Here is a 144,179-nt window from a genome sequence, read left to right as displayed (position 1 = left end):
CCGGTGCAGCAAAACTCACATAAAAGACATATTGTAAACATTATAAGACTCTACACCGTCTTCCTTGTTGTTCAAACTCAATACTAGAAATTATCTAGACCTTAGAGAAACCAAATATGCAAACCAAATTATAGCATGCTCTATGTATTTCTTCATTAATGGGTGCAAAGTATATGATGCAAGAGCTTAAACATGAGCACAACAATTGCCAAGTATCACATTACCCAAGACATTTATAGCAAATTACTACATGTATCATTTTCCAATTCCAACCATATAACAATTTAACGAAGAAGAAACTTCGCCATGAATACTATGAGTAGAAGCTAAGGACATACTTGTCCATATGCTACAGCGGAGAGTGTCTCTCTCCCATAAAGTGAATGCTAGGATCCATTTTATTCAAACAAAACAAAAAACAAAAACAAACCGACGCTCCAAGCAAAGCACATAAGATGTGATGGAATAAAAATATAGTTTCAGGGGAGGAACCTGATAATGTTGTCGATGAAGAAGGGGATGCCTTGGGCATCCCCAAGCTTAGACGCTTGAGTCTTCTTAGAATATGCAGGGGTGAACCACCGGGGCATCCCCAAGCTTAGAGCTTTCACTCTCCTTGATCATGTTGCATCATACTCCTCTCTTGATCCTTGAAAACTTCCTCCACACCAAACTCGAAACAACTCATTAGAGGGTTAGTGCACAATAAAAATTAACATATTCAGAGGTGACACAATCATTCTTAACACTTCTGGACATTGCATAAAGCTACTGGACATTAGTGGATCAAAGAAATTCATCCAACATAGCAAAAGAGGCAATGCGAAATAAAAGGCAGAATCTGTCAAAACAGAACAGTTCGTATTGACGAATTTTAAAATGGCACCAGACTTGCTCAGATGAAAATTCCCAAATTGAATGAAAGTTGCGTACATATCTGAGGATCACTCACGTAAATTGGCATAATTTTCTGAGTTACCTACAGAGAATTGTTCCCAGATTCGTGACAGCAAAGAAATCTGTTTCTGCGCAGTAATCCAAATCTAGTATGAACTTTTCTATCAACGACTTTACTTGGCACAAAAAAACACAAAACTAAGATAAGGAGAGGTTGCTACAGTAGTAAACAACTTCCAAGACACAAAATAAAAACAAAGTACTGTAGGTAAAAACATGGGTTGTCTCCCATAAGCGCTTTTCTTTAACGACTTTCAGCTAGGCGCAGAAAGTGTGTATCAAGTATTATCAAGAGACAAAACATCAACATCATAATTTGTTCTCATAATGGAATCAAAAGGTAACTTCATTCTCTTTCTAGGGAAGTGTTCCATACCTTTCTTGAGAGGAAATTGATATTTAATATTACCTTCCTTCATATCAATGATAGCACCAACAGTTCGAAGAAAAGGTCTTCCCAATATAATGGGACAAGATGCATTGCATTCAATATCCAAGACAACAAAATCAACGGGGACAAGGTTATTGTTAACGGTAATGCGAACATTATCAACTTTCCCCAAAGGTTTCTTTGTAGAGTGATCAGCAAGATTAACATCCAAATAACAATTTTTCAGCGGTGGCAAGTCAAGCATATTATAAATTTTCTTAGGCATAACAGAAATACTTGCACCAAGATCACATAAAGCATTACAATCAAAATCTTTAACCTTCATCTTAATGATGGGCTCCCAACCATCCTCTAGCTTTCTAGGAATAGAAGCTTCGCGCTCTAGTTTCTCTTCTCTAGCTTTTATGAGAGCATTTGTAATGTGTTGTGTGAAAGCCAAATTTATAGCACTAGCATTAGGACTTTTAGCAAGTTTTTGCAAGAACTTTATAACTTCAGAGATGTGGCAATCATCAAAATTCAAACCATTATAATCTAAAGCAATGGGATCATCATCCCCAATGTTGGAAAAAATTTCAGCAGCTTTATCACAGGCAATTTCAGCAGTTTTAGCAATTTCAGGCAGTTTCTCGCGCTTTGCATTAGAAGTGGAAACATTGCTAACACCAATTCTTTTATTATTAATAGTAGGAGGTGCAGCAACATGTTTAGCATTAGCATTACTAGTGGTGGTAATAGTCCAAACTTTAGCTACATTCTTCTCTTTAGCTAGTTTTTTATTTTCTTCTCTATCCCACCTAGCACGCAGTTCAGCCATTAATCTTATATTCTCATTAATTCTAACTTGGATGGCATTTGCTGTAGTAGTAATTTTACTATGATGATTCTCATTAGTCATAACTTTCGATTTCAAAAGATCAACATCAGCAGCAAGACTATCGACTTTAGAAGCAAGTATATCAATTTTCCCAAGCTTTTCTTCAACAGATTTGTTAAAAGCAGTTTGTGTACTAATAAATTCTTTAAGCATGGCTTCAAGTCCAGGGGGTGTGTTCCTATTATTGTTGTAAGAATTCCCATAAGAATTACCATACCCGGGGCCATTATTATAAGGATATGGCCTATAGTTGTTACTAGAATTGTTCCGGTAAGCATTGTTGTTGAAATTATTATTTTTAATGAAGTTTACATCAACATGTTCTTCTTGTGCAACCAATGAAGCTAATGGAACATTATTAGGATCAATATTAGTCCTATCATTCACAAGCATAGACATAATAGCATCAATCTTATCACTCAAGGAAGAGGTTTCTTCGACAGAATTTACCTTCTTACCTTGTGGAGCTCTTTCCGTGTGCCATTCAGAGTAATTAATCATCATATTATCAAGAAGCTTTGTTGCTTCACCAAGAGTGATGGACATAAAGGTACCTCCAGCAGCTGAATCCAATAAATTCCGCGAAAGAAAAATTTAGTCCTGCATAGAAGGTTTGGATGATCATCCAAGTAGTCAGTCCATGGGTTGGGCAATTTTTAACCAAAGATTTCATTCTTTCCCAAGCTTGAGCAACATGTTCAGTATCTAATTGTTTAAAATTCATTATGCTACTCCTCAAAGATATAATTTTAGCAGGGGGATAATATCTACCAATAAAAGCATCCTTGCATTTAGTCCATGAATCAATACTATTCTTAGGCAGAGATAGCAACCAATCTTTAGCTCTTCCTCTTAATGAGAAAGGGAACAATTTTAATTTTATAATGTCACCATCTACATCCTTATACTTTTGCATTTCACATAATTCAACAAAATTATTAAGATGGGCAGCAGCATCATCAGAACTAACACCAGAAAATTGCTCTCGCATAACAAGATTCAGTAAAGCACGTTTAATTTCAAAGAATTCTGCTGTAGTAGCAGGTGGAGCAATAGGTGTGCATAAGAAATCATTATTATTTGTGGTTGTGAAGTCACACAACTTAGTATTTTCAGGGTTGGCCATTTTAGCAACAGTAAATAAAGCAAACTAGAGAAAGTAAATGCAAGTAAACTAAATTTTTTTGTGTTTTTGATATAGCAAACAAGATAGCAAATAAAGTAAAACTAGCAACTAATTTTTTTTGTATTTTGATTTAGTGCAGCAAACAAAGTAGTAAATAAAATTAAGCAAGACAAAAACAAAGTAAAGAGATTGAGAAGTGGAGACTCCCCTTGCAGCGTGTCATGATCTCCCCGGCAATGGCGCCAGAAATTTGCTTGATGCGTGTGGTTGGCACGTCCGTTGGGAACCCCAAGAGGAAGGTGTGATGGGCACAGCGGCAAGTTTCCCTCAGTAAGAATCCAAGGTTTAATCGAACCAGTAGGAGTCAAGAAGCACGTTGAAGGTTGATGGCGGCGGGATGTAGTGCGGCGCAACACCAGAGATTCCGGCACCAACGTGGAACCTGCACAACACAACCAAAGTACTTTGCCCCAACGAAACAGTGAGGTTGTCAATCTCACCGGCTTGCTGTAACAAAGGATTAACCGTATTGTGTGGAAGATGATTGTTTGCAGAAAACAGTAGAACAAGTATTGCAGTAGATTGTATTTCAGTAAAGAGAATTGGACCGGGGTCCACAGTTCACTAGAGGTGTCTCTCCCATAAGATAAACAGCATGTTGGGAGAACAAATTACAGTTGGGCAATTGACAAATAAAGAGAGCATGACCATGCACATACATATCATGATGAGTATAGTGAGATTTAATTGGGCATTACGACAAAGTACATAGACCGCCATCCAACTGCATCTATGCCTAAAAAGTCCACCTTCAGGTTATCATCCGAACCCCCTCCAGTATTAAGTTGCAAAGCAACAGACAATTGCATTAAATATGGTGCGTAATGTAATCAACAACTACATCCTTAGACATAGCATCAATGTTTTATCCCTAGTGGCAACAGCACAACACAATCTTAGAACTTTCTGTCACTGTCCCAGGTGTCAATGCAGGCATGAACCCACTATCGAGCATAAATACTCCCTCTTGGAGTTACAAGCATCTACTTGGCCAGAGCATCTACTAGTAACGGAGAGCATGCAAGATCATAAACAACACATAGATATAACTTTGATAATCAACATAACAAGTATTCTCTATTCATCGGATCCCAACAAACGCAACATATAGAATTACAGATAGATGATCTTGATCATGATAGGCAGCTCACAAGATCCGACAATGAAGCACAATGGGGAGAAGACAACCATCTAGCTACTGCTATGGACCCATAGTCCAGGGGTAGACTACTCACACATCACTCCGGAGGCGACCATGGTGGCGTAGAGTCCTCCGGGAGATGAATCCCCTCTCCGGTAGGGTGCCGGAAGCGATCTCCTGGATCCCCCGAGATGGGATCGGCGGCGGCGGCGTCTCTGTAAGGTTTTCCGTATCGTGGCTCTCGGTACTGGGGGTTTCGTCATGGAGGCTATTTGTAGGCGGAAGGGCAGGTCAAGAGGCGGCACGAGGGCCCCACACCACAGGGCCGCGCGGCCAAGGGGGGGCCGCGCCGCCCTAGGGTGTGGCCCCCTCGTGGCCCCTCTTCATCTCTCCTTCGGACTTCTGGAAGCTTCGTGGCAAAATAGGACCCTGGGCGTTGATTTCGTCCAATTCCGAGAATATTTCGTTACTAGGATTTCTGAAACCAAAAACAGCAGAAAACAACAACTGGCACTTCGGCATCTTGTTAATAGGTTAGTTCCAGAAAATGCACGAATATGACATAAAGTGTGCATAGAACATGTAGATAACATCAATAATGTGGCATGGAACATAAGAAATTATCGATACGTCGGAGACGTATCGGCGGGCACGATCCGCGTGACATGGGCTAGACCTATCAGGGCAATGTTGGGCGTCTGTGAGAGTTTGTGAAGGGAGAGGGCAAAACTGAGTAGTATCAAGAAACCAAGGGCAAGTGAGTAGTAAACAGACTAAGGGATTCAAATATGAGATTTAAAAAATGGAAAATGCGTGTTCTGTACAATGAAACCCATCTTGGCCTACCTCAAACTATTTGCAATACAAATCTACATGAGTGTGAAAATTATGGCCTCATTCAGACAAAGTATGTTTTGGGGAAAGCTGTTTTGGGTAGGGCTTATTATGGAAAACCATGCACCTTCATAGCTAATAGGTGATTTGAGAAGTGGCAATTTGTGGTGAAACTTGATTTATCTCGGATTTATCTACGATTTGAGAAGTGGCAATTTGTGGTAAAGACTCCATGAGTAAGTGCCACTCTTTTTCGGAATTTTTTGCACATTAAATAACTCATTTAACTAGTTAATCCCATTTGTTGACTCTCTGTTGACCAGCCACTTGATGGTAAAACTGAATATATTGCACTAGCCAGTATTAGCACTCAAGGCGAAAACTGAGCACACAAAAAATGCTAGTATATGACTCGAGGGTATACCTGAGTATATCTAAATTTCCAGGGTTAGACTCGAGGACGCGTGTTGCGGTGCAGAAGTGGAAGACGTGCCATTGTTGACGCGTGTCGCGGTGCAGACGTGGAAGACGTGCCATTGTTGACGCGGGTCGCATTTAGGACGCGTAAGCCCCTCTCTCCCTCCCTCTGCACACAGTATGTCTCATTCTCACTCACGCACGAAACCACCCCTCTCACGTCCCATCAACTTCTCCAAAAAACCCCAACCGCCGTACGAGCGCTCCCCTGCCGGCGATGGAGAAGAAGAATGCGCCGGCGGCCATCGCCCCCGAGCCCGTCGCCTCCGAGCCAGTCACCTCCCAGCCCGTCGCCTCCGAGCCCGTCGCCTCCGAGCCCGTCGCCTCCGAGCCCGTCGCCGCCGAGCCCGTCGCCGCCGAGCCCATCGCCTCCGAGGGCGGCGCATCCAAGCTCGGCGCCTCCGTGAACTGGGCCGGTCTCACGGCTGACGGACCACTTCACAAGATCGGCGAATGCTTATTGGCGAAAGAGGAGTACGTGGACACCTACTCTGCTATGAGGCAAGTCTGTAGAAATTGGCGCTCAGGTTTACCTGATCCCGACGTGCACCTGCACGAATGGATCATGCTACACCACGACCTTCCACGCGCCGCTGAGTTCACCTTCCTCCATCTCGGCACATCCCGCTACGTCACCATAGATCTATCTGCAGTTCGTGCAAGGTTCAAATTCCTCCATATCTATAGGCTTAATCTATTCTTATTTTCAATCTTAGTGTTGAATGTTATCTTCATCAATATATTTTAGATTCTACTTCGTCGGCTTTTCCCGTGGCGTCATCGTGCTTGCCCAGAAGAACCCGCCGCACAAGATACGGCTTCTGAACCCACTCACAAAGACATCAAACACTATGTTTGAGGCGCAGATGCCAACTGTTTTTCTGGATTCAGTCGCTGCAATCAACTCCCCGACTATGGTCTTCACTTGCGGACATTACCCGGAGGAACTTGGTTGGGTCGATGAGAGCACTCCAACTAAGGATATATATGAAGATTGGGGAGAAGGAAGATTTTCGATCAAGAACCATAGTATGCGTTGCATTACCCCGTTCAATGGTGAACTGTATGCAATAGCTGTGGACAATTTTGAGTCCGGAAGAATAGTGTGCACCAATGTACAGAAGCAGCAGCGCGCGAGCACTGTCAAGATGGAGACACTAATTTCGTTTCCAGAACTTGGACGTGACAAGTTCTACCTTGTGAAGTCGGATGGTGATCTGCTGCTTGTGTTGATGAAAAACACGCCTGTGGTGTACCGTGTGGACACTCAGAGCCGCTCTCTCCATCCGGTCAGTAACATTGGCATTCATGCCTTCTTTGTGCATTATATCCGGTGTATCTCTGTCGACACCAGAGTGTACCCGACTCTTCGACCTGGCTGCATATACTATGCGGATTTAGGTTATACCAGGGAGTACTTTCATGATACAAATTCCTGGGATGAGTCGCCACAATATGTGCATAGACTAGGAAGCTACGGTCTGAGAAATGAAGACAGGCCATACCGTTTGGAGGATGTATTGGCTGCACACTGCAGACGGTGGGAGTTCAATGAATATTTCCTTGGGATAATGCATGAATGGAGCGACGCAGAAATATATGAGGGATGAATAACAAATTCATTCATCCTGGGGTATCCTAATCTTCTTGTTGGCCATACATTGCGTGCGTCTTGTATTTTTTTCAGCTTAGTTTGTAGTGAACATTAACAATGTTATTGGCTGCTTTTGGCTGATGTATGCAGTTTACCTATGTATTATACTTAGTTTTCTGATTATGCTGCTGTGAATTTATCATATAATAGCTTCTAGATTTGCTACTAGATTTGCTGCCATATTGGGCAAAAAACGAAGGCCAAAAGGCATAAATAACCCCAGAGATTTGCTACTAGATTTGCTGCCATATTGAAGAAAGACAGAAATAGAAGCTTCTCTAGATTTGATACTAATTTGGTGAAAAAGACAGAGAGAGAAAGAGGGGAAAAAGTGCTCTTAAAAATGCCAATTTGGGCCGAGAGAGACAAAACCCAGCTCCTGCTCACGTGCAACCAAACGCTTCTCGTCCTGTCCCACGTGGTCCCTTTCTACCAGCCCCACGCGACGCGGCCCCACACGACGCGGCCCCACAGACGACGCGGTGCAACACGTCAGCACAGAACGTCCAAATAAACGGATTCCTTCCGTCTGAGCTCCTTCTGCGGGTCTTCAGACAAAGGCTAGGGTAAAACTGAGGAAAAACTAAGGGGCTGGGGAAAACTGAGTACAACTAACGACCCGAGGGCACGAAAATAGAAATCCCTATATTCAAAGCAGAGAAATCATGTATCTACCCCCTAACCCTAAACTCTGTCTCATGAAGTCAAGCATGAAGATATGTGGTTTTTGGTTTCAAACATGGAAATTTCAAAAACCCTCCCAAGAGCTTCATTTTGGAGTGACTACGAAGGATATATGCTTAAATTTTCATATTCATGTTTTCAACTTGTTTAAATCATGGTCAAACCTAGGATTTGACCAAGATTCAAATGGGCATAAAATTAAAAAAAAACAATAAAATGAAAAACCAATGCACATAGTCTTCGTATGTCATATATATAGTAAGCATTCAATTAAGTTGATAAACAAGGTCTAGACATATTCAAACGAGAAAAATCATGTATCAAGCTACCCATAACCCCAAACTCTGTCTTATGAAGTCAAGCATGAAGAGAAGTACGTGGTTTTTTGGTTTCAAACATGGAAATTTCAAAAACGCTCTCAAGAGCTTCATTTTGGAGTGACTACGAAGGATACATGCTTAATTTTCATATTCATGTTTTAAACTTGTTTAAATCATGGTCAAACCTAGGATTTGACCAAGATTCAAATGGGAAAAATTTAAAAAAATGAAAAATCAAGGCACATAGTCTTTTTTATGTCATATAGTAAGCATTCAATTAAGTTGATAAACAAGGTCTAGACATATTCAAACCAGAGAAATCATGTATCTACCCCCCAACCCTAAACTCAGTCTCATGAAGTCAAGCGCATGAAGATATGTGGTTTTTGGTTTCAAACATGGAAATTTCAAAAACCCTCCGAAGAGCTTCATTTCGAAGTGATTAATTAAGAAGCATACATGCATGCTTACTTTTTCATATTCATGTTTTAAACTTATTCAAATCTTGGTGAAACCTAGGATTTGACCAAGATTCAAATGGGTATAAAAATTCAAAAAAAACAAAAAAGGTCTTCTTATGTTATATAGTAGGCATTCAATTAAGTTGATAAATAAGGTCTAGACATATTCAAACCAGAAAAATCATGTATCTACCCCCTAACCCTAAACTTTGTCTTATGAAGTCAAGCATGAAGAGAAGTGGTTTTTGGTTTCAAGCATGGAAATTTCAAAAACCTCCCCAAACTTCATTTTAGAGTGACTAAGAAGGATACAAGCTTCCCTTTTCATTTTCATGTTTTAAACTTGTTTAAATTATCTTGGTCAAATCTAGGATTTGACAAGATTCAAATGGGCAAACATATGATAAGCGATGCAAATATCATTTCTAAGTGCGGGCAAACCAGCCTTTAGCTTAACATATTACAAGGTTTCAGAAAATTGAGTGGGGGCGGCTGCCCCTCTTGGCTATAGTCTGGATCCGCCCATGGTATAGTTTGAGGCCATTTGGATGACGTCGAAAAAATTCTTTGATTAGAAATGGGGTTGTTCGAACCCCGTAGTTGAATTTTTTTGAACCTTGATCTGTAGTACTAGGCAAAACCCTAGTTTAACCTATTTAATTATAGATTCGTAGGTCGATTTTTCTACGTAAGTACCTTTTTATTATTACTCTACTATGCATCACATATGTGTTTGCCCGTCGAGTGAAACTCGGAGGAAGAGGGATCACTCGGAAGGAGAGAAGGAGGAGGGAGAGCATTATGGTGTCTCCCCTTTTTCGGGTGATGATGTTGACTGTTGTGCAGGGTTTGTCAGTGAGTAGGAGGTGCGAGCGAGCGAGCGAGCGAGTCAAGCGAGGCCGAGAATGAGAGAGATTTGTTTTTTTTGTGAGAGGGACAACCGAAGGATCCTGAAGGACCCAGAGACTTCCAATACGCATCCTGGTGCGTCTTCTCTTGACAAAGAAAATGGCTGGGAGTTTGCGTACCTATTGCACGTGACTTGTGCTCACTGAAGTGTGGGACCTCACGCATGGGCACCACACGTAAGTGACAGACCTGTTGGTGTAAAAACTCGGTTGATTATTATAGTGCATTAGAACAAAGTTTCCTATGGATTCAAGGGTAGGAAATCCAAGTTAACTCATTAACATGACATTAATTTTTCCATGAAGCAAAGTTAACACATCTATCAATTGGTTAATTTTGGAGTGACTAAGAAGGATCCATGCTTACCTTTTCATTTTCACGTGTTAAACTTGTTTAAATCTTGGTCCAACCTAGGATTTGACAGAGATTCAAATGGGCGGAAAATAGAAAAAAAACAGAAAAATGAAAAACCAAAGCACATACGTAGTTTTCTTATGTCATATAGTAAGCATTCAAGTTGATAAACAAGGTCTATACATACTCAAACCATACAAATCATGTATCTACCCCTAACCCTAAACTATGTCTTATGAAGTCAAGCATGAAGAGAAGTGGTTTTCGGTTTCAAACATGGAAATTTCAAAAACCTAACAAAAACTTCATTTAGAGTGACTAAGAAGGATAAATGCTTCCCTTTTCATTTTCATGTTTTAAACTTGTTTAAATCTTGGTCAAACCTAGGATCTAGCCAAGATTCAAATGGGCATCAAAAATAAAAATAAAAATCAGAAAAATGAAAAACCAAAGCACATAGTCTTCTTATGTCATATAGTAAGCATTAAAGTTGATAAACAAGGTCTAGACGTATTCAAACCAGACAAATCATGGATCTACCCCTAACCCTAAACTCTGTCTTATGAAGTCAAGCATGAAGAGAAGTTGTTTTGGGTTTCAAACATGGAAATTTCAAAAACCCTCCCAAAGAGCTTCATTTTGGAGTGACTAAGAAGGATCCATAGGAAACTATGTACTAATACAGTATAATGATCACCCGAGTTATTAGAGCAACAAGTCTGTCACTTACGTGTGGTTCCCATGCGTGAGGTCCCACACTTCAGTGAGCACAAGTCACGTAGTCTTCTTATGTCATATAGTAAGCATTCAATTAAGTTGATAAACAAGGTCTAGACATATCAAACCGGAAAAATCATGTATCTACCCCCTATATATCCCTAAACCCTGACTTATGAAGTCAAGCATGAAGAGAAGAAGTGGTTTTTGGTTTCAAACATGGAAATTTAAAAAACCCTCCCAAGAGCTTCATTTTGGAGTGACTAATTAAGACGCATACATGCTTACTTTTTCATATTCAGGTTTTAAACTTGTTCAAATCTTGGTCAACAAACCTAGGATTTGACGAAGATTCAAATGGGTACAAAAAAAATTAAAACCAAGGTCTGCTCATGTCATATAGTAAGCATTCAATTAAATTGATAAACAAGGTCTAGACATATTCAAACTAGCAGGAAAATCATGTATCTACCCCTAACCCTAAACTATGTCTTATGAAGTCAAGCATGCATGAAGAGAAGTGGTTTTAGGTTTTCAAGCATGGAAATTTCAAAAACCCTCCCAAGAGCTACATATTGGAGTGAGTAAGAAGGATAGATGCTTAATTTTTCATATTCATGTTTTAAACTTGATTAAATCATGGTCAAACCTAGGATTTGACCAAGATTCAAATGGGCATAAAAATTCAAAAAAAGGAAAAAAAACCAATGCACATAGTCATCTTATGTCATCTAGTAAGCATTCAATTAAGTTGATAAACAATGTCTAGACATATTCAAACCAGAAAATTTATGTATCAAGCTACCCCTAACCCCAAACTCTGTCTTATTTAGTCTAGCATGAAGAGAAGTACGTGGTTTTTTGGTTTCAAACATGGAAATTTCAAAAACCCTCTCAAGATCGAGCTTCATTTTGGAGTGACTACGAAGGATACATGCTTAATTTTTCATATTCATGTTTTAAACTTGTTAAATCATGGTCAAACCTAGGGTTTGACCAAGATTCAAATGGGCAAAATTTAAAAAAATGAAAAATCAAGGCACATAGTCTTCTTATGTCATATAGTAAGCATTCAATTAAGTTGATAAACAAGGTCTAGACATATTCAAACCAGAGAAATCCTGTATCTACCCCCTAACCCTAAACTCTGTCTCATGAAGTCAAGCGCATGAAGATATGTGGTTTTTGGTTTCAAACATGGAAATTTCAAAAACCCTCCCAAGATCTACATTTTGGAGTGACTACGATTGATAGATGCTTAATTTTTCATATTCATGTTTTAAACTTGTTTAAATCATGGTCAAACCTAGGATTTGACCAAGATTCAAATGTGCATAAAAATTCAAAATAAATCAAAATACAGGAAAAAACCAAGGCACATAGTCTTCTTATGTCATATAGTAAGCATTCAATTAAGTTGATAAACAAGGTCTAGACATATTCAAACCAGAAAATCATGTATCTACCCCCTAACCCTAAACTCTGTCTTATGAAGTCAAGCATGAAGAGAAGTGGTTTTTGGTTTCAAACATGGAAATTTCAAAAACCCTCTCAAGAGCTACATTTTGCAGTGACTAAGAAGGATATATGCTTAATTTTTCATATTCATGTTTTAAACTTGTTTAAATCATGGTCAAACCTAGGATTTGACCAAGATTCAGATGGGCATAAAATACAAAAAAACAATAAAATGAAAAACCAATGCATATAGTCTCCTTATGTCATATATATAGTAAGCATTCAATTAAGTTGATAAACAAGGTACGGTCTAGACATATTCAAACGAGAAAAATCATGTATCAAGCTACCCCTAACCCCAAACTCTGTCTTATGAAGTTTAGCATGAAGAGAAGTACGCGGTTTTTTGGTTTCAAACATGGAAATTTCAAAACCCTCTCAAGAGCTTCATTTTGGAGTGACTACGAAGGATACATGCTTAATTTGTTTAAATCATGGTCAAACCTAGGATTTGACCAAGATTCAAATGGGCAAAATTTAAAAAAATGAAAAATCAAGGCACATAGTCTTTTTATGTCATATAGTAAGCATTCAATTAAGTTGATAAACAAGGTTTAGACACATTCAAACCAGAGAAATCATGTATCTACCCCCTAACCCTAAACCCAGTCTCATGAAGTCAAGTGCATGAAGATATGTGGATTTTGGTTTCAAACATGGAAATTTCAAAAACCCTCCCAAGAGCTACATTTTGGAGTGACTAAGAAGGATATATGCTTAATTTTTCATATTCATGTTTTAAACTTGTTTAAATCATGGTAAAACCTAGGATTTGACCAAGATTCAAATGGGCATAAAAATTCAGAAAAAACAATAAAATGAAAAACCAATGCACATAGTCATCTTATGTCATCTAGTAAGCATTCAATTAAGTTGATAAACAAGGTCTAGACATATTCAAACCAGAAAAATCATGTATCAACAAGCTACCCCTAACCCCAAACTCTGTCTTATGAAGACAAGCATGACCTTTGTTAGAATAACCTTTAACGTGTTCTCTCACCTTTAGATTCAAATGGGCATAAACATTCAGAAAAAATCAAAAAAATGAAAAACCAAAGCACATAGTCTTCTTATGTCATATATTAAGAATTGAAGTTGATAAACAAGGTCTAGACATATTCAAACCAGAAAAGCTCCCAAAAGCTTCAGTTTAGAGTGACCAAGAAGGATACAAGCTTGCCTTTTCATTTTCATGTTTTAAACTTGGTCAAAACCTAGGACTTGACCAAGATTCAAATGGGCATAAACAACATTCAGAAAAAAATAAAAAATAAAAAGCCAACGCACATATAGTCTTCTTATGTCATATAGTAAGTATTCAAGTTGATAAACAAGCATGTCTAGACATATTCAAACCCGACAAATCATGTATCTACCCCCTAAAACACCCTAAACTAGCTTTGTCTTATATATGAAGTCAAGCATGAAGAGAGAAATGGTTTTGGGTTTCAAACATGGAAATTTCAAGAACCCCCCAAAGCTTCATTTTAGAGTGACTAAGAAGGATCCAGGCTTACCTTTTCATTTTCATGTTTAAACTTGTTTAAATCTTGGTCAAACCTAGGATTTGACCAAGACTCAAATGGGCATAAAAATTCAAAAAATTCAAAAAAAAAAAAATCAAAAACCAAAGCACATAGCCTTCTTATGTCATACTAGTATATAGTAAGCAACATTCAACTTGATGAACATGGCCAGTCTAGACATATAGTAAGTAATATGTATCTAAAAATGATTTTTGGGGATTTATAGGATGAAGTTATAACACACCTACATTTCAAATTGGAATTACTTTCAATAAATCAGCATAAAGTCATTTAAATGTGGGAAACTAGCTAGAAAGAACTAAAAACGTAAAGAGTTGGGAATTTTCACTAATATGTGGCTAATTTATCTTAAAAATGTAGAGGCGCCATTTTGAGTCGTATCTTATGTACCCCATTCACAAAATAAACCTATTTTGTCATCTAGAAAATGAAAAAAGAGTTTTTATATACCGAAAAGTTGAAAAGTCTAGTCAGCTACATTGTTGGGAATGGCAAGTTGCACCACCATGCCCAATTTGGGCAAATTATAACAAACTATGCCATAACTATGCCATTTGTTGGCTTGAAACCCACGAATCTTCATACACGATAGTCCGTTTTGTGAAGACATTTTGTTTTTTACTACCTTATCACAGGTTTCTTATTTTCCCTGTCAACTAGTACACCTATAAGCACTCAATGCGGAAGGGTTTCATTTTTGAGGTTTTCTTCATTTTCATTTTATTTATTTCAAAACCAGGTAAAAATGGTCGACATGATTATCCATGAAAAGGGGTCGAATATTTGTAGGCAGCACATGTGTTTGCCCGTCCAGTGAAACTCGGAGGAAGAGGGATCACACGGAAGGAGACAAAGGGAGAGAAGTGAGTGAGGCCCTCTTATTTATGGTGTCTGACCTTTTTCAGGGTTTATCAGTGCGCAGGAGGTGCGAGCGAGCGAGCCCGATAATGAGAGAGATGTTTTTTTCCTTTTTTGAGAGAGAGAGGGACCAAGAGATTCAAATGGGCATAAAAATTAAAAAAATGAAAAACCAAAGCGCATGGTCTTCTTATGTCATATAGTAAGGCATTCAAGTTGATAAACAAGGTCTAGACATATTTAAACCAGACAAATCGTGTATCTACCCCCTAACCATAAACAAGCATGAGAGAAGTGGTTTTGGGTTTCAAACATTGAAATTTCAAAAACCTCCCAAAAGCTTCATTTTAGAGTGACTATGAAGGATCCAAGCTTACCCTTTTCATTTTCATGTTTTAAACTTGTTCAAACTTGGTCAAACTTAGGATTTGACCAAGATTCAAATGGGCGCAAAAATACTTAGAAAAATCATGTACGTATCTACCCCTAACCCTAAACTCTATCTTACGAAGCCAAGCATAAATATATTATTTTAATCCTTGTAGCCAGCTGACTAGGACTTATTGTACTTGCTCTTACACTCTCTCTCCTCTTCTCTCTCCTCCAACTAGACACCAATATATTATTTTAATCCTTGTAGCCAGCTTTTTTTTTGCGGGAAACCACTGATGATATTAAAGGACAAAAATTACAGAAAGGCACCCAAACAAGATTGAAATTATAGCGAAGACCCTCTGCAACTTGATGTCACCGGCGTTGTAGCCAGCTGACTAGGACTTATTGTACTTGCTCTTATACTTCTCCTTAGCATTCTCGTCGGCTGCAGCATGCACGGCAGCAACCACCTGCGCGCCCTCGCCATGGTCGAGCTCCGCCTGCTCTGCCTGGACGACGAGCACCGTCCCCTCGCCTTCACGCATGACACCCTGAGCCTCTTCTTTTTCTTCGCTGTTGACGGCAGGCACAACCTCGTCGACGACGGCCACGACCGTGTCCATCGCGGGCGGCGCCACCATCTCCATCGCAGGCGGCACAACCAACTGATCCACCATGACATGGCCGCCTTCGCCGAAGGATTGGATCCAGGTCTGCATGTCTGCGTCGAGAGCTTCCACCCATGCCCACGACGGAACTTTCTCATGGACATGGAACTCTAAATCGCCATCTCTCTCTCCCTCCATTGCTTGTGAGTGTTATTTCCGGTGATGGCCCGACGGAACTCCATGTGCTGCAACTTTTTATCTCCATTTTCCAACGGTCCTTGGGAAGAAGACGAGAAGAGAAATCAATCCGTGCAGTTAGCAACGAGGAGAGAAGACGATGGGATAGAGAGGAAAGAGGAGTTATAGCTGGGTACTCCCTCCGTCCCGGTTTACAAGGCCTACGCGTATCCCAATATCGTTAATTTAACTAATATAATACAATATTTATGCTATAAAAATTATACCATTAAATAGTATAACATCTGAGTTTTTCTAATGATATATATTTTGTTGTATATATTTTGTGTTACATTAGTTAAATTTGCGATCTAGAGATACACGTATGTCATATAGTAAGCATTAAAGTTGATAAACAATGTTTGGACATATTCAAACCAGACAAATCATTCATCTACCCCCTAACCCTAATCTCGGTCGATTTTATGAAAGTCAAGCATGAAGAGAAGTGGTTTTTGGTTTCAAACATGAAAATTTCAAAAACCCTCCCAAGAGTTATATTTTAAAGTGACTTAAGAAGGATAGATGCTTAATTTTTCATATTCGTGTTTTAAACTTGTTTAAATCATGGTCAAACAACCTAGGATTTGACCAAGATTCAAATGGGCAGATTTTTTTAAAAGAAGATCAGAAAAATGAAACCTAGGATTTATGCTTGTTTAAATCTTGGTCAAACCTAGGATTTGACCAAAAGATTCAAATGGGCATAGAAATTCAGAAAAAATCAAAAGAATGAAAAAACAAAGGACATAGCATTCTTATGTCATATATATAGTAAGCATTCAAGTTGATAAATAAGGTCTAAACATATTCAAACCATAAAATCATGTATATATCTACCCCTAACCCTAAACTCTGTCTTATGAAGGCAAGCATGCATGAATGAGAGAGAAGTGGTTTTTGGTTTCAAAAAGATCCATGCATGCTTGCCTTTTCATTTTCAGGATCCTTCGGTTGTCCCTCTCACAAAAAAAACAAAACTCTCTCATTCTCGGCCTCGCTCGACTCGCTCGCTCGCTCGCTCGCACCTCCTGCTCACTGACAAACCCTGCACAACAGTCAACATGATCACCCGAAAAAGGGGAGACACCATAATGCTCTCCCTTCTTCTCTCCTTCCGAGCGATCCCTCTTCCTCCGAGTTTCACTCGACGGGCAAACACACATGTGCTGCATAGTAATAATAAAAAATTATTGTACAAAAATCGATATACGAATCTATAATTAAATAGGTTAAACTAGGGTTTTGCCCAGTTCTACAGATCAAGGTTAAAAAAAATCCAACTACGGGGTTCGAACAACACGATTCTAATCCAAGAATTTTTTCGACCTCATCCAAATGGCCTCAAACTATAGGGTTAGCATCTAGTGCAGTATGTGTGAAAATGTATGCACTATGTGTGCTATAACTTGTATGTCTTTCAAATTTGAACCAAATTTGAATAAGTTTGAAATATTTGAAAAGAGGCTTTTGGCCTAAACGTTTGAAACCAAAAACCAATACTCTTCATGCATGCTTGACTTCATAAGACGAAGTTTAGCTAGGGTTAGGGGGTAGATACATGATTTTCCTAGTTTGGATATGTCTAGACCTTGTTTATCAACTTAATTGAATGCTTACTATATGACATAAGAAGACTACGTGCCTTGGTTTTTCATTTTTTGATTTTTTTAAAAATTATGCCCATTTGAATCTTGGTCAAATCCTAGGTTTGACCATGGTTTAAACAAGTTTAAATCATGAATATGAAAATTAAGAATCTATCCTTCTTAGTCACTCCAAAATGTACGTAGCTCTTGGGAGGGTTTTTGAAATTTCCATGTTTGAAACCAAAAACCACTTCTCTTCATGCATCCTGTGGTTTTGGGTTTCAAACATGGAAATTTCAAGAACCTCCCAATAACTTCATTTTAGAGTGACTAAGAAGGATTCAAGCTTCCCTTTTCATTTTCATGTTCTAAATTTGTTTAAATCCTGGTCAAACCTAGATAGGATTTCACAAAGATTCAAATATATGGGTATAAAATTCAAACAAAATAGAAAAATAAAAAAACAAAGCACATAGCGTTCTTATGTCATTTAGTAAGCATTAAAGTTGATAAACAAGGTCTAGACATATTCAAACCAGATAAAATCATGTATATATCTACCCCTAACCCTAAACTCTGTCTTATGAAGTCAAGCATGCATTAAGAGAATTGGTTTTTGGTTTCAAGCATGGATATTTAAAAAACCCTCCCAAGAGCTAAATTTTGGAGTGCCTAAGAAGGATAGATGCTTAATTTTTCATATTCATGATTTAAACTTGTTCAAATCTTGGTCAAACCTAGGATTTGACCAAGATTCAAATGGCCTAAAAATTCAAAAAAAAATCAAAAAAATGAAAAACCAAGGTTTTCTTATGTCATATAGTAAGCATTCAATTAAGATGATAAACAAGGTCTAGACATATTCAAACAAGAAAAATCATGTATCTACCACCTAACCCTAAACTTTGTTTCATGAAGTCAAGCATGAAGATATGTGGTTTTTCGTTTCGAACATGGAAATTTCAAAAACCATCCCAAGAGCTTCATTTTAAAGTGACTAAGAAGCATACATGCTTACTTTTTCATATTCATGTTTTAAACTTATTCAAATCTTGGTGAAACCAAGGATTTGACCAAGATTCAAATGGGTATAAAAATTCAAAAAAAACAAGGTCTTCTTATGTTATATAGTAAGCATTCAATTAAGTTGATAAAGAAGGTCTAGACATATTCAAACCAGGAAAATCATGTATCTACCCCTAACCCTAAACTCTGTCTTATGAAGTCAAGCATGCATGAAGACAAGTGGTTTTTGGTTTCAAACATGGAAAATTCAAAAACCCTCCCAAGAGCTACATTTTGGAGTGACTAAGAAGGATATATATATGCTTAATTTTTCATATAGTAAGCATTCAATTAAGTTGACAAAAAAGGTCTAGATATATTCAAACCAGAGAAATCATGTATCTACCCCCTAACCCTAAACTCTGTCTCATGAAGTCAAGCATGAAGATATGTGGTTTTTGGTTTCAAACATGGAAATTTCAAAAACCCTCCCAAGAGCTTCATTTTGAAGTGATTAATTAAGAAGCATACATGCATGCTTACTTTTTCATATTCATGTTTTAAACTTATTCAAATCTTGGTGAAACCTAAGATTCGACCAAGATTCAAATGGTATAAAAATTCAAAAAAAACAAAAAATATCTTCTTATGTTATATAGTAAGCATTCAATTAAGTTGATAAATAAGGTCTAGACATATTCAAACCAGAAAAATCATGTATCTACCCCCTAACCCTAAACTCTGTCTCATGAAGTCAAGCATATGAAGATATGTGGTTTTTGATTTCAAAGATGGAAATTTCAAAAACCCTCCCAAAAGCTTCATTTTGAAGGGACTAAGAAGGATAGATGCTTAATTTTTCATATTCATGTTTTAAACTTGTTTAAATCATGGTCAAACCTAGGATTTGACCAAGATTCAAATGGGCATAATTTTTAAAAAAATATGAAAAACAAAGGAACATAGTCTTCTTATGTCATATAGTAAGCATTCCATTAAGTTGATATACAACGTCTAGACATATTCAAACCGGAGAAATCTTGTATCTACCCCCTAACCCTAAACTCTGTCTCATGAAGTCAAGCATGATGATATGTGGTTTTTGGTTTCAAACATGGAAATTTCAAAAACCCTCCCAAGAGCTTCATTTTGAAATGATTAATTAAGAAGCATACATGCATGCTTACCTTTTCATATTCATGTTTTAAACTTATTCAAATCTTGGTGAAACCTAGGATTTGACCAAGATTCAAATCCGTATAAAAATTAAAAATTAAAATAAAAACAAGGTATTCTTATGTTATATAGTAAGCATTCAATTAAGTTGATAAATAAGGTCTAGACATATTCAAACCAGAAAAATCATGTATCTACCCCTAACCCTAAGCATGTATCTCGTTGTTTGCGCTATGATACAATATCTACCTATGTTACACTAATCTCCTCTCTCCTACTTAATTAGCTGCCACATCAGCAGTTTTGTGGGACCAATGTGTATGATACTAGCTATGATACTAGCACTATCATGTGGGTACCTAAATCTCGAGTCAAAGTTTGACACGAAACCGATGTGGACTTTATTAATGGTCGAAGGGAGTAACAATCAAAGGCACATTATTATTATTGATTGAACAACATTTTATTTGATGTGCCATAAGAAGTTTAGAAACTCCTAGCCCCTGGAGGTGGCGTTTTGGCTTACGCGTGCATATGCACCCATTATTGAAAATAATAAAAAAACAATTATATAAATGTTAAAAAAATATGACATAATTTTTTTGGTATACATTGTGACATCCTATGTTCGTTCATAAGTTTTCGTGGAAAAACAACATTTTGTGTGGTGTGTACAAAAAAGGCAAAAACTGTACTGTACGTAGTCGTGTTACAGCATCAAAATTTGTCTTTTTTACAGGAGCCACATTTTTTTTTAAAAAACTTATGTACCAACATAAAATGTCTAGATATACATGTAAAATTTTAGTTTAGAATTTTTGGACACTTTGAAATGTGGATTCACATAATGGATTCCTCTACCTCAACCCCCTTGGATTCCTGAACAGACTTACAGTACTACTAGTAGGGCCTACTATTTTTATTATTATTACCTACTGCAGGCAAAATTTAATCTCATCGAGCGGTAAAATTCCCCGCCAACGCCCAAATATCTCGCGCCGCAAAGTTTCAGATCTGCGAATAATTTTTTCCCTCAAAAGAAGGACTGCGAAATTCCCTTTTTCTCCTCTATCGCCCAGCTTCGCCCTAGTTTCGCCCGCAAGCCCTCAGAGAAACCGCTCCTCTTACCTACCTCCCACCTTCACGGCCGCCGCACCGGAAAATCACCGCCGCACTTCGCCGTTCAAGCTGCCACGGCTTCAAACCTCGAGGCTGCCCTATACGCTTCATCCGCACCTACTCTGGCGTCCACCGCACCGTATCTCGTTTGCCGACTCTATCGACCACCGCACCTGACCAGCTTCGCCGACACCGACGTCCCCGTGCACTGCACATCATCTGCTTCACCGACCTTCTACTTCGGCCGGCGCGCTGAACACTTCATCGACCGCCCAGCATGTCCTTCTCCGACCCCCCAAGATCTGCTTCCCCGGCACCCACCGCAACAGCAGTCCCCTCGCCGACCTCCACGTCACCCGTAAGAACGCGGAACACGTCTAAACGCCGCCCAGAAATAGGTAACCAGACATCCCTGCGCGTTTTGTTCTGTTAGGAGTATTGCAGCTGACTGTATTTCTGAATTCGTGCTAGTATATTTTTAACTTACAAGTGCTTTCGTTGGTAACCACCTCATCCTTTAGATTTAAACACGACGCATAAGTATTTTTTTCCGTGACCTAACCCACCCATTTGCTGAAACTCTACATGGTATCAGAGCCTAGGTTTCCTTCCTGCTAGTGCTAGCCGCCCCAAACAGTACCATACAAGTTCTTCCTTTGACCACAAAAACCACCGTTGAGATGTAGAAATCCAGGCGGCGGGAGGCCGCATCAGGTGCTCTGCGTGGGTTGCGGCTATCACACACAGCGATGTGAGTTGTGTGAGATCGGCGGCTGCTCGCGCGGGGACAAAGAAGAGGGTCAAGATCGTTTTGGTTTAGAAAGGAGAGAAGAGGAAGTGAATCCGTGGCAGAGAGATCTGGATCCGTGCGAGGGGGAGATGTTGGAGGCGTGCGGAGTGGGCCGAGCCTTTGAGCGCAGGGCGGAGCCGGAGGTTGGTGCTGGACGTTGACCAGCGCGAGCCGGTCGATGTGGCCAGGTGCGGTCTGCCAGGTTGGCCAGGGCGCGCAGACGAGGCGCCATCCGAGTGGAAGTGAGGAGAAAATGGAGATGTGAGGCTGTGAGGATATGTTGTGATGGAGTTGATGAGGCTGCGGTTGAGTCGTGATGGAGTTGATGAGGCTGCGGTTTAGTGGTGATGGTGATGGTTGTGGATATGTCCAGGGGAAAGGCATGCGTGCCTGAGGTGAGACTGGTTGAGGCCTGACCGGGGGATAGGCATGGGTGCTTGAGGAGTGGATGGTTGAGGCAGGAGTTGGCTGGGGGTTTGTGGGAGAGACGGAAGAGGTCAGTGGCCGGGCAGAGTGGAGAAGAGAGGCTGAGGACATTGAGGCGAGTGTGGATGGTTCTGCGGAACTTGTGTGGTGAGGCAGCCGGGGTTGTTGAGGACGTGTATGGTTAGGAGTTGTGCGTATCCCAGATGGTTGAAGCTGGATGTCTTCGCTGCTGATGAAGAGATGAATCGAGATGACAAGATGATGGAAAGTGCAATGCTGTCATGTATCCTAGGAGTTATGCTGAAAGTTCATTACTCGTAGTTGTCATATGTGTCATGTTGTTGCAAGATGGCCATGGTTGTTTACCCATGATCATCTTGAGGGGGTGTGTTGGACCATGAGTGAGTTTAGTAGTAGCGCTGTAGTAATATTGTATCCAGTGTGAGGCCCATAGAGGCCCATGTCCAGTGGTATTGTAACCCTAACTCAGATGATATAAATACAGAGTGTGGTGGTCTGAGTGACCTAACCCACCCATTCGCTGAAACTCTACAAAATATGAGCCACCAATCATGAGCCGTTGAATGCTCTACATGTCCACGATTGACAACAACAACAACAACAACTACAACAACAAAGCCTTTATTCCCAAACAAGTTGGGGTAGGCTATACAAGTCCACCATTGACACGATTACAATTTCTCACTATTTGGCCGTAGGCTACTGCTCTAGTTACATCATGTTTGATATCTTTCTGCGATCCTGTATTACATGTTTATGCACGTCATAATGCTTCTACTACTGTTTGGTGTCAATTTAATTATAGCAAATCCTTGAGTCGTAACTGTTTGTTGTTATTACACGTGCAGCAGGCACATCTTACACTCAGAAACGTAGAGTAAAGCTCGCCTATAATCATGTAAGTACCTGCTGTTTTTTGTATATTGCTTAATGCAAACTTCTATATCTTGGATCCTGTTTCTGTTTACAATTGGCCTCTCCTTCATGCAGAGGAGAAACAGTGTGGCACCAGGTTCTTCTGCCCAAGTACCTGATGAGGTCCGTGTGACTCAAAAAAAAGCTCACGTAAGTTCCCTGTTTTTTTTTGAATGTTAATTTACCTCCTGTGCGTAGTTCAATTGCATCATTTTCTGTATGTTGCACTACCTAAGTTGCCTAATGGAATCTAATAAAATATAAACAATGACCATATGGAACATTGCACACTGCCTTTGACCCATCTGGCATCCGGCATGCCTGGGTATAAGTTACATGATTTGGCTATGTTAAACAAGTCCTAAAATTCTATTATGTTAATTTTTTGCCTGTTGCTTCATTGAGTTTGCCTGTTGTTCCATGGCTAGTGCATGAAGTTTGATAGAAATGATCCTAGCTGAAATGATGCACTTCGTGTTTTTTTATTGCTTTACTCCTAACCTAGCTCCCTATTCTACTTGAAACATGATTGCTTTATTCCTAACCTAGCTTCCTATTCTACTTGAAACATGATTGCTTTATTCCTAACCTAGCTTCCTATTCTACTTGAAACATTGTGAAAAAAATAGTTATATTACTTGTTTAAATGCCTAGCTTTGTTTTTCTGAGTTCCATTGACATGATGTGGTATATCCATATTCAAATGATCTGGTTGTTTATATAATACGCTCCATGTTCAATTGCTTCATTCATTTTCTAGTAATCTACTAGTAAGTAGCACGTGCTTTGCACGTCACGACATATATAATTTTAAAATATATTTCCATATTTTATTTGATGTTGATAATTATTATTTTTTGCTAAAATTAGTCACAAAGCCTAAAGTTTGGCTTTTGAAAAACTAATACACCCTAAAAGAAGTAATGGAAGGAGTAATATGTGAGTTCATTACAATTAAGTTTTTTAGTCAGTATGAAATAGAAGTATACCCTAATACGAAAGTGACAAAACTTTTTCATGGACACCCCATTAGGATTATGTATATTTTTGTGATTAGAGTCGAGAATTTTTAAGGATCTATCTTACCTTTTGCGGCATGCATATTGCACGGCAAGACTATCTAATTTATATATTTCTACCATATTTTTTGAAATTTAAAATACATTATCCAATATCTATGTATAAATTTACTACCTCAATACTTTTTATGTGACCCACACATGGCCACCGTTAGATTTTATATCAAAACTGGTTTGTCATGGGGAAAAAAGTTAGACCTTAATATGAGTAAATACGAAATATTAGTACTAAATTAATATATAATATTTTATCAGCCTTGGTTGGTGGACCAATGAACTTCGTATCTTCGAGCTTGAAGATGGTTCTTGTAACATAGTAATTGCTATTTGTTTTCCTAGCACAGAATTATATATCAATATCTTCACATAACCATGTACGATGAAGATGATATTTTTCATAACACAGTGCCAATGTAGACGATGGCTTGTGCTTCTATAAACTCCCAAAACAAAAATGTTTTCTTGAGTAAAACAAAAGAACGGCTGAGATTAAATGATACATGTTTGGTATTAGGGGTGAGATGGCTGAGATTAAATGATACCATGATACCCTTTCGGGGGATTACACTATTTTAAATTTTGAGGGTATATGAAAGCTAAAGCCTTAGATTTTGTTGGCAAGTGAATGTTGTCATTGGCCCTGTTATGGATTTTGCATTTCTATTGCCACTACTTGTACTGACATCTCGCTTCATTCGTGTTTAATTCGGTCCCGTTGGTACTCGAACCCGGGTGGGCTGGCTGTGCACTCGCAAGCCTTGCCACTGAGCTAGCACTCAGTTCTCAGATTAAGCAATGCCTCGTTATGCTTAATTTAAATGTTATGGCACTTCATACAAGCCATACAATTAATTGTTGCATTGACCTTCTACGTTGTCGAAGGCACTATCTGAGTCATGCTTTAATCAATCATACATTATTTTTCTAATTGTATCCAATCCAACATGCACATATTTTGACTGTATTTGGCTATTTGCTAGATTTTTTCTGTGCAGTGACCTGCCTTCGTTATTGGGCACATGATGTCTAGTTGCTTGGTTCATTGTATACATCATCGCCATGATCTAGTTTGGTTTGTTCTAAGAGGCATGTGGCTTAACTGGTTTCTTTGTTATATCTGCCCATGGTTCTTTCAAAATTATGTCAACAGTGTTGTTTGTTTGCCGTGTATTGTATTGCATTTTAACTTGTTTTGTCTTAGTTTCAGCCTGCAAACAAAGCTGTAATGTCAGTAGGGACAACCCATTTATCAAGTGTTGCGGTCATTTCACAGAGCAACAGTGACAGTGGCACGTGCTCTCATTGGTCCACTGAGTCCAGTACACCAACCGTTCCAGAAGAAATAGATGTACGAGGCTCTATTTTGGATTGCTTGCTATGTTATATCAGCTCAATGATGCTCTTGAAATTGGAGGTCTTTTATTGCATCATATGATGTTGTAACTTGTTTTATCTAAATTTTAGGCTTCAAATAAAGCTACAAAGCCAGAAGCAAGGGCCAATGCCTCAAGTATTGATGTTTCACAAAGCAGCAGTGAGAGTGCATATTGCTCGCATAGGCCCATGGTATCTATTGCTCAACTTAATCCGGCACAAAGAGATTTGGGGGATGCACTCCAAGAGGCAGTTGATATATTTGGGCGGGAAAACAAAGATGCTGATGAAATAATTGCCAACACACGCCAAGAGATACATGAATTGAAAAATAGGCAAACTTTGACAGAAAATGTTCTAAAGAATCTCCTATGCACTTGTCATGGTAAGCCAGTTGTGATGTGTCTGGGAATTGAAGGTGTCTAAATAAACTTTGATTCTGTTGTTCAGTCAAGTGGACTGCTGATGCCAATGCTGTAATTAATTACTGCTCAAAATTTCGTTCAAAATTTCGTGGTCTGTAATAATTGCAAATTTTGTTGTTGTACTAAAATTAGATATGTTCCATGTGGCTGTTGTATTTTGTGTGAAATAATATCCTGATGTGTACTTCAATTAAACCATAAATCGGCTGCATGCTGAAAATTTGAATCTGAGCGCACGTGTGAACTGTTTTCTGCTCGTAATGCAATAAAGGCTGTTTCTTCGAAGACTACGAACATGGTAGCCCATTAATAATACCTTAATAATTATGCCTGCTAGCAAGATAGATGGTCCTTATTATAGTCAGGCATGCCAACTTGTATGATTAAAAGTAGTTCGTACACATTAAATCTACCATCTGCATTTTTCTCTGTAATAACTTTTCTTTTTACACAACTCAAAACTTGTCATGCTAATATGAAATTCGAGATGGCAAAACATGGGAAAGATAAAGATATCTCTTTCCTGCGAAATGCTGGGTTTTGAAGCCCAAGTCCAAGTCTTTCTCTGCTCAAGTTTTGGAGGAACAACTCCAAGTAGAACGAGTTGCAACAGCTATGCTAAGAACAAAAGTTGACATGTTGAGATCCAGATTAGAAGCATGTGATGCCCTACTGAACGAGGCCAATCAAGTTCGTTATAATCTCCCAAAGACTTAGAAAATGCCATAGATAATTGGAGATGAACACTACATAGTGAGTACATTGGTCTTGTGAAATGTTTCCTTAGAATAAGGCACTGTTCCTACTTTTGTTGGTGGATGCATTTATCTGCGGTTGGGATCAACTTGGTAGTTGTTCCTGTGGATGTTATATAAATTAATTGCATAGCCTTTTTCAATCAGTTCGAACTTAAATGGTATCATAGCCTTGGTCTCAAGTTTGAATTGTCGAACACGTGGTTTAATTTAATCTCAGTCGGGCGGCAAAATCTCCCACCAATCCTGAAATATTTCAAACGCATTTTTGAATGGGATTAAGAAGATAGGGACATAGATCCAGTGCCCCCACGTTCACAGGGCACAACAAACTTGAGATTAAATTATGCGTTCTAGTTCTATACAAAACCCAGTAGGAGGTTGAGCGACAGCGGCTAGGGTTTAGTGTGGGAGGAGATGATATGCGTACACTCCTGTTTATATAGGTCGGAGGCACGCGACGGCCGCTGCATGCGTGGCATCGCCATTCGCAGAGTTAGGTGACGACGCGTGCCACCCAGGCATCGCCATTTTAGGCGACCGCAAACTGCCGAAGCGGCGCCGCTGAGAAGATGCATCGACGCTGGGTCACTGCCAAGCGGGCCCGACGAAACGTTCGCCAGACGTGAGCGGACACTTTACGCGTCCACGCAGCGTCCGCGCGACGGATCCGAGACGCATATTTGGGCATGTTTGCGTCGCTGCGAACGGCCCAGTCACTATGCGTCGTCCCGCTGGAGTTTGTACCAGACACATTTTTGGCCCGGACAGATGCGCTCGGAACCGAAATCATCTTCTGTTCCCTTCTCTATTTCTTCAGGTTCGAGAGAACACAACAGCTCTTCAGCTCAGCAGAAATTAATCGGGTCACGCTGTTGCTTTCCTTGCCGTTGGAATGAAACGAATGGTGGATGGGAAGCCTCAGGTCACGTTGTGCCCTGTGAACGTGGGGGCACTGGATCTCTGTCCAGAAGATAGATCATGATCATGGTAGTGACCTATATTCAACGTGATGATGATTTGATTTTGCACTCGGCCTTGAACAGAGGTACTAGTACGGTGTCACAATTTTTTATCATTATACTTGGACGGTAGCCAAATTCAAAATCTCATAGCGGCAAAACTTCCCGCCCACAAAATACAAAAATTTCACACGCTTCCAAATTTCCATTCTACCCCTGTGGAGATGGCAGCAAAGTCGGTTGGTGGGGGGTATGCCCGTCATTTTTTGGATCACCACCTCCCTAGCCCGGAGACCCTCCCAAAAAAAATTCATTTCCCTCAGACCACCCACCGGAACTTCCCAAGTCCCTCTCTCCCACCTCCACGACCACCGCACCGGAACATCACCGCCGGACTTCCCTGGCCTACCCGAGGACTCGCGATCCTCGTCATCCGGCTTCCTGCCGGAGCCGCTTCATCGACGCCGTCATCAACCGGACCGGATCATCCCCGCCGAACCTCGAAACCATATGCTCATCCAGCAGTCTACCGCAGTCGCTTCAGCTGCGGTATCGTCCACCCCACCGGAGCCGCTTCGCCGGATCTGTCTTCCACCGCATCGGATCTTGCTCACCGACACCACTGTGCATGAACCGGATCTTCTTCACCGGCGCCGTGCATGATCTAAACTCTTCTACTGTCGCTTTTCTATTGCTTGCCTGCAAGTTCTTGTTTAATCTTGGGGGAACATGTTTGTGCTAACGACGCGCTGTTACGTTTTTGCAGATGAGATGAGTAACCATGAAGTGTAATGGCCGTCTCTCCAACCCCAAGTAGCACATGTAGCGTACTTCATCACCGGATCTTTCAACCCCAGGAAGATCTGCTGTGACTCCCACAGAGTGCTTCTCCTAATGTAAGTCCCTTGTTTTAGCGCCATGTTCTGGGTTCAGATGCTTGTTTGTCTGAAGCTCTTTTAGTTCATTCCTAGCTATGACCGTAACACCTTGCTATTTTCTAGTTCATTGCTAACTTTAAGCGATTGAACATTTTGGTTTGCATTCCCTGCTCTGTAGATGTAGCCATCATAACTTCTATCTTGCTCAGTCGTTGTTACAAAAATTATAGGTATTATAGTAACATCCTGCTATTATTTAGTTCATGGCCAATTTTAAGTAATTGCACATGTTGGTTCGCATTCCCTGCTCTATAGCTTTTGGCATCGTAACTTCTATATTTGGTTTACATTCCCTGCTCTGTAGATCTAGCCATCATAACTTTATCTTGCTCAGTCGTTGTTACAAAAATTATGGCCTGCTACTATGTTGTTTGTACCAATTTTTTACTCCATGAACATGTTGGCTTGCATTCCCTGTACTACAGGTGATGCCATTGTTTTGTATCTAGTTCATTGTAAGCTAACAAAGTAAGGACTTAGTTTGGCATGCTATCACTCTGCTATCTAGCCTGTAGTACAAATAAACTTGTCATACTACTAGATAATAATTTTGCGTGCCATCTTGTTCTTCAAAAGCTGCTTTATTGACTTGTTTCTCTGACTTGGCATGACACTCACATATGGAATGCTGAACATATTGGTTTGCATTCCCTCTTATACAAGTTCACAGGTGATCCCACTATATTCTGTATCTGGTCCATCCTAAGCTCCAGCATTAACTATCCTCTATGTGTTGCTCATTACAAGTTTATATCCCGAAACATCTTGATTTGCATCCCCTTCACTATAAGTTCAGGAGTATTATTTAGTTCACGGCCAAAATGAAGTAATTGCACTTGGCACATGTTGGTTCACATTCCCTCCTCTTTAGCTTTTGCCATCGTAACTTCTATTTTTGGTTTACATTCCCTGCTCTGTAGATGTAGCCATCATAACTTCATCTTGCTCAGTCGTTGTTACAAAATTTATAGCCTGCTACTATGTTGTTCATGCCAATTTTGTACTCCCTGAACATGTTGGTTTGCATGGGACTCGACAGTAGTAAGCCTGCTGTTTCATTCTAACATGCTCTGTTATATTGGCTGTTGGTATGCGGCATGCACTCTTTGTTTGCTTATTGTGCGCATTACAATGATCTTGTTATAACGACGAAATGATGAGTTCCAAATTCTTTGGCAAACAATATTGTAGTGTCTTTGCATTTCCATTGTTGCTGTCTTAACTTGTAATGTCTTTGTTTCAGATATAGGTGTTGCATGGACAACTTAAAAGATTGCTGGATCGCTTCATTGTATTGCTAGGTTTAATTACCATTCAATTTCTCTGGGTTCTGTAATATTTTTTCAAAGCCTTGCAGCTGATGTAATATTTAGTTAGTTTTTATAGTTCTTTCGCGCATTTTTTCTTTGGTGCTTGTGGTAAGTGAGGCTATCCGACAGAAATCAATGCTGCGTAAATATTCTCAGTATCTAAATCACGAATTCCCATCCCTTAAACGGCCCAATTAAGCGAAATCACATATGTGCCGGCCCGCAAAATCCTAAAGCGCCTATTATGCCGGCATATAAACAGCAACTAAACGGGCTAGCCCACTTACTTATTGGGCCAGCCCACTTGATTTACGGTGGACCCCACACTCTAATTGGGCTGGCCCACTTGCTTTAAGGTGGACCCCACCCACTACTGGGCCGGCCCACTAACTAGTTGGGCCAGCCCAATTGCTTTATGGTGGACCCCACATACTAAATGGGCCGGCCCTTTAACAGGAAAGTGGGATCCACCTGTGTTTTTGGCCCGGCCCACTATCTTGTTGGGCCGGCCCACTTGCTATATGGTGGACCCCACATACTAAATGGGCCGGCCCTTTAACAGGAAAGTGGGACCCACCTGTGTTTTTGGCCCGGCCCACTTGCTATATGGTGGACCCCACATACTAAATGGGCCGGCCCTTTAACAGGAAAGTGGGCCCCACCTGTGTTTTTGGCCCGGCCCACTATCTTGTTGGGCCGGCCCATTTGCTATATGGTGGACCCCACATACTAAATGGGCCGGCCCTTTAACAGGAAAGTGGGACCCACCTGTGGTTTTGGCCCGGCCCACTATCTTGTTGGGCCGACCCACTTGCTATATGGTGGACCCCACGTACTAAATGGGCCGGCCCTTTAACAGGAAAGTGGGACCCACCTGTGCTTTTGGCCCGGCCCACTTGCTTGTTGGGCCAGCCCATTTGATCTAATGTGGACCCCACGTACTAAATGGGCTGACCCGATAGCAGGAAAGTGGGACGCACATGCGAATTGGGCCGGCCCAATAACTTCTTGGGCCGGCCCACTTGCTTTAAGGTGGACCCCACTTGGTAAATTGGCCGGCCCGATAACAGGAAAGTGGGTACCGCATGTCTTGTGGGCCGGCCCTTTTGCATGTTGACCGGTCAAACGAGTGCATTCGGCCCAGCCCACATGCTTAGTGGGCCGGCCCATTAAAGTTTTGACCAGTCAACCTTAGAGGTTAGGCCCAGCCCACGTAACTAATGGACCAGCCCAGCTATATAGTTGATCGGTCAAACTAAGTCAGCTGGGCCGGCCCGCAAACTTAATGGGCCGGCCCGCTTAAGACGTGGCAGGCCTCGTGTGGGCCTACCATCTACCACGGGGTTTCAGCCGGTTAACGCCGTTAACTGCCAGTTAACGGCGTCTGCCACGTGTCAGTTTGCATGACGTCAGCAGTCAACGGGCTCCCGGAAACACTTGGGCAACAGTCCGATTTTCCGTGGCGGAAGGGCGCCCAAGCGCGACGGACCGAAAAAATCATCGTAGGACTTTCCGTGACGCAGTTTCCACAACAGAACCCATATCGTCGGGTTAGGCCCATAGGCGACGAAAAATACCCCTTAGCGGATGATTTTGAGACGTTGTCTATCAGAACATTTCTTGTAGTGTGCGCCTATCTTAATCTTCGTGTTTATCTAATTGAAATTGCAGACTATGCAGTACTGAATTAATTAATTTTTGTTGTCAAAAGGTTCTCGTCGGACGGAAGTTCCTATTCGGACTAGAGCGGCGGGTTTAGGTTGCCAACTATGGGCTTTTTTCATTCAGAGGATTCACCAGGGTGGCCCTAACGAGGATATATGATCTTATTTGGCGGAGAGGGACTTGCTTGCGTTTCCTATCTTCAGTTAGGGCCCTTTATGTAAACACTAAGAGCTTGATTGTATTATGTGTTTATGTTCACATACTCTATGGTGTAAAATATGGAACCCCATGTCCGATTAAATGCACCTCTGGACCCTGCCAGGCATTTCCCTTATTATCTTTTCTTTTTACACATACTGTAACCATTGGCGCAGTCCATCGGCTTTGGTGCTAGATGCTTCCTCGGGAAGGTACCCTATCTTGCCCATAATTGCTCAGAAGCCCCGCGAGGGCATGATGGTCTTTTCTGGGTGTATGTAAGATTTAGCCTTGACCATCCCTCCACCCTTCTGCTCTTTTTGTTCTCCTGGTAGCTAGTAACTAGCCTTCACCAGCCCTCCACCCTAACTACTAGTAAAGTACCTCGCAAGCCATGGCTCCATTGAGCCGGGCGGGCCGGCGGCAGGATATCCTAGGGAAGACGATGAGGACTAGGACCGCCGAGAAAAACTTGACATCTATCCAGCTAGCGCGTTGCTGTATGGCCACTTATGATCGCCTGAGCATTCTCGCAGAGCAGTCTATCCTCTATTCGATGGAGAGCGAGCCAGTGGGCGAGGGTTCATCCGGGTAGGTTTCTAGCGGCGTGTCCTCCAGTTCATTCTTATTTTCAAATGTTTTTTTTCCATTTATTTACATCTCACAGGGCCGGCGGTTCAAACGTCTCCCCGGTAACCACCACGACGGTGGCGCCCCAAGTCCGGTCATCGGAAGCTGAGTTCGGCCCCGTTTCACGGACAAGCCAGGTAGGCTGTATACTCCCAGCTTGTTTTTTTATACTCCCTCCAATCCATTTTAATAGACTCAGATTTAGTACTCCCTCCGATTCATTTTATTTGACTCAAATTTAGTACAACTTTGTACTAAATCTGAGTCAACTAAAAGGGATCAGAGGGAGAATACAACTTTACTAAATCCGTGTTAACTACTACTACTAAAAGGGATCGGATGGAGTAGTTTATGTAATCACGGCTTTCCTTTTAATTATGTGTTGATGAACACTGTGCTATTTGTGGAGCGTCCAAGTGATGTCCATTCCTGTATCAAGATCCGTGCTAGAAATTAGTAGTACTCCTATTTTTTTTGCGTGCAATTACTCATATATGAATTGGTTGGATTCTTTTTTTTCCATACAATGATCGTGCCAGCAAATGGAGGTGAACATGGCGCACATAGGCAGCCAACTGGGCAATGAACTCTCCCTCACCCCGGAGTTTGAGCCTGTTCACGTAGATTTGGCGTCGGAGAACAAGATCTGCCTTTATCTTCAGCAAGGCATCAATACCTTTACTGCCGAGCTTGACAGGCTTAATGAGCAGAACCGCGTTTGTGTGGAACTGCATAACCAGAGCGTCACATTGATGAATTATGATGATGCAAACACCACCATCAAGGGCGAGGGTTCGTCCGGGTAAGTTTCTAGCGGGGTGTCACTCAGTTGATTCTTATTTTCTAACCATTTTTACATTTATTTACATCTCACAGGACCGGCGGTTCAAATGTCTCCCCAGTAACCACAACGACGGTGGCGCCCCAAGTCCGGCCGTCCGAAGCTAAGTTCGGCCCCGTTTCCCGGCCAAGCTAGGTAGGCTGTATGCCTCTGTCCACTTGTTTTTTTATAGTTATGTAATCACTGCTTTCCGATTAATTATGTGTTGATGAACCCTGTGGTATTTGTGGAGCGTCCGAGTGTTGTCCATTCCTTTATCAATATCCATGCTAGAAATTAGTACTCCTATTGTTTGCGGGTAATTAATACTCATATATGAATGGGTTGATTTCTTTTTTTTCATACAATGATTGTTGTAGCAAAAGGAGGAGAACAAGGCCCACATAGGCAGCCAGCTGGAGAATGAACACTCCCTCACCCTAGAGTGTGATCGTCTTCACAGAGTTTTGGCGTTGGAGAAGGAGATCTCCTTTCATCTTGCGCGATACGTCGACATGCTTAAGCAGCAGAACGCCTACTGGGTGGAACTGAACAACAAGAGCGTCACATGGATGGATACTGGAAGCAACCTCATCAAGTATCTCATGAAACAGAGGTTGAAATTAAAGCTTAAGAGGCAGATCTCGAGGGTGCTAATGCGCGGACAAACCGCCGTCCTTAAGGCGATTATCAAGGAGAAGGAGGATCTCCGTGCACAGCTAGCGACCTATATCTCGGCGTCCAGCAAGAGTTTCCCTGAGTAGGAGATTTTGTTCTGCCTCTTCTTTTGATGTTTATATTGCTTCATCACCTTAATATCGCCATGTGCTCGTAAAATTGCGAGTTAACTTTCTGTTGGTATGTTGCACATTTGATCTGAACTTTGTGTTTTGCAATGCACAATTGATCAACTACTAATAAGTGTATATTAAAATGGCGGGATACTCTTTTTAGCGGCGAAATTTTTCCATTTATTGCTATTGTAGCGAAGCTAAGCCCTTCAGAATCTTCCCTAACGTCAAGAAAACTTTCCAAAAACATAAGCATTTTGGAGGGCAACCTTGATGATATAGGCTATGAGGATGATCTTGGGTTGTGGTTCTTAGCGTGATCTGTAAATGGCAATATGCTTCTTGTTCATACCTGAGGCTTTACTGAGGCTGCAAGATGTTCTCTAAGGACACTGTCAGTTATGTTCAGATAAGCTAGGGAAGAGATTACTGGTCTTGGAGCATATTGTCTTTTCGTGGGATTGAATTATCCGCTCAACATTGCAGTAAATCATGCATATTTCGATTTATATTTTGGTGGAGTTTCATTCGATTTGAATCATAGGTTTGTGAGCAAATATATATTTAGTTTAAACTAGTGCTCGAATATGTAAGAAGCTATTTAATCACAAGCTAGTCGTCCGAATGGGATGAAATATTCATAGATTTTAAAACAAGGCATCTACATATTACTGGATTTTTTTCAAAATTTTCTGAATAGTTTTTCTTTTTTAGCTTCGAAATAACAGATAGTTTGGAACGTTGGATCTCGAATGGATGGTAGATGGTGGCACCTAGTCACAATGAGACTTGGAAGCATCAAGTCACTGAAGCTCCATCCGGTTTCCAAACCAAGCTAGGAAAGGCAGTTCTGCTCTAAAACATCTCTCATTTCATTTTGGTGCTCGCGCGGCTGCATGCTGCCCACGTGTTAAGGTACGTGTCTCTGGCATAGAGTACTACGATTATCGGCGAAAAATATATCGTAATGGAAACTGTAAAAAAAAACCTCTCTGCTCAAGCTGATGTGACGAGACATCACTGCACCAAACGTCGTGGCAAATTTATAGATGGGTGGCGTGCTAGTCTACCATCTACCAATTGTCAAATCGGCACCCAGTCGCAGCAGCAACAGCCTAGAGTACTGCCTAGGTTTTGCCCCTTGCATGTCTATCATCTTTTTCTTCACCCTCCCAGAATCACGCGCATGCGCAGGATCTCGATCCCCACCACGCCGCATCACTAGTAAGTACCTTTCTCTCCTCACCCCAGCCGGCCGCGCGCCGCATCGTTCCTTCCATAGCGCTCGCCCTCTCCTCCGAAAACCCAAAGCGCAGTTGCATCCGCCATCCACCTAAATCCATCTTCACGTGATGGAATATTCTAGGCTTTGCCGGGGCGGCGGGGACGGCCACTTGGAGGCTCTCACCGGCGACAACATCGACCTCATCGCTACGCATCTGGACGTTACCTACACCGTCCGACTTGCCGCATGTTCCAGGGAGCTCTACGACCAGATCAGCAAGGATGAAGGTAAGATGCACCATTGGGATGAACCCTGCCTGTTGATGCCTCCGCCTGATTATTGGTTCGATGAACACTGGGACGTGGCGACAGCATCTTGTCTGCATGATACCGTGTACGACCTGGTGCCCCTCGACCATCCTCTCCGTTCTGTCACCCTGCCGTTCATGCACGACAGAAAATGGCTTGGCGCGAACGGCGACTGGATCGCCGCCGCCGATCATCGTGGGTGCCAGTGGTGCCTTGTGAACGTCTACACCGAGCGACATATCCCCCTTCCATCCCCACCTGATCCGAAGATTGGTCATGGTGTTACATATCAACCTGCTACTAAAGATTGGTTATACTATCTTTGCTGGAGTCGAGCAATTAATTTGTTGAAGATTGTAATCTGCCAAGTGCCCACAAAAGGTGGGAGGTACGCAGATTACAAGCTCATCGCCTTAGTCGACAAAAGGATTTTGTACCTTGAAGGGGGTGGCGACTGGCCGGAGTGCTGAAGAACCCTACACCTGAACAAATTTTGTCGGAGTTCTGTTATGCCATTGAACTCGGTGGCCAAATTTTTGCGGTGGACGAAATTAGGGGCTACACGTACTGTTGGGACACCGCAAATGGTATTTTTTCAGTCCTTATGTTGCATTGCATGATACACTGCCTTAATCAATGAAGTTATTCATGAACTACCTTGTTTATATTTTACCTTTCATAAATGACTTAATGATCACACCGCCTTTTGCTGAATATGAATGAACCGTTGCTTGCAATGAATTAGTACTAATCAGTCACCAACAAACATAGTATGCTCAGTATGTGATTGCATTCCTGAATTAGTAATTCTACGCCACTGCAGAATATGGATGTAATTAACCAGTATCTCAAAAGATATGGTAGCACTATGAAGGCACCTGATGGCGTGTATTTCACACGTTCGTTGGGCAACCCCAAGAGGAAGGTATGATGCGCACAGCAGCAAGTTTTCCCTCAGAAAGAAACCAAGGTTTATCGAACCAGGAGGAGCCAAGAAGCACGTTGAAGGTTGATGGCGGCGAGATGTAGTGCGGCGCAACACCAGGGATTCCGGCGCCAACGTGGAACCTGCACAATACAACCAAAGTACTTTGCCCCAACGAAACAGTGAGGTTGTCAATCTCACCGGCTTGCTGTAACAAAGAGTTAACCGTATTGTGTGGAAGATGATTGTTTGCAGAAAACAGTAGAACAGTATTGCAGTAGATTGTATTTCAGTAAAGAGAATTGGACCGGGGTCCACAGTTCACTAGAGGTGTCTCTCCCATAAGACGAACAGCATGTTGGGTGAACAAATTACAGTTGGGCAATTGACAAATAAAGAGAGCATGACAATGCACATACATATCATGATGAGTATAGTGAGATTTAATTGGGCATTACGACAAAGTACATAGACCGCCATCCAACTGCATCTATGCCTAAAAAGTCCACCTTCAGGTTATCATCCGAACCCCTTCCAGTATTAAGTTGCAAAGCAACAGACAATTGCATTAAGTATGGTGCGTAATGTAATCAACAACTACATCCTTAGACATAGCATCAATGTTTTATCCCTAGTGGCAACAGCACAACACAACCTTAGAACTTTCATCACATCGTCCAGGTGTCAATGCAGGCATGAACCCACTATCGAGCATAAGTACTCCCTCTTGGAGTTACAAGCATCTACTTGGCCAGAGCATCTACTAGTAACGGAGAGCATGCAAGATCATAAACAACACATAAGCATAACTTTGATAATCAACATAACAAGTATTCTCTATTCATCGGATCCCAACAAACGCAACATATAGAATTACAGATAGATGATCTTGATCATGTTAGGCAGCTCACAAGATCCGACAATGATAGCACAATGGGGAGAAGACAACCATCTAGCTACTGCTATGGACCCATAGTCCAGGGGTAGACTACTCACACATCACACCGGAGGCGACCATGGCGGCGTAGAGTCCTCCGGGAGATGATTCCCCTCTCCGGCAGGGTGCCGGAGGCGATCTCTGGATCCCCGAGATGGGATCGGCGGCGGCGGCGTCTCTGGAAGGTTTTCCGTATCGTGGTTCTCGGTAGTGGGGTTTTCGTCACGGAGGCTATTTGTCGGCGGAAGGGCAGAGTCGGGAGCCAGACGAGGGGGCCACACCATCGGGCGGCGCGGGCCCCCCCGGGGCCGCGCCGCCACGTGGTGTCGCCACCTCGTGGCCCCACTTCGTGTGTTCTTCGGTCTTCTGGAAGCTCCGTGGAAAAATAGGCCCCTGGGCTTTGATTTCGTCCAATTCCGAGAATATTTCCTTACTAGGATTTCTGAAACCAAAAACAGCAGAAAACAGCAACTGGCACTTCGGCATCTTGTTAATAGGTTAGTTCCGGAAAATGCACGAATATGACATAAAGTGTGCATAAAACATGTAGATAACATCAATAATGTGGCATGGAACATAAGAAATTATCGATACGTCGGAGACGTATCAGCATCCCCAAGCTTAGTTCTGCTCGTCCCGAGCAGGTAAAACGATAACACAGATAATTTCTGGAGTGACATGCCATCATAATCTTGATCATACTATTTGTAAAGCATATGTAGTGAATGCTGCGATCAAAACAATGTGTATGACATGAGTAAACAAGTGAATCATATAGCAAAGACTTTTCATGAATAGCACTTCAAGACAAGCATCAATAAGTCTTGCATAAGAGTTAACTCATAAAGCAATAATTCAAAGTAAAGGCATTGAAGCAACACAAAAGAAGATTAAGTTTCAGCGGTTGCTTTCAACTTGTAACATGTATATCTCATGGATATTGTCAACATAGAGTAATATAATAAGTGCAATAAGCAAGTATGTAGGAATCAATGCACAGTTCACACAAGTGTTTGCTTCTTGAGGTGGAGAGAAATAGGTGAACTGACTCAACATTGAAAGTAAAAGAATGGTCCTCATAGAGGAAAAGCATCGATTGCTATATTTGTGCTAGAGCTTTGATTTTGAAAACATGAAACAATTTTGTCAACGGTAGTAATAAAGCATATGCATCATGTAAATTATATCTTATAAGTTGCAAGCCTCATGCATAGTGTACTAATAGTGCCCGCACCTTGTCCTAATTAGCTTGGACTACCTGGATTATCACCGCAATACATATGCTTTAACCAAGTATCACAAAGGGGTACCTCTATGCCGCCTGTACAAAGGTCTAAGGAGAAAGCTCGCATCTGGATTTCTCGCTATTGATTATTCTCAACTTAGACATCCATACCGGGACAACATAGACAACAGATAATGGACTCCTCTTTTAATGCTTTAAACATTCAACAACAATTAATTCTTTTCTCATTAGAGATTTGAGGATGTTTGTCCAAAACTGAAACTTCCACCATGGAACATGGCTTCGGTTAGCGGCCCAATGTTCTTCTCTCACAATATGCATGCTCAAACCATTCAACTCAGAGTAGATCGCCCTTACTTCAGACAAGACGAACATGCATAGCAACTCACATGAAATTCAACAATGAGTTGATGGCGTTCCCCAGTAAACATGGTTATCGCACAACAAGCAACTTAATAAGAGATAAAGTGCATAATTACATATTCAATACCACAATAGTTTTTAAGCTATTTGTCCCATGAGCTATATATTGCAAAGGTGAATGATGGAATTTTAAAGGTAGCACTCAAGCAATTTACTTTGGAATGGCGGAAAATACCATGTAGCATAGGTAGGTATGGTGGACACAAATGGCATAGTGGTTGGCTCAAGTATTTTGGATGCATGAGAAGTATTCCCTCTCGATACAAGGTTTAGGCTAGCAAGGCTTATTTGAAACAAACACAAGGATGAACCGGTGCAGCAAAACTCACATAAAAGACATATTGAAAACATTATAAGACTCTACACCGTCTTCCTTGTTGTTCAAACTCAATACTAGAAATTATCTAGACCTTAGAGAAACCAAATATGCAAACCAAATTTTAGCATGCTCTATGTATTTCTTCATTAATGGGTGCAAAGCATATGATGCAAGAGCTTAAACATGAGCACAACAATTGCCAAGTATCACATTACCCAAAACATTTATAGCAATTACTACATGTATCATTTTCCAATTCCAACCATATAACAATTTAACGAAGGAGAAACTTCGCCATGAATACTATGAGTAGAAACCAAGGACATACTTGTCCATATGCTACAGCGGAGCGTGTATCTCTCCCATAAAGTGAATGCTAGGATCCATTTTATTCAAACAAAACAAAAACAAAAACAAACCGACGCTCCAAGAAAAAGCACATAAGATGTGATGGAATAAAAATATAGTTTCAGGGGAGGAACCTGATAATGTTGTCGATGAAGAAGGGGATGCCTTGGGCATCCCCAAGCTTAGACGCTTGAGTCTTCTTGATATATGCAGGGGTGAACCACCGGGTGCATCCCCAAGCTTAGAGCTTTCACTCTCCTTGATCATGTTGCATCATACTCCTCTCTTGATCCTTGAAAACTTCCTCCACACCAAACTCGAAACAACTCATTAGAGGGTTAGTGCACATTATAAATTGACATATTCAGAGGTGACACAATCATTCTTAACACTTCTGGACATTGCATAATGCTACTGGACATTAGTGGATCAAAGAAATTCATCCAACATAGCGAAAGAGGCAATGCGAAATAAAAGGCAGAATCTGTCAAAACAGAACAGTTCGTATTGACGAATTTTAAAATGGCACCAGACTTGCTCAAATGAAAATGCTCAAATTGAATGAAAGTTGCATACATATCTGAGGATCATGCACGTAAATTGGCTTAATTTTCTGAGCTACCTACAGGGAGGTGGACCCAGATTCGTGACAGCAAAGAAATCTGGAACTGTGCAGTAATCCAAATCTAGTACTTACTTTTCTATCAACGGCTTAACTTGGCACAACAAAACACAAAACTAAGATAAGGAGAGGTTGCTACAGTAGTAAACAACTTCCAAGACACAAAATAAAAACAAAGTACTGTAGGTAAAAACATGGGTTGTCTCCCATAAGCGCTTTTCTTTAACGCCTTTCAGCTAGGCGCGAAAGTGTGCATCAAGTATTATCAAGAGATGAAGTGTCAACATCATAATTTGTTCTCATAATAGAATCAAAAGGTACCTTCATTCTCTTTCTAGGGAAGTGTTCCATACCTTTCTTGAGAGGAAATTGATATTTTATATTACCTTCCTTCATATCAATGGTAGCACCAACAGTTCAAGAAAAGGTCTTCCCAATATAATGGGACAAGATGCATTGCATTCAATATCCAAGACAACAAAATCAACGGGAACCAGGTTATTGTTAATGGTAATGCGAACATTATCAACTTTACCCAAAGGTTTCTTTGTAGAATGATCAGCAAGATTAACATCCAAATAACAATTTTTCAGCGGTGGCAAGTCAAGCATATTATAAATTTTCTTAGGCATAACAGAAATACTTGCACCAAGATCACATAAAGCATTACAATCAAAATCTTTAACCTTCATCTTAATGATGGGCTCCCAACCATCCTCTAGCTTTTTAGGAATAGAGGCTTCACGCTCTAGTTTCTCTTCTCTAGCTTTTATGAGGGCATTTGTAATATGATGCGTGAAAGCCAAATTTATAGCACTAGCATTAGGACTTTTAGCAAGTTTTTGCAAGAACTTTATAACTTCAGAGATGTGGCAATCATCAAAATTCAAACCATTATAATCTAAAGCAATGGGATCATCATCCCCAATGTTGGAAAAAATTTCAGCAGCTTTATCACAGGCAGTTTCATAGCTTTTAGCAGTTTCAGCGCAGTTTTCGCGCTTTGCATTAGAAGTGGAAACATTGCTAACACCAATTCTTTTATTAGTATGAGTAGAAGGTGCAGCAACATGTGTAGCATTAGCATTACTAGTGGTGGTAATAGTCCAAACTTTAGCTATATTCTTCTCTTTAGCTAGTTTTTCATTTTCTTCTCTATCCCACCTAGCACGCAGTTCAGCCATTAATCTTATATTCTCATTAATTCTAACTTGAATGGCATTTGCTGTAGTAATAATTTTATTATGATGATTCTCATTAGGCAAAACTTTTGATTTCAAAAGATCAACATCAGCAACAAGACTATCGACTTTAGAAGCAAGTATATCAATTTTCCCAAGCTTTTCTTCAACAGATTTGTTAAAAGCAGTTTGTGTACTAATAAATTCTTTAAGCATGGCTTCAAGTCCAGGGGTGAACTCCTATTATTGTTGTAAGAATTCCCATAAGAATTACCATAGCCGTTGCCATTATTATAAGGATATGGCCTATAGTTGTTACTAGAATTGTTAGGTAAGCATTGTTGTTGAAATTATTATTTTTAATGAAGTTTACATCAACATGTTCTTCTTGTGCAACCAATGAAGCTAATGGAACATTATTAGGATCAATATTAGTCCTATCATTCACAAGCATAGACATAATAGCATCAATCTTATCACTCAAGGAAGAGGTTTCTTCGACAGAATTTACCTTCTTACCTTGTGGAGCTCTCTCCGTGTGCCATTCAGAGTAGTTGATCATCATATTATCAAGAAGCTTTGTTGCTTCACCAAGAGTGATGGACATAAAGGTACCTCCAGCAGCTGAATCCAATAAATTCCGTGAAGAAAAATTTAGTCCTGCATAGAAGGTTTGGATGATCATCCAAGTAGTCAGTCCATGGGTTGGGCAATTTTTAACCAGAGATTTCATTCTTTCCCAAGCTTGAGCAACATGTTCAGTATCTAATTGTTTAAAATTCATTATGCTACTCCTCAAAGATATAATTTTAGCAGGGGATAATATCTACCAATAAAAGCATCCTTGCATTTAGTCCATGAATCAATACTATTCTTAGGCAGAGATAGCAACCAATCTTTAGCTCTTCCTCTTAATGAGAAAGGGAACAATTTTAGTTTAATAATATCACCATCTACATCTTTATATTTTTGCATTTCACATAGTTCAACAAAATTATTAAGATGGGCAGCAGCATCATCAGAACTAACACCAGAAAATTGATTGTTCATAACAAGATTAAGTAAAGCAGGTTTAATTTCAAAGAATTCTGCTGTAGTAGCAGGTGGAGCAATAGGTGTGCATAAGAAATCATTATTATTTGTGGTTGTGAAGTCACACAACTTAGTATTTTCAGCGTTGGCCATTTTAGCAACAGTAAATAAAGCAAACTAGATAAAGTAAATGCAAGTAAACTAATTTTTTTGTGTTTTCGATATAGCAAACAAGATAGCAAATAAAGTAAAACTAGCAACTAATTTTTTTGTATTTTGATTTAGTGCAGCAAACAAAGTAGTAAATAAAACTAAGCAAGACAAAAACAAAGTAAAGAGATTGAGAAGTGGAGACTCCCCTTGCAGCGTGTCTTGATCTCCCGGCAACGGCGAGAGAAAAAGAGCTTGATGGCGTGTATTTCACACGTTCGTTGGGCAACCCCAAGAGGAAGGTATGATGCGCACAGCAGCAAGTTTTCCCTCAGAAAGAAACCAAGGTTTATCGAACCAGGAGGAGCCAAGAAGCACGTTGAAGGTTGATGGCGGCGAGATGTAGTGCGGCGCAACACCAGGGATTCGGCGCCAACGTGGAACCTGCACAACACAACCAAAGTACTTTGCCCCAACGAAACAGTGCGGTTGTCAATCTCACCGGCTTGCTGTAACAAAGAGTTCACCGTAGTGTGGGGAAGAGGAGTGTTTGCAGAAAACGAGTAGAACAGTATTGCAGAGATTGTATTTCAGGAAAGAGAATTGGACCGGGGTCCACAGTTCACTAGAGGTGTCTCTCCCATAAGACGAACAGCATGTTGGGTGAACAAATTACAGTTGGGCAATTGACAAATAAAGAGAGCATGACAATGCACATACATATCATGATGAGTATAGTGAGATTTAATTGGGCATTACGACAAAGTACATAGACCGCCATCCAACTGCATCTATGCCTAAAAAGTCCACCTTCAGGTTATCATCCGAACCCCTTCCAGTATTAAGTTGCAAAGCAATGACAATTGCATTAAGTATGGTGCGTAATGTAATCAACAACTACATCCTTAGACATAGCATCAATGTTTTATCCCTAGTGGCAACAGCACAACACAACCTTAGAACTTTCTCACACTTGTCCCGGTGTCAATGCGAGGCATGAACCCACTATCGAGCATAAGTACTCCCTCTTGGAGTTACAAGCATCTACTTGGCCAGAGCATCTACTAGTAACGGAGAGCATGCAGGATCATAAACAACACATAAGCATAACTTTGATAATCAACATAACAAGTATTCTCTATTCATCGGATCCCAACAAACGCAACATATAGAATTACAGATAGATGATCTTGATCATGTTAGGCAGCTCACAAGATCCGACAATGATAGCACAATGGGGAGAAGACAACCATCTAGCTACTGCTATGGACCCATAGTCCAGGGGTAGACTACTCACACATCACACCGGAGGCGACCATGGCGGCGTAGAGTCCTCCGGGAGATGATTCCCCTCTCCGGCAGGGTGCCAGAGGCGATCTCCTGGATCCCCCGAGATGGGATCGGCGGCGGCGGCGTCTCTGGAAGGTTTTCCGTATCGTGGTTCTCGGTACTGGGGTTTTCGTCACGGAGGCTATTTGTAGGCGGAAGGGCAGAGTCGGGAGCCAGACGAGGGGGCCACACCATAGGGCGGCGCGGGCCCCCCTGGGCCGCGCCGCCACGTGGTGTCGCCACCTCGTGGCCCCACTTCGTGTGTTCTTCGGTCTTCTGGAAGCTCCGTGGAAAAATAGGCCCCTGGGCTTTGATTTCGTCCAATTCTGAGAATATTTCCTTACTAGGATTTCTGAAACCAAAAACAGCAGAAAACAGCAACTGGCACTTCGGCATCTTGTTAATAGGTTAGTTCCAGAAAATGCACGAATATGACATAAAGTGTGCATAAAACATGTAGATAACATCAATAATGTGGCATGGAACATAAGAAATTATCGATACGTCCGAGACGTATCAGCACCCTTTTTGATAACCTTTTACACCCATTGTTTCATATATAAATAATTGATTTTTGCTCCAAAAGGAGGACGAGAGACCCCCGCCATCTGCATCAGAGAGATGCATAAGGACTTTCATAAGTATATGACTTAACGATCACATCCTTTATCTGAATATGAATGAACCGTTGCTTGCAACGAATTAGTACTAATCAGTCATCAGCTAACACAGTATACTCCGTATGTGAATGCATTCCTGAATTAGTAACTATATCCACTGCAAAATATGGATGTAATTAACAAGTATCTCAAATGTTAACGTAGCACAATGAAGGCACCCTTCTTGATTAACTTTTACACCCATTGTTTCATATAACTAGTTGATTTTTGCTCGAAATAGAGGGCGAGGTACCCCGGCCTCTGCATCGAAGAGATGCATATGGCCGTTATTTAGTACTCCATCTCATGAAACATGTTGGAACTTTTTCTTACTTTTGATTTACTCCCTCCGTCCCACCAAAAGTGTCTTGAATATCTGCCTTCTCCTTTTTCCCTTAGAAAAGTAACTCAATCAAAATCCAATTATTTACTAAACAAGAATGAAATACTTGTTATGCCTAATTTACTTAGTTTAACCTGTACCTTTTATAATTTTGTTCTTTATCCGGCTAGATTTTTCTTTGCCAATTGCCTGAAGCTTATGCATATTTCAACCCCATCGTGGATGTTATGCCTGTCATACCTCTATTCTTTTTTTTTCTATTAGCCTTTGTTTGGCAAGCTGTTTTAAGTTTCCCATGAAATGTTTAGTACTCTATCTACCAAATTGAATGTTGTATTCATTCCAAAAAAATCAACAAAATGTGTACAAGGCGAGAACTTTTATATTTTTATATTACTAGTATGTATGCACGTCAAACCATTAAAGATTCTGTTTGATAATCAAAAGAATATTTATAGCATGCCTTTCGCAAGTTTTGAAAGAATATAAAAAATCTAAAAAAAATAGATGTAGAGAATGTATTATTCTACCAGAGTGTAAAATCTGAAATTGAGATACCCTATATTCGGGCCGCACAAAAATGACAGAATCTGATAGATTTTGAAGTTACAAAATGTTGGAAAATATATGTCAGATTTTGTTGTTGTTGCAAAACCTTAAATATAAGATATTTTGATTTCGACATTTGAATGTTGGTAGAACACAACATTGTTGACACCCGTATTTAATCTCCGTTTTCTTTGGAACTTTAAAATGCAGCTCTCAAAATTTTCAAAAACCATGCTACATGTAGCTCGAGCTATATTCATGGTTTTCGAAAGAAAATATTGCCAACAATGCATATATAAAATACGAAAACAAGAGTGGTCCTACAAAAAATGATGTTTCTTCCCATCAGGCGGCAAACGAAGGGAACAAATAAAAAATAAAAAATATGTGTACATCTAACACTCACTCGTTTCTTATCTACCTTTTCCTTTGATGTTTCCTTGAGAGTTGAGACAGTAAGAACCTTCCATTGATCCATGTAGCAGTGCTGAATAGCGATTTCTTTGAACGGGGTTATTCCTATGCTTCAGGGGTTTCAGATATTTGGTCATTTTTTGGGGTAGACCCAAGGCTCACGTGATGGTTCTAAAATATTGTAGAGTTAGCTATGTGCACTCTTCACAGAGAATCCTGCTGTTGTGCACCGTTAGATTTAGCACTCCAAGGGTCATGATTGAAGCTCTATACTCAGTTTAAAACTGGACCAACTGGTAGATTGTTTGTACTCCTATATTGTATACAAATATCTAATCATATACACCGTTGGATCACTTAAGACAAAGGGAATTAACTACAACACAGGACTTAAACTTAAGATGATATATTTGTCAAAATTTGAATGTATCTATATGCTTTCACTGTCTAGATACATCTGAATTTGGACAAATCTCAGACACTTTCGGTGGGACAGAGGTAGTATATAACTGTGTATACACTAACTAGTGTCTAGTTTTGGTGAAGTTAAGACTAGTTTCGTGTGATGGATGCAGTATAACTGATATATTGGACACTCGATTTGAACACATGAATGACCAATGTCCTTAGCTTACATAGTCGTATTTATACTGTGAGCATGAATGATGAACAGTGTTGCTGTTTGAATATGGTTGCCAGTAACACCCTATTCGTCTCCATTTCTAATATTGCAGAAAACCCGATGTCCCCGTTCGTAATCCCGCCACCGGTGGTGGATGATCAGCAGTACGCGTGGTTCCTCGCTCCAACTGCTGATGGCAAGCGATTGATGATCATCCTTACAGTAAACAACATTGGGATTGCCAATGCTGAAGTATCTCCTGACATTCCCTATGCTGCTAATGGGCTTCAGCTATGGCAGTATCCTCCTGTTGCCACCTACGTCTTTAAGCAGGTTCCCATATCTCTATTCGTTGCAGCACGTGCAGGGGACTTTCATTGGAGGCAGGTTAACAGCCTCGGCGACCACTCTCTGTTCCTCAGACTCAATTACCCGATCATTGCCAACCTGAAGAAGTGTGAATCCAAAGCTCCTGATGGCACATTGGTTCCATTCATGAGAAAAAACTGCGTCTACACAGCATACCGGAAGTATCTTCATAATCAATACCCTAAAATTTTGCGCTACAACCTCCAGCCAGATGAAGGTGAGACTGTGGGAGTTATCAGCCTTCCCAGAGATAGTTGGGGTAGTGTCCGACAAGCGGCTATGTGGTTTAAGCCTGCTTTAAACATTGCCCGTTCGGTGTTACCTTTAAAAAAACACTGACACACTTTTTTATTATGCTTGAAGTGTTGAGAAGTAGTACACTGTTTTTAGTATGTACTAGTTTGAATCAGTTTATTTGAACACTGCCCTGCTTTTGTATTTCGTGTTGCCTTCATATTATAACCCATGCATGGCTGTTTTAGGATTGACTTTATTTCAACACTATAATTACAATGTGTGTACGTCCTTTATAATATAGCCACCTCTTGTTGATCATAGTCATGAGAGGACCATTCCTATTTTTTTCACCGCTAAAGGGTAAAGTACATCCCTGGGGGCAGCGATTCTTGCTGCAGGCCACTAAACATGCATCAACTATGTGCAAAGAAGTTGATGTGCGACCTAGGTGACTGTGCGGACCCCACATGTTAACCAAAGAAAAAAACATGTCAATACGGAACTAATGTACATACGACAACTCCTATATGATATGTGTACGATTGAGCATCTGGAGGTGTGCTGCCACCTGCTTCCTCACACGTTGGGTTTGATCTTGTGTTGCGTACACGGATCGGACTGAAATTGTCGTGTGCATAGCAAAGTTCATGTCAATAAGGCTGAGTGCCTGAGTTTGGCATCTAAGTCTAGGCAACAAATACTTTTTCTAAGTCTAGGCAACAAATACTTTTGGGTTCCAACGGCCATCTACATGGTATTTGCTATAGGCCTACTTGCTCAGGTTGTCGAAGCCCAATAACGAGAAATGGGCTTTTCTGCTCATGCAATTTCGGCCCTTTTCTAATGAACCATAGATCCTATGATGGCAAAAAACAAAAACACGGAGATTCTGCATAAAAGTTGTTTTTATTTATTTTGAATTATTCGGTTGCAATTTTTGAAACTGCTCATGGCCAATATGAAAATCTTTGATCGCTCCATACCCACACGGATCACGGTATTTTAAAATAATTCATAAAGTGGATTTGAAATTTAAAACATATCCTAATAATTCCATGATTTATTCTATTAACTTGCAAGATCTTGGAGCGAAAGAGCTTGTATTAGTCTGCAAAAATAATACAGATAAACCTATCATTAACAAGAAATGAAGGTTTATCGTCCAAAGAGGATGCCATGTGGGACCCATGAGCCAGCAGCGTCCTCAACATTTCAAAGGCGGTAGGAGATCCAAAAAAAGGCAAGTATCCCGAAAATAGGGGTCAAAAATAAATCATAGAAAGGAATCATTTATAGTTCAGAGTGGCTGACATGTGGGACAGATCTGCCAGCAGCATCCTCATAATTTCAAAGTCGGCAGAGGATCAAAAGAAAAAAGGCAAATAGCCAGAAATTAGGGGTCAAAAGTAAATCCAACAAAGGAAACTTTTATTATTCATAGAAGAAGACATGTGGGACCGACCTACCAGCATCGTCCTCATCGTTTTAAAGGCCGTAGGGGATCAAAAGAAAAAGGCAAATAGCCAGAAATTAAGGGTAAAAAATAAATCCAACAAAGGAAAGGTTTATTGTTCATAGAGGCTGACCTGTGGGACCCATGAGCCAGCAGCCTACTCAATTTCAAAGGCGGCATAGGATCGAAAGAAAAAGGCAAGTGACCAAAAATCAGGGGGTAAAAAAATCCAAGAAAAGAAACTTTATTGTACATAGAAGATGACATGCGGGTCCCATGAGCCAGCACCTTACTCCACGTTTCAGAGGCGGCATGAGATCGAAAGAAAAAGGAAAGTGACCAAATATCAGGAGCAAAAAATAATCGAAGAAAAGAAACTTTTAATGTACATAGAGGATGACATATGGGTCCCATGTTGTAGCAGCGGTCTGAACGTTTCAAAGACGGCATGAGATCGAAAGAAAAAGGCAAGTGACCAAATATCAGGAGCCAAAAATAATCCAAGAAAAGAAACTTTCATTGTACATAGAGGATGACATATGGGTCCCATGTTGTAGCAGCGGTCTGAACGTTTCAAAGAGGGCATGAGATGGAAAGAAAAATGCAAGTGACCAAATATCAGGAGCCAAAAATAATCCAAGAAAAGAAAATTTATTGTACATAGTTAATGACATGCGGGTCCCATGAGCCAGCAGCTTACTCAACGTTTGAGAGGCGGCATGAGATTGAAAGAAAAAGGCAAGTCACAAAATATCAGGAGCCAAAAATAATCCAAAAAAAGAAACTTTTATTGTACATAGAGTATGACATGCGGGTCCCATTAGGCAGCAGCATCCTCAACGTTTCCAAGGTGGCATGGGATCAAAAGAAAAAGGAAATATCCAAAAAGCAGAGGGTGAAAATAATCCAAGAAAAGAAACTTTTATTTTACATTGAGGATGACATGTGGGTCCTATTTTGCAGCAGCGGTCTGAACGTTTCAAAGACGGCATGAGATCAAAAGAAAAATGCAAGTGACCAAATATCAGGAGCCAAAAATAATCCAAGAATTTTTTTTATTGTACATAGAGGATGACATGCGGGTCCTACTTTGCAGCAGCGTTCTCAACGTTTCCAAAAAAAAAGGAAGTAGCCAGAAATCAGGGGTTCAAAAAAATCCAAGAAAAGAAAGATTTCAATTGGGCTGTATCTGGCCGTCTGGGCTTTCGAACTATCCTGCTGGACGCTTTTGGACTCGTACAATATGAGCCCACTCCAAAACAGGAAAGTCCTATGCTTCGCGAAAACAAAAAACAAGGAGATTCAACATATAAGTTTGTTTATTTAAAAGTAAAGATTTATTTTTTTCCGTTTGCAATAGCTCAGAGCGAAATACACTGTTTATTGTCTGCAAAATAATCAAGATATCACATGTTTCTTGTACGGGGAGGCTGACATCGGGTACCCATGAGCCAGCAGCGTCGTCAACGTTTTAAAGACGGCAGAGGATCGAAAAAAAACAAAAAATCAGTTGGTAAAAAAATCCAAAAAAAGAAACATTTATCGTTCTGAGAGGATGACATGCGGGACCCATGAGGCAGCAGCATCCTCAACGTTTCCAAGGCGACACAGGATTTTAAAAAAGGCAAAATAGCCAGAAATTAGAGGTCAAAATAACTCCAAGAAAGGAAAGGTTTATTGTTCATAGAGGCTGACATGTGGGACCCATGAGCCAGCAGAATCCTCAACGTTTCAAAGGCGGCAGGGGATCAAAAGAAAAAGGAAGTAGCCAAAAATTAGGGGTAAAATATAACTCCAAGAAAGGAAACTTTATTGTTCGTAGATGATGACATACGGGACCCATGAGCCAGCAGGTTACTCAACGTTTCAAAGGCGGCATGAGATCGAAAGAAAAAGGCAAGTGACAAAATATCAGGAGCCAAAGATAATCCAAGAAAAGAAACTTTATTGTGCATAGAGGATGACATGCGGGTCCCATTTTGCAGCAGCGGTCTCAACGTTTAAAATGCGGCTTGAGATCAAAAGAAAAAGAAAGTTGATTGTACATAGAGGATGACATGCGGGTCCCATGAGTCAGCAGCTTACTCAATGTTTCCAAGGCGGTAGGGGATCAAAAGAAAAAGGCAAGTGACCAAAAATGAGGGTGAAAAATAATCCAAGAAAAGAAACTTTTATTGTACATGGAGAATTACATGCGGGTGCCATTTTGCAGCAGCGGTCCCAACGTTTCAAATGCGGGAGATCAAAAGAAAAAGAAAGTAGCCAGAAATTAGGGGGTAAAGAAAACTCCATGAAAAGAAAGTTGATGGACATAGAGGATGACATGCGGGTCCCATGAGCCAGCAGATTAGTCAACGTTTCCAAGGCGGAAGGGGATCAAAAGAAAAAAAGAAAAAGCCAAAAATCAGAGGGTGAAAAAAATCAAAGAAAAGAAACTTTTATAGTACATAGAGGATGACATGCGGGTCCCATGAGCCAGCATGTTGCTCAACGTTTTCAAAGGCGGCATGAGATCGAAAGAAAAAGGCAAGTGACCAAAAATCAGAGGGTGAAACATAATCCAAGAAAAGAAACTTTTATTGTACATAGAGGATGACATGCGGGTCCCATTTTGCAGCAGCTGTCCCAAACGTTTCAAATGCGGCTTGAGATCAAAAGAAAAAGAAAGTAGCCAGAAATTAGGGGGTAAAAAAAACTCCAAGAAAGGAAAGCTTTATCGTTCATACAGGCTGACATGTGGGACCTATGAGGCAGCAGAGTCCTCAGCGTTTCAAAGGCGGCAGGGGATCAAAAGAAAAAGGAAATAGCCAAAAATCAGAGGATGAAAAAAAACCAAGAAAATGAACTTTTGTAGTACATAGAGGATGACATGCGGGTACCATGAGCCAGCAGGTTCCTCAACGTTTCAAACGTGGCATGAGATCGCAAGAAAAAGGCAAGTGACCAAATATCAGGAGCCAAAAATAATTCAAGAAAAGAAACTTGATTGTACATAGAGGATGACATGCGGGTCCCATTTTGCAGCAGCGGTATCACCGTTTGAGAGGCTGCACGGGATCGAAAGAAAAAGGCAAGTGACCAAATATCAGGAGCCAAAAATAATCCAAGAAAAGAAATTTTATTGTACATAGAGGATGACATGCGGGTCCCATTTTGCAGCTGCGGTCTCAACGTTTCCAATGCGGCACAGGACCAAAAGAAAAATGAAGTAGCCAGAAATCAGGGGTGAAAAAAACAAAGAAAAGAAAGATTTCAGTTGGGCTGCATCTGGACATCTGGGCCTTCGAACTATCCTGCTGGGCCTTTTGACTCGTACAATTTCAGCCCACTCCAAAGCAGGAAAGTTCGGATTTTTCTAAAAAAAAACAGGAAAGTCCTATGCTTCGCAAAAACAAAAAACAAGGAGATTCAACATATAAGTTTGTTTATGTAAAATAAAGATTTAATTTATCCGTTTGCAATAGCTCAGAGCGCAATACACTGTTTATTGTCTGCAAAATAATCAAGATATCACATGTTTCTTGTACGGGGAGGCTGACATCGTGGACCCATGAGCCAGCAGCGTCATCAACGTTTTAAAGGCGGCAGGGGATGGAAAGAAAAAATAAACAAAAATCAGTTGGTAAAAAATCCAAGAAAAGAAACATTTTCGTTCTGAGAGGATGACATGCGGGACCCATGAGGCAGCAGCATCCTCGGTGTTTATTGTTCGTAGAGGCTGACATGTGGGACCCGTGAGCCAGCAGCGTCCTCAACGTTTTAAAGGCGGCAGGAGATCGAAAGAAAAAATAAGTCAAAAATCGTTTGGTAAACAAAATCCAAGAAAAGAAACATTTACCGTTCTGAGAGGATGACATGCGGGACCCATGAGGCAGCAGCATCCTCAACGATTCCAAGGCGGCAGGGGATCAAAAGAAAAAAAAGAAATATCCAGAAATTAATTAGGGGTTCAAAATAAATCCATCAAAGGAAACTTTTAATGTTCATAGAGGATGACATGTGGGACCGACCTGCCAACAGCGTCCTCATCGTTTCAAAGGGGGCAGGAGATCAAAAAAAAGGCAAATAGCCAGAAATTAGGGGTCAAAAATAACTCCAAGAAAGGAAACTTTTATTGTTCGTAGAGGATGACATGCGGGACCCATGAGCCAGCAGCTTACTCAACGTTTCAAAGGCGGCATGAGATCGAAAGAAAAAGGCAAGTGACAAAATATCAGGAGCCAAAGATAATCCAAGAAAAGAAACTTTATTGTACATAGAGGATGCCATGCGGGTCCCATTTAGCAGCAGCGGTCTCAACGTTTCAAATGCGGCTTGAGATCAAAAAAAAAAGTTGATTGTACATAGAGGATGACATGCGGGTCCCATGAGTCAGCAGCTTACTCAACGTTTCCAAGGCGGCAGGGGATCAAAAGAAAAAAATCCAAGAAAAAAACTTTTATAGTACATACAGGATGACATGCGGGTCCCATGAGCCAGCAGGTTCCTCAATGTTTTCAAAGGCGGCATGAGATCGAAAGAAAAAGGCAAGTGACCAAAAATCAGAGGGTGGAAAATAATCCAAGAAAAGAAACTTTTATTGTACATACAGGATGACATGCGGGTCCCATTTTGCAGCAGCGGTCCCAACGTTTCAAATGCGACTTGAGATCAAAAGAAAAAGAAAGTAGCCAGAAATTAGGGGGTCAAAAAAAATCCAAGAAAAGAAAGTTGATGGACATAGAGGATGACATGCGGGTCCCATGAGCCAGCAGGTTCCTCAACGTTTCAAACGTGGCATGAGATCGAAAGAAAAAGGCAAGTGACCAAATATCAGGATAAAAAATAATTGAAGAAAAGAAACTTGATTGTACATAGAGGCTGACATGTGGGACCTATGAGCCAGCAGAGTCCTCAACGTTTCAAAGGCGGTAGGGGATCAAAAGAAAAAGGAAATAGCCAAAAATCAGAGGGTGAAAAAAAACCAAGAAAATGAACTTTTATAGTACATAGAGGATGACATGCGGGTCCCATGAGCCTGCAGGTTCCTCAATGTTTCAAACGTGGCATGAGATCGAAAGAAAAAGGCAAGTGACCAAATATCAGGAGCCAAAAATAATTCAAGAAAAGAAACTTGATTGTACATAGAGGATGACATGTGGGTCCCATTTAGCAGCAGCGGTCTCACCGTTTGAGAGGCTGCACGGGATCGAAAGAAAAAGGCAAGTGAACAAATATCAGGAGCCAAAAATAATTCAAGGAAGAAAGTTTTATAGTACATAGAGGATGACATGCGGGTCCCATTTAGCAGCAGCGGTCTCACCGTTTGAGAGGCGGCAGGGGATCGAAAGAAAAAGGTAAGTGACCAAATATGAGGTGCCAAAAAAATCCAAGAAAATAAAGTTTTATAGTACATAGAGGATGACATGCGGGTCCCATTTAGCAGCAGCGGTATCACCGTTTGAGAGGCGGCAGGGGATCGAAAGAAAAAGGCAAGTGGCCAAATTTGAGGTGCCAAAAAAAACTCCAAGAAAAGAAAGTTGATTGCTCATAGAGGATGACATGCGGGTCCCAATTAGCAGCAGCGGTCTCAATGTTTCCAAGGCGGCAAGGGATCAAAAGAAAAAGGAAGTAGCCAGAAATCAGGGGGTCAAAAAAAATCCAAGAATAGAAAGAATTTTGGTTCATAGAGGATGACATGCGGGACCCATGATCCTGCATCGTAAACGGCTCGATCGGAGAGCGTTGAACGAGATGGCGCGATCAAGAAAAAAAACAACGCCAGAGAGGCTGCCATCTGGGCCCTACATCCCTGGGCGGTGCGGATTTGCGTTGACTCGGCCGGCAAACCCAAGAATTCGAGATGCACCACGTCCCGGGCCACCATACGCGACGTTTTGGCCGTTTTCGTTGGGCTAGGTGGCCTCAAAAACGAGAAAAAAACGTTTTGACATGCACAACGGAGAGACCAAAAATCGTCGGCCATGGTACACCAGCAACCACGGCGCGACTTCAACTTCGTCGGCCATGGCAACTTTTCTTGTAGTGACCATTACATATTACATTATGTTTAATGATCCTATCCTATGTTTTTACCTTGCAATTATCTTTGCTTTATATTTCAAAGTTTACTTTTGATTCATGATTCACTTGATCTAGAATAGAACAAGAGCATCAAATTTAGCCTAAAGCAAACAAAGCTAGATAGCACCCCTCATGACTAGTTGCTATTGCTAAATAAATAAAATTGACTACTCTAGATGGGAACAATGTGAAATGAAATGACTTTGAAAGATTTTGAAGGTGAATATGACATGAATGACTTGGTGATTTTTGATGAAAACTGATGATTGAGTTCGGATGCGATACCATTCCAATTATACAAGTACCCCCACAATACCTGATTATGGGTAGGGCTTAACTAGAAACTTATGTAGTTTAGTATGGGTTCCCTCTAAACAAGCATCATATGGGTTATGCTGAGGCTGCCTCCGTTACAAGTGAAATAATGTGAATATGAGGTGAATGTACGACCCAAGCCCTGTGCAGTTCCTGGGTTGACAGTTGGTCTTCACCGGGAGGCCAAGCTCATGGGGAGAGGTGCCTATACTAGGTTATATAATTGAAAGGTTAAGGTTGATGATCCGCGTACTGAGTTACGATGATTCGGGGTTATCCTCGACGGATGTAATCAAAAGTTGTGGCACAAGAGTAAAACCTCTGCAGAGTGTTAAATCTATCCGAATAGCCGCGTCCACAGTTACGGACGATTGGAAAGGCCATACTGTTCCGTTGTCAGAACTTTATCTTGAAAATGAATGTTGGATTGAATGGTGGATCACAACGGAGTTGTGGGAATGACACTAATGTTCCCACTTGAGTTAGTCTAGCAAATGAAGCATCTTTACTAAATGTTTATGAACTAAAATTGGCTTTATGCAAATAAACTTAGAGCTTAGCACCCCCTTAATAAAGTTGATAAGTAAATACTTTAGTATTAGTTTGCGAGTACTTTAAAGTACTCATGGCTGTGTCCCTGGCTATTCAAATGCCAGACTATGAAGAGGAGCAGCAGTATCAGGATGACGGACAACAGGACGTCTACGATAACTAGGAGCATCTTCTAACGTCAAGCGTTGCCTGTGAAATATCCACTACTACTACGCTTCCGCTACTTGTTATGTTTGTTGATCATGTAGATCAACTATTTGTGTAATATTGGATCATGTGATCTATTGTTGTAAGATGATTATGTGTTGTAATAAATGATGACTCTATGCTATTTAACTATTATGTCTCGCAAAAACAATATTCCTGGGATTGCGATGAATGGCATAATAGGCATCTGGACTTAAAAATCCGGGTGTTGACACGCTATGACTGCGGGAGGGAAGAGAAGGAACCAGAAGGGGACGCCAATGATGACAAGGAGGAGAAGCGATGGGAGCGCGTGAGAAGGGGACGCCAATGATGACAAGGAGGAGAAGAGATGGGAGCACGTGACTTCTCCAGTCGCAAGCGTTCGCTTCACTCCCGCAGTCATTAGGATAGAGATAGACTAGGATTTGGTACCATCTTGTACTCCAAGTCTACCTCCCCTTTGTACCTCTATATATACCCTTAAAGGGTCATGGCAATACAACGCACAATTCTAGGGTTCAATATTTTCAATACGGTTAAGATCTATTGATATCTTTACATAGATAACTTAAAAAAAAAGTTCACATATCCCCGGATGTTTTTTTGTTTTGGACACAACATCCATTAAATTGAAACTGGCACACCTAACCCCTCAACTTTCAAAACCATATAGTTCACCCCAACCTCTGATAAGCCGCGTGCACCTTCGTTGGGATTTTCGGTGGAGTCGCGTGTACAATACAACTAGGCAAAACTCCCGTAATACGGCACGTACAAATCTACCAAGCTAGCAGCCAGCTTGATGATCATCAACCAGATCAGCTTATGTATCAGATGCTAGTTAGCAAGCCACGGATTAACTACTAGCAACAAAGCACGCACACATATATACGAAATGTTGGCCAGAGAGGCTCATATGGAGCCTTACAATCTTTTAGGACCTTTTTTTACTCAATTTCACAATCTATTATAAGCTTCGGTTCTCGATATATATGCAAAATTGATGAACCTAGTATCGGTGCTACTTGTACACGATACGGGCAACTAATCGTGTACAACTCGAAGACACACGTCGAGTGATTGATTCCAGCCACTACGGGAAAAATGCACGAGCAAAGATTTCTTTGCCATGCGAACAGATAAAAACGCACGGTAAAGATCTTGGCCACGGGAAAGATAGATACGAGCGCACGACAAAGATACGATTCACGGCAACGACGGAAGAGGCCACACGACAAAGAAAGGTGCACGGCAATGACCCAACACACCGCACGGCAAAGATTCAGTGCACGGCAAAGGCGTTAGGCATTGCCGTGCAACGTTGGCGCACGGCAAAGTAGTCTTTGCCTAGTGTTTTTAACAAACGCACGGCAAAGAAGGCTTTGCTTAGTGTAAGCGCACGACAAAGATGTAAAAACTGGATTTCTTGTCATCTCAAAAGATGTGGCGTGGTATAGTTATCAACAATCAAACACTTAGCCCAGTGTCAAGGTTGCATGCTTTTCCTACTCGGCGTCCTAGGTTTGATTCCTAGATCAGCCAATTTGGGTTTTTTATAGATAAAACATGTTTAGCACACGGCAAAGAAGCGACTTTTGCCGTGCGGGATCACACGGCAAAGCCTTTGCCGTGCAACGTTGGCGAGTCACACGGTAAAGAAGCCTTCGCCGTCAATGGCATTGCTGTGCGACCTTTGTCGTGCGGCGTCGCACGGCAAAGCCTTTGACGTGCATATAGGGCCTTTTGTCGTGCAAATAGTTGCACGACAAAGACATATTTTCCCGTAGTGAGCAGGACCATGTCGTCGGGTATCTATTCCATTGCCAAGTACAAGCCTGTCTCTGCCAGCCGGAAGGGGGGGGGCACCTGCGGCGGCAACCTTTGCAGCTGCAAAATACATCTTTCGGTCTTCATGGGAAGATAGTTACATGTTGTAAACGTTTTTTAATTGCATCCCGTGCTATAATAGCAAATGACAAAAACGTATTTATATACTTTGGATGGTATAAGTATTATCGTAAATCTTACTACGACTGTATGACATGAATTCTCTTGTTGTCAAGCAGCATGTTCTTTTCTCGTGTGTTATTTATCTGGAAAATTGCAGCATCTTCTTGTAGCAATGTTTAGTGTATATATGTGCTTGTCTTACAAACTACTTACTCTGACTTGCCACTCCAACGAAAATGGAAAACTTAGGGTGTGTTTGGTAGCCCGGGTCAACCGAGAATAACTATCTCTTCTCATACATGATGACCCTAGCTAAGTTCAAACGAGATAAGATGTTGTTTGGTAGCACATGTATGAGGTGAGCTAAGCTAAGATAAGATGTTGTTTGGTAGCACATGTATGAGATCAGATAGTGAGGATACCACCTAAATTTATTTTGCACAAATTCAATATTGGAACAAAGTTAGACTATATGTAAGTAAAATACACATTGACTCAATATTTTGTATTTGACTAGTAGTTATTTTTACAAAAAAGATGCAACTTTTTTTGCAAATAGGCCCTCAAACAGAGTAACTAAAAAACCATCGGGTCCTTCAGCTCCATCTGCACGGTTGAGCAGCACCGGCCGCAGGTCGTGGCTCGCTGGAGGTGGTGTGCGGTGGACGGGGGCGGCCAGGGGAGGGGCGGCGTCGGGCGGCCAGGGGAGGGGTGGCATCCAGGTGCAGCAGCATGCGACATCCAGGGGTGAGGCTGCTACGACCGACGACCAGGGGAGGGGCGGCGTCGGACGGCCAGAGGAGGGGCAGCGTCGGACGGCCAGAGGAGGGGCGGCGATAGACGGCCAGATGAGGAGCGGCATCCAGCAGCCAGGGGAGGGCCAACATCCAGCGGCGAGGGAAGGGACGGCCAGAGGAGGGGAGGGGAGGGTTGGCATCCAACGGCCAGGGGAGAGGCAGCTGCGGCCGGCGGCCAGGGAGGGGAGGGGCGGTGGCGGCCAGGGGAGGGGAGAGGGCAGTGGCGGCCGACGGGCACGGGAGCTGTCCATTGGAGGAGGAGCAGGTAGAAGCTGTGTGGGAGCATTTTCTGGGGGGAATGAGGAGGCGGGGTGGGGTTTGGGGGTGCCACGTGGGCCTCCCAGTAGAAGTTGCGGGATGGACTCAGCTAAGCTGGGGTTGTGAAGCTCGATTTGAGCTTCACAACCTGGCCAAGCTGAGAGCCCCTTTTGTGTATGAGGTGAGCTTAGCTCTCTCTGACCACCCGACCTAAGAAACACTATCTCAGATGCTACAAGTGGAATGAAGGTAGATTTTCTGGGTTGACTCAACCTACCAAACACACCCTTAATATTTCAAAGTAGATATATCACTGGAAATAGTAAACATGGTGAGTATTCAGATAGACAACACACATGCCTCAGATCTGCTAAGGGTTATACCTACACCTAGGAAAGTAGAAAATAACAAAAGTGAAAAAATATAGCTAAAATGTCGATGGACTCATGGATGTGTTAAACTGCCACATGGTTAGGTCATACCCTGCAGCATTCGCCTACGAATAGGAAAATTATAAAAAAAATATCAATCAGACTAATATAAAAAATCCATTGTTCTTGTTGGTTGTTTCCATTTCGATTTTTTTTTTTTTTTGTTTTCGTTGTAAATATGAGTGCATGATTCAGCCTAGCAAAGGCCTCTGTGAAGAACCAAGATAAGAAAGACCACAATGCAGGTCGTTTATTTTCAGCATGCCGCCCCATCTCTCGTACACGTGCAATTGTGCAAATAGGCTTTGTCCAGCTTGACGCGGCCCGGTTTTTCTTATTGAACGAACTGGGTCCAGCTAATCAAAAGGTAGTACAGAGTGGGATTTGAACCCACGCCCTTTCGGACCAGTACCTGAAACTGGCGCCTTAGACCAACTCGGCCATCTTGACATATGTTCATTTATTCATTTTTCAGGTATATGTAGCTGCAATCTGCAGCGAAATATCCCCCCCGAGATTACCAGTCACTAAATTTAACAAAGGAAATGAAACATGAGTTATGTATCAACTTATTTGATCAAATTAGTGGCCAAAGATAAATCACGTAAACGACGAATGTCGTGCAAGTAGGTACATCGGGAGTAGCTAGGCAAGATCAACCTTTTTGTTATGTGATGCAATACTCTCATTGTAATGTAATGGTTTTGACGTTATTTAGACATAATTAATTATATAATATCAAAATAGAAGCGTCTCATAGTTATGGGATTTATCTGGAAAGATGAACCTCTTCAACATATATTTAGTTTTTTCTAAAAGCAGATCTTGTGTTGTTCTTTCCTACATGAATATAACGTCACGGAGTTAACTTTGAGACTCTTGATGATAATGTGGTGAGATCCAATAACTTAACCCTTGCAACTAGTTGCGCAATTATAGAATCTAAATCTTTACCTACCATTCTAATTCTAATAAGATGAAAGAAAACATTGACATAATTGTCAGTTTTTTTCTTAGAACTTGCATGTCCTCTTGTTACGTAGTTGGCATTTAGTGATTTTTTTTGTTTATGTGTCGCTATAAGTGTGGCAAGTTCAAAAGTAAACTAGAAAACATGTAAATAAGAAATTTACCTTACTTTTCTTACCGAGAAGTATTTTGTTAGCTTAAAGAACTTAACCATCTTTTATTAATTTTTCTCTCCTCCAGCTCAGAAATCGTTTTATCGGCATTTCTATGATAGTGCGATTCTACATGTCCTAAGTTACTACATAGAGTTTACATCAATTGTTCAGAAGAAGCGGGATAAAAAAAGAGGAGTGAGGAACCTAGGCTTCTTCACCCACTCATCGTGCTCTATCAACCTACAGTCACTGGTGGAAAAAAGGGCTTTGGTCGCGGTTGGCAACTGCCATTAGTCGCGGTGGCGCAACCGCGACCAAAGCTGCGCGACTAAAGGCCCCCCCCTTTAGTCGCGGTTCCTTACGAACCGCGACTAAAGGCCCGTCCACGTGGGCCGCAGGCGAGCGCCAGGGCGGAGGACCTTTAGTCGCGGTTCTTCTGGCCAGCCGCGACTAAAGGCCTCCGCAGGGTTTAGGGTTTTAGCCCCCCTCCCCCTAAATCTGGTTTCTTTTTAATTTGTATTATTTTATTTCTTTTGGGTTTTAATTCTGAAGGAGTTTCACATATTTAGGCCAACCGCGACTAAAGGCCTCCGCAGGGTTTAGGGTTTTAGCCCCCCTCCCCCTAAATCTGGTTTCTTTTTAATTTGTATTATTTTATTTCTTTTGGGTTTTAATTTTGAAGGAGTTTCACATATTCTACGGTACTGTATACATACATGCATATGAATGTACAATTTCAAACAAATTTGAAATTAGAACCAAAAAGAATTCAAGAGGAATATACAATATATATTCAATATCGGATGACCATATACAATATATATTCAATATCGGATGACCATATACAATTTTGAACAAGTTAGTTACAAATTCTGGTGCATATAAAGTTCTACGTCATCGTAATAGTGTTCTCCTTTAGGATCGATGACTTCCCTCGCCAACCATCCAGCTAGTTCCTCTTGAAGTGGTCGGAAGCGAGCTTCTGGACTAAGCGTCTTCCGGAGGTTATTCCTCAGGATGTTGTTCTCACACGTCTGGTCCCGCTCATTGCAGTATCTCCGGATCCTCTCACAAACATAGTATCCACATAGGTTGGTCCCCGGTGGCTGAGTATCCCCAGTCGTCCGCACTGCCATTTTAAAATGTAGCTCTTTTTTGAATTCACCGACCTTGGTATCTACGAACCGTCTCCAAACCCTACGAGGCAAAGAAAATTAAATAAACAAGAGAGTTATTAATTAGTTACTTGATATTAGGAAATGATGAACGAAATAGGCCGATCGATATAGAGCGCAAATGAATGAAAATAATTACTTTTGCATCATTTTTCTCATGTCGCCCCAAAGCGCCGGATCCATATTCAGAGAGTCGTGGACGAGAACTGAGGAGGTCTGAACTTTAATTACCATAAGAATCCAGTGGAACCTGCGGACACGATACATGCACAGTCATGCATAACTCATCGATTAGCCACATACCATGCATGGAGTAAACAAAAGAGAATGTGCTCAAGACAAACACTCACCCAAAATGGTAAGGAAATAGAATATCACTTTTCTGTTGCTGTTTTCTAATAAACCGCCACAGGTCATCCTCCACGTCGGCGGGGTGGTGTTCTAACACATGTGAATTAACGATGTGTGGGTCAATGAACCCAACATCATGGATGTTCCTTATTCGCATTTCCCGCTTCTTCATTCTGCATAATAGCGTACACAACAAGATAGTTAGGACAGTGCAGGCAATGAACGAGATGGGGTAGAAATTAATAAATCACTTACGTAACGTAGCAGCGATGATAGATTTGTCGAGCACGCGCAGAGGGAACAGCTGGAACACGTCACTCAGAGGAATTTGTACCCAGTAATGTTTGAAGTGATGCTCATATCTAACTTCCGCATAGATATAGTCTTTGGCGTTTTTATGTTTTATGTAACCCTTGTACCAATTTAGCAGACCTAGCATTTGTCGAGGTAGATCCCCTTCCTGCGCAGGCTCGACGAGAGGGCCATTCTTCACATATGTAAATACTACGTCCTTCATTGGCGCCTCATCAAGGCCTAGCAGTGCACGAAGAGTGATACCTAACTCGGCCGCTTGTTCTCTGGCACTCGTTACAGTCAATCCATGTGCTGCCGCAGCTGCTATGATATCGGGGGCATCCGGATCGGCGGCTTGCACTATGAGCGGGGCGATCGATTGTTTACTTTGTTCCCGAGCTGGGCAACTTCTTTCCCCCTTTCTAATTTTGACTCGGCCTCGTCCTTCACGGCTTTCTTCTCCGCCAACTCTTTCCTGTTCTTGAACGCGAGTGCTTGCCTACGAAGTTCACGTAAATAGTCGTCAGGCAGATTCTTCGCGGCTTGGGACGGTGTGTTCAAAATGACTTAGCCCACTGCTTTTCCTTGTCAGAATATACTGGCTTGGGCTCGCCCTCTATTTTCCTCTTGACGCTCGCCTTCCATTTCTCTAAATCAGCAGCCGCGCCGCCTCGACTTCCTCGGCACTACTTTCCCAAGGCCTCGTGGGGAGAGGCTTCAGTGATACCTCCGGTACCTTTGTTTTCTTAGGTACGTAAGGGTCCGGGTTAATAACCCAGGACTGCTTCTGCTTCTTCGCCGGAGGTGGATTGGGGGGCGGTACCGGTGTCTGATCACCCGCCGGACGAGGACTGGGGGGCGGCGGCGTGGGCTGACGTGAATGAGGTGTATTAGGTGAAGCACCACCGCCACCGTCACCGCCACCGCCACCGTCACCGCCACCGCCACCGCCACCGTCACCGCCACCGCCACCACCACCACCGTACGGGGGTGGACTTGTTGGCGCCTCGCCTGGAAACTTGATAAATTTCTTCTGCCATAGAATGAACTGGCGCTTGACATCTCCAAGTCTTTTCACCCCTTCAGGTGTAGCAATGTCAATGTCCAGGTCCTCAAACCGTTGGACTATCTCCTCCACCGTCACACGAGCATAGCCATCTTGAATGGGGTTGTTGTGGTGGAGTGCTCCAGGTGGTAAAGCACTGCCGATGGCTACCTTCATGGACATGTTCCCGATAGGATAATACAGATGACATGCTTTCATCTCCTTTATATCGTCCACGGGGTAGCGAGGAGGCTCCGGTGCAGTAATTTCGACCACCGCAGGCTCCGGTGCAGTAATTTCTATCGTCGGTGCACCAGCCGGTGAGGCCTCCGTGGAAGCCACGCTGCTTCTTCTCTGCTGGCTTCCGAGATCCATTGGATGATCTTCAGCATGCTGCGCCCGAGCTGCATCTCTTTCGGCGACTAGTACACTCACGGTTTTCTTCATCACATCCATTTCAGTTACCAACTTCGCCACAACATCTGCATCCCGATCCATCTTTCTCTTACGGCACGTAACCGTACGGGTCATCGTTCCGGGGAACCCTATTTTCCACGGAATGGGCCCCATGCCTCGTATACGTCCTCCGTGTTCAGGATTCCCGAGGGCTTTTGTCGGGCGTCGTTCTCTCTGTTGAACCTGATCCTCCCTCTTGAGCCTCCCTCATTGCCTCAATAAGCTTTTGGGTGGGTGTAATTATTTTGCCCGATAAACACACTCCCCTGTCTCCGGGTTCAGCGATCCCCCATGCCCGTACCACCAGCTTTTGGCCCTTGGGTCCCATCCCTCCGTACTGGACGGATTCCTCGCGCCCTCAGCTCGTTCTCCATCTTCTCCCACTTAGGCTGCCAAAAGCGATACCCTCCTGGCCCCATTTTATGATTGTACTCCTTCTTGGCCGCATTTTCCTTATTTTTTCTCGATAGTTCAAGGAACTGCTCCGATTTCTTTTGCTTCACAAATTCTAGCCAATCATGTTGCGCTTTCTCATATTGTCCTATGAAATCCGGAGTCTTGCCCTGGTTGACAAAGTCATGGGCTAGATTTTGCTTGTATTTCCGGAATGCGTTGGCCATCCTAGAAAGAGCGAACTGTTTGACTAGCTTGCGCCTCTCCTTGTTTTCCGCAATCTTGTTACCCTCCTCATCGTATTTGCGGTATTCCGGAGGTAGAACGAAATGTTCCATAAGCTTGTTGAAGCAATCTTTTTTTTCTCTCTTATCGACAAAAGTGAAACCAACACGTGCCTTCTTTGGCTCATTCCACTCCTGGCGGGTGATCGAGACGTTGTCTCTAACAACGGCTCCGCATTGGCTGACAAACTTGGTGGCGTTCTTGCTGGGCTCCAGCGGCCTGCCGGTTGCTTCATCGACAACATCGATGGTGCATGTTTCTCCTGCTTTCATCGTCTTGGTTGCGCCACGCTTTGACGACGTACTCGATTTTTTCGACGATCCGGCCGAGGGCTAAAATAAGAAAGAGAGTCGCGCGCGTTAGTACACACACATTTATTCAAATCAGTTAGTTGTATCACCAGACGCTCAATATGTATATATATATATATACCTCGGCGCCGGAGGTGGTTGCTACTTCCAATTGAAGATCGTCGTTTATCGACGTTTCTTCGGCATCATCTGCTTGCTGACGGCGCCCTTCATCTTCACACTCAAGGTTCAGATAAGAAGAGATATCATCTTCTTCTTCTCCGGTCGGCACATATGGAATATCGCCTTTTATGATGCCGAACATATGGTCTTCAGCGTCCGGATCATAGTTGTCCAGAATCGGGTCAGCTCTATCGTCCGCCATATGTCGATCCTGAAAACATGTAGTCAAAACAAATTAATTAAGTGAAGAAGGGGGGGTGGCGGTGGCAAAAGGGCGGTGGCAAAAAGTAGGGGGCCGGCGAGCTGGAAGGGGTTGGGAGAGGGTGTCGCGGAAGAGCGCGAGACGGGCGGTAGACGACGGCGTCACGGAGAGGGAGGCGTATGCGGAGGGGGCGACGAGGGCTCGCTCCCCCCTCAGTATACGCGCGCGGTGGCGGTGGTGAAAGGGCGGTGGCGAAAGGGCGGTGGCGGTGCCGAGGACACATAACCCTCGCGCGGTGGTTAAGTTATGTGTCCTCGGCGCCCTAGTGCGTGTGTGTGGCACGCCGTCCTAATGCGTGTGTGTGGCGCGCGCCCCCGGCCGGCCTTCGGGCCTCCGTCTCCCCCCTAGATCTAGTACGTTTTATTAAGTCAAGATTTTAAGTCAAAATTATTAAGTCAAAAAAAGTCAAAATTTTAAGTCTCAAATTACAAGTCTTCTTTTAGTTTTTTAAGTCTCAAAATTTTAACTCTCAATTATTTAGTTAATTTTAAGTCTCAAATTTTAAGTCTAAAATTTTAAGTCTCAAATTTTTAAGTCTCAAATTTTATGTCTTCTTGTAGTTTTTTAAGTCTCAAATTATAAGTCTCAATTTTTAGTTAATTTTAATTTCGAAATTAACAAAAACTAAAACTAAAAAAAAAAAAAAGAAAAAATTGGCCGGGCGGCCGGTATGCCCCATTTGAAGTAACAAATTACTTAAAACTATTTTTCATTTAAGTTACAATTTGTAAGTTACAAATTTTGAAGTTTTAATTTTTAAGTACTATTTTTTGTTAAGTATTTTTTTGTTAAGTACTTAGTTATCGACCGGCTAACAAAATTTAAGTTAACAAAATTTTAGGTTAACAAATTGTGAGTTAAGTACTTAGTTATCGACCGGCTAACAAAATTTAAGTTAACAAAATTTAAGTTAACAAAATTTTAGGTTAACAAAATTTTAGGTTAACAAAATTTAGGTTAACAAAGTTTTATTTTGTGTCTAACCAACAAAACAAAACAATTCAGATATGATGATTCAATTTTAGTTTTTTTTAAGTCCAATTTTAGTTAATTTTAATTTCGAAATTAACAAGAACTAAAACTAAAAAAGAAAAAAAAATTTGGCGAAGTGCGCCCGGCAGCGCGCGCGGCGCCCCATGTCTTGGCCGGCGCGCGCCTCTCTCTCCCGGCGGCGCGCGCCCCCTTCCTCTCGTGCGGCGCCGCCTTCCTCTCGTGCGGCGCCGCCTTCCTCTCGATGGCGCGCGGCGGCTGCGGCGACACGGCGGCGCGGCGGCGGCGGCGCGCGCGCGTTTGTTTGGAGGGATCCTTACGGGCCGGGCGTGGCGAGAAGAGAAGATGGAGGGCGGCGATGGCGGCGACGGCGCGAGAGACGATGACGCCGGCGACGGCGTGGAGACGACGAGAGGACGGCGTGGAGACGACGAGGGCGGCGCGGCGTCTCGGATCGATGCGCGATTCGGGCGGAGGAAGAAGAATGGCGCGGCGGTTCGCCGTGCGCGAATATATAGGGACCCCCTTTAGTCGCGGTTGGGGTCGCCAACCGCGACTAAAGTACTTTTAGTCGCGGTGGGGACCCCAACCGCGACTAAAGGTATTTTCGCCCGGTTTTTATTTTCCCGCGCGCAAGGACCTTTAGTCGCGGTTGGCCAGGCCAACCGCGACTAAAGCTCTTTTTGAAATTTTTTTCTTTTTGAAAATCATATAATACATATAATATATCAAAAAAATCAGAAAAATAAAACTAATTCAATACAAAATTTTAAAAATACAAATAATATATCAAAAAAATCAGAAAAAAAAACTAATGCAATTCAAAATCTTAAAAATACAAATAATATATCAAAAAACTAAGAAAAATAAAACTAATTCAATTCAAAATGTTTAAAATACATATAATATATCAAAAAATTCATAAAAATAAAACTAATTCAATTCAAAATCTTAAAAATACAAATAATATATCAAAAAATTCATAAAAATAAAACTAATTCAATTCAAAATCTTAAAAATACAAATAATATATCATAAAATTCAGAAAAATAAAACTAATTCAATTCAAAAAATTTAAAAATACAAATTATCAAAAATTCATAAAAATAAAACTAATTCAATTCAAAAGTTCGTTGGCCCCCTCTTCCCGCCTCTTTCCGCCGACCCCTCTTCCCTCCTCGTCTTCCCGCCATTTCTTCCCTGTCTTCCCGCCTCTTTCTTCCCGCCAATTGTTTCCCGCCAATTTCTTCCGGCCTCTTTCTTCCCGCCAATTTTTTCCCGCCAATTTCTTCCCGCCAATTTTTTTCCCGCCTCTTTCTTCCCGCCTCTGTCTTCCCGCTCCCATTTTTCCCGCCATTTGTCACTACATATAGGTAGCCCGGCTTGGCCAGCATCACATCTCTACAATCTCTCATCACTCTCTCATGGCTTCCACCGCACCCACTCTAACCTACCAAACAGGTGGAGGAGCTTTGCGCCTCGAACTACCCTTGCCCTCCGGCTACCGCGTCCCTCGCCGGCCGGAGCCTAAGCGCCGGCGGCGTGCCGGTCCCTCCCGTCCCTCGTGGTACTGCGCCGGCGGCCATCACGAACCACTACTACCTCGACCTCACGCCGGAGCAGCGGATGAATCCCCGCCGGCATCCCGATAACCAGCATACTTGGGACGCCTTCTTCATCAATCGGCGTGAGAGGGCGCTCGCTGTATGAGGAGGACGGTCTGCCTCCCGGAAACTTCCACGAGGCCGGCCGTCGGCTATGGTGGTACGGCCGGACTCCGCAGAGCGTCATGGACTACATCACGGCCGGCGATATCCCCCGCCTGCGCTACCCTCAGTTCGAGCCACGAGCGCCGCCCGACGACAGCGACGACAGCAGCGACGACGACGCCGGCAACTTAGAAGGCGACGACTACCAGTACAATGGCGGCGGCTATGAAGACTACGAGTATGCATATTATACGCCTAGGCAGGAGTATGACTAAATCACTCCAAATTTCATGTATGTAGGAGTATGACTTAGTCACTCCAAATTTCCTATATGCAGGAGTATGACTTAGTCACTCCAAATTTCATGTATGCAGGAGTATGACTTAGTCACTCCAAATTTCATGTATCATCAGTGCTATCTCGAGTCAATTGAATCATTCGAAAATGGACACCAAACACATCACGGGTAATATAATTCACATGATTCATTCAACAAAGTTTGGTACAATAAATTATTACACATCATTTCTTCCCTTGTGTCCCTGCTTGCTTACGATTGTGCCGTATCCATGGAGCATCCTCATCATTTAACTTAATGCTTGGGTCGGTGTTCACTTTGAAGGGCGGAATTTCAGCAAACATATTATAATCTTCTGACATGTCTGTCTTGTCCTCCACTCCCACGATGTTTCTTTTCCCGAAAGAACAATGTGGCGCTTTGGATCATCGAACGATGTACTGATCGTTTTCTTATCTTTCCGTTTCCTCGGTTTGCTACTCATGTCCTTCACATAGAAAACCTGAGCGACATCTTTCGCTAGGACGAATGGTTCGTCAAGATAACCAAGATTGTTGAAATCCACCATTGTCATTCCGTATTGCTGGTCCACCTTTACCCCACCTCCAGTTAGCTTGAACCATGTGCACCGGAACAAAGGGACCCTAAAGGAGGGTCCATAGACAAGTTCCCATATCTCCTCTATGTAAGCATAATATGTGACCTATTGCCCATTCTCGGTTGTCGCATCAAAGCGGACACCACTGTTTTGGTTGGTGCTCTTTTTATCTTGGGCGATCGTGTAAAATGTATTCCCATTTATCTCGTACCCTTGGAAAGTCGTTATAGTCGAAGATGGTGTCTTGGCCAACATGTACAGCTGATCTACAACCTTATTGTCACTCATTAAATGTTTTCTCAACCAACTGCCGAAAGTCTCCATGTGGGCCTTCCTAATCCAGGATTCAGGCTTCCCAGGGTTGTCCGAGCGTAAAATATTCTTGTGTTTCTCAAAGTACGGAGCCACCAAGCTGGAATTGGTCAGAACTGTGTGGTGTGCTTCGATCGAGAGAATGGCCGTCCATACATATCATTGATTTCCTTCCGATCGTGCCTTTTCCACTTAGTCTCCCCTCGTGCCGCGATTGAGGAAGACCAATCGGCTTAAGGTCAGGAACAAAGTCAACACAAAACTCAATTACCTCCTCATTTCCATAGCCCTTGGCGATGCTTCCTTCTGGCCTAGCACGGTTACGAACATATTTCTTTAATACTCCCATGAACCTCTCGAAGGGGAACATATTGTGTAGAAATACAAGACCGAGAATGGAAATCTCATCGACTAGGTGAACCAGGAGGTGCGTCATAATATTGAAGAAGGATGGCGGGAACACCAACTCGAAACTGACAAGACATTGGATCACATCGTTCTGTAACCGTGGTAGAACTTCTGGATTGATTACCTTCTGAGAGATTGCATTGAGGAATGCACATAGCTTCACAATGGCTACTCGAACATTTTCCGGCAGGAGCCCCCTCAAAGCAATCGGAAGCAATTGCGTCATAATCACGTGGCAGTCGTGAGACTTCAGGTTTTGGAACTTTTTCTCCGCCATGTTTATTATTCCCTTTATATTGGACGAGAATCCTGACGGGACCTTCATACTGCTCAGGCATTCAAAAAAGATGACCTTCTCTTCTTTGGTCAGAGCGTAGTCGGCACGACCTTGAAACCGTTCCGGATGCTGGTGATCAGGGTCTTTCAAACTTTGCTGGTCCTGCCGTGCTTCCTTTGTATCATTTGACTTCCCATACACGCCCAAGAAGCTTAGGATGTTCACGCAAATATTCTTCGTAACGTGCATCACGTCGATTGCAGAGCGGACTTCTAGGACTTTCCAATATTCTAGCTCCCAATATAGATTTCTTCTTCCACATGGCTACGTGCCCGTCAGCTCCCTTCGAACTGATTGTCCGCCAGGACCCTTTCCAAAGATGACTTTCAAACCCTTGACCATATCAAATACCTCAGCACCAGTGTGTTCCGCAGGCTTCGGTCGGTGATCTGCCTTGCCGTTGTAATGCTTGCCTTTCTTACTGGATGACCTTTCGGAAGAAATCGACGATGCCCAAGGTACACGTTCTTCTTACAATTTGGCAAATGTACACTTTCAGTCTCATGTAAGCAGTGCGTGCATGCATTGTATCCCTTATTTGACAGTCCCGAAAGGTTACTAAGAGCAGGCCAATCGTTGATGGTTACGAAAAGCAACGCTCGTAGGTCAAATTCCTCTTCTTTGTGCTCATCCCACACACGGACACCAGGTCTGCCCCACAGCTGTAAAAGTTCATCAACTAATGGCCTTAGGTACACATCGATGTCGTTGCCGGGTTGCTTCGGACCTTGGATGAGCACCGGCATCATAATGAACTTCCGCTTCATGCACAACCAAGGAGGAAGGTTGTAGATGCAGAGAGTCACGGGCCAGGTACTAGGGCTGGAGCTCTGCTCGCCAACAGGATTCATGCCATCCGTACTTAGACCAAATCTTATGTTCCTTGCGTCGCCTGCAAAATCTTTGAACTCTCTGTCGATCTTTCTCCATTGCGTTCCATCTGCGGGGTGTCTCAACTCCCCGTCCGACTTACGGTCCTCTTTGTGCCATCGCAACAACTTGGCATGCTCTTTGTTCCTGAACAGACGTTTCAACCGTGGTATTATAGGAGCATACCACATCACCTTGGCGGGAACCCTCTTCCTGGGTTTCTGGCCCTCAACATCGTCACCAGGGTCATCGCCTCGATCTTATAACGCAATGCGGTGCATACCGGGCATTCATTCAAATTCTCGTATTCACCGGTAGAGGATGCAGTCGTTGATGCATGCATGTATCTTTAGAACCTCTAAACCTAGAGGGCAGACAACCTTCTTTGCTTCGTACGTAGTGGCGGGCAACTCGTTATTCTTTGGAAACATATTCTTCAACATTTTCAGCAAGTTTTCAAATGCCGAGTCAGCTACACCTGCCCGTGCCTTCCATCTCAGCAAATCCAGTGTGCAGCCCAGCTTTTTCAGACCATCATCGCATCCGGGGTACAGCGCCTTCCTGTGATCCTCTAACATGCGATCCAAATTCTCCCTCTCTTTTTCAGTTTCGCAGCGTCTCCGTGCATCAGCAATGGTCCGACCAAGATCATCAACGGGATCATCACGTGCCTCTTCTTCACCTTCCCCTTCACCTTCCCCTTCACCTTCAGCATCCTCCATGAAAGTATCACCGAAATGAGCAAGATAGCTTTCATCGATGAAATCATCCCCTTCTTCATCTTCTTCCATTATAACCCCTCTTTCTCCATGCTTGGTCCAACAATTATAGCTTGGCATGAAACCGTGCCGAAGCAGGTGCATGTGAACATCTCTTGAGGAAGAGTAACCCTTCTGATTCTTACATTTAACACATGGACAGATAACAAAACCCTCCTGCTTGTTCGCATTAGCCACTACGAGGAAATCTTTCAAACCCGCACTGAACTCGCCGGAGAGTCGGTTACCGTACATCCATTGTCGATTCATCTGCATTATTATAATATAAAATATATAATTAACCATCATGCATTTGTTAAACTAACTAGCTACAAACAATATAAATTAAACAATGAACTACACACACATGCACATTTTATCAACGACACATCAAAGGTTCAAGTTGCTAACCGCGATCGAGGAGGAAAAAATAAATGAGAAAGCTCAAGTGTGGCTCCAACACTTCATATCATGTTTGTTTCATGCTCTTGGGGCATTTCATCAAACACCTTATGTGCATAAGAGGAACCAAAAGCAAACCTAACACCCACTTGTGAGCTTGTGAAGAGAATGGCACCAAATGGCTAAGTGTTGGCTGCTGGATGGGTATATATAGGGGAGGGGCTTTAGTCCCGGTTGGCCTGGCCAACCGCGACTAAAGGCCTTCGGGCACCTTTAGTCGCGGTTGGCCTGGCCAACCGCGACTAAAGACCCCCCACGTGCACCGGCTGGCCACCGAGCGCCCTGGGCCCAGGCCTTTGGTCGCGGTTCTCCTCCCGAACCGCGACTAAAGGTACCATTTGTCGCGGATCCTGCAGCATCGCGACTTATGGGGCTCACCCGAAGCCTGTTTTTCCACCAGTGAGTTCTACACCTTCTCAACCCTCTCCTTAGCCCTATCGAGGTGATGATGTGGACAACGACCACATAATGGCATGTGATGAAGGTGGCTCTTGTTGATCTCCCTTCATGGTGATTCTCAAACAAGGATGATGACCACAACGTTCTTTCGCCCTCGATGGACGATGTTTGGTGGTTATAGGCCTTGAGGTGGGCGATGGCCTTGAGGTCTCTTGTGGTTCTCCCGCTCCGGTAGCTGACTAACAACGATGATAACATGAAAAGCAAGGCATCAACCATAGGTGGTGGTGTAGTGTCAGCTCCTGTACTTTGGCAAGGCAATGCTCGTGTATCTATTTTTCCGTCTAAGCCATGAGGATGAACGAGTGCAAGGCGAGAGCTGGAGGGTACAATAGGGTCTACGTGTTTCCAGATTTGACATATTGTAGCATCCAAGATTCTGCAACGAGTGAGGCTATGCGACTAGTTAGTGTGGGACAAAAGGTTAAACTTGTGAGCTTCGTGGTTCTCCATGGAGGCTTAGAGCATCTCCGGTCGCGTTCCTCAAAAAATGTTCGGCACGATGATTTGGGACGGATTTGGGTACAACGCCGAAAAAAAAAGAGATCAAAAATATGTTTAAAAAGAGGCCATTTCTAACCGTGTCCCTCAAACAGCGTCCGGATGCATGAATCCTTTTTTTTTTGCGAGAAATCCACCGATCTATTAATAATCATCAACAGTAGTACAAATAACCCAAAAGGTAAAGAAAATTACAAATTGGTACTCGGACCACGTAGCGACGACTACAAACACTAGCACGAGCCGAAGGCGCGCCGCTGTCCTCGCCCCTCCATCGCCGGAGTCAGGCAAAGCTTGTCGTAGTAGAGCTTGTTGTAGTAGACAGACGGGAAGTCGTCGTGCTAAGGTCCCAAAGAACCAACGCACCAGAGCAGCAACCATCGCCAATGATGACAACCGTAGATCGGAATAGACTATCATGAAACCACACCAATAAACACGAAAACCGACCGGATCCCAGGAGATCCGACGGGCATACAACTCCACCGGAGCGAGGATAGGGCGGGGATGACCTTATTCTGACTTCAGGATGTAGCCGCCGCCTCACCATCCCAAAAAAGAGACTGAAAAACAAACTAAATTAAGAACGGAAACTCCCCGCCGGCGAGGGACCGTGATCCGCCACACCTCCAAGGCCCCAAGGCCACCGGAGGTGGAGCGGACCGGCGATATCGCCGGCGAGGAGGACGGAAACCTAGATGGGTTTTGTGGCTTCTTTCCGCCGCCTCCTAGTTTCCTTCGCACGTACCGGTTGCATGAATCCTATATAACTAAGAAGTTCATCCCCACTAACATATTTCTCTCAACATGCAGCCTATCCACATCAGCAACATGCCACATCAGCCTATACCAAAATTATTTATCTATAATATCTATAAAGTTGATCCCCACGATATGCATTTAATGTTTGCAAGCTGCTTCCACAATGAGCCACGTCATCTGAATAATCATAGCCATTCGATTGAAATTTGACGCACTAGATTTTCTAAGTCCGGCCTAACTTTCATTAGCCTACCCTGTGCGCAGCTTATCCCTCCTAGAAACGAAACGAGAGGAACCCTTCCTCTCCCTTCCTCCGTCTCCTCACGACTCCACTACTACATAGAACTGCCGCCATCATATTTTGCTCTCCTCCATGATGTCTGCCAAAGAATTGATGGGGGCAACCATGCGCGCAGCTGACGGAAGGCAGCCAAAGGGACATTCATGTCCTTAAAAAGCTTCTCCCCAGCGAGAAGAATCATCTGCATCGTCCGACCTCCACGAGACCACGACTGGGCATCCACCTGACCTGTGTTCATCTGGTTGCGGACCCGTTGTTGTGACGCCCCTTGTGAGTCGCCTCCCTCTTCTCCACCTATTCTACTTCGGTTCTGAATTTCGTCAGGTGCTTCACTGTTTGGATCGATGCAGTAGATCGCATTTGGGCTTATACTTGGCAGCTTCTTCCTGTTCCAGCCGCAGACATCGATCAACGTCCCATCGCCATAGCTTAATGTTAAGTTGGTACAGAGGCATTGAATCCTTACTGCGAGCATACCAGATGCATTGCATAACTTTCTCAATCCAGAAGTCGATCTGTAGTGAAGATGGTTTTGCGGATTTTCTCCCATGTCCAAGCATTGTTGATCTGATCTAACTGATAGGAATAGACAACTTGTATTCCTCAGGGGCCAAAGGCCACAATATATAGTACATGTACATGTGAAAATATGCAGAAAAACCCCCTAACAAGTGGGGAAATACAATATACAAATATAGCTCTAACACACCCCCCCCCCCCCCTCAAACTCATCGTGGATCCACAACACTGAGTTTGGAGAGAAAGAAATCATGTTGTGCGCGAGTCTGTGCCTTTGTGAAGAAGTCTGCCACCTGCAAGTCTGAAGGCACATAATGAAGCGCAACAACCCGATCCTGTACCTGAGCACGTGTATAGAAAGCATCAACACCAATATGCTTGGTCAGCTCATGCTTGACCGGATCACGTGCAATACTGATAGCACCTGTACTGTCTGACAAAAGTGGAGTGGGTGTCGTAACAGAGACCCCAAAATCTGCAAGCAACCATCGTAACCAGGTCATCTCAGCAGTCACCGAAGCCATAGCCCGCAGCTCAGCCTCAACACTCGAACGAGAAACCGCTACCTGTTTCTTCGTCTTCCAAGCAACAAGCGAACCACCAAGAAATACACAGTAAGCAGAAAGGGAACAACGATCTGTAGGATCACTCACCCACGTAGCATCAGAGTAGCACTGGAGCTGGAGAGAACTGGAGCTGGGAAAGAATAGGCGACGAGTCATCGTGCCACGAAGATAACGAAGGACACGAAGAAGATGACTGTAATGAACAGAAGTAGGAGCTGAGACAAACTGACTCAGAATATGAACAGGATAAGAGATATCAGGTCGAGTGACAGCAAGATAAACAAGACTCCCAACAAGATGTCGATAACGAGTGGGATCAGAAAGAGGATCACCATCAGAAGAGCGAAGCTTAACATTAAGCTCCATAGGAGTCTCAACAGTGCGCTCATCCACAAGAGCAGCACGAGCAAGAAGATCCTGAATATACTTTTCCTGAGAAATGGAAAAGCCATCAGAAGTGGAGGAAATCTCAATCCCAAGAAAATAGCGAAGAGGACCGAGATCAGTCATAAGAAACTGATCACGGAGACGAGCCTTGACAAAGGTAATATACTCAAGATCATCACCAGTAATGACCATATCATCAACATATAGAAGGAGAAGAGTGCGGCCACGAGTAGAAGTGTGAACAAAAAGCGCTGGATCAAGAAGACTAGGAGAGAAACCAGCAGCAATCACAACAGAGGCAAAGCGCTCAAACCAGGCACGAGGGGCCTGTTTGAGGCCATAAAGGGAGCGTCGAAGACGACAAACCATCACATCGGGAACAGAATACCCAGAAGGAGGCTGCATATAAACCTCCTCACTCAACTCACCATTAAGAAAGGCATTCTGAACATCAAGCTGGGACACAGACCAGCGTCGAACAGAAGCAACAGCAAGAAGAGTACGCACAGTGGTCATATGAGCCACATGAGCAAAAGTCTCATCATAGTCACGGCCTTGCTCCTGCTGAAAACCACGAGCCACAAGACGCGCTTTATAGCGCTGAATAGATCCATCAGAGCGGGTCTTAATTTTATAGACCCACTTACACGTGATGGGACGAACACCGGAAGGAGGAGAAACAAGATCCCATGTGCAAGTGCGCTCAAGCGCAACGATCTCCTCAGCCATGGCAAGCTGCCATTCAGGATGGCACACGGCATCCCGATAAGAAGTCGGCTCAGAGAGAACAGAGAGACCATACTGACTAGGGGAGTAACGGTTGGGAGCACGACGCAGACGAACAAGCCGTGAAGAGCGGTGCTCATCACCAGAAGACAACTCATCAGAGGAGGAGGAAGAAGGATCAGCGGAAGAAATGTCCGAAGCAGGAGAACGAGGAGAACTAGGGGAACTAGACGGAGGAGAAAATGGTGCCGAAGGCACAGGAGGCGCATCAGGATGAGGAGTAGGATGAGAAGGAACAGCGAGAGGTGTGTCAGGAAAGAGAAGAAAAGAGAGATCATCCACCGGGTAAATACCGGAGGTGGGACGAGGATAGAAAGGACGCGTCTCATCAAACGTGACATCACGAGAGATGTGCATCCGACGAGCAACGGGATCCCAACAACGATAGCCCTTATGCTCATCACTATAGCCAAGAAAAACACACTCAAAAGACTGAGCGGTGAGTTTGGTGCGTTCGCGAGGAGGAAGAAGGACATAACAAACACAACCAAAGGAACGAAGAGGCGAGTAGTCTGGGCAAGTACTAGAGAGACGCTCAAGAGGAACACCACCCTTCAGAGCAGCAGAAGGCTGAATGTTAATGAGGTAAGTCGATGTAGCGACAGCCTCAGCCCAAAAATGTGGCGGAAGAGAGGAAGCAATCATCATAGCACGAGAAGACTCAAGAATATGACGATGCTTACGCTCGGCGACACCATTCTGAGCATGGGGGCCGGGACACGAGAACTGCGCAAGGGTACCCTGCTCAGCAAGAACACCACGGAGGTGCTGGGAGATATACTCCCCTGCAGAGTCAGCACGAAACACACGAATAGAAGTGGAATACTGAGTACGAACCATGGCCACAAAACGCTGATAAATAGGAAGCACCTCACTACGAGAGTGCATAAAGAACAACCAGGTGTATCGTGAAAAATCATCAGTGAATAGAATATAGTATCGATGACCCCCTTTAGAAACAAAGGGAGCCGGACCCCAGACATTAGAATGAACTAAATCAAAAGGTCGCTGAGATACAGACACACTAGTAGGATAGGGAAGCTGAATCTGTTTACCTAACCTACAACCCTGACACGAATGTAAAGACACATCTCCTGAGACAGACCCCAGAAGACCACGACGAACTAATGACGATAAACGAGAGCCACAAAGATGACCCAGCCGATGATGCCACTGCTGGAACGAGCCAGTGACAGAAGCAGCAACCGCAGGAGAGCTGGCAGAGGAAGTGGCAGTGGAGGGAACGCGAAGCCAGTCTAACTCCCATAGTCCCGGAGACTCAATGCTGCGAGGGCCAGCTCCAACCAGAGCCTGGGTACGACGGTCCTGAACAGCACAAGAATCAGCATCAAGGATGACACGACAACCAGAATCAGTAAGCTGACTAGCAGAGAAAAGATTCATCTTAAGACAGGGAACATGAGAAACATCAGCAACAGTAAAGGAGGAAGTAGAAAGAGTGCCTCGACTGGAAACAGGAAGAGAGGTACCATCAGCCGTGATAACACAGACAGGAGAAAAAAAAGAGCGGAGAGCAGAAAGGATTGAAGACTCAGAAGTCATATGAAAAGAAGCTCCAGAATCCAGATACCACGGGGATGACGTACCTGACTGTGTAGAAGGTGGTGGTCGCGCTGTGCCCGAAGAGCTAGACACAGAACCAGCAGTACCCGACGAGGAAGAGCCTGTAGCAGCAAGCAGACCACGAAGACCACGGATAATATGCTGATCAGACAGCGCAGCAGCAGAAGATCCTGAAGCAACAGCAGAAGAGCCAGATGAACCACCCTGTCGACGAGCAAGATACTGCTGACGGAGGTGAGGATGCCTCGTCCAGCAGCCAGAAACATCATGTCCAGTCTTGCCACAGTGGGCACAAGGAGTACGAGGACCACGAGGCTGCTGAGGCTGGCTCTGACCCTGGGTCGGTGGGGCAGAGAGCAGTGGCGGTGCTAGAGAGCGCGACCAAGCAGGAGGACCACGAGCAGCAAGAACAGAGGGAACCTCAAGCAGACCAGCACCACGAAGACGAGTCTCCTCAGCACGAAGCTCAGTCAGTACCTCAGAGAGAGGAACACGACCACGTTCCACCAACTGGGCACGACGCGGCTCAAACTCCGGGCGGAGCCGCGATAAAAACTCAAAGACGCGCTGAAACTCCAGATCAGCGCGCACAACCAGGCAGCAGGGACAGGTGGCACACACAGGTGTACGAAGAGAGTCAAGCTGACGCCAGATAGCAGCACTCTGAGTGTAGAAAACATCAATAGTGGAATCACCCTGCTGAAGAGCATGCTCCTGACGAACCACAGACAAATAAAGTGCATCTCCAGACGGCTGATAGCGCTGACGAAGATAAGCCCACTGAGCAGCAGCAGTGGGAAGAGCCATGAACTCAGCAGCATAATGGGGCAGAATACTGGAAGTGAGAACAACAGCAGCACGAGCATCCTCATCTATCCACTGAGTGTAGTCAGTCAGATCCAGTCGGTAGGTCGCAACAGCAGTAGAATGCTCCTGGACCTTCCGGACATACTCCTCCTGAGCAGTAGCATCAGCACTCTGAGCGGCATCCTTGACCGCCTGAGTGGCATCAGGAGCAAGGGCAACAGGCGTCGGAGCAGTAGGCGCCGTAGGCGCAACGGGGCGCGGTGGACAGGAGACCTCACCGGAAAGCGCACCCCAAAGGCGAAGACCGCGCATGTGGACGCGCATGAAGGCAGCGAAATCAGGATAATTCGCGCCATCAAAAATCACCGGGCAGCGGGGAATCGCGACGTAGCCCGATGCAGAAGACATCTCTTTCAATTTTTTTTTTCAATTTTTTCAATTTTTTTTTTACAGACGAACGGCAGAGCTAAGCCAGAACGGGCCGACCTGGGCCGAAAATAGAGCTGGGCCGAAAGTGAGCGGGCCGGAGGCAGCGTTGACTGAACCTCTGAGCAGAGATCGGAGATCGATCTCGATCTCGATCGGCACTACGGGGCCGACGGGGAGACGAGGCCGGCGGGGCGGCAAAGGTCGGCGGGGCGGCGAGAGCCGGCATGGCCGGCGGCGAGACCGGCGGAGCAGCAGGAGGCCGGCGTGATCGGCGGCGGGAATCGGTCCGGCGGCGGGCGGGGCGGAATCGGTCCGGCGGCGGCGGGGCAGGGCGGAATCGGTCCGGCGCGGCGGCGAGGCAGGTCCGGCGATGGCGCTCGGGGGCGGGCGGAGGAGCGGATCCGGTGGCGGCGGTTTTGGCGCTCGGGGGCTCAGGTGTGGGGATTTTCATGGGGATTCGGGGCTGGGTGGATCGGGGTGGCGATTTTGGTGGCAGGGATGGTATCGGGACAGAAAAGGAGATTGAGATTGAATCGATCGAGAAAAAGAAGAAGACGACTGCGGCCAGATCGGGAACCGGCGAAGAAGACCGGGGCGAGCTGACGGCGGTCACAGGAACCCTAACGTGGGCTCTGATACCATGATAGGAATAGACTGCTTGTATTCCTCAGGGATCAAAGGCCACAATATATAGTACATGTACAGGTGGAAATATGCAGGAAAACCCCCTAACAAGTGGGGAAATACAATATACAAATATAGCTCTAACACTAACTTTACCTGTTTACCCTCTTCAGAATTTTGTGTTAATTGTACCATAATTTTCACAATCCAAAGATGTTCTAGCTGAAGAGAAGATGGTTTGCGGCTTCGACCTAAATAGTATTACTGCACAGGGATTACGTATGGTTTGTAGGAGTCAATTAATTATGTGCAACAAAGTATTTTTCGATGGCATGTATAAGCCCAATGCCTCTCTCACTTACAGACCTGCAGCCATGTTGACTCGCTCAGTGCGACTCCCTCTCGACTTCTTCCATGAGGTAACTCTTCGGTGCAATTTGGGGATCAGTTATGCAGTTCTGCTCAAATAACCAAATTGATTCGTTACGATATTCCCATCCAGTTTGGCCCAACATAGTTGTCATGTACAAATATTCAGATATATGCTCTGTCATTCGAACATTCAATTTGCATAATATAAACATTCAGCGTTCATGTTGTACTGATGCTCCTTGCAGTTAATCTAACTTTAGTTCATATTATACATTGGCATCATGTAATTTTTCCGTTGGCAGATGATAGTTTGTTGATAATTAGTTGATGTCAACAAATAAATTTTGAATCTGCATCTACAAAAAGGGATACTCCCTCTCCCTTGCAGATTTGCTCACTTTCTGCATGCACGCTCTCTCCCTCCCCAAGAATGTCTTCTTATCCATATATCTTGCTATTGATTTTTAATGCTATATGCATCGATTGCTACTAGAAGATACCAACGTACGTGGATCATTTCTAACTCAAACACTAATTAGTAATTATATCTGTTATTCTAATGCATTCAGCTGTCTCTTTTTTTCTAATGTATGCAGTTGTCATCTGCGTTGGCTAACTCCTGCCCTTTCCTGCCTTTGGTCTGTATAAAAGATACTCATATATTGGTATGATATATCTTATTTATTTTCCTTGCTTGCTGTTGCATTTCTTTGTTGTAGAATGGATGGGTTGCGGTCAAAGTTTCTCTTTGCTGCTATGAATAACTACATCTGCTTCACTTTCAGATCAAATATGGATGCCTTTTCTTTTCCAACCTTCCCGTTTTATCTCAGTTATCATACACAATCATTGTATCGTTATTACGTGTACGAGTGCTCAGCAGAATCGTTCTATCTAGACTTCATCCTGGGTTATTGTGTGACACTCGAACCCACCTTTCGTCAACTGAGCACTGCTTCGTGCTCATTATGTTACAACACTTAGTTTTTTTTTAGGTCTTATACAGCAATCTAATTATGTATCTTCTATTCCGCCAATGGTGATGCTCAGTTCTCTAAATACATAACCATAGTATTTGTATTTCTCTGTAGTAAAACATTATATCCCTAATAAGAATATTTAAATTACAACACATGTCGTTTCTATTACTTTACTGGAACCGTTCAACCAAACACTAGGCATGAACACATAGCGAATTACATAAAAAAGTTGTTACTGCCAGTGCAACCATTTCTGTTGCTAAATATCTCTCTATGTATTTTCGCAGCAACGCGCGGAGAATCAACTAGTTATTTCTTATTAGTCATGATCACCAAATATTTTCATCATGTAACCCGGTCGACTGACTCTTGAACTATCTTTTTTTTTGTAGAGCGTCATCTTTGATAAACCATTCGTCTCCTCCCTCACCATTGGTTCACTCCGTCTCCTCCGAATTTCACTAGGCACTCAATCCGTCCACCTTGCCTGGATGTATCCTCATTTGTCCCTCCTGGCTCCTCTGTTAGTCTCCCCTTTGTGTATACCAACCAGCTCAGCGATGTCATCTGGGGCGATACACGTTCTCAGACCTCAGACCCAGGAACCCCATCTATTTAACCACGTCTCCTATATACATGTCAGATCGATCCATGTCTTTCTCTCTGAAGTTACATTTTATTTTGAAGATTGGGATTTGATCGAGGCATTCATTTGGAGAAGAAGATCAAAGAGGTATTTCGATCTGAGCTGTGATGTGTTGGGAATTTCTCATGGAAGCTTGCTCTCTGAAGTTACATTTTATTTTGAAGATTGGGATTTGAGGCATTCATTTTGTAGAATCCATTTCGAAAAAATTCATTTTGTAGAAGAAGATCAAAGATGTATTTCGATCTGAGCAGTGATGTGTTGGGAATTTCTCATGTAAGCTTGCTCTCTGAAGTAACATTTTATTTTGAAGATTGGGATTTGAGGCATTCATTTGTAGAAGAAGATCAAAGATGTATTTCGATCTGAGCCGTGTTGGGAATTTCTCATGGAAGCTTGTGGGAATGTGACTGGGCATTTTTGAACCAATTAGATCAGCATCTGAAACTATTTGGGAATTGGAACAGTCGACTGATGTCCATTCTACTCAGTGTTTGCTGCCGATGGACATCAGCCCCAAAAGCAGCGAATCGATGTGGGTGCTGACACTGTGACCACGGCGGCGGCGATAGATGGAAGACCAAATCGCTCACATGTGCGTAGAAACATCGTCTAGATCGTCATTAAGGCAAGCCGAACCCTGATCTTTGGTCTGTTGGAGAGCTTTGACCAGCTATGTGGTTACTTCTTTTTTGTATGCTGAATGATCCACGGGACAAAGTGCATACATGGTTTCTTCGAAAGGGGATTTTGATTCGGTTATACCCCTGTATGCCTAATTGTTGGGGCGTTGATCTTGAATGATCTGCCGGCAAGGTGCAGTAAGATTTTGTCTTCACTGGATCTACCAATGTAAAGGATTCTCCATCATTTAGTTAGCTTCTCTTTCTTCCCGCTTAACTGATATGAATGCTTGGAAGATTCATTCCATTTTTGTTTTTGATTCAAATTAACGTTAAACCAGTGTATTTTTATCGCTGGAACTGATACTTTCTTTGCACATATGGTTGTTATACAGTATTTTTTATCGCCGCCGCCATGGTAGGTACTGCGGTCATACTTTTTTGTTTGCCTCTACAATCAACCGAGAGTTTCATTCCTAATGCTGGTCTCGTGGAATTTTAGAGACCACTATATACGAGAGATCAGTTCTCTAAGCTTTATTAAAATAGGAAATTTATTAGAAAGTAACCAGAACTAGTTGAATGCCCGTGCTTCGCCACGGCTTAAAAATTTATTTAATTGGTAAAATTCATATCTATGGTACTAAAAGACATAATTCTAAAACACAATATTTATACTACGTTGAAAATCAATTATTATTGTGCTTAATGCATAGCTTTATGTGGCGGCTCATCGAAAATGAAAACGCAGGCATGTTATAGCCCGACGATGAAAATGAAGATGCCCAATAGTTTATATGACCTGCTGTAACACGACAGTTCATATAAAAGAGGAAAACGGCAGTTCATTTAACTACTAAAAATAGCCCAACAGTTTATATAAGATATGAAAACATAGGCTTCTTATAGCCCGACAAGAGCGTCAATATGGAGGAGGGATCCATGGAGCCTGTTTTTCAAAAAAAATATTGAAATCAATATTTTAAAGTTGTAAAAAATTCTGAAAATAAATCTTAGATATACATAATGATGATTTCTACATGTGTGCAAATACCAATGCGGATTATTAAGTATTCAGGGCGGCGTAAAAAATGATAAATTTCCTATGTAATGAACAGTGTAAAATTCAAAAACTCCTAGATCTGCAAGTATTTTGTCATTTTTGTGTAGAATGAAATACAAACTATTTCGCCTTACGATTTGGCAAAACCATAGAATACATCATTATAAACATCCAGAATTTCTCTTTGGATTTTTTTTGAAACTTAAAAAGTCAATTTCAATAAAAATAAAAAGGGTTCCATGGATCCCGTCCTCTCTATGCATTTTTCACATAGTTCGTATGTTGCTACGACAGAAATGAAATCGCGGGTCTAGTTAAATGCCCATGTCACTACGGTCCATCAAGTGACATTTTTTCCACACATCTAAATATTATATAAATGATTGATAGCCACATAGTATTGTAGAAACATTGAGATTCAACTGTCCAACAAGTGTACTTTGATAAAAGATATAAGTGGATGCCATAGGCAAAAGTATTGATCTCTTATTAACTAAGATCTACTCGCTGCATGCGCGCATTTGATATTTTAATAATATTAGTTGAATGCTCGCGCATTGCTATAAAGAAAATAGATCCCTTCATCCAGTCTCACGGCTGCATAAAAACCATCTAAACTTGAGTAGATAATATATATGTCAATTAATTGACACAAAGTACTACAGAAATTGGAATACTGCCAAAATATATTCAGGTACAGTGAACTTGACAATATCATTTAATGGACCCGATATATAGGTGGACTTGAACTGATCACATGATACCCAATTTACATCGCTTCAGTGTAGTTAAACTATGAAAACTCGGGTAGTGAGATTTAACACATTTAACTGATATACAATGAACTACAAATTCTAACAACCCATCTGGTTTGAGAATAGATTTAAACCTACGTGAAGGCCTGTACCATTCATTTAAAATCAACTTAAAACTGAAACACTGAGTAGTTGCTCGTACACTAAGATTTGATAAACTACAACATATGATGAAATAATACATCTTTGTGAACATGTCCAAGAATAGAAATTTTATGTCACTTCAGAGCCATCCCTTAATCAAAAAATCGAACAAAAAGGGTGCTCAATTCTGAAAGAGATTTACATCGCAGATTTTCCTTGGAACTTCCCAAGACGCTTTAGGAGCAACGCCTAGTACATCACCTTGCTCCACAATAGTCCAACGCTCACCCAACTTTCAAAAAGAATGAATCAATGGCCGGGTAATAGGTTTAACTATGAACATATCTTAATATACAGCTTGAAGCAGATTGCGCATAGTGATTCGGCGGCCAGCTTGTGGATGAATGCAGCAAACTTTTCGAGGTCCAAGATGTCGAACGCCTGCATGTTTTGAGAAATAAATCAAAGTTGTAAGTTTCTTCTACTGCCAACGATATGCAAAATAGTGCAAAATTCCTGAGACATAGGTGACGACTTCAAAGTTACAAACAATACTAACTACTAACGTAAATGACACAACATTGACAATATTACATAAGAAGGTGGAATTTCTTGGCATAAAAATAGTATTTAGAGGTATCTGTTTCTTTTAACAAGAGTACCTGGTTTGATGAGTTCAGAGTTGTTAACACTACTCCCGGTAACACATAGAACAACACACCAAAGAAACACAATGCACATGAACAGTTAATTCATCTGAATTACTTACTCAAACAAAACATATGTATGACAATACAATGAGCAAAAAACTGAAACCACCCCTTCATATTCCACTTACGGAAACAAAAGGGTGAGAGTGCGCCGAGCTACCGTTTCGCCTGCGGGAAACCCCTCGCGTGCAGGGGAACTTTCTCGCGCCCTCCCACTCGCTCGTAGAGTTTGCCATGGACGCGGCTCGTTGAGCCTGCTATGGGCAGAGCCAGCTAGGAAGACATCGAAGCACCATTCACACCCCTGGCCATAAAAGCAACTTCTTTGTGGATAATATATGTACTCCTAATATACTAATATACTGGCTAATACTTCAACCTCATCGTACTTTCGTTAACTATCCAGACCGAACATATCACCAACATCTGGCAATGCACATGCATGCTTACCTTTCAAAATCACATAAAGGTCATAGCTTTTGATTGGTGAAATTTATCATTTCAGTACCACCAATTTCAGGTGAATACCTCTGTATGTTGCATGCAACAACATCATTAGTTTCCAGGCTGATCTTGTAAATGAACAAAAAATCTGTCATTGTTTTTTTAAAGGAGGTGGAAACCCCGTTCTCTGTGTCGAAGGGATGAATACAATCTTCTGTTCCTGAATTCTTGCAAAGAGGTGAAAACTTCCTCTAAGAGTATGTAAAAGCCTACATGTGTTATCAGAACTTCATAGGTGTAAATAAACAATCACACACTTCTGTTCTTGAATTCTTGCAACAAGGGGCTTCCCGTGGGACAGGTTCTAGTCGATACTTACCAGCTAAAAATCATCTCATCTGCTAGCCCAGTCCCTAAACAGAGGGAATCAGTTACTCTGGTTGCCATTTTCTCTAGGTAATATGATCATTGGCAAGCCATTCTATAGAATCTCAGCAGTCAGCATCTGTTGTGTATAAGTTAAAAAAGACCAAAAATATGGCCGAGAGATCTTGGTATACTAGACATAGTCATAAAAAATATGAGTGAAAGAGAGAAAAATTAGCATAGTGTAACATGAAATTTACCTGCTTGTGGTCATTGACGAAATAACAATGTACAACAGGAACAAGCATTTCAGAGCATATCCATGTAGATAGAGAGCTGGAGAAACGAATGTGAAATTGTTAAACAACAAGAAAATTTTAATTTAGTGCACTTACACCTGTACCTCTGTTCGCTCGTCACCCGCAAGCTGGTCGCCGCCAAGCTTTTTCAGAAGTATATAAGTGGACATGAGGCTTCGAGTGCCTAATCCTTCAGCAGAGGATCTGACGGGCAGGCAAGACATCTCTCCCCACTCTCCAGTAAAACCATGAGCACACGTTTTTTTTTCACTATTTAGGATGAGGCGAAGAGCGAAGTTCTAAAAAAGAAGATGCAGAAAAATCAGATTGGAAGAAAACAAAATGAAGGTTCACTCGTGTCTCACTATTGACACCAATAGTCTTTCTCTCAACCTTCCTCCATTGTGGCCAATCAGGCAAGGTGATTCGCCTTGGGGTGTGGTCGATGAGGTGTGGCACCATCTTCTCTGCCCACCACCATCTTCTTTGGCCTCCACCATGAGCTCCCGCTGCCGTACCATTCCTCCATGAACCCCAACCCGCTAATTCCAGAAACGAAGCTGCGCAGCGGCTTCCCTTGGGAATTGACATTGAAGCGGCCAGCGGCGGGACAGTCAGTAGAGAGACTGTATGAGAAAAAAGACAGCCAGGACCGGCGAGGATGGCGCTGCTCGTCATTGGCTTTGATGGCCTGATGCTCTGCCGCGCGCTTCCAGTTCTCCCGATTTTATTCCACCGGCCACCGGCCCCATCGCCTCCATGAGGATTTACCTAACTTCATCTCCAGAAAAGGGAAACAATAACCCCGTGAGTTGTGGCGCTAGTACAGGGAGGAAGATAGCGCCTCTATTAAGATTGATCACGTTGATATACTCGGAGGTCGATGGGAAGAAGTGCCGACTCTGTTGGATATGCCAAGTTTGTTAGCCAATTCGTTGGTCAGGGAGGAAAGGGCGCGTATGGTTAGATCGTTTGTTGTATATGAGCTAAAACAAAGGGCGTGCAAGGTTAGAGCGTTTTTAGGATTATGGTATGCGGTTGGGATTACAACGAGGTGAGAGCGTTTTTGGGAGAGGATTGGAGGGAGTGCGGGGTGGCATGTCGTTTGTAATTTTTGGACGTGGGGGGGTATTATTGTCCATCCTGAAAATGTGACACCAGACATTCACCAGTTTGCTCTTAATAGTAGAGATATGAATTTCACTATCTGATTGACATCATCTCATCTACAATCTCCATTTTCTTCGTTTCCCTGACAAGGTAACTTCGCCTCTGAATACAAGTGCATATGTTGTTTCATATCAAGTGTAACTACTCATAAGTTGATGTTATACTTTTCTCTATTGAACATGAATTCAATATTTTGTGTGTTTCATGTTTCATTATTACTCACATTTTTACTACAATCCTTTTTTTTTTGTTATCAGGTCTACAAATTATTGTAGGGTATTTATTCAACATTTTGTAACAAATATTTTCGCAGCAACGCGCGGGGTATCATCTAATTTTAATAGAGAGGACCACCCCATGTGGGAAAAGTAGGTGAGGAAAAGTGTGGGAAAAGAAAATAACATGCGGGAACTAGGGGTTGCATGCATGCATCCGGACACTGTTTTTCTATTCGGCGTCCCCGGTAGAGACTCTATACAGTATCTACTGGAGATGGCGTACACAAAATAAGACGCTATTTAACTTTGTGGGACGCGGCTGGAAAGCGATTTTCTTCATTTTTTTGTCCACAGTCCCCCAAACAACGTTTGAAGGACGCGACTGAAGATGCTCTTATAGAGTTATTCTTTCTCTGGCCAGGGTGAAATCCATGGGCCCGACTCAAATCGCATGTTTCGTCATCATGGGTTTTCTAGAGATACTGCCTTCCGGATCTAGCGCTCACTATTGTTTTGTCTACTGGTTACCGGCAACATCAAAAGCAGCTTGCCAGGTTGAAAAATCTTGACACGATCTTCTTGGGCAAAAATTGGTATTGAGGCTGCAAATTTGTGTGTACGTGTTTTATCCAATTTGCCACTTTATCGAAAAGAGGTAAGTTGTCGATTATGATTTGCATTTTTTTTTCGAAATGTCCATATGCATATTTGGGTTGTGCATTGTACTTGTACTGGTAATTAAACTACTTCTACGCCTACAATTTTTCTATGAAAAAAGAGTAAATCACATGGGCGGTCCTAATTCTTTTCCCGCACCTTCAGTTAGGTCCAAATACTTTGAAACTGCACATCTAGGTCCTAATTCTTTCATAAGTGATTCATATGAGGTCCTATTTTGGTATGACCAGAGTTGACTAGCGCACGTCGACTTTGGGACCACCTGAGGCCTAATGGCTAGCATATATTACCTTCCGCTTAGGAAGTCCTTCAGCGGGCTTAACATTCCCAAATCATCCTCTCTTGGACGTCTTATTTTGTTCTACAACAGCTTGTAATACATGCGAGACAATATTTGTATCTACATGATGTTTCTCGACAACTCCATCTACTTATCTTACAAAAGCTTTAATGCAATCATGTTCAAACTTAATTAATTCCTCCTTCATCTCCAAGATCATAAGACAGAGCTTCCCTAGTTTGACGCATTGTGTCTAGTAATTTCCAAGCCCCGGTAATAGTGAAGTCTAGAAAAGATCCTCTAGAGGCCATACCTATTCAATTTTTATTTGTTTCGCTCAGTCCTCCATATAAAACATATAAAACAAACCAATTAGGTAAACCATGATGAGGGTATTTAATAAGAAATTCTTTATATCTACATCTTGAAATACTTTCACCTGGCCTATTTTTGAAGTAAGCAGTAGTGCGTCTTGCTCAAATAGTTTTACTCATAGGATAATAATGAGATAAGGAAGCTTGTGATAAATTCTTACAGGTATCTTTAAATTCAATGGACAAAGCCTTATACCAAGCTAGTGCCTTACTTGAAAGTGTTTGACTGAATAGTTTCAATTTCATATCATCATAAGAAAAGCCTTTCAACTTTGAAGGTTTCACATATATCATTTAAGTAATCAAGGTGCACATATGGGTCTTCTGAAACATCTTCTCCTGCAAATATTGTTCTACTATGTAGAATTTGGAGTATATAGGGGTTAACCTTATAGTGCATCCTTCAAACCTGGAAATATCTAGGTACAAATAGTAAAATAAAATAAGTTAAATAAAAAACCAAAAATGTTAAGCTCCCCGGCAACAGCGCCATAAAAAAGATGATGCCTACAAAGTCACAGATCACTTGTAGCTAGTTTTGAAAGGTAAACGTATCGAATCCACATCCACGGTGGAGCTTGATTGTTAAAGGTTTAATTTTCCTCCGGTTGCCTTCACTTAGATGAACCTAGCTGCAAGTTGCCCTTAGATCCAAAGCAAAGTAATAACGGTTGTTTCTAGGAGTTTGTGAATAAAGTAAAGAAACTATTAAAGTAAATGATACTGTGTGAATTATAATAAACTAAATGAAACTCGGTAAAGGTAAAGTGTTCTCGGGAAGTTGCGGATTCACCGCTAGCCTAGGTATGGTGATTAGGAATGTCAATTTCGTCTTTTATATATATGTGTCTGTGTGTGGCAGGGATCATTGTATGGATGACCACTACCTTCCCAATTCGCATACGAGGGTTCTACCAAAAGGACTTGAGGAAGGCTGGCCAACGGCCACTTCCACGACAACTTTGGGTACGGACTACTTCATCTGGATCATCTTCGAGCGGACCATGGGTGTAAAACCCCAAATATTTAGAAAATTAAGCACTCGGGATAAACTAGCTTAGAAAAAAATATGGGCCAGGAAATTTCGTTATACTTGAGCCTAATTTACATTTTGCTAGGTTTAACCATACTACTGATGAGATCACGCGGGCTAGGGAGCAGTTTAGATCGAACCATAGTTTTGGTGATAATCATAAATGTCTGAACTACTAATTGTTACGCATTTCATAACGGCAAAGGGAGTGCGTGTGGTCTGATACGTGGGTGAGATAGAGAAGATTTTAATTTGGGAAGGGAGTGCTAAACTACTACTTTCGTTGGGCATATCCAGGGGTCTTTATTAGTGCTATCTCCTGGCTTGGTTTGGACATGTTCACATATATGCCTTCACACATACACGGCTGTCTCAATCAGGTTCCAGTAGTGGTTAATGTCATGCTCATGTGAGGAGTTGAGAGAGACATATTTAGGACTTATTTACCAGAAATACCAGTGGATAGTATCTGTATTTGTTCTCTGAAAACTACTACTGTTATCTCTGAAAATGCAATAAACACTACTCTGAAATTTAGATCTGATGTAGCATTTTTGCTTGTTTGGGTAAAGTTCAGAGTAGAGAGTAAGATCCCTATTCCGAAACCTGGGATCAAACAACCTTTGTTATAGTTTCAGCTAGCAGTAGTTGTACTTTGTTGGCATGTCGATGAAAATACAGTAATAATTCAGTAAGCTACAGCTGAACCATACGGCCAGTTCTGGGACAATTCATCTAGTATACTATGGAAGTTGACATCCGTGCATCAGAGAACTAAAATGTGCATATTCTAAAGCTGAAACATTTGTAATGTTGCTCTGTTTTAGGTGTTCTGGTAGCATTCTTCTCTAGTAAAGTCTGACAATACATATAATAATGAGAAAGCAAACCCTGGGAACAAAAATTAGAAGTTACTATTTAGCAGGAACCAGCCATGCACTTCCATTTCGCTTCAGAGTAGTAACACCGCTACTGTAGAATATATATTCAGTTTTGGACAACAAAACTTGGTTCCCTGAAATCTTCAGACTACCCAGGTTCAGAGTAGTTCTTTAAGCAGTGACCAAGTAGCGATGCAGACCTTTAGTCGTATATATTTAGAACCAAGATAAACCAAAGGGTTCAGTTTTGATCTCTTTGACCCAGGACCTGGGTGACTAACTTCATCACGTTGTAGGAATGATAGTACGAGGAATCCTATCAAGCATCTGATTGTTGTTGTATTTGCATGTCCGCATGTTACCAGCAGTACCACTAGGTGATCAATAGGATTCTAGAGTCTAGCTTTTGACATTAAGAATTAACTATCTGGTCTAGTTCCTTTTGGCCATAACTAGCAAGGTGGCCCTCGCAAAAGCGAGGGTACCATCTTTAAAGTGAAATATTTATTGTTTATTTATAAATGTTGATTTTCCTCTTCTATTACTTTCTATATTACAAAATACGCAACACATTCTATATGGACATATCTTGAAGACAATTTTTTTACAGTTATGTATATGATTATATTACTAAGTAATAAACAATAAAATTACAAATCATTTGAACAAAAACTCTTATGATATCGATTGCTCAAAAAAGAAAAACTCATGATATTGATTCTTTATTTCTCACCTCAAGATCTTGCCATCCTTACTTTGATATTTCCAATGGAAAAATTCCCATTCAAAAATTGATGACATTTAGATTCTAAACAATTGCAACTATGCATATGAAAATAATTATGACTTTTTGTAAAATTATTTTGAGTGCTGACCTAATGCACATTTTTTATTGAAGAAATGAGAAATCGTTGAATAAGCAGTCCAAATAGATATGTTCGACATTACACTTCGTGGGGATGTATTATGGAACATAATAGAAATCAGAGAGTATATGTATATAGAGCTATACTCAATGCTCAATCAAATTGTTTCTTGCTCACAACCAAAGAAATCTAGGACTGCTTAATTCAATATTCAATGAATTTTTAGAACTGAAATATACGTAAAAGATATAACCAAAAGACAAGAGGAGGAAGCCAATTCAAACAAAAACAAAAGAATGATCAGACAAATCACTGAGCCAAGCTAACTGAGATACATTACCCAACGTGAACTTCCTATCGGTATACTTCACGGGGCTAAATTTCTGAATATTGGAATCATGATTTGTATTGATATGCAATAAAAATGTATTTTTTCTTAAATCCGGTCGGAAAAAGTGGCTTCAAATACGTGAGCATAGAAAGTTAATTAACTCATTATATCTATTTTGTGCATCTAAATCATCAAGGTCCATCTATTTGAAACATGTACCTTAATATTCAACAAAAAAATGATATTGCATGTTCGCCAAACATCAGCTCTTAAAATGGAAATGTGTTTAGGTACATATGTACCTTAATTTTCTTGTCATAACTTATAATTTCTAAATTTGCCGAACTTCAGCTATTTATAACCATGTAATGTCCGGAGACACTAACTTTACATGTAGTGTGAAAAGTTTTTGAGCGTATTTCGATTGCTTTGCCACCGAACAACTATGAATAGTGATTTGTTCGTCAATAGCATAATCAAGCCATCGCCTTTCAATTTCCATGGTAGCGGAGTCAATGGGAATAATGCCTTATGATTAGCATCCCTAACGGAATACAATGAACTTCTACCGCCCTGTCGAAGGTTGAATCATGCTAGGCTGATACGATGAATCGATCCTAGCTCATGCGGTATTCATTGCTAGGATGATTTTCCCACAACGGCGGGAGGAATACTGATGGATTATTGCCCGATTGATTTTCTTTGTTGATTTTTTATTGGTGGCAGACCGATTTTCCCATGGTAGCGGGAGGACTAATGATGGATAGTTGCCCAACTAATTTTCTCTTGCTGATAGTCGCAATACAATGCGGTAAGTTTAGGCCTGAACGGATGCGCAGACATCACTAAATTGCACCTGATGGGCGTAAATAGATTTAACCGATTAAATGTCTTATATTTTTTTCAAAAAAGTTATAAAAGTCTAGCGGTATAATATATCATTTTAGAAAAGTGACCATCAAATTGATGGTCAGATGTTTTGCCTTCTTCTATTCATAAAATGTTGTAATCAGCGCAGATCACACTATTGCTTAACTATTATTATGTTAGGTACAATGATTTAAGTCTGCAACTATAACGTTTTTATATAGTTTTTTTGGTACAACATTTGACAATTTACGTGCAAAATTACATTGATATATTTATGTCGGTAAGTAAAATGTACAGCGATCAAATTTTGTAATTAGTATGATCCTTACATTTTTGCCATTTAACTCTTTCCATGTAGTGCCGTCACGTGTTTCTCTTCCTTGGCATATCTCCATCAGGGTGCATGTGTGCCTGGCTCAGCGTATGTGTTTTTTTTTTCTTTTTGGTATATCTCTAGCCAGATCATGCACGCACATGTATGGACTCTTCATGTGCGGACGGATTTTTTTTCTTCTCTTGACACGTACACAGTTCGGGCCAAGTAGTTACGTAATTTTTTGCCAAATCTTAACCGTAAATTTTAGATCTACCGGTTAAAAAGAATTATGATGATGTGGATTAACGTAGTGTCTCTATTTTAGACCTACGTAGTGTGCTTTTAGTATATAATAGATTAGCATCTCCTGTGACCAAGTAAATCCACAGCCATCTCAATCGAGTTCAGTTAGCTGGACCGGTAGAATAACCCGGTTTCTGTTATCCAATTATTTCGAATAAACCTAAGTCAAAACTTGAAACTCAACTTAGTATTACCTTTGCTATCATGTGAATTAAAATCTGTTGGTGAACTGGATATGTGTCTCTGTTAGCATGTTTTACATGGACTGTGTTCATTGCTTGATGTAATACCCTATGCAAGATAATGAACAACCAAGACTAATATGTTAATCCTCAACGCTTCAATATGGATAAGTGTACTTGTAACATACATCTGCATCACCTTTGTTGTGTGCACTTTGGTGTTATTCTTGATTGGACTTCATACACCTTTTTACAGTTGAATCTTATTTGAAGTTCTTATGGTTGAATTGAATCTTCGACATTGACCTTCAATGATTTTGATTGTTCTCCCGAGTCTCAGGCAAGTCCAGTTCTTGCATATCCGTTGATTATTTTCTATCAAAGTATTTGCCAATCTACTATTGTATATCACTTGCATCAAAGAAAAAATTATCGTATAAATAATATTACATGCATGTTCATCGGCTGATGGAGCAGTCGGTGAACTATTATGGTTGGTAGTCGAACCCTGTGTGGAGGCTATCAAGCCATTGGAAGGCGGGTTCGACTACAAGGGATATCACCATTAGGCTTTAATCAACAATTGCCTTCTTGACCTCAAGCGCCATAGTGACCGTGTTGACCACATGACCCTGACTGGGAAGGGCGGAGCTGAAGTAATCCCATCTTACGGCATATCTCCCAGGGATGGAAGTTGGGGTGTGATCTCTACTGTAGGCGACCAACTGTCTAAACAAACTAAAGGCCTCTACTGAAGGAATTAACTGACCAGGTAGGTAGCTGGTTTTACCAGCTACGATGTGAGATATGTCAAAGAAGTTGGGTCACAAGGCTTCGTGTCCACGGGTGTGTGAATGGGGCTAGCTACCTCGGAAACACAACTGTGGTCGTCTGTGGGGCTAGCTACCTCAGAAACACAACCGTGGTCGTCTGTGGGTAAAGTAACACACCTAAAATTGTGGCATTGTCACTTCTTGTTCCGGGAAGGAGCTGCGAACGTGGCGAGAAAGGAATCCACAGGGGATTCTAACAGCTCGTGAGGCAAGAAGATCATAGATTTCAGAAATAAAACTTGAACTCTTTCCTCATAAATGTTTTCGAAAACTTGTGAGTTGATGGACCATTGGTCCTAGTAGTTGATAGGGGATGGAAATTGTTTTGTCATATATCCTGGACATGTTGAGTGCTTCGTGTACGCATCCCCTCCTACAAAATCCCCCTTCTTAGATTGTGAGCTAGTGGATGCGAGAGTAGAATATTCGGACCTCCGGGAGGAGAAGATCGAGGAACGGGCAACTGACGAAGGAGGAGTCCACTACTACATAGTCTTGAATGGAAACTCAGTGTTGATTGGTAGATTTAGTAGTATGGGTTGCAGCAAGAGAGTATTGGAGAGTGTCATTGTAGTATAAACTCAGTTATAATTTCCTTGTTCTTTTGGATTTTTTTTGTTGTACTTGATAGCATGACATGTAATATGTTTCAGTTTGGTGCTTCTTCAAATCTTGTAATATAATTTCGTACTTGGACCGCTCCAATGCTTTGGTTGTGCTACTCTGATCGGCATATTTTTCGAGATACTTCACTTCCCTTGCAATATGACGAAGACTTACATGGTACTATCCTGTAATATGTTGGGTCGCTTCAATGGGCATGCTTCCAATCTCTTCGCAGTTCGTCGAATGATTTGGACCCATCCATGGAAAGATCATCATCCTCACCAACAGTGGGTGCAGCTAGAGGTACCAAGTTCGAGGGCAATAGAGCGATCATCGATCAGTGGTTGGCAGCCTTTGCCATTGCCTATAACCTGAGGGTTGGCCAATTCCTCACCTTCCATAAAGATGCCCTGGGCATCTACAGAGTGGTCATCTTTGTCTACGCTTGCACTAAGGTCATGACCAGGTGCCACTAGACACTAGTAGAAAAAGGGCCTTTGGTCAGGCACCCTTGGGAGCAACGGTCCCGATTTTGAAGCAAACCGGGACCAATGGGGGGCATTGGTCCCGGTTCGTTCCGCGCGGGGCGACCCCACCCATTGGTCCCGGTCCGTTTGGGGTCTTTGGTCCCGGTTTGTAATACAAACCGGGACTAAAGGGGCTGCAGCAGGGCACGTCAGGCCGTGTCAGGCCTTAGACCCCTTTAGTCCTGGTTTGTATTACAAACCGGGACAAAAGGCCTACCCTTTGGTCCCAGTTTTCCTTACCAACCGGGACAAAAGTCCCCATCTTCCTACATATAACCTTGCCCCTGCCCAAGTGTGAGCCACACTTAGCCATTTTCCTACTTCTTATCACAAGAGGGGTGTATGTTGCTTTGCTCTCTTCACATGCACAAGAGGTCTTCGATGAAATGCCTAAGAGGTTTTGCCACTTGAGTTCACACAAAAAAGCCACACTTAACTGTCTTTTTTCTTCTCCATCAAAGTTAACAACTTTATCCTTTCATTTGTCATTGATAAAATGCATGTGTATATATGTATACATTGTTTCACTAATCATGATGTTCTGTAATGGTTTTTGATAAGCTTAATTATATCATGCAGATGAATCGGCAATGGATGTACATTGACCGATGCTTTGATGAGTTCACTTCGGGCCAGAGTAATTTTATCGCTGTGGCTGAGGCAAACAAAAATGGTGGCTTTATGTATTGTCCATCTGTTGACTGTAAGAATGTCGTAAATTACGCTCACTCTAGTACCATTCACGGCCACCTGCTGCAATCCAGTTTCATGCCCCAGTACTATTGTTGGACCAAGCACGGAGAAAGAGGGGTTATGATAGAAGACAATGAAGAAGAAGAGGATGATGACAGCTATCCCATGTTCCCTGAATACGGTGATACTGCAGAGAAGGGTTGTTTTCCATCAGAAGGCAATGAAGACAATGAAGCAGAAGATCAAGAGGCACCAGATGAGCCTGCTGATGATGATCTTGGTCGGGCCATTGCTGATGCAAGGAGAGAATGTGAAACTGAAAAGGAAAGGTTGGCCTTCGACCATATGATAGAGGATCACAACAAATTGTTATACCCAACTTGCGAAGATGGCCATAAAAAGCTAGGAAGCACACTGGAATTGTTGCAATGGAAGGCAGAGAACGGTGTCACTGACTAAGGATTTGAAAAGTTGCTGAAAATAATTAAGAAGAAGCTTCCAAGGGGTAACGAATTGCCCGCCAGTACGTACGAAGCGAAGAAGGTTGTCTGCCCTCTAGGATTAGATGTGCAAAAGATACGTGCATGCATTAATGACTGCATCCTCTACCGCGGTGAGCACGAGAATTTGGATGCATGCTCGGTGTGCACTGCATTGCGGTATAAGATCAGACGAGATGACCCGGGTGATGTTGAGGGAGAGCGCCCCAGGAAGAGGGTTCCTGCCAAGGTTATGTGGTATGATCCTATAATACCACGGCTGAAACGCTTGTTCCGAAATAAAGAGCACACTAGGTTGTTGCGATGGCACAAAAAAGCCCGTAAGAAAGACGAGATGTTGAGACACCCTACTGATGGGTCCCAGTGGAGAAAAATCGATAGAGAGTTCCCGTACTTTGCAGAGGATGCAAGGAACTTAAGGTTTGGTCTAAGTACAGATGGCATGAATCCTTTTGGAGAGCAGAGCTGCAGCCATAGCACCTGGCATGTTACTCTTTGTATCTATAACCTTCCTCCTTGATTGTGCATGAAGCGCAAGTTATTATGATGTCAGTGCTCATACAAGGCCCGAAGCAACCCGACAACGACATTAATGTGTACCTGAAGCCATTAGTCGAAGAACTTCTACAGCTGTGGTCCATAGCAGGTGTACCTGTGTGGGACGGGCACAAGAAGGAGGAATTTAACCTACGAGCGCTGCTTTTCGTAACCATCAATGATTGGCCTGCTCTTGGCAACATTTCAGGATAGTCAAACAAGGGATACAATGCATGCACGCACTGTTTAGATGACCTCGAAGGTGACTATTTGGATAAATGTAAGAAGGTCGTGTATCTGGGGCATCGTCGATTTCTTAGGCATACACATCCCGTAAGAAAGAAAGGCAAGCATTACAACGGTGAGGCAGATCACCGGAAGAAGCCTGCCCACCGTAATGGTGCTGATATATTTGGTATGGTCAAGGATCTAGAAGTAATATTTGCAAAGGGTCCTGGCGGACGGTCTGTTCCGAATGACGCTGCCGGACACGTGGCCATGTGGAAGAAGAAATCTATATTTTGGGATCTATCATATTGGAAAGTCTTAGAGGTCCGCTCTTTAATCGATGTGATGCACGTGACGAAGAATATTTTTCGTGAACCTGCTAGGCTTCCTGGGCGTGTACGGGAAGACAAAAGATAGACCAGAAGCACGGGAGGACCAACAACGTATGAATTACCCCAACAAACAGCATGAGATAGATAAAGGATGTCATTACTCTAGCTACGCTCTTACAAAAGCAGAGAAGGAAATATTTTTTGAATGTCTGAGCAGTATCAAGGTCCTATCTGGCTTCTCCTCCAATATAAAGGGAATCATAAATATGGAAAAAAAATATCAGAACATGAAGTCTCATGACTGCCACGTGATAATGAGGCAGTTGCTTCCGATTGCATTGAGGGGGCTTCTACCGGAAAATGTTCGACTGTCCATTGTGAAGCTATGTGCATTCCTCAATGCAGTTTCTCAGAAGCTAATCAATCCAAAAATTCTACCGAGGTTGCAGAATGATGTGGTCCAATGTCTTGTTAGTTTTGAGCTGGTGTTCCCACCATCCTTCTTCAACATTATGACGCATCTCCTTGTTCACCTGGTCGATGTGATTTCCATTCTCGGTCCCGTGTTTCTACACAATATGTTCCCCTTCGAGAGGTTCATGGGAGTCTTAAAGAAATGTTCATAACCGTGCTAGGCCAGAAGGAAGCATCTCCAAGGGCTATGGAATAGAGGAGGTCATTGAGTTCAGTGTTGACTTTATTCCTGACCTTAAGCCGATTGGTGTTCCTGAATCGCGGCATGAGGGGAGACTAAGTGGAAAAAGGCACGCTAGGAAGAAAATCAATGATATGTAGGGATGGAATTTCTTTCACTCAAGCATGCTACACAGTTCTACAAAGTTCCACCTTGGTGGCTCCGTATATCAATGTACACAAGAATTTTGTACGCTCCCAGAACCCGCGGCAGTCGACGATTGGATTACACGTGAACACATGTCGACTTTCGGCGGTTGGTTGCAAAAACATCTCATGAATGACACCACTATTGGAGATCAGTTGTACTTGTTGGCCCAGACACCATCTTCGACTGTATTGCCTTTCCAAGGGTACGAGATAGATGGGAATACATTTTACACGATCTCCCAAGATAAAAAGAGCACCAACCAAAACAGTGGTGTCCGCTTTGATGCAATAAACAAAAAAGGCCCAAATGACACATATTATTGTTACATAGAGGAGATATGGGAACTTGATTATGGACCTTCTTTTAAGGTCCCTTTTTTAAGGTGCAAATGGGTCAAGAAAACAGGAGGCACTGACATAGGCATCCCAAATGGGCCTGCCGAATATAGTACCCGGGGTTTATTGAAGGCCCACTACCCGAAGAATAAGAAGATTCGGGAGCCCAAGATTTACTAAGGAAAGATAGAGTTGTAATAGGAAGTGTTGTTTGTAATCTGGCGGGACGAGTTAGAAACCGTCCCGGACTCTGTAAACTTGTATAGCACGAATCCCTCGGCTTCACCTCATATATAAGGGGGAGTCGAGGGACGAAAGAGAGGACGGAATCATTGTCTGCAAACCCTAGTTTTCATAATCGTCGAGTACTTTTCGGCTGAAACCTTCGAGATCTACTTACCCTCTACTTCTAACTAAACCCTAGCCTACAATCCATAGGCATTGACAAGTTAATACCTTGTCAATTGGCGCCGTCTGTGGGAATTAGAGGCGTAAGGAGCTGATCTCGATGGCACGCTCAAGATCTTCGACATCGTCAACCGCAAGCAACACAATGGATCGAGTCAGGAGAAGAAGAAACCTCGGCGACACGCTACGTCAGTATCAGAGCAAGAGAGAAACTCGCCAAGATCTTCAACGACATATCGTTTGAGTCATCTGCGGACTCGTATATAAGCGATGGCTCAAGCGATGTCGACAGTCATGACTTCATCGACAAATCTCTCACAGTGGGCAAGGTCTTCATCAATCTCAACGATGATGTCACCAAACCCAACATAGATCTGAGTACAAGGTATCATCAGATTTACGCCATCGAAGGTCAAGAAGAGACATCTGAGGCTTTCGACAGTTTGGGAAATCCATACGTCGATCCCTCCAATCTGCGACAAGGCTTGGGCAACAAATACGTCGGGCCAGAGCCGCGAGATAGAGTTCAACTTTCACAAGCAGCGTGGGACAGAGCTGCGAGAGCTATGAACGGCACAGAACCAATGGCTACCACAGCCACACCAGAAGAATTGCAAGCATATCAATATAGGCTCGCACGAGCTGCCAGGGAATTGGAAAAACAGACAGCTGAGTTGAACAGGAGAAAGGAGGCAGCTTCTGCATCCAGCAGGAGAAGGGCAGATCTAAGTCGACAATCTAGAACTACGGGTGATAGCCATCGGGAGGCGCGGAACAGAGCAAGATCAAGGCTGCAACACATACCCGAGGCAGAAAGAGAACACTTGGTTCAAAACCTCGACATGTCCTTTATGTCGATAGATACAAGAGGAAACATCATCCCTAAGACACCAGAGGCTGGGTATATGGCGACACATGCTTTTATCCTTGCATCTAAACCACCTCCAGGTGACCCAAGGGAAACACTGTACAATATGGCGGTAGCAGGAGTTGGAGCTATGGGGACAGCGTTTATATCAACGCCTCCCGAAGGAGTGACAAGGCAAAATAGTCCGCGACCAGCAGCTCCAACAGCGGCAGCACCTGAAGGGCCAAGTGGAGCAAGAGACACAGCAGCACAAGCAAGAGTCGACAGAGCGCGGCAAAGCAGAAGGGATCATCGGCAATCCCCAGAACTTAACGACGAAGATATGTGCGGCTTACCATGCTTCACGAGGAGAGTCCGAAAAACGCGAGTCCCCTCAGGATTCAAGTTACCCGATAATTTCAAGAATTTCGACGGCCTTCAAGATCGTGTGGATTGGCTAGTCGACTATCTGGAGACGGTGAAGCTGACAGGAGGAACTAGGGCAACAGCCATGCAAAGCATCCAGGTGCACCTGAGTGGTGCCGCACGATCATGGATAAAGAAACTCGCTCCAGGATCCATCGACAGCTGGGAAAGTTTCGAGGACGTGTTCGTCAAGAACTTCAGATCCACGTGCAAAAAACCCGCATCGTTAGAGGAGTTGAGAGCGTGTCGACAAAAGCCAGATGAGCCAATGAGAAAGTACATCCAGAGGTGGAATATCATCAAAAACTCGGCAGAAAACATATCTGACGAGAGAGCAATAGATGCGTTTGTCGCAGGAGTCAGGCGTGGAGACTTTGTCGAGGATTTGGGAAGGACCAATCCAAGGACAGTATCCGCGTTAATGGAGATAGCAAATAAATGGGCAGATGGAGAAGACGCTGTCCACAACAAACGACACAGTCGCCAGAGGAGGACCGTGGTCGAAACTATCAACCGAGGCGAAGATTTCCTCGGACGTACCAGAACTACGACGCTCCAGAACAAATTTCGGCAGGTTTTCGGACAAATACAGGAGGCAATAGAGATGATTACCAGAGAAGCAGTGAACAGCGAGGTGATAATAGGGATGATTCACGCAACAGGCAAAATAGTGGGCCGAGGTTTCCAAGACCTTTCGTGTCCCCCGAGGAAATGCTGAACGGACCGTGCCAGATGCACTTCTTCCTCGACAGCAACGGGAAAAGACAGTCAGGGCACCTGCAGAAAGACTGTCGAAATTTTCAGGCAATGTTCAGATACGCAGAAAATGCTCACGCTCGAGCAGCACAGAGAAACCCTCGGGAGCCTAGGAGCGAGGTTCATCTACCGCCACCTCCCGCGATTACAGAGGACAATCGACACCAGCTAAGAATAGCGGCAGCACCTGCACCACCACCCTATGTTGATCCTAACTCCAACGGAGCGGTTGTTGATGATACATAAGGGAAGGCCGTCCAATAGAGCTCAAAAAGTAATCTCACGACAGGTGTTTATGGCAGAGAAAATGCCTCCACCAACAGTTGAGTACCTTAATTGGTCAGGACAAGATATCGGCTTCACAATAGCAGATCATCCGCAGCAAGTTCCTCGACCAGGGCAGTCAGCACTTATTCTGCCAGCAGTTATCGCAGGATTTGATGTCTCTCGAGTGTTCATAGACGGCGGCAGCAGCTTGAACCTGATGTATGCAGATACATTGAGGAAGATGAACATATCCTTAGCAAACTTGAAACCAACAGACACAAGGTTCCACGGCATCACACCAGAGAAACCAAGTTATCCATTGGGAAAAATCAATCTCGATGTTCAATTTGGGACCCGAGAAAATTATAGAATCGAGAAGCTCGAATTTGAAGTCGTGGATTTTCCATCACAATACCACGCTCTGTTGGGACGACCAGATATGCTAGATTTATGGCAGTACCACACTATACATACCTGTTGTGGAGGTTGCCCGGACCAAAAGGACCAATCACGATCAAGGGAAGCTTTGCCTTAGCCGATAAGTGCGACAAGGATTTTCACAAAGTTGGCGTAAACTTTCGGGATGCAAGCCGAGTACTTGGCGTCAAAAAGCATGACTGATTACGACGTCTTGCCCGGTGCCTGGAAGGCCAAATAAAGAATCAACTTTCAACACAGAGAAAAATTCTAAGGAGGTGCAGATTCACCCGACAGATCCAAAAAAGACGACATCTATCGCAAACGATATGGATATCGCATAGGAAAGCGCGCTCGTCAAGTTCCTCCGTGAGAACTGGAAAATCTTTGCATGGTGTCCAGCTGACATGCCAGGAGTACCCAGGGAACTTGCCGAGCACCACCTAAATTTGGATCCAACAGCAAAACCAATCAGACAACCTTTGCGGCGTTTTTCGGAACCAAACCGCAAAGCCATGCTTTCAGAAATAAATCGACTCGAAGAAGCTGGTTTTATCAGAGAAATATCTACAGAAGCCACATGGGTAGCTAACCCAGTGATGGTGCCGAAGAAAAACACGACAGTCCTTCGCATGTGCGTCGACTTTACGTGTCTCAATAAACATTGTCCTAAGGATCACTTTCCCCTCCCAAGGATCGATCAAATTATCGACTCCACGGCAGGTTGCGAACGTCTTTCCTTCTTGGATGCATACTCTGGTTATAACCAGATCAGATTAAAAGAAGATGATGAAGCCAAGACAGCGTTTATTACACCTTACGGCGTGTTTTGCTACAAGACAATGCCCTTTGGTCTAAAAAATGCGGGAGCAACATATCAGAGGATGATGCAGTAGTGTTTAGCAACACAGATCGGGAAAAACGTGCAAGTATACAACGATGATGTCGTCATAACGTCAATATTGGGGACCACATTGATCGAAGATCTCATAGTAACTTTTGACACACTCGACACATTCTGCCTCAAACCGAACCCGACGAAGTGTTCTTTTGGCGTCCCAAACAGAGAACTTCTGGGGTTTCTAGTTTCGGCAAGAGGGATTGACGCAAATCCCGAAAAAATACAAGCCATAGTAACAATGAGAAAGCCAACAAAGTTGAAAGAAATACAGCAGCTAATCAAGTAGTCGCAGCTTTGAGCAGGTTCGTCGCCAGGTTAGGAGAAAAAGCGTTACCATTTTAGGCGCGGATAAAACAAGGAGATAAATTCCAGTGGAACGAAGAGGCCGACAGAGCTTTCGAGGATCTGAAGCGAAAAATCTCGACACCACCAATCCTGGTGGCTCCAAAGGAAAAGGAACCTCTCCTGCTATATATCGCAGCCACGCCCCAAGTGGTTAGCACGGTATTAGTTGTCGAAAGAGAAGAAGAAGGGAAAATCCATGGAGTGCAGCGGCCAGTATACTTCGTGAGCGAAGTCTTGTCACCTTCAAAACAAAGGTACCCTCAGTACCAAAAACTAGCATATGGAGTGTTCACGACAGCACGAAAATTGCGCCACTATTTTTCGGCACACCCGATCATAGTGGTCAATGAAGCTCCCTTATCAAATATACTGAATAACCCAGAAGCTACGGGTCGTGTCTCCCTTTGGGGAATAGAACTTTCCCCTCGGGACATCACGTATGACAAAAGAAAAGCAATAAAGTCGCAAATACTGCCGTACTTCATCGCAGAATGGATGGAGTTGCAAAATACAGGACCTCCGTATTTATCGAGAACTTGGACCATGAACTTTGATGGGTCCAAGAGACTAGAAGGAGCTGGCGCAGGAGTAGTACTCATATCACCTGAAGGCGACAAATTGAAGTACATCCTCCGGATGACGTTCCTTAACGCATCTAACAATGAAGCAGAATATGAGGCCCTCATACACGGGATGAAGATGGCAAAAGCCTGTGGAGCAACTCGATTAAAAATCTTTGGCGACTCACAGTTGGTGGCTCAGCAAGTTATGAACCAATGTGATGCAATCAATGATAGCATGATGGCATACAAGGAGGTGTACAACGAACTTGAGAAGTTATTCGATGGATGCGAAGTAAATCATATTAGCAGGTTGAGCAACGACGAAGCCGACGTTCTTGCAAACATCGGGTCACAGTGCCTTCCAGTCCCGCCAGGTGTATTCTGGGAAGAGATAACAGAGAGATCCACTAAGCCAACAAAGTCAAAAAAGAAGGAGAAGAAACCCTCGGGGGCTGCCAAGGAAAAGCAAGAGGACGAAGAAGAGGATCAGGACTTGGTCATGGTGATACAGATACCGTGGATGCAGCCGTACATATCATACATCATGAGGAAAGAAATACCCGATGATCCAGTTGAAGCAAGGCGAGTAATTCGACGCTCCAAAGCTTTTACGGTGGTCAAGGGAGAATTGTATAAGCGAAGTATTTCAGGCGTTTTGCAAAGGTGCGTTACACCCGAAGAAGGAAGAATAATCCTGAAGGATGTACACGAAGGAATATGTGGCCACCACGCAAGTAGTCGAGCTATCGCAGCCAAGGTTTTTCGGGCAGGATTCTACTGGTTGACAGCAATCGAGGACGCCAAGGACATAGTAAGAACTTGCGACGCATGTCAAAGGTTCGCCGCAAAACCTCACTCTCCAAAGGCAGAGCTAGCACCAATACCATTGTCTTGGCCCTTTGCTCAATGGGGACTTGATATGGTGGGTAAGTTACACAAATCCTGGCCAGGAGGAAAGGAGTACATGCTAGTAGCTGTCGATAAGTTTACAAAGTGGATAGAAGCGAAGCCGATAAATTCACCAGATGGAGCATCCGCAGTAAAATTCGTAAAAGGCCTCGTCTTCAGATTTGGAGTGCCCCACAAAGATCGTCACGCACAACGGCAGCAACTTCACATCCCATGAATTCAAAGATTATTGCGAAGAGGTGGGTATTAAGCTGAACTTTGCGTCAGTCGCACATCCTCAAACCAATGGGCAAGTCGAGAAAGCCAATGGCATCATCTGCAATGGTATCAAGAAGCGCTTGTTAGGACCACTGGAAAAGCTCGACATACCTGGCCAGAAGAACTACCAAGCGTGTTGTGGAGCATCCGAACAACACCAAACACAGCAACGCAGGAAACTCCGTTTTTCCTGGTTCATGGAGCAGAGGCAGTACTACCAATCGAGATAGAGCACAACTCTCCACGTGTCGCTGAATATGATGAAGAAACGTCGAGAAGAGTGCTAGAAGACGACGTCGACGCACTTGATGAAGCTCGAGATGAAGTATTATCTCGGGTAACCAAATATCAACAGGACTTGAAGAATTACCACAGTCGACGTTTGCGGCCAAGATCTTTTCAGGTGGGAGACCTAGTTCTTCGGCTCACGCAAAAAAGTCATGAAAAACTCGAGTCACCATGGCTTGGCCCTTACATTGTCACGGAAGTAATTGGAGGAGGAGCATACAGAATAAAGGACAAAAAGACAGGGGTGGAGGAGCCAAACCCCTGGAACGTGGCGCAACTTAGGCGTTTTTACGCCTAGAGTCAAAATATAGTCTTTGTAAAGCTTCAATGTACTGAAACGCCCGCGAGTTTTCAGACGCACTCTTTTCCTTTTTCGGGGCACCGAGTGGGGCCGGAGAAGGTTTTTAATGAGGCGGGCTCGCGGTGCTGCAATATAATAAAGATAGTGACAATATAACTTTTCTTCTTTATCGACATGACCAAAGTCTTCGCTCCGACGAATTTCAATATAGTTCATCAACAAAAGGAAAAACTTGCCTTGGTATTCAAATACCTCGTGAGTCAACAAAAATACAAAATAGTACTCAATAAAAAGCTTGGGGGCTCATATTCGCCTTAAATATATAAATGCCTTGGTTCAAAACCTCGCAAGTATACAAATATAGTAAAGAGTCACCGAAACACTCGGGGCTAAACAAACAGAGAAATATAATGATTGCTTTACAATATAGTCGTGGATTACAAAGAAAAAATATCTACAAGAAGAAACTAACTAGTCTTGATTCAATATGTCATCAAGAGTAACCCTGTTTTCCTCAGGAGCAGCACCAAGAAAATCGGCATAATGGCCATCGGCAAAAAAGTCGGCATCCATCCGAAGTAGGTCCTCAATCATTTCTTCGGCTATAGGCGTAACCTTCGTGTTAATCCTGTCAACACCAACTCTCCGACGTTTTACTTTTTGGTGAACTTTCTCGACAACCTGGGTAAGGTCAAGCTTCGAGTGGCAGATTTGGAGCATGATAAGAGCAAATCTGGCGCCAGCTACTAGTTGAGCCTTGACAAAATCATGGATACTGCGAGCATCCTTGAACCTTTCCATCAATTCAGGAAGAGTTTTTGGTTGGACGTTCCGAGGAAACATGGAGTTGTAAACCATGGACAAGGTCTTGGTACAGAAGTCAAGGAAATCGCGAGTTTGAGAGGCGCGATCTTGAAATCTGACAATTTGGCGGGTCCTCTCTGGGGTAGCCCAAAACAACGAACCATGGTCCAGGGAAAGATTAACAAGGAGGGTTGTCCTAGCATTTACCCTCTCTTCCTCGGCAGCAGCATCAACAAAGGCACCTATCAAAACAAAGAAGTGGAAACCTCTAAGAAACAATAGCATGAAGATAAAGAATATCAGCGGACGAAACAGGCATACCCGACATATCTGCACTGGCTTCATTCATTAATTCGAGCATGAAATTTTCTCGAGTAGTTGCCTTTTCAGCCTCGGAAGCAGCAATTTCCTTAGCAGCCACGGCTTCGTGAGCTTGTTGAAGAGCAATTTTTTCGGCTTCAGATGACTTACGAGATTGCTCCATCATCACAAGTGTTTGCTTCTTCGCATATTGAAGTTGTTGCCGAAGTTCATCCAGTTCTTGCGACAAGGTATCGTCGACAGGAGCGGTATCACCAAAAGCTTTCCTCGCGCGGGAAGAAGAAGGCGAAACATTGGAAGGAGCAGAAGATGGAGTATAGTTATCAAATATCAACTGAAAAATAAACAAGACAACATCAAATAACAAGCAAAGATAGAAGTCTTCATTAATCTCTTGGAATAATTACAAGGGCATTACAGTGGAGTTAAGAAAGTACGTGTCGCCAAATGACTACTTTGGCGACAGAAGCTAAAGAAACAGAAAGAAAAACAGAGGCATGCAACTAGACCTCCGGCCTCGAGGAGCTAGGAGTTGAAGCTGGCTTGATCCCCAGATACGCCAAGATCTTCTTCGTGTTGGGCTTGGCCGCCTTGATCAGCGACCTCCATCTTGACTGCTCTATCTGACTGGTGTCGCCAACCTTCATCCAATCAAGCGTCTGTTGGCTGTCAGCAACCAGGGCAACAGTACTCTCGACAGCAACCTTCATATTCTCCTGACGCATCTTCAATCCCAGGTCTTCCGACGCATTAAACATCTTGGCGAGGTTAAGGAAAGTTGCGGGTTCTTCTTTCTTCGGGAAGAAATAAGGGAACAACGCGGACAATCCTGCATTAGCATTTGCCACGCCTTCGCGAATCTCGCGCCCGTGAAACTCCAGAAGAGAAAGTGCGTCAAGGAGAGGATCGTTGACAGGATTATCCAGATCAAAATCCTGGTTTGTTTGGGCTGCCACACGAGACAAGACATCAGTCAAACAATCAAGAAACAGAAGTGCAAGAAAATAAAAGGGATTGATAATATTACTCAGAGTACGTCGACTTTGCGACTTCAAACGCTTGAGGATTCCTTCGTCACGAGAAGCTTGTGCAGCTTTGAGCTCATCCAAGGCAGTTGTCGCATCCTCAAGTTTCTTCTGCAGTTCCTCGACACCAGCAGCTTTCGCCTTAGCTTCATCAGCTTCGACCTTGGCTTTGCTAGCAGCGAGTTCGGCTTTCTTGCGAGCCGCCTCACTTTGCTCAAGTTTTTGAGCCAGTGCGTCGGCGCGTTCGTTAGCCTCTGCAAATTTCTCTGTCGAGATATGGAAAAAAGAGAGAAGAAAGATCAAAAAATCGCGGCAAGCAACAGGAGTGACAAATTAAGGAAAAACGACAAGTATGACAGTCGTTACCTTCGGCTCTATTAGCATATTCACGGTACCCAATAAATTGGGAACCGATGCGGAGAAGATCCTTGATCATAGGCTGTTCAACGTGAACACAGTAAGAAAAACATCGGCATAAAAAAAAAAAAAAAAAAAAAAAAAGAGATGTGAAGAAATAAAATAAAGAAAATATAGATGTCGACAAACTTACATCATCTAGGAGCGGGGGCGACGAACTGCCCAACTGAGGGGCAGAATCAACAATCTTTTCAACCCGTGCCCTTTTTGGTGAAGGGGCACGGGGGCTCGAAGGAGTAGATGTATCAACATTTTGTTGAGGAGGCGACGATTCCTCCCCTTCAACTGGTTTTTCTGAAATTACTAAAGTATGTGACGTGCTCGTTCGAGCAGCCACATCTAAAGTTGGAGTTTCTTCATCATCACTGTGACAAAATAGTGGCAGCATAAAAAGCAAGGCAAAATAAAATTCTTCAAATAAAAAAGGAAAAGAGCAAGGAACCTACGAGCTGATGATACTCTCGATGTATGGATCATAAGCTGCTTGTCGAGGTGCAGGAGCAGTTTCTTCGGGTTTCGAGGTCCCGGAATCTTCGGCATTGCTCCTTTTCCTTTTGCTCTTCGGAGAAACAGCAGGAGGAGGAGATTGTGCTGATGTTGTATCTTCAGAGGCAGCATCCTTCTCAGTAGATCCCGCAGATTTTCGAGAATCTGCGGGTTCATTCACAAAAGAGGGGGTCTCCTGGTTGACATCATCGACAACGGCTCTTTCTTCGACCTCTCCATCCTCAGGAAGAGGAGGAAGGGAAACCATAGTAGGATGATTCTACAAAGAAATAGTGACAAAAGAGAATAAGTGAGATACCACTGCAAATAAGATACGAGGAACAGTTCAAAACAAGATAAAACTTCGAGAAGACAAAATACCTCGGGAAGAGGATTGGAAGCACTGTATGGTTCCACTCGACAGGAGGAGGGAATAGGATCCTTCTTGCCTAATCGAGAAATTCTTCGAACCAATTTTTCCAAGTCCTTTACAGAAAGATCACTGGAGATTCTGTTGGCGTCATTTTCACCAGAATACGTCCAAAGGGGATTTTTGCGAGCCTGAAGAGGCTGCACTCTAATCCTAAGGAAGTAGGCAGTAATTTGAACACCAGATAGCTCTTTGCCTCGAGTGTTTTGAAGATGACGGATACGAGCCATGAGCGCCTCTGTCGCTTTTTTCTCTTCTTCAGAAGCTTCGGCATCCCAGGAACGGCGACGCTGAATCCTGGCACTTCCGTCGAAAGGAACTATGTTGTGCTCCACAGAATTGGCGCTTTCTTCGTGGATGTAGAGCCATCTCTTGCGCCATCCTTGGACAGAGTCGGGAAACTTGACGTCGAAGTAATCGACATCAGTGCGGACACAGATAACAACGCCACCTATGTTATAGGTGACGTTGTGAGAGCCATTGCGGCGGAGGCAGAAAATACGCTTCCACAGAGCCCAATTAGGAGGGACTCCGAGGAAGCATTCGCAAAGGGTGATAAAAATAGAAATGTGGAGGATGGAATTGGGAGTCAGTTGGTGCAGCTGAATCCCATAAACAAAGAGAAGACCGCGGAGAAAATCATGAATTGGGGTAGAGAGGCCACGGATGAGATGATCAACAAAACTAACCCGATACTCCATTGGAGGCTTGGGGTAGCTTTCTTCGCTAGGAAAGCGGATGGCGTCCTCCTTCGTCATGAGGCCGAGCCTCTTCAGCGTGTTGATGTCTTGATTGGAGATTTTGGATCTCTCCCACTCAAGATCCTCGGCGGCCATCTTGGATTCCGGCGTGCTGTGGCGAGTCAGACGCGTGCGCGGTGGCATCAACGGCAGTGGGCAGAGCAATGTATGTGCGTACGGAAGATTGGAGAGTTGGGCGCAGGGGAAGTTTTGCGAAAAGGAACAGGTGAGCGGCGCAAGCGAGGGGATGAACGAAGGTTGAAGAAGGGTTTATATAAGATTCGGGTGAAGCAGTGTGCCGTTGGATGAAGAAATCGTGTGGTGAGGATGGATCTTCTAGACACAAGGGCAAAAGAGTATTTTTACTGAAATAGGCGTTACCGTACGTGCGCCAGGAAAAGCGGAGGACGTGTGTCCACTACTTGCACGACGTGTCAACGTGGTGAAAGCAATGGACCCACAGACAGAAAATTCACGACTACTTGTCAAGGATGAAGTAAATTTGATTAAGTGAAGAATGTCGACAAGGAAGTATTCAGAGATTGGCGACAGGATGAAATATTCAATACTTCGGGAGCCTTTGATCAAATACAAGTTTTTGCCCAAATGCTCGGGGGCTACTCCGACAAAAAGTAAAATTTCGAGTATGACAATATAGAAAATGTTGAGCCTACAACCAAGCACAAGTTCTTGGCTGTAGCCTCGGGGGCTACTCCCATCGGGAGCGCTGTTCGCGCACCCGAGAAATATAAAAATAAAGAGAGAGAAGAAGAAGAAGAGGAAAGAGTTCATATTGCGAAATAATGACAAAATAGCGACAAGGTGGAATAAAATGTTGAGCCTACAACCAAGCACAAGTTCTTGGTTGTAGCCTCCGGCTACTCCCATCGGGAACGCTGTTCGCGTGCCCGATGAAATTAACAAAGGAAAAATAGAAGAGCAAGAGAGTATATTTCGAGTTATAATTAACTCTACATATACTCCCATCGGGAGAACAATATAAGTCATATTTGACTCAATAAAATGTGCCATTCCAACAGCCGGAAAAGCACTCGACAATATATTCTCAGGACGCCAAAGTTGCGATCAATTTCTGAATGCCGCAAATTTGCGAAGGTAAGACCCCAGAATCCATTCTGCTGGGCGTGGCATCGCCAAAGACTGCGCTCTGCTACTTTTATCCGTATCAACAGATACGAAGAAAAATCCTAACGGACGCGTTAGGTACCCGATAAATTTGACTGGGACTCGACAGAATGGTAAGACCTTAAGCGGCACCTGTCGAAGTTTACACCAGTATCCCGAGATCATGTCCAGGGACGTGATTTTGAAGTAGGTTTTTGCGGATTGCCACTAGAGCAGTTAACTAGTACCTGATCCGTCAGATGAACTAGCCCCAATTACCAATATCCCTGTACAATATAGAATTTTATGAGAAGAAATATAGAAAGTTAAGGCTTTCGGGTAAAAATAAACAGTGGAGATTTTCCCTGACTTTACAATTCAAGCAAAATCTCGGGGGCTACTGACATAGGCATCCCAAATGGGCCTGCCGAATATAGTACCCGGGGTTTATTGAAGGCCCACTACCCGAAGAATAAGAAGATTCGGGAGCCCAAGATGCGTTTAAGGAAGAAATAGAGTTGTAATAGGAAGTGTTGTTTGTAATCTGGCGGGACGAGTTAGAAACCGTCCCGGACTCTGTAAACTTGTATAGCACGAATCCCTCGGCTTCACCTCATATATAAGGGGGAGTCGAGGGACAAAAGAGAGAATCGAATCATTGTCTGCAAACCCTAGTTTTCATAGTCGTCGAGTACTTTTCGGCTGAAACCTTCGAGATCTACTTACCCTCTACTTCTAACTAAACCCTAGCCTACAATCCATAGGCATTGACAAGTTAATCCCTTGTCAGGCGGGGTTCAGGTAGATAAGTTGTATGGAATGACAACAGTGGATCTCAACAATCTTGGGTATAGAGATGAACCATTCGTCCTAGCCAAGGATGTGGCCCAGGTTTCCTATGTGAAGGATATGTCTACCAAACCAAGAAAAAGGAAACATAAGGAAACGAACACATCATACGATGAGCCAAAGCGCCACATAGTTCTTTATGGAAAAATGAAACATCGTGGGAGTGGAGGACAAGACAGACATGTCAGAAGATTATAATAAATTTGATGAAATTTCACCCTCCATAGTGAACATTGACCCAAGCATCAAGTTAAATGATGAAGATGCTCCATGGTTACGACCGAAGAAGGTTCAATGATGAAGATGCTCCATCATCAAGTTAATTGAAGAATGTTCATGGCACAAATGAGTATCTCAACATGGCAATCAATTTTCCATTTATTTTTGTGTAATCATGTAACTGTATGTAAGATATTAAAACTGGAGATGGTTGGCTTTTTGTACCATATATATAGGGAGATTCCCCAACATTGTTAGTGGAGATGTAGTTGTTCATGGGCTAGCAGGAAATTTTTCCGAGGCGGAGCTTCCGAATATGTCGTACGGCGTATGCACCAACAACATCTTCGAGAAGCTCCACCACGGGAGATTTCCCGACCCTTTCCCCAACACTGTTAGAGGAGATGGAGTCTTTCACGGGCTGCAGGAAAATTTTCCGAGGTGGAGCTTCCGAAGATGCCGTAGGGCGTGTGCACCAATGACATCTTCGAGAAGCTCCGCCACGGGAGATTTCCTAACCCTTTCCCCAACACTGTTAGAGGAGATGTAGTCGTTCACGGGCTTGCAGAAAAAATTTCCGAGGTGGAGCTTCCGAAGATGTCGTAAGGCATGTGCACCACGACATCTTCGAGAAGCTCCGCCACGGGAGATTTCCCAACCCTTTCCCCAACAGTGTTAGAGGAGATGGATTCGTTCACGGGCTTGCAGGAAAAAAATTGAGGCGGAACTTCCGAAGACGCCGTAGGGCGTGTGCACCAACGACATCTTTGAGAAGTTCCGCCACGGAAGATTTCCCAACCCTTTCCTCCATCCATGGGAATGAAACTCTCCCTACCTGCTAGGTTGGCTTGTTGATCTGCTTACCAAGGCGTATCGATGCTCCTTTTATAGGCACGGCGCCCATTCTACTTTGTCTTGTTCCTTCGACATGGCGTCGTGTGCTACATGCTTTATCTCATCGAGAAGTGCGTCGAACCACGCGTCCTTATCCTGCCGACAGCTTTAGTCCCGGTTGCACCTACCAGCCAGGACTAAAGGTTACCCACACGTCCTTATCCCACCGACAGTTTTGTTAGATGACACAAAACCATCTATAGTCCCGGTTGTACCCACCAGCCGGGACTAATGGTTGCCTGCACGTCCTTATCCAGCCGGGACTAAACCTCCCCCCCCCCCCCCCCCAGATAAGCCTCCCCCTGATTAAGACCCCATCTTTTGTCCCGGTTTGAGCCCCCACCCGGGATAAAAGGGCAAACACCAGATAAGCCTCCCCAAGATTAAGCCCCCCATCTTTTGTCCCGGTTTGAGCCCCCACCCGGGATAAAAGTTTCTGGCGCCATTGCATTCCCACCTATTTTCTTCCCGCGCTTTCCACCGCTTCCCGCCTCCGTCTTCCTGCCAATTTTCACTATATATATGTAGGCTTGGCCTCCATTTCCATATCACATCTAGACTCATATCTGCGAACCTCTCATCACTCTCTCCCATGGCTTCCATCGTATCTCTAACCCCTCGGGAGGCGGAGGCGCTTTGAGCCTCGAACTACCCCTGCCCGCCGGGCTACCGCATCCCCACCGGCTGGATGCTAAGCATCGGAGGTGTATCGGTCCCTCCTGTCCCTCTAGATGTGGCGCGCGAGATGGCCATCACGAACCACTACTACTTCGAGCTCACACCAGAGCAGCGTAGGAATCTCCAGTGGCATCCCGACTACAGCCCAACTTGGGACAGCTTCCTCATCAATCGACATGAGAGTGCGCTTGCTAGACACGAGGAGGACGGCCCACCTCATTCGTACTTCAACGAGGCCGGTCGTCGGCTGTGGTGGCGTGGCTGGACTCTCCAGAGCGTCATGGCCTACCGTGTCCCCCTCCTGCGCTAGCCTCATTCCCAGCCCACGCGTGCTCACCCGTTGAGGTTCGACTACCGTGACCCCGATGCCAGCGACGACGACGTCAGCGACTACGACGACTACAGTGGCGAAGTTTATAGGGCTAGGCACGAGTATGACTGAATCACTCCAACATTCGAAAACAAGTTAGGCCGATTGTGACTTAATCTAGCCATGTATCTTAATTTTTAGTTGAGCTATGTACTTTTTCTCCCGTAAGATGAAAACAGAAAAAGAAACATCCACCGGCGGGTTGCGTGTCCACCTCCACCGGCGGCGCGTGGGTGCGGCTTTGGGGGCATTGTGAAATGGGCTAGGGTTCGGTGAGTGAAGTGGGAGACGGGGACGTAGGAGCTATTTATAGAGGCCTGTCGGCGGGAAACTTTCCCGCGCGGCGTCTTGGCGGGAAACATGCATCCTTATCCCGGTTGCACCCACCAGTCGGGACTAAAGGACACATGCGTCCTTATCCCACCGACAGCTTTAGTCCCGGTTACACATGCATCCTTATCTCAACGACAAAAAATAAAAATGGCAAATTTGTTAATTGAAAATTGGACTAAAGGTTACACATTTTGATAGAACATAGATGATCGAACATAGTCTAAAAAACATTGAAAATACAATTAAAATAGATAAACGACTAGTCTAGTCTACTCGTCGTCGAAGGTTGTCTCGGTTCAAATGTCGTCCCACCAAGGGTCGTTGTCGGCCCAAGTTGTATTCGGGTTGTCGAGCTCGAACTCGGCGACGGCCCGACGGTGGCGCATGTCAAACCTGCGATGTGCCCTGAGGTCAGCGAAGAACGCGTTGGTGTTGTCGACGTTGCTGGGGAACTGTACCCTTCACTGGCGCATCAACTCCTCGGGATGCTCAGCGATGGCAATCCGGCGCTGCACCTGGCGGTGGCGGCGACGGTCCTCGTCATCGACGAGGCATGGCACTGGTGCGAGGAACTCCGCCTCCTCTAGCGATTCGACGTCCGGGAAGTTCATGTCGCGCCGTGGCCGCCGAAATCGCTACGCGGCCGCGTCGTAAGCGCGCACCGCCAGCTCCGGTGTGTTGTACGTCCCGAGGCTGAGGCAGAAGACGCCAGCGCGCATCCCTGCATAGAACCTACCGTTCGGACGCGCTCGGATGCCGCAGAAACCGGACGACCCGCGGCGGCGCGGCGGCATCCCGGAGACGAATGAGCGGAGGCGGCGATGACACGTGGCGGGGGGAAGCAGCGAGGCGGTTGGTTGGTTGCACGAAGGTGAAGTCTCAGTGGCGGTTGGTTGCGCGCGCAAGCAGCGCTTTATACTTGGGTTTCGCGGAAGTAGAGGGCAAGTAGATCTCGAGGTTTCAGCCGAAAAGGTGCTTGACTGCTAAAAACTAGGGTTGAGTTGACAATGAGATTGATACTTTCTTTGTCCTTCGACTCCCCATTATATAGGAGGCGGAGCCGAAGGTTTCGTATTACACAAGTTACAAACGCCGGGAGACTCTTTGAGTTCTTCCCCTAAAGTTACAAATCTCTAATCCTAATCTATCTCTTCTTGCCATAATCGATGCTTTAATGGGCTTCCGGGCTTCATAAACTTCGGGTCGTGGGCCTCCAGTAAACCCCGGGTACCATCTCTGGCAGGCCCATCCGGGATGCCTATGTCAGGCGGGGCTTGGCACGTGGAAGGGGCGGCGCCATGTGGCGCGGGTGACGAGGGATCACCTCGGCAATGCCTACGTATTGTAGACTTGGGTTTCGGGAGAGATCGGCGATGGAGATTCCGGGAGCGAGATTAGGCACACGACGTACCCAGCTTCGGGTCCCCTCGGTGGAGGATCCCTACGTGCTGCTATCAATCCAGTATATGATCATAGATGTGTTTACAGGGTGCCGCCGTAGGCGGAGCTATGTTGTCTATCTCTTGTCCCCTTTATTTCGGGTGCCCTGGCTAGCTTTATATATGCAACCAGCCTAGGGTTTTACAAGAGTCCTAATTGACTACTTCTTCGGGTTGCCTTGTTGGGCCTTCTCCATATTGGGCTGAGCCGATCCAGGTATACCAATAATGGGTACCCGAAGGGTATACCCATGTCAGTAGCCCCCGAGTGTCTAGGGAAGTCGAAGACTTGCGTAGAGACTCCAAGCATAATCATCTCCAAAGGCGAGGTCCATGTCGTAGATCATGTGTAGCATTAATGATGTCGACGATTCTCGAAGTTATTTTTTTATCGGGTGCGCGACAGCGCTCCCGATGGGAGTAGCCCCCGAGTCTATGGGTAAGTGCTTGGACTTAGGCATAGACTCAAGTTGTACTACTCAATGAAGAACTTAACTATATTTCTGGAGGACTTGATGAAATCCATGTGCTCCCGATGGGAGTAGGCTCCACTCGAGTCGTAGAATCGAGTTGAGTCTACAAACCTTGATTGTCATAAATGCTGTCGAAGTTATTTTCCTATCGGGTGCGCGACCAGCGCTCCCGATGGGAGTAGCCCCCGAGGCTACAACCAAGTGTTTGCACTTGGGTGTAGGCTCAACTTGCTTTTAATCGACTCCACAATTTTTCCTCTTTCTTTTATCTTATCAGGAGGGTGAACAATACTCTCGATAAGAGTAGCCCCCGAGCCTATGGGCAGGTGCTTGCACCTAGGCATAGGCTCGAGTTGTACTACTCGATAAAGAACTTGGCGCGGCCCCTCTTTTTATCGACTCCAGGCCGTTGCTATTTTTATTTGACATCCATATCTATATTGTACAGGGATAATGGTAATTGGGGCTAGTTCATCTGACGGATCAGGTACTAGTTAACTGCTCTAGTGGCAATCCGCAAAAACCTACTTCAAGATCACGTCCCTGGACATGATCTCGGGATACTAGTGCTAACTCGACAGGTGCCGCTTAAGGTCTTACCATCTGTCGAGCCCCAGTCATCTTTTATCGGGTCCACAGCGCGTCCGCTGGGATATTTCTTCACATCTGTTGATGTGGAAAAAAAGTAGCAGAGCGCAGTCTTTGGCGATGCCACGCCACACAGGACGGACCCGGGGTCTTACCTTCGCAGAGTTTTGCGGCATTCAGAGATTATTCGCGACTTTGGCGCTCTGAGAATATTTTGTCAAGTGCCTTGTTCGGCTGATGCAATGACCCATTTTGCGGGTTCTTCTATATTTTTCTCGGGCATGATGAGACAGCCGACTATATTGGTTCTTCTATATTGTCGGGTACATCACCGATGCTCTTGCTCGGAACAATATGACCGAGTTAATAGACCCTTCTTTTTTTTTTTGGTTCCTGCTTGCTGAAAATTTCGTCGAGTTCCTCCTTGAAGAAAATTTCTTCGAGTCCTCCTTGAGAACAATTCTTAGGATCCTCCTTGAGGATAATTATTCGGGTCCTCCTTGAAGATAATTCTTCAGGTCCTCCCTCAGGACAATTCTTCGGGTCCTCCCTGAGGAAAATTCTTCGGGTCCTCCCTAAGGACAATTCTTCGGATCCTCCTTGAGGAAAATTTCGTCGGGTCCTGTTCTTTCTTGAAGACAATTTCGTCGAGTTCTCCCTGTAGACAATTTCATCGGGTTCTCTCTTATATACTTTGAAATTTGCTTTCTCCTGCACAAATAAACAAACTTTTTCTATCTTTTCCTTGACTCTCTTTTTCGCATGCGGTGTCAGATGCTCGGATTTGATGATATGTAAAGTAAATTTATGCCGCACAACCCCCGAGTGTTGTGTGCGGCAAAAGTAAATGATAATGAACTTTGTGTAAATTAAAGGAAATACTTAGCTTATTAGGTACGACAGAGTTAACGGAGATGTGTCGTGCAGCTAAGTCGATGAAGCCTTGGAGTGCAGTGAAGAAATCTAGCCGAAATAGAAACCACCAAATAGCGAAAATAGATGGCGCCAAATTGTTGATGAAGAAATAGCCGACCCCTCGAGCGCCGCTGGGGTGACATCATGATTGTTGCTTAGACGCCATGTCGCAGTTGTGATCCGGGGCGAAGTCCTTGTCGAGACCCCGAGCCCTTGAAACCGTTGGCAGTCGCCGCGAATAAGATGAAGGTGTCCGTGATGAAGGCTTAAGGCATGGCAAAGTTGTAGTATTTTTCGAGTTGGATAGCCCGATGACTCGCCATTGCAGTATACTGCTGACTCGCAGTTTTATTAGCCTTTTGATTGATCTCTTTTTATTTATTCTTTTGTCCTCTTGATTTGGCCCCTGAAGTAGCGCTTGACTAGCTGGCTTATTGATTGTTCTTCAGAACCTGATTTGAACTTCGTGAAACATTAACGCTCATTCTGCTGGTTGTCGTTGCTTGGCGTTGCTCGGAGAATATATTCTTGCACGAGCTAGCTCTAGCTAACAGATTGATCAATCATCCTTTTACTTTTCCTTTCCGTTGCTTGATGTAGCATTTGATCGGTTGGTGATTATGCATGTTGCATACTCCCGCTGAATCCATGCAGGGCATATGACTTGATATTTTTGTACTGCAGCTTCTTCCTTTTATTCTTTTTCCTTGCCAAGGGTATTACAGCTGGCTTCAACCATCCGAAGTTTTTCGGGATTTCTCCTTTTGCAAAGTTTTGAACCAGACACAGCAGCAACCCGACGGTTCCAGTGGCCATGAGATTGTACGCGAGTTGGACCACCGGAAACACTGCCGAAAATTTATGAACTTGTAGACTTGATCAGCTCGATCGGTAGGTAACGGTGGAGTCATTGTTGTCATCAAGCCCCCCGAGTCGCGATGGCAGTTGATGAAACAGATGGGGTCGATTCTGGTAATGTCGGCTCTTCTAAAGTAGAAGGCTTCTCCAAAGCCGATGATAACGAAGTTGTTCATGGTTGATTTTTTTTGGCGACCGTGGTGAAGGCGAAGGTAGGCGCGGTGATGTAGGAGTATTTTCGAGTTGTTCACCCGGTCCAGTGACTCAACAATTGGGTCGATGCAGCTGTAACGAATCCCAAATTTCTCATGATGAAGATTGAAGTAGCCATTTAGATGTTGTCCGTGATAAGGTTGTCTTTGTTACTCAATGTTTCTTTAATATGAATAGGTAACTCTGCACATACAAAAACAAAAACAATAACAGGTGGAGAAAATTTGATGGCATGATAAAACTTGCGGGATGAAGCAATTAATTAAATGAATAGCATATGGTTCTTCTTTGAAAGAACATAATTATGCGGCGCAACCCCCAAGTGTCGGGTGCGGAAAAAGTAAATAATAATCGACTCTATGCAGAAAAACACTTAGCTTATTCGACGCGGAGAGAAGTCGTGCAGCGGACGCAGTTGATGTGGCAGGCAATAACCATATAAGGTTGTACTCAAAGATGAAGACATGGTCGATGAAGCCATTAAAGATGCATCCAGTGATAATCATATAGCATAAATCCAGTGATAATCATATGAGATGACTCCAATGATAATCAAATAAGATGAATCTGCTGATCCGAAAGTGCATCGGGTCAGTATTATATAAGATGAGCCCAATAGTAAGATAAATCCACTGAATATGAATCCAATCATAAAATAAATCAAGTGAAGATGAATCCAATAATAACCATATAAGATATGTCCACCAATACCCTTATAATATGAATCCGCAGAGAAGATAAATCCACTGATCCGAAAATACATCGGGTCAGTATTTAGATAATCAGATAAATCCATTGATAATCCCAACGTGCAGTAATACTTGGCCTCATCGCATAAGTGAACAGCTTCTTCCAATCTCAGAATGACGGTTAAAGTAGATGGACATGCGATCTGTACATGAATTCAAGACCATTGTTGAAGTTTAATCAGGCGATGTAGTCAATGTTCTGGGCCGCGACGCTGGATGGACTCGACGGAGTTGCGACGCTTAGCCGAAAGTAATCGGTGAAATAAATAGACGCCAAGGTCAATTCTCGCTGGCTGAGGGAACCAATAGAATATGCCGATGAAAATGTCTGAGTAGTCGATGATGATGCTAGTTCCTCCAGAGTCGATGATGATGAAATGATATACACGTAAAGTACGCTGACTTGATAGTTATGTACATTCGTTCGTACAAACTTCACTTTAGCTAGCATATTTGGCCAGATGCTCTCTTTTTTCCTTTGCACATGAAGTAGTAATACTTGACTGATCGGTGCTGCGTTCCTGCCGCTAAAATCATGCAAGCAATTGGCTTCCCTTGGCCTTCACGTGGACACATTGGCCTTGATTCTCGTAGAGTTGCACTTGGATACAGTTTTACTTGATGCCTTGTTTTCCGCCTCATGCTGAGAAGCACGCTCCGGCCGGACTCGATCGTCTCCGAGCAGGCCTGCTTTTGCCGGGATCGACGAATCTCTGGCCGGTGTGGTTGCAGCCGGGGGTGTCACCGGCCTTTTCGACGTCGTCGGGTTGTCAAGACACGTGTGCACGTTTCGTCGAGTTACTTGTATACGTGTTGGTGTGCATGCTTGTCGCCGGGGCTCGATTTTTCTGGGTCGCGATCCTCGCATGAGCAAACCGATTGGGAGATTAACGTAGACTATATTTAATTTAATGCAATACTATAATCAAGATAAGTATACTAATCCTTCAAAGATTGATGTAGTGCCGGTTTGTATTAGCATTGAACTTAAAAGAAAAAAAAAATCATGACATGAAGCATTGAATTGAAAAGAAATCACCTGGTCAATAATCATATAAGAGTCGTCGGTTCTCTTTTGAAGAATAGAGCTTGATTGGTCATCGGCCTTCTTGTACGGATGGAGTAATACTTTGCTGATCATGTAATTAGCTCTGTTTGCTAAATCCATGCGTACTTGAGACGTGCGACTTGACTTTTACATAGCGCGGCTCTTCCCTGGCTTGATATTCTTTGCTTCTTTTCTCGTGTAGAACGCGGCAGCTTGGCACCCGATAGATCGACGAATCGTCCTTCGCCCGCCATGAAGTCGAACGCATTGAAGAGAACGAATTTGACCAGATGCGATCTGTCCTCTATTAGCGATGATGGTTAAGGATCTCGCCCGGATAACAAAATCCAGTCGCCGCGATTCCCACAGACGGCGCCAATTGACGAGGGATCACCTCGGCAATGCCTACGTATTGTAGACTTGGGTTTCGGGAGAGATCGGCGATGGAGATTCCGGTAGCGAGATTAGGCACACGACGTACCCAGCTTCGGGTCCCCTCGGTGGAGGATCCCTACGTGCTGCTATCAATCCAGTATATGATCATAGATGTGTTTACAGGGTGCCGCCGTAGGCGGAGCTATGTTGTCTATCTTTTGTCCCCTTTATTTCGGGAGCCCTGCTAGCTTTATATATGCAACCAGCCTAGGGTTTTACAAGAGTCCTAATTGACTACTTCTTCGGGTTGCCTTGTTGGGCCTTCTCCATATTGGGCCGAGCCGATCCAGGTATACCAATAATGGGTACCCGAAGGGTATACCCATGTCAGCGGGGAAGCGGCAGGGCGTGGCACGTGGAAGCGGCGGCGTCGTGGCGGTGAAAGGACACGGATGTCGCCTAGAGGGGGGGTGAATAGGCGATTTAAAACTTTTACGAGATGGGCTTAACAAATGCGCAATAAAACTAGCGTTTACTTTGTCAAGCCCAAAGCCTATATACTATGGTTCACCTATGTGCATCAACAACTTATTCTAAGCAAGAGTTCATCTATGTGCACCAACAACTTATGCTAAGCAATACAAGCAAGTATGTGATAGCAAGATATATATAACTTCAAGCACGAAGGCTATCACAAGATAAAATGCATAAGTAAAGAGCTCGGGTATAGAGATAACCGAGGCACGCAGGAGACGATGATTTATCCCAGAGTTCACACTCTTGCGAGTGCTAATCTCCGGTGGAGAGGTGCGGTTGCTTAGTGCTCCCGAACGCCACAAGAGGCTCACCTTGAGGTGTGGTTGCTCGATGCACACCAACGCCACAAAGGCCTCACCCCAAGATGCGGTACTCACACCACACACCGAACGCCACGAAGGCGCCTCACCTAAATCTCCGGTGACCCTCGCCACAAAGGCCTAGGTCACGGTTCCACTAAGGGATTTCCTTCGAGGCGGAAACCGGGCCTTACACAAAGATTGGGGCACACATCCACAACTTAATTGGAGGCTCCCAACAAATCGCCACAAAGGCCTAGAATCCGTCTAGGGTTCCAAGAACCCAAGAGTAACAACCTTCTTGCTTTCACCACCACGAATCACCGTGGAGAACTCAAACCGATGCACCAAAAGCAATGGCAAGAACACCACAAAGATGCTCAAGTCCTTCTCTCTCAAATTCCAACAAAGCTACAAAAGCTATTGGGGGAATAAGAGAGGAAGAACAAAGGAATTCACAAAGAACACCAAGATCAAGATCTAGAGAGTTCCACTCACAAAGATATGGATATGATTGGTAGAAATGTAGATCTAGATCTCCTCTCTCTTTTCCCTCAAATGGGGGCAAGAATCATGGAGGGATTGAGAGATAGAGCAAGCTTATCTAGTTCAACAATGGAGGAGAGAGAGAGTCAGAGAGGCGCTGCCCAAGGAGGAAGAAGGGGGTGATTTTCTACTATTTTTAGAGGTGCAATACCTCAACATGAGAAACCGAGGAAATCAGTGGGGGGTGATTTTCTACTATTTTTAGAGGTGCAATACCTCAACATGAGAAACCGAGAAAATCACCAAACTCGAAAACGCAACAAGTGATCTATGCAAAATCCGTTTTCGATGAACTAGAGCTTGTCATGAGAATAAGCACAAGCTCTAAAATATCACATGGATAAGATCCAAATAACAACCAATAAGGATGATGCAAGGATGCAAAGGTTTGAGATCTCTCCGAACGATACGATCGAGTTACTCACTCGAGAGCCCTCTTGATAGTACGGCAACTAAACTATAAACCGGTCTCCAACTACACTATGAGACCGGTGAGAAAGAAACCCTATCAAGAGCAAACCTTATACTTGCGCATTCCACTTGAGCTTGATGACGACGATCTTGACCTCAACAAGATGGAACGCCTTTCTTGCTTATGCTTACTTGACGAAGTCTTGTGGATTGCTCCCCCATAATCCACCATGGGAGAGCTTCTTCTTCGGCGCATCTTCACATAACCATGACCACCATGTGGATTGCTCCCCCATAATCCACCATGGGAGAGCTTCTTCTTCGGCGCATCTTCACATATCCATGATCACCATATGGATGGCAAGACACAAGCAAAGGATCTCTTCGAGATGGCTCATCTTGAACTTGCACTTCATTTCTCTATGGCAAGCTTCAAACTTATGAACTCTTCGAGTTGGCTCATTGATGGCGTGTAACTCACACGTTCGTTGGGAACCCCAAGAGGAAGGTATGATGCGCACAGCAGCAAGTTTTCCCTCAGAAAGAAACCAAGGTTTATCGAACCAGGAGAAGCCAAGAAGCACGTTGAAGGTTGATGGCGGCGGGATGTAGTGCGGCGCAACACCAGAGATTCCGGCGCCAACGTGGAACCTGCACAACACAACCAAAGTACTTTGCCCCAACAAAACAGTGAGGTTGTCAATCTCACCGGCTTGCTGTAACAAAGGATTAGATGTATAGTGTGGATGATGATTGTTTGCAGAAAACAGTAGAACAAGTATTGCAGTAGATTGTATTCAATGTAAAAGAATGGACCGGGGTCCACAGTTCACTAGAGGTGTCTCTCCCATAAGATAAATAGCATGTTGGGTGAACAAATTACAGTCGGGCAATTGACAAATAGAGAGGGCATGACCATGCACATACATGATATGATGAGTATAGTGAGATTTAATTGGGCATTACGACAAAGTACATAGACCGCTATCCAGCATGCATCTATGCCTAAAAAGTCCACCTTCAGGTTATCATCCGAACCCCTTCCAGTATTAAGTTGTAAACAACAGACAATTGCATTAAGTATGGTGCGTAATGTAATCAATAACTACATCCTTAGACATAGCATCAATGTTTTATCCCTAGTGGCAACAGCACATCCACAACCTTAGAACTTTTTGTCACTGTCCCAGATTTAATGGAGGCATGAACCCACTATCGAGCATAAATACTCCCTCTTGGAGTTAAGAGCAAAAACTTGGCCAGAGCCTCTACTAATAACGGAGAGCATGCAAGATCATAAACAACACATAGGTAATAGATTGATAATCAACATAACATAGTATTCTCTATCCATCGGATCCCGACAAACACAACATATAGAATTACAGATAGATGATCTTGATCATGTTAGGCAGCTCACAAGATCCGACAATGAAGCACATGAGGAGAAGACAACCATCTAGCTACTGCTATGGACCCATAGTCCAGGGGTGAACTACTCACTCATCACTCTGGAGGCGACCATGGCGGTGAAGAGTCCTCCGGGAGATGATTCCCCTCTCCAGCAGGGTGCCGGAGGCGATCTCCTGAATCCCCCGAGATGGGATTGGCGGCAGCGGCGTCTCAGTAAGGTTTTCCGTATCGTGGCTCTCGGTACTGGGGGTTTCGTCACGGAGGCTTTAAGTAGGCGGAAGGGCAGGTCAAAGGGCGTCACGAGGGGCCCACACCACAGGGCCGCGCGGCCAGGGGCCAGGCCGTGCGGCCCTGGTGTCTGGCCACCTCGTGGCCCCACTTCGTCTATCCCTCGGTCTTCTGGAAGCTTCGTGCAAAAATAGGACCCTGGGCATTGATTTCGTCCAATTCCGAGAATATTTCTTTACTAGGATTTCTGAAACCAAAAACAGCAGAAAACAGCAACTGGCTCTTCGGCATCTCGTTAATAGGTTAGTGCCGGAAAATGCATAAATACGACATATAATTGTCGTGGTATCGTCACGGCATATGCCATAGGGTGGCTAACGAAGGTGGTTCCTAGGAGATCTCACGGCGGTATCCGGATGCGGGTATGGGGACGAGCGACATGGCGACGTACCCAGGTTCGAGGCCCTCCGATGGAGGTAACACCTCTACTCCTGCTAGAGTGTATATGATGATCACACAATACAAGGTTGCTCCTTGAGCTGTGTCCGGCTGCTCCTGGGAGGCTAAGGAAGACAAGAGTCTCTCTCACAGGGCAGCGCTAGGGGTGGAAGTGAGGTGAGAATGATCGATCGTCCCCCGCACGAGGGGGGTAGCCCAGCTTATATAGGCGCTGGCACTTTACATATAAGACCCTATAGTTTACTGGCCGGCTTGGCCGGCTCCGGCTTCCGCTCCTTCCCGAGGCAATGATGTCAGGAGCCGTTGAGGCCTCATGGCCTGTCCCATCCGGCTGCCAAGGTCAGCGGTATGGAGAGGAGGTGTCCCTGTCGCCATCAGCCACTGTAGCCAGTACGGATCGATGTAGACCATGATGGCCTATCCGGCGCGTGGCACTATTGCTCTACAGTGCCCCGCGCTTTACGGAAGATGAAGTCAGCGTGGACTTCGGGAACCCGGATCACCAACCCGGTTCCTTCCAGTGCAAGACTCGCCAGCCTCGAGTCGGTCTGAGGTACAAACCCCCAGTCGGATATGGCTTGTAGAAGCCGGCCCAGCTACAGCATTGGCGGCCGTAGCCAGGCCGACTAGGACCTAGAGCCAGCCGGCTTCCGGACCAGCCGGCCACGGCGCCAGCCGGCTGCTCCTCAGCCGGCCTTTGCCGCGAGCCGGCCAGTGGCCAGCCGGCTGCTCCGCGTCCATTGCCCTACCCGGGGTCTTCCCCCCGACATTAGCCCCCGAAGCTGGCAAGGTCCTGCGTTTAGAAGGACCTAGGCAGGTTTTCCTAGCTTCTTGGATGTATTTGACGGCACTTGGAGGGGCCAACTGAGAATTTCCATTCAGCCGGCTGCGCCCTCATCCGGCTCGTTCCGGCCGGCTGCTTCTAGCCGGCCGCTATTTATACTTAGGCAGCTTTTGCTTTCTCGCAAGTTTTGGCGACGTCTCCGCCTTGCTGGATGAATTTTGGGCCGAGGCGAACTTAATGTCCGGCTCCGGCTTGCGGCGCGCCGGAGTCTCCGCCGCCTCGGGTCCTGCACCCGACTTGACCGGTCTGACGTCTGGGTCCTGCCGCCGGTTCGTCTGGTCACATCAATGTCCCCTCCGGATCCGGTGCGGTCGTGGGTGACGTGGTGTGGCGGTTTCCGGTAACTGCAGCGGTCGTGGGGGGAGTTAATGCGCAGAAGATCCGGGCGACATGGCCACGATCGCCACTTGGAGGCTAACCGTCCGCCGCGGGCGGCTATAAATGCCGCGGGGGAGGGTACCGAGGCGGCCACTGCCTCACTTCATCTTCCTCGCGCTTTCGCTCCTCTCGCTCTCTTCTTCGCGCTCGAGCCTCTTGCTGCTCCGGCGAACGCCTTTCGCTGGCGAACTCTGGCGAGCGCATCTCCGCCGATCCGCCGCCGCTACTCCGACGAACCGGCGCCACGGGGCCCCGCGTTTCAACGGAGCGCCCTCCGCCGCCGCCGTCGCCGCCGTCGCGAGGCTCTTCTTCACCTTTCCGCCATTCGTGGTCTTCTTCCTCCTCCTCTTCGTCAATGGCCTCCGCCAGCGGATCGTGGAGGGGGTCGTACATGAGAGACGACGACATCGAGCGGCTGGTGCGCCTCCGCCGGATCCCGTCGTCGGTGGTCGCGAGGGCGCCCGGCGAGGAGACGGAGCCCAAGCCGGAGCCCGGCGAGCGCGTCGTCTTCGGCGCGCACCTCGACCGCGGGTTGGGCCTGCCGGCGTCCAACTTCTTCCGCCAATTTCTCGACAACTTCGGCTTGCAGCCGCACCACCAGCCGGCCAACGCCTGCATCCTCCTCAGCTGCTATGTGGCCTTCATGGAGGCTTACGCCGGCTTGTGGCCGGACATAGACTTCTGGAGCCGGCTCTTTTACCTCAAGGCGCAGACCACTGAAGGCCGCCTGCGGGCCTGCGGCGCCGCCTCGATCTACACCCGGCCGGGTACGCCCTTCCCCAAAATTCCAACCGTTGACTCGGTGAAGAATTGGCAGATGTCATTCTTCTACGTGCGCAACGAGGGCGGGCTCGTCGACCGGATCAATCTGCCGGAGTTCAACCCGGCTCCTCCAGTCGGCCGGATCAACTGGAGCTACAACGCCCGCACGACGGATCCGGACGCTGAGGTGAATCAGCTCTGGGACTTCCTGGGGGCGGCCGTCGAGAACGGGCTGACCGCCGAGGACCTCCTCTGCACCATCGCTGAGCGCCGGGTGCTGCCGCTCCAGATGCGCACCCACAAGATCGGGCACATGTCCGGCCGATTTGACCCGACCCGGACGTCCAGGGCGCCTCTCAACAAGGCCCAGGTGGCCCACCGGGTGAATAACATCACCAAGGCGAACATGCCGGAGGAGTGGAACTACGGGCTGGCGCCCCGCAGCAGGGATCAGCCGCCCGAGCTGGTAAGCTTTTACTGTTTAGGCCGTCTTCCGGCTTGCGGCTGCGAGGCCGACTTGTCTTTCTTTCTGCCGACTTCCGGCTTGCTATTTGCTCATGTCTTCTGTTTTTCTAGCACTTCAACCGTCAGAACGTCGAGGACGGCGATCTGACGACAAGGAGGTGGACGCCGGATCACGCCGATCCGGCTGGCCAAGCCGGCGACCAGGCCGGCGACGACGACCTGCTGCAGGCGCCTGATCTAGGCGGCCAGGGGGAGCACAATCCGTCCCCTTCACCGGAGCAGCAGGAGGACGAGGAGCCGGCGACGTCCGCCACGGGGCCAATCCCTGCCGTGCCTCTGCGCGCGAGGCCGCCAAGCACCACGGCGACTTCGGCGCCCAAGGGGAAGAAACGGGTCGGCGACCCCCGCTCCACCGCCGCCTTGGAGGCGAAGGCGAAGAAGCTCCGCCGGCAGCAGCCGAAGAAGGTTCCGGAGCAGGCCGGGTGAGTTCTCTTTTTCTCTTGTTTGATTCCTTTTCTTTCCTTACTCTTTATGCTTATCTTTTTCTTATTTGTTCGGCTAGGGCCCCCATCAAGTTTGCTCAGGGCGGCGGCTCCCGGCAAGCTCCGCGTGTCGTGTCGCCGCTTCCGCGACAAAGGAGGGAGTCGACGCCACAGCCTCCATCGCGCGCGCCTACGCCGCCGCCGCCTGCGGGTACTCCGCCTCCCGCAGGGACGCCTTCCTTCGCCGTGCAACTAGCCTCAGCGCCTGGCCATGGCACGCGGGCCGAGCCGACTGATACGTCTCCGACGTATCGATAATTTCTTATGTTCCATGCCACATTATTGATGTTATCTACATGTTTTATGCACACTTTATGTCATATTCGTGCATTTTCTGGAACTAACCTATTAACAAGATGCCGAAGTGCCAGTTCCTGTTTTCTGCTGTTTTTGGTTTCAGAAATCCTAGTAACGAAATATTCTCGGAATCGGACGAAATCAACGCCCAGGTTCCTATTTTTCCCGGAACCATCCAGAACACCCGAGAGCCGCCAGAGGGGAGCCCTGGGGGCCCCACACCACACCCTGGCGCGGCCAGAGGGGGGGCCGCGCCGCCCTATGGTGTGGGCCCCCCAGAAGCCCTCCTGCGCCGCCTCTTCGCCTATATAAAGCCTCCGTCGCGAAAACCCTGATGCGTTGGACGAAACCCACAGAAACCTTCCAGAGCCGCCGCCATCACGAAGCCAAGATCTGGGGGACAGGAGTCTCTGTTCCGGCACGCTACCGGAACGGGAAAGTGCCCCCGGAAGGCTTCTCCATCGACACCGCTGCCATCTTCACCGCCATCTTCATCACCACTGCTGCTCCCATGAGGAGGGAGTAGTTCTCCATCGAGGCTCGGGGCTGTACCGGTAGCTATGTGGTTCATCTCTCCCATGTACCTCAATACAATAATCTCATGAGCTGCTTTACATGATTGAGATTCATATGAGTTTGTATCACAATTTATCTATGTGCTACTCTAGCAATGTTATTAAAGTAGTTCTATTCCTCCTGCACGTGTGTAAAGGTGACAGTGTGTGCACCGTGTTAGTACTTGGTTTATGCTATGATCATGATCTCTTGTATATTGCGAAGTTAACTATTGCTATGATAATATTGATGTGATCTATTCCTCCTACATGTGCATGAAGGTGACAGTGTGCATGCTATGCTAGTACTTGGTTTAGTCTTTTGATCTATCTTACACTAAAGGTTACTAAAATATGAGCATTATTGTGGAGCTTGTTAACTCCGGCATTGAGGGTTCGTGTAATCCTACGCAATGTGTTCATCATCCAACAAGAGTGTAGAGTATGCATTTATCTATTCTGTTATGTGATCAATGTTGAGAGTGTCCACTAGTGAAAGTCTAATCCCTAGGCCTTGTTCCTAAATACTGCGTTACTACTGCTTGTTTACTGTTTTACTGCGTTACTACTGCTGCAATACTACCACCATCAACTACACGCCAGCAAGCTATTTTCTGGCACCGTTGCTACTGCTCATACTTATTCATACCACCTGTATTTCACTATCTCTTCGCCGAACTAGTGCACCTATTAGGTGTGTTGGGGACACAAGAGACTTCTTGCTTTGTGGTTGCAGGGTTGCATGAGAGGGATATCTTTGACCTCTTCCTCCCTGAGTTCGATAAACCTTGGGTGATCCACTTAAGGGAAAACTTGCTGCTGTTCTACAAACCTTTGCTCTTGGAGGCCCAACACTGTCTACAGGAAAGGAGGGGGAACGTAGACATCAAGCACTTTTCTGGCGCCGTTGCCGGGGAGGAAAGGTAAAAGGTACTCACACTCCGGATCTCGGCTACTAAGCTATTTCCCGGCGTCGTAAGTACTCGAAGCTATTTCCTTTAGATCCTGCAATTGCATCTTTTTGTTTCTTGTTTACACTAGTTAGGCATAATGGAAAACATCTGTGAGCTCTTTGTACTATTTCCTGAGTCAAGACATGAATGGTTTAATGCGAAAATTAAAAAACCCATGGAACATGTTAGCATGAATACTTTGAACACCATTGTTGCTAATGATATGGAAAATTCTAAGCTTGGGGAAGCTGGTTTTGATGAGCATGATCTTTTTAGTCCACCAAGCATTGAGGAGAAAATTTTCTTTGATGATACTTTGCCTCCTATTTATGATGATTATAATGATAGTAGTCTTTTGGTACCACCTACTATGGAGAGTAAATTTTGTTGTGATTATACTATGCCTCCAACACTTGATGAGAATAATAATGATAGCTACTTTGTTGAATTTGCTCCCACTATTACTAATAAAATTGATTATGCTTATGTGGAGAGTAATAATTTTATGCATGAGACTCATGATAAGAATGCTTTATGTGATAGTTATATTGTTGAGTTTGCTCATGTTGCTACTGAAAGTTATTATGAGAGAGGAAAATATGGTTGTAGAAATTTTCATGTTACTAAAACACCTCTCTATGTGCTGAAATTTTTGAAGCTATACTTGTTTTATCTTTCTATGCTTGTTGCATTATGCTTCTTGAACTTGTTTATTTACAAGATTCCTATGCATAGGAAGCATGTTAGGCTTAAATTTGTTTCATACTTGCCTTTTGATGCTCTCTTTTTGCTTCAAATACTATTTCTTGCGAGTGCATCATTAAAACTGCTGAACCCATCTTAATGGCTATAAAGAAAAGAACTTCTTGGGAGATAACCCATGTGTTATTTTGCTACAGTACTTTGTTTTTATTTTGTGTCTTGGAAGTTGTTTACTACTGTAGCAACCTCTCCTTATCTTAGTTTTGTGTTTTGTTGTGCCAAGTAAAGCCGTTGATAGAAAAGTAAGTACTAGATTTGGATTACTGCGCAGTTCCAGATTTCTTTGCTGTCACGAATCTGGGTCCACCTCCCTGTAGGTAGCTCAGAAAATTAAGCCAATTTACGTGCATGATCCTCAGATATGTACGCAACTTTCATTCAATTTGAGCATTTTCATTTGAGCAAGTCTGGTGCCATTTTAAAATTCGTCAATACGAACTGTTCTGTTTTGACAGATTCTGCCTTTTATTTCGCATTGCCTCTTTTGCTATGTTGGATGAATCTCTTTGATCCACTAATGTCCAGTAGCATTATGCAATGTCCAGAAGTGTTAAGAATGATTGTGTCACCTCTGAATATGTTAATTTTTATTGTGCACTAACCCTCTAATGAGTTGTTTCGAGTTTGGTGTGGACGAAGTTTTCAAGGGTCAAGAGAGGAGGATGATATACTATGATCAATAAGAGTGAAGAGTTTAAGCTTGGGGATGCCCCGGTGGTTCATCCCTGCATATTTCAAGAAGACTCAAGCATCTAAGCTTGGGGATGCCCAAGGCATCCCCTTCTTCATCGACAAATTATCAGGTTCCTCCCCTGAAACTATATTTTTATTCCATCACATCTTATGTGCTTTTCTTGGAGCGTCTGTTTGTTTGTTTCTATTTTTGTTTTTGTTTGAATAAATGCTTGTGTGGGAGAGAGACACGCTCCGCTGGTTCGTATGAACACATGTGTTCTTAGCTCATAATATACATGGCGAAGTTTTCTTCTTCGTTAAATTGTTATATGGTTGGATTTGGAAAATGATACATGTAGTAATTGCTATTAATGTCTTGGGTAATGTGATACTTGGCAATTGTTGTGCTCATGATTAAGCTCTTGCATCATATGCTTTGCACCCATTAATGAAGAAATACATAGAGCATGCTAAAATTTGGTTTGCATATTTGGTCTCTCTAAGGTCTAGATAATTTCTAGTATTGAGTTTGAACAACAAGGAAGATGGTGTAGAGTCTTATAATGTTTACAATATGTCATTTATGTGAGTTTTGCTGCACCGGTTCATCCTTGTGTTTGTTTCAAATAAGCCTTGCTATCCTAAACCTTGTATCCAGAGGGAATACTTCTCATGCATCCAAAATACTTGAGCCAACCACTATGCCATTTGTGTCCACCATACCTACCTACTACATGGTATTTCTCCGCCATTCCGAAGTAAATTGCTTGAGTGCTACCTTTAAAATTCCATCATTCACCTTTGCAATATATAGCTCATGGGACAAATAGCTTAAAAACTATTGTGGTATTGAATATGTAATTATGCACTTTATCTCTTATTAAGTTGCTTGTTGTGCGATAACCATGTTCACTGGGGACGCCATCAACTATTCATTGTTGAATTTCATGTGAGTTGCTATGCATGTTCATCTTGTCTGAAGTAAGAGCGATCTACCACCTTATGGTTAAGCATGCATATTGTTAGAGAAGAACATTGGGCCGCTAACTAAAGCCATGATCCATGGTGGAAGTTTCAGTTTTGGACAAATATCCTCAATCTCATATGAGAAAATTATTAATTGTTGTTACATGCTTATGCATAAAAGAGGAGTCCATTATCTGTTGTCTATGTTGTCCCGGTATGGATGTCTAAGTTGAGAATAATCAATAGCGAGAAATCCAATGCGAGCTTTCTCCTTAGACCTTTGTACAGGCGGCATAGAGGTACCCCATTGTGACACTTGGTTAAAACATGTGCATTGTGATGATCCGGTAGTCCAAGCTAATTAGGACAAGGTGCGGGCACTATTAGTACACTATGCATGAGGCTTGCAACTTGTAAGATATAATTTACATGATACATATGCTTTATTACTACCGTTGACAAAATTGTTTCATGTTTTCAAAATCAAAGCTCTAGCACAAATATAGCAATCGATGCTTTTCCTCTATGGAGGACCATTCTTTTACTTTCATTGTTGAGTCAGTTCACCTATTTCTCTCCACCTCAAGAAGCAAACATTTGTGTGAACTGTGCATTGATTCTTATATACTTGCTTATTGCATTTGTTATATTGCTTTGCATTGACAACTATCCATGAGATATACATGTTACAAGTTGAAAGCAACCGCTGAAACTTAATCTTCCATTGTGTTGCTTCAATGTCTCTACTATGAATTTATTGCTTTATGAGTAACTCTTATGGAAGACTTATTGATGCTTGTCTTGAAGTGCTATTCATGAAAAGTCTTTGCTTTATGATTCACTTGTTTACTCATGTCATATACATTGTTTTGATCGCTGCATTCACTACATATGCTTTACAAATAGTATGATCAAGATTATGATGGCATGTCACTCCAGAAATTATCTTTGTTATCGTTTTACCTGCTCGGGACGAGCAGAACTAAGCTTGGGGATGCTGATACGTCTCCGACGTATCGATAATTTCTTATGTTCCATGCCACATTATTGATGTTATCTACATGTTTTATGCACACTTTATGTCATATTCGTGCATTTTCTGGAACTAACCTATTAACAAGATGCCGAAGTGCCAGTTCCTGTTTTCTGCTGTTTTTGGTTTCAGAAATCCTAGTAACGAAATATTCTCGGAATCGGACGAAATCAACGCCCAGGTTCCTATTTTTCCCGGAACCATCCAGAACACCCGATAGCCGCCAGAGGGGAGCCCTGGGGGCCCCACACCACACCCTGGCGCGGCCAGAGGGGGGGCCGCGCCGCCCTATGGTGTGGGCCCCCCAGAAGCCCTCCTGCGCCGCCTCTTCGCCTATATAAAGCCTCCGTCGCGAAAACCCTGATGCGTTGGACGAAACCCACAGAAACCTTCCAGAGCCGCCGCCATCGCGAAGCCAAGATCTGGGGGACAGGAGTCTCTGTTCCGGCACGCTGCCGGAACGGGGAAGTGCCCCCGGAAGGCTTCTCCATCGACACCGCTGCCATCTTCACCGCCATCTTCATCACCGCTGCTGCTCCAATGAGGAGGGAGTAGTTCTCCATCGAGGCTCGGGGCTGTACCGGTAGCTATGTGGTTCATCTCTCCCATGTACCTCAATACAATAATCTCATGAGCTGCTTTACATGATTGAGATTCATATGAGTTTGTATCACAATTTATCTATGTGCTACTCTAGCAATGTTATTAAAGTAGTTCTATTCCTCCTGCACGTGTGTAAAGGTGACAGTGTGTGCACCGTGTTAGTACTTGGTTTATGCTATGATCATGATCTCTTGTAGATTGCGAAGTTAACTATTGCTATGATAATATTGATGTGATCTATTCCTCCTACATATGCATGAAGGTGACAGTGTGCATGCTATGCTAGTACTTGGTTTAGTCTTTTGATCTATCTTACACTAAAGGTTACTAAAATATGAGCATTATTGTGGAGCTTGTTAACTCCGGCATTGAGGGTTCGTGTAATCCTACGCAATGTGTTCATCATCCAACAAGAGTGTAGAGTATGCATTTATCTATTCTGTTATGTGATCAATGTTGAGAGTGTCCACTAGTGAAAGTCTAATCCCTAGGCCTTGTTCCTAAATACTGCGTTACTACTGCTTGTTTCTTTGTTTCTTTGCGTTACTACTGCTGCAATACTACCACCATCAACTACACGCCAGCAAGCTATTTTCTGGCACCGTTGCTACTGCTCATACTTATTCATACCACCTGTATTTCACTATCTCTTCGCCGAACTAGTGCACCTATTAGGTGTGTTGGGGACACAAGAGACTTCTTGCTTTGTGGTTGCAGGGTTGCATGAGAGGGATATCTTTGACCTCTTCCTCCCTGAGTTCGATAAACCTTGGGTGATCCACTTAAGGGAAAACTTGCTGCTGTTCTACAAACCTCTGCTCTTGGAGGCCCAACACTGTCTACAGGAAAGGAGGGGGAACGTAGACATCACCGACGCGCCAGCCGACGCTGGACGACATGTTCCCGCGCCGCGCTCGTCTTCCTGACCAAGGCACTGGGGCCGGCTGGGGCATGCCGCCTTCGACCGGAGCCGGAGCCGGCGGGGCTGCGCCGCCTGCGACCGGGGCCGGAACCGGGCCGAGCGTGGTGGTGCTGGTGGAGAGCCCGGAGGGGGAGCCTCAGGCGCCGGAGATGGCTGCGCCGACTGGGCCAACTGCTTCGCCCGGAGCGCCGCCACCGTCGGAGCCGACGAGGGAGGGGCCGGCCAGGCAGGAGCCGGCAAGGGATGAGCCGGCGCGCATGGAGGACGTCGACTCGCGCGCGCTGGTGAGGACGGAAGCCCCGTCGGCGCCGATGGGGAGCCTGCATGTGGCCAAGGGCGCCCGGCTGCTGCACGTGCCGTCCGCCTCCGACTCCAGCCTCGGCTCTGCTGGCACTATGGAGCAGGCGTGGCTCCGCGCCGACTCCTACGAGGTGACCAGCCGGGAGGGGAACCCAGGCCAAGCATCGGTGGAGATGTTCTTCTCCAGCTTGCAGGCCACCCTCAAGGCCAGGGCTGCCGAGGCCGCGGCCAACGTCGCCAAGGTGGAGGAAGCCAGCAAGGTAAGCGCTTCATCTGTTTTTCAATTTGGTTATCGTCCTGGTAGCCCTCCGAGGCATGGGCCGGCTGCTCGAAGCCGGTCCGGGTTTCGCCTGGTTGATTGAATTTCTTTCTCCTTAGGCTGTGGCGGAGCGGCGCACCGGCTTGTACAACCGCGCCGTGACCCACTACCACAAGGCCAAGCTGGACCGGGCCGACTTGGCTCGCGAGCTGGAGGCCGTCAAGGGTAAGATCTTTTTCCTTCCGACTTGATGTTTTCTTTCTTTAGTCTTGGTTGGCTGACGCTTCTTTCTGGCTGCCTTGTAGCTGAAGCCGCCAAGGTCCCGCAGCTGGAGGCGGATCTTCGGGCTGCTCGCGCTCAGTGCACCGAGAGCGAGGAGGCGGGCCGATCTGCTGCCGCCAAGCTCAAGGTGGCTGAAGGGGAGCTGGCGCGCCTGCGCCGGCTTGAGGAGAATCACCTCAAGGAGCTTGCCCTCCTCAGGACGGCTGAGAAGGAGAAGGTGGAGGACCTGAGCCGGCGGCTGACCGAGGTGGAGAAGCAGCGGCTTGCGCTTCAGGAGGAGGTCACCGCCAAGACCACGGAGTTGTCGGCCACCGCCAAGCGCTGGGTGGACGAGATTGGCACGCTCGACCACGGCTTGTCGGGTGAGTGCATTTCTTCTTTCTTCCTTTCCCTTTGCCGGCTTTCGGCTGTCGGCTGCCGGCTTAGGTTGGCAGCCGGCGGCAGAAACTGATTTTTTCGCTATCTCCATCTTCGGGCTGGGGGCAGTCGGTTCTTGCCGGCTGCCGCCAGGCTTTTCCTTTTATCCTTCGGAATTTCCATCTTCGGACCGGGGGCAGTCGGCTCTTGCCGGCTACCGCCTGGCCTACTTTAGGACTTCGAAAATTTGCATTTTTCGGCTTTGATGATTTCTGACGTGCTTTTTCTTGCAGCGGCCTTCCCGGAAACGCAGGATGCGGCATTGGCAGCCGTTGGCGTTGCGCGCGAGACTAGGAGGCGGGCGACTGGCGAGGGCAGCTCGGAGTACTTCACCATGGAGGATTATATGGCATCCATGGCTGCCCGCGTCGAGCCCATCACCAAGCTTGGCTGGGAGCTCCGGAAGGCGGCTGAGGAGCTGGTTCCGATGCTGTGGCCCGCGGAGGCGGTGCCGCAAGATATCTCCGACCTCATCTCCTTGATGGAGCGGGCGCCGGATCGCTTCCTCGACTGGAAGGAGTCGGCCACGCGTGCTGGAGCCGACATGGCGCTGTCCTTTGTCCTCTCCTGGTACAACGAGGTGGACCTTGGGCAGCTCGAGTACCGGCGAGCCGACGTGGAGGGCAAGCTCCCTGCCGAATACAAGACTGCCCGGCTTGCCCGAGCCAGCGCCATCACCGACTTCGTCGACAAGAGCCTCTTCGTTGCGGATCCGAACCCGCCGTCTGACGACGAGGATGAGGAGATGCAAGACGAGGAGGCGGAAGACGCGCCTGGGGACGACCCGGCAGCCGGCCCCGCTGATGCTCCTCCGGCAGGTCCTTAATTTACCTGTCTCTCAGTTGTTGCTTTTGCCAAGACAATTTGTTAAATCCCCGGGATGCCGGGTGCATATGTATGAATATTATCATCTCTTTTATTATGTCACACTTTAATGTGTTTGTTAATCACTTGTGTGCCGACTTGCTTTCTTTCGACTTGTTCGCTTTTTCCCATCCACCCCACTCTTTGGCTTTGCTCTTGTCGGTCGTACGTCCGACTTGCGATCCGTCGCCGAATCAAGAGCGGGCCGCTGGGTGAGGCCGACAGTATTTCAGTCGAACGAGCCGAATTCGGCAATCCGGCACTTTTATGAAAAGTTGCAAGTCAACTCGCTTTTACTCTTTCCCTTAGCCGTCTTTCGCGTGCCGGCTTCCTAGACCTTACTCCCGCCAGCCGGACAGCCGGGTTGCGGTCTGTAGCTGGATTGGAAGCCGGCTGTCGGAAACTGGATCACGTTACTGAGCCGGCCGCGTGAGAGGGTTTAAGCCAATTGGCGAAACAAAGTAGAGTACGCAAAAAACTTGTTGGAAACGGCGCTCTTGGCGTATGCTTTTTCATAGCTTAGAAAGGGGATACAAGGGATACATACATTCCTGCTCTCAAGTATAAAATGGTCGAAGCAACCTGACATTCCAGGGACGTTTAGTCTCCTCGTCAGCTTTGTTTGCCTTGTTTTTCTTAGCCTCTTGGGCATCTATGAGATAGTAGGAATCATTGCCTACTGCCTTGCTCACGATGAAGGGACCCTCCCATGGGGATGACAGTTTATACTGTCCGGCTGTCCGTTGGATCAGCCGGAGCACTAGGTCTCCTTCTCGGAATGCTAAGGACTGGACCTTCCGGCTGTGATAGCGTCGGAGGCTTTGCTGGTATATGGCGGACCTGGATTCGGCCATCAGCCGGACCTCTTCAACTAGGTCGACTCCATCTTCGCGAGCTTCTTTGGCTTCAGCTTCTGTGTATAGCTTGATCCTTGGCGCGTCGTGCTCGATGTCAGTTGGTAGGACGGCTTCGGCCCCATATACGAGGAAGAAGGGTGTGAAGCCGATTGAGCGGTTTGGCGTCGTGCGCAGACTCCATAGTACGCTGGGCAGCTCCTCAATCCAGCAACCGGCCGAGCGCTCAAGCGGTTCCACCAGCCGGGGCCGGATGCCGGCTAGGATCAAGCCGTTTGCTTTTTCCACTTGGCCGTTTGACTCCGGGTGTGCCACGGACGATAGGTCCATTCGGATCCCCATCTCCCCACAGTAGCGTTTGAAAATGCCTTCGGCGAAGTTGCTGCCGTTGTCGGTGATGATGCTGTGGGGGTAGCCATATCTTACGATTATTTCCTTGAGGAATGTGACGGCTGCGGAGCCATCCAGCTTCTTTATTGGCTTGGCTTCGATCCACTTAGTGAATTTGTCAATCATCACCAAGAGATGAGTCATGCCGCCTCGTGCTGTTCTGAACGGGCCCACCATATCCAAGCCCCATACGGCAAACGGCCATGTGATGGGGATGGTTTTCAAGGCGGAAGCCGGCGTGTGCTTTTGCTTGGCAAAGCGTTGGCAGCCATTGCACTTCTTCACCAGTTCTTCTGCGTCTCTGAGCGCGGTCGGCCAGTAAAAGCCGTGCCGGAAAGATTTGGCCACTATGGCTCTGGATGAGGCGTGATGTCCGCACTCTCCTTGGTGGATTTCCCGTAGGAGTTCAATCCCTTCAGCCGGCTCGACGCACCGCTGGAACACCCCACTTACGCTGCGTTTGTACAGCTGGTGGTTGATGATCGTATAGGCCTTGGCCCTTCTCTCAATCTGCCTGGCCTGGATTCTATCATCAGGTAGCACACCGTCGGTGAGGTAGGAGAGGAATTATTGTGCCCATGAAGGTACGCATCTTATCTCGAATACGCTGACCAACAGGGCCTCCTGCGTGGGAGCTTCCGGATTCGACTGCATGGTCGCCGGGTTCGGCTTGCTAGCCGGCGGGTTCGGCTTGCTAGCCCCCGAGTTTGGCGATGAAGCCCCTGGGTTGGACTGAGAAGTCCCCGGGTTCGACATGGTAGCCGGCGGGTTTGGCTTGTTGGCCCCCGACTTGGGCGATGAAGCCCCCGGGTCCGGCTGAGCAGCCCCTGGGTCAGCCGGCACGAATATTGAATCCGAGTCCGGTGACGGTATGATGGACGGCTTCTTGAGAACCGCCAAGGCGACACCCGGCGGAATGGCTTGCTGGGTTGAGCCGATCTTCGACAAGGCGTCAGCCGCCTCGTTGATTGCTCGTGGCACATGGTGGAATTCGCAGCCGTCGAAGAAGCTGGATAGCTGCTGGACGTGGAAGCGGTACGAGGCCATGTTGGCGTCCTTCGCGTCCCAGTCGCCAGATGCTTGCTGTATAACCAAGTCGGAGTCGCCGAAGCAGAGTATGCGACGCACGCCAATCTCCTTGGCCAGCTTTAGCCCATGAATGAGCGCTTCATACTCCGCCACATTGTTGGATGCGGCGAAGTGGATCTGCAGGACGTAGTCCAGCCGGACTCCCTTGGGAGAGGTGATGACGATGCCGGCTCCCAAGCCATTGCGCATCTTCGAGCCGTCAAAGTGCATCTTCCAATGTGTGGAATCCGGCACAGGCGGCAGGTACTGCATCTCGGCCCAGTCGACGAAGAAGTCTGCGAGGATCTGTGACTTGATGGCTGTGCGCGGCTCATAGAGGATGGTGTGTGCGGCTAGCTCCAGAGCCCACTTGGCAACCCAGCTGTTGGCGTCTTTGCTGCCAATGATTTCCGCCAAGGGCGCTGTGGCAACCACCTTGATGGGGTGTTCTTGGAAGTAATGCTTGAGCTTCTTGGCCGCCATGTATACGCCGTAGGTGACCTTCTGGTAGTGGGGGTAGTTTTTCTTCGACTGGGAGAGCACTTCACTGAGGTAGTAGACTGGGCGCTGGACCAGCTGCTCCCTGCCGGCTTCTTTGCGCTCCACCACCAGGACAACGCTTACCACTCGATTGGTGGCTGCGATGTACAACAACATCGGCTCCATTGAAGCCGGCGTTGCAAGGATTGGCGCGGTTGAGAGCACGCGCTTCAAGTCACGGAAGGCTTCATCCACCTGCGGTGACCAGACGAACTTGTCTGCCTTCTTCATCAATTGATACAGGGGCAGTGCCTTCTCCCCCAGCCGGCTGACGAAGCGGCTCAAGGAAGCCAGGCAGCCAGCGAACTTCTGGACGTCCTTGAGGCACTGCGGCAGTTCCATCTTCTCCAGGGCACTGATCTTCTCCGGGTTGGCTTCGATCCCTCGCTGAGAGACGAGGTAGCCAAGGAGCTGGCCAGACGGCACGCCGAATGTGCACTTGGCCGGGTTGAGCTTCATCCGAAATCTTCTCAGATTGGTGAAGGTTTCTCTCAGGTCATCAAGGAGGGTAGTCGTCTCCTTGGTCTTTACAACGACATCATCCACATATGCGTGAATGTTTCTGCCGATTTGATCCTGCAAGCATTTTTGCATGCACCTTTGGTAGGTGGCGCCTGCATTTTTCAAGCCGAACGGCATAGTCTTGTAGCAATAAGCCCCGTACGGGGTAATGAACGAAGTCTTTATTTGATCATCCGGATTCAAAGGAATCTGGTGGTAGCCTGAATAGGCATCTAGAAAAGACAACAGTTCACAGCCGGCAGTCGAGTCTATGACTTGATCTATGCGCGGCAGGGGGAAGGGATCCTTCGGGCACGCCTTGTTCAGGCTGGTGTAGTCGATACACATGCGCCAGGAGCCGTTCTTCTTCAAAACCAGGACCGGGTTCGCCAACCAGTCCGGGTGCAGCACTTCCATGATGAAGTCGGCTGCCAGCAGTCGGGCGATTTCTTCACCGATGGCCTTCCTTCTTTCTTCGGCGAAGCGCCTGAGAGGCTGCTTCACCGGCTTGGCTTCAGGCCGGACGTGGAGGTGGTGCTCAGCCAACTCCCTCGGTACACCCGGCATGTCTCTTGGAGTCCATGCGAAGATGTCCCGATTCTCACGGAGGAAGCTGGTGAGCTCGCTTTCCTATTTCCTGCTCAAGCCGGCACCGATGGTGACGTACTTGTCCGGCTGCGCCGGGTCCAGCAGGATCTTCTTGGTGTTGTCGGCCGGCTGTAAGTGAGTCGTCCCAGCCGGGTTGCCTGCAGCCGGCATGTCTGTCTGCGTGGCCTTGGCGAGGGCGACAGCGTCGTGGATGAGCTGCTTCTCGGTGGCGATGATCAGCGTCTGGGCCATCTTGGAGCTCTGCGTGGCGCAGTCCATGGAGCGGCGATAGTCGCCGGCTATGGTGATGACCCCCTTGGGGCCAGGCAGCTTCATCTTCAGGTACCCATAGTGGGGCACCGCCATGAACTTGGTCAGGGCCGGCCTGCCCAGGAGCGCGTGGTAGGGACTCACGAGGTCCACCACCTCGAACTCGATTCTCTCGGTGCGGAAGTGGTCCAGTTTCCCGAACATTACCTCCAGCTTGATCCGGCCGATCGGCTGGCAGCAGTGGCCTGGCACGATGCCATGGAAGACGGTGGGGGTGGGGCGCAACTCGGCCTCCTGGATGCCCAGCTTGCGGGCGGTGTCGCGGTAGAGGATGTTGATGCTGCTGCCCCCGTCGATGAGGACGCGCGAGAAGTGCACGCTGCGCCGGGTTGTGCCGATGGTGGTGTCGAGGACCATGGCGTAGCTGCCCGGCTTCGGCAGGACAGCCGGTGTGTCGCGGCGATCAAAAGTGATGGCCTGCTCTGACCAGTTTAGGTACTGGGGGACCGGCGGTATGACCGCGTTGACCTCGAGGGAACGGCTCTGCTAGCTCGTCTTGTCCTCGGGCTCGGAAGTGAAGATGATGTAGGTAGCATCTTCGGCTAGATATCGGCCGCCATGGTGCACTTGGTTAGCCTCGTGGTGCTCGAGGTTGGCGTTCTCCGCGCCGGCTTGGCCACCCGGCCCGCCGGCTGGTGGAGGCGGGGGTGGAGGCGGGAGAGGTTCACCGCTTGTCAGCCGCTTCATGAAGTGGCAGTCGCGGGTGGTGTGGTTGGAGGGGTTCTTGCCGCTGTGGTACTTGCACGGCGAGTCGAGCATCTCCTCGAAGGTGTACTTCGGCTTCCACTGCCGGTCTTGCTTCTGGCGGCGGCTGCCGCCTGCCGCGTTGTCTGCCACGGCGGCTACGTGGGCGGAGCCGTACCGGCGGTCCGGCTGGTCGCTGTGACGCTTGCCGCGGTAGTTGTCCCGTCGGCTGCCATGAGAGGCGCCATCTGCCGGCCTGTGCTCAGCCGACTTGCTGTTGTCCCGTCTTGCTGGGGGCGGTGAAATATCAACCGGCGCCTTGCCGGCTTCCTCAGCCAGCGCGTATTTGTCCGCGATGGCCATCAAGGCGGCCATCGACTTGGGATCGCTGCGGCGCAGCTTGTGCCACAGCATGGTGTTGGGCCGGCAGCCTCCCATGAAGAAGCTGATGGCTTGGATCTCGTGCACACCCTCGCAGGAGTTGCGCATCTCGCACCAGCGTGTTAGGTACGCGCGATCCGTCTCGTCCGGGCCCTGCTTGCACATCTCAAGCTGCTGAGGGCGACCCGGCCGGCGAGAGGTGCCGGTGAAGTTGCTGATGAAGGCCGCTTCAAAATCCAGCCAGCCGTTTATGCTGCCGGCTAGCAAGTTGTTGAGCCACGTGCGGGCGGAGCCGAGCAGCATGAGGGGGGAGTAGCGCACAGTCCTGCAGCCAGTCCTCCGGCTTGGCGGTGCCGTCGTACTTGGGGGTGTCGCGCGGGAGTTGGAAGCCGTCGATCATGGGCTCGTTGATGATGCGTGGCCCGAAGCACTTTGGGCCGGCTGGCGCTTCTTCTTCCGCAATGCGGGATTCGACCAGCCGGTCGAGGCGTTCTCGGGCGTCGGTTGGCTCGATGCGCGGGCCCAGTCGGGAGCGTGCCGGCTGGCGTGCGCCGCTTGCTTCTGGAGCCGGCCGGTGCTGCCGGCGGGGCTCGGAGTCTTGCTCCTGGTTCCGGCTTGGAGGAGGCCGGCTGTGGCTGCTGCCGCTCGGCTGGTGGCTCGGCCGGCTCGAGCTTGCGTGTGTGGCCCGGGAGTCACGGTGCCGGCTTGGTGCCTGGGGAGGCGGACTCGGCCGAGTCCCTGGCGCCTTCCCTGTCGTTGCCTGCAGCACCACGAGCGTGGGAAGCTCTGGGGGCATTGACATACCTGGGGTCGGCCGCCTGCCTGGTGGCTGCGTTGAGCAGCTCAGTCACCCGCTTGGTCTGGCGGCGTAACTCTTCGCCTTCAAGGCGGTTCAGCTCTTCTGCGGCGGCTTGTGCCGCGCGCATGTTCTTGTCAGGGGGTGTTGTAGACGGGTTGCTCCCGGATGGAGTCGGTGAAGGAGCGCCGTCGCGGGCGATCTCGGCGCCAAGGTCGCGGCCCCTGCGGCGGATCTGGCCGGCTCGGCTGGGACCGTCGCCGCCTGGAGTGAGGCCGTGGGCGCGGTTGTACTCGCGCTGGGTGATCTCCATCTGGCGCTTAGCAGCGGCCAGTTCTTCTGTTTGCTTGAGGAGGAGCTGGCGGTGCGCCTCCAAATCCGCCTCGATGGTGGTGGGGTCGGCGCCAGGCGTGAGCGGTGTGCTCAGTTTCACCCGGACTTCGTCCAGCCGGGACGGTGGTGGTGGCGCCTTTGGGCCCGAGCCGGAGGCGTTGGGGTCGACGTTGCGCTCCAGGTTGGGGCCGCGGGTGCGCGGGTTCTTGGTGGGGAGCTCCTCGCTAGCCATCATGACTTGCACAACGGCGGGGCTGGCGGGAGCGCTGCTGCCGGCTCGCGGAGGAGGGCTTGTGCAGCGCAGCACCTGCCGCGGGTAGCGCGGCGGTGCGACGGTGGCGACGTAGACGTCGTGGCCGCCGAAGGAGATGACGCTGCCGCCGGCTGGGAAAGGCCGGTCGGCGAAGCAGCCAGCGTTGTCGCTGACGCAATCGAGGGAGCCGAATCTCCAGATCAAGCCTGAAGCGACTCGCTCGCCGGTGGTGATGGTGAGGCCCGTCCGGATGAAGACACCGGCCGAGGACGCTGAAGGCCCCACGGTGGGCGCCAAATGTCGTGGTATCGTCACGGCATATGCCATAGGGTGGCTAACGAAGGTGGTTCCTAGGAGATCTCACGGCGGTATCCGGATGCGGGTATGGGGACGAGCGACACGGCGACGTACCCAGGTTCGAGGCCCTCCGATGGAGGTAACACCTCTACTCCTGCTAGAGTGTATATGATGATCACACAATACAAGGTTGCTCCTTGAGCTGTGTCCGGCTGCTCCTGGGAGGCTAAGGAAGACAAGAGTCTCTCTCACAGGGCAGCGCTAGGGGTGGAAGTGAGGTGAGAATGATCGATCGTCCCCCGCACGAGGGGGGTAGCCCAGCTTACATAGGCGCTGGCACTTTACATATAAG

General features: G+C 44.9%; 1 long non-coding RNA gene across 1 annotated transcript; it reads right to left on the bottom strand.

Moving 5' to 3' along the window:
* Positions 1 to 107,679: 107,679 nt before the first annotated feature.
* On the bottom strand, positions 107,680 to 108,298 carry LOC139837464 (uncharacterized). The gene is made up of 3 exons (XR_011753950.1): positions 108,209 to 108,298; positions 107,845 to 108,108; positions 107,680 to 107,766 (listed from the first exon to the last, which is right to left on the bottom strand). It is a non-coding gene; the product is annotated as an uncharacterized lncRNA (long non-coding RNA).
* Between the last annotated feature and the right edge of the window lie 35,881 nt (positions 108,299 to 144,179).

Source organism: Lolium perenne, chromosome 3, assembly GCF_019359855.2.
Source record: "Lolium perenne isolate Kyuss_39 chromosome 3, Kyuss_2.0, whole genome shotgun sequence".
In the NCBI taxonomy this organism is placed as follows: Eukaryota; Viridiplantae; Streptophyta; class Magnoliopsida; order Poales; family Poaceae; genus Lolium; species Lolium perenne.
The sequence above is the reverse complement of the archived record's forward strand: the minus strand, read 5'-3'. Positions and strand labels throughout refer to the sequence as shown.